Here is a 129,319-nt window from a genome sequence, read left to right as displayed (position 1 = left end):
CGTGGATATCTTCATTTTCAAGAAATCCTTCATTATCGTAGCTTCTTTTACGACGACGTTTATAACTCTGCCTTAAATCAAAATTTCGACCACTTTCTTGTCCTAAAAATTAGTGAAAGACACACTTATATTTCATACACGTGTATTTAATAGCTTTAAACAAGTTAGATGCATCTTATAGTACAAAGAAATTAAGAAAGATGAAAGGTTGGAGAGACAACATGGGAAGTGTGTTTGTGAAATTTACTTAATTTTTAAAGTGATAAAAATATTAAAGGATTTTCTTCTTTTTTTATTTTCTTAAAGGAAGTTTTATTCAATACTTAAATTGATAGTACTTTGGGAAAACAATAAATTCCAGAGAATTTTATTCCAGTTGATTTATCCTATGATTAAAAGATCAAAATGAAAAAATACGGCTTGTGCAAATTTTCATGATTAAAAATAACTGGTTTAATGAAAACTTTCAAGCATTATTTCTCGATCTTTGATTTTTTAAATAATGTTTCTAACTTTTATCTATGTTAATAATATTATGTATTTATTTATTATGTATTTTATTTACGCCAAGAAAGAAATTGAAAAAAAAAACTTTACTTTCAAGTAATTCTTAGTTTTTTGAACAAGTATTCCTGCTTAACAATAGCAATCGATGTTATTTCGTACTTTATACATTAAAATATGAACGTAACTCCAAATGCGAAGTCAGATATGGATATCTTGGAAAGGAAGTAGTCTACCAAATCAATTCTACAAATATGTACTTAAAAATAAATCCTAACTAATAAGGCTATTTTGTACAGGATTTTGGCTAAATAAAGCAAAACAAGACTTCCCTTTCCTGTCAATAATGTTTAAATTTTTTTTATTTGTTTATCTATTTATTATTATTTTTTGGGATGGAGGGATATTTATTACTTGAAAACTATGCAGTATATATACCAAAATAAAGCTTTTATCAATTCTTTGTTCCCTTTTAAAATTGTTTATGCCCATTTTTTTCTCACTCTTATGAGGTGTGTTTTGTCAGTCTTTTTGTAATGTTTCTATAAAAATAAATAAATAAATAACGGTCTTCATTACTTCATCAGACAAATACTTAAATCATAGAATTTTATAGTTTTTTTTGGAACTACTTTGCATTAAGGTAAAGTTGTGTAGTGAAGTTAGGAAAATAATAATAGGGAGTTGTAATAAATCATATTATTTTGCTCATATTGCATTTTTATCTCATATTGTTTCCAGCTGTATTTTCAAGCTCTGTGATAATAGTTAAAAACTATTAAAGGATTTGAGCAGTCAAGAAATGTTTTTCCCTCTAGAGAGACAAAGAATGTTTTTTAATATGTTTGTACGAAGCTATTGCTTGTAGCTCATTTCCTGGCAGACAAAATCTAATATATATAATTCTCTTACGTGGCTTCCTAATTTTGGCTGTATTTCTTTTCCGCCGGTGGCAACGTTTGCTTTGTTTTGTTTACGTTACTATTTCTCTTACACGGCGAATCGACCAATGATTGCCGCTAAAAATGTCACATGCCAAATCTAGCTGAGGTGGCTCAACATATAGCGCTTTTAAAAATGGAAACTGAAATAACCAGAGAGCATCAGCTGCGTCAATCTCATACTATTAAGCTAGGCAGAAGTGAGTAGTCTGTGTCGATAGATCTCCATTTTAGTATTTTGTCGAAAGCGCTTTTTTCACGAATTTATATATTACGAATTTATTTGACGATTTTTGATTTATATCACGAATTATAATATAGCGTATTTCTAAGAGGTTTAACGAATTACATGTCATTTATTTGAATTCAAATTTATTTTAATGACTTAGTATTTACTAAAAAGATGTAATTTTTTTAAAAAAAAGTTTTTTTTATATGGATTTGAATGATTGTTTTGAATTCCTAGAATTTTGTGCATTGGATTGCACCCAAGTTAGTAGCGAGCGAAGCGAGCTCGGTTTGCGAAGCAAACCATATAAGATTGCGTAGCAATTTTCGGGGGTTGGCGAGCGTTAGCGAGCAGGGGGCGCAGCCCACTAGTTAATTATATATTCTGCTTTAGAATCACATTTGTCTTAAATTTCTTATTTAAATATTATCTTTAAATATAAGAGACATTATAAATCAAAAATCATAACGAAACTTATTACGTTTTCTTTGAAATGTTATGTAATTTCATTTAGATGCGCGCCATTAAGTGTGAACATAATTAATTTTTTCTTTCAATTTTAATACACCGAAAGAGCTTTTTTTTATCACCAAATTGTAAAATAACGTGCAAGTAGCTTTTGGTGAACTTAGAGTTTTTGAAAACAGCAGTTCTTTAATATTTAGTATGCCAAAACTAACTTTGTCCCATGAGTTGGTGAACGTACTTAAACAATTTTACCACTTGTACCATGGCATATTCTATAAAGTGTCTCCAAAGAGTAACCAAACAATTTAAATTGAATTCAATCCTCACAAGCTCAAATTTAAAATATAGGATGTAAAACTCCTAATGGTAACCAATATTGTATAGTTGTTCCTTTAAAAAAAAATTTTTAAGGTTCATTTTGAATTTGCGATATAGAAAACACTATATTCAGGAGTTGTACTTTCAGGGTAAAATAAAAGTAATGATTAATATTTGAATACAATTGATTCGTTAGATAATAGTTTTCTTGTTTTAAATAACTTTTTTTCGAATCATCAAAAAAAAAAAAAAAAATTCCTCTATCTACGAAATAAAAAGTAAAATTTTCAATTTTTGTAGAATTTTTAAAAAGCCTTTTTTAAAAATCGTGGTTTTTAAAGACAGTAAAGTAACGAACTTTGCGCAACAACCCGTTGTTGACCGGGATGGGCAAACTTTTTTGGTTGAGGGCCAAAAATCGAGAAAATTTTTTTTTGGTGGGACAAGTAAAAACTTCAAAATTTAAAAGAAAAAAAAAGCGATGTACAAGTTTTAATTTAAATATTTAGTGAGATGAATGAAACTGCGATTACATTTTTAAAAGTTCCTTATATTGAGGGTCGAAGTGAGATGCACTTATTTTAAGGCAAGAGGCTAAATCCTTGTCTGTTAGTCTACTTCTGAAAAGATTTTTTCTATGGTTCATAATTGAAAACTCTTGTTTACGTATATAGGATTAAGCAAACATAGCTAGCATGGATTTTCTGGGCATGGAATATTAGATTTTGGAAATTAGCCTTTGGTAATGATTTGTAAAACTCAAACTTTGGGCATATTTAGAAACAACTGCTTCAGATGATCGTTAGATTGTCTGCTCGTTGTAAATTGAATGCCACATGTGAAGTACAATTCACCTATATTAGATTCCATAAGTCTGCTCCTCGAGAAAGACAAACGCTATTTAGAGCCCATCTACGGCTATTCTATAAAGAACTTCTGCTTTCAACATTTTACAAATTGAAGCTGTCAGCGCTAACTATTTCCATCAATTTATGTTTTGTGGAACAAAAAATAGACAAAGTAAAAAGGTCATCAGTACTTTGTTAAAAAAGAAAGAGCATAAATAGCTTTCAACAAAGTCGACAAGAAAATGTATGTACGTTGTTTATATTTGCCACTGATCGGCAACTTAATCTGATCGGCATAAAATCTTCCGGTGGGCCACAGTTGGCCCGCGGGCCGTAGTTTGCCCATCCCTGGCCTGGGGGATCATAGAGTTCAAGGCTCAACAATTTCATGACTATAAACTTGATTATGAGAATGTGGTCAGCTTTGTGCTCAGGCTACCTTTACTTACCAGACAAGCTTGCATCCATCGATCTGAAGCTAGGTGGGTTTCAAGCCGCCTTTGGGATCGAACCCCAGACCGCGGCTCCAGTTTCTTACACACATAAAAGAGAATTCCCTGCAGTTTTCTTTTAAAAGAATTAATTAAATATTAACACAAATTTTTTTCCCAAGGAATTTTGAATGTGAAGAATAAATGTCCCTTTCCCACTTTACGTACGGCTTTGCTGAAGACATTTATGTATAAAACCATTAATAAATAATAAATAGCCATTAATTCTTCGACATAAATCTGACCTTAAAATCGAAAGAAAACGTTCAAGAGCTATTCGATTATCCTGATTGGCAACTTACAGGCTCTTACAACTGTTAAGACCCTGATTAGGTGTTGAAGTTGTAAGTTCATGTGAACTTACCGATTTTTCTAAAGAGAAAGTTTCTTCTCGCCACGAATATATTTCTGTTCGTAAAAACTGAACATGTCAGAATTCTATCGATGGATGTTCTCAATTCCTTAACCATCACTGAACTTCCATCGACATTGACTTTCATGTTACTGGGTAAGTCATATCTGGTAGTGAAATCAGCATTACTGAGTGACCATTCAAGAACAATGGAATCTACAGGTAATTCCATGAAAGCTTTGGCATAAATCACAAGCTCTTCTCCGGGATACAAAACTCCCATGTCTAAAATGAATAATCCATATCTTATGAAACAATTTATAGAAAGTGAAGAAACAATTAACAATTTATAGAAAGTAAAATATAAGAAGGTTTTTTTTTTGGTCAATTTAATTGCATAGACTGGAAAACATGAAAAATATGAAGACTAATATTATTTTTGATATCATTCCAGAATGGATTGATTAAGTTTCGAAAGATGGTGGCGAGTAAAGTAAATATCTAACACTAGCTTACTTGCGAAAATTAAATGAAGATGATTAAAAACATGTTTAGGACATATCCTGGTCTGTTAACATCCTTTTAACTGCTTCCCTTTAACGTTAATATGTAACGCTCGTTAACACCTTTTTAACGTTCTGTAGGAGGGGTTAAGGGTGGTGATTATAAAACATCCTTTATAGTTTGTCTGTAGAAAGAATTCCCTTCGCCATAAGGCCGTCTGTTGCTATGGAAACAAGAAATAGCGGATTTAAAAGAGGGGAGTTTCTCTCTCCTGTGGTTCCCTTTCTCTCACCGATAACACACTCAACACCCTTAAATATACTCAACATGCCTACATGAAATGGATAACTATAGCCAACGCCACTGTCTCAGACAACTCATGGCAAGGGAAGTTATTTCCATAGACAGACCATAATTCTTCAACGATGCTTAAGAAATTCGAGATTTACACTTCGTTCTCACACCGTTTTTCATCATGAGTTCTTCTGACTTTTTTTAAATGTATGTAAACAAGCATTTTTGTTTGTGGTCAGATCTCCTTTTTCAAATAATATGTTTAGTTTTTTTTTTTAAAATTAATAGCGCCTTTTTTTTATAATGATTAGCGCTTAGCATGTTTTAGACTTTAAAAAAAAAAAACTTATTTTAAAAAATTTCTATAATTATTTCTTGATATACCTGTATGTCACTTTTCATTATAAAATAAGAACCAATTAAAAAAAATTAAGTTCGCAAAGTTTTTTCTTAAATAGAAAACTAAATATATTTTCAGCGTTTTTAATGTTAAAGAAAATAAGTCGTATAATTTTCACAGTAGTCCTAAAATGTTTGAACAGTTAAATATTATTAAAAGAGTTATTATATTTATGGTTTTAAAGTGACATAGATGATAAACATTTTTAAAAACTGAAATAGATTTCCTGCATTACATTTTGCTTCGAAATCGTTGTATTTTATCAGTTTTTATTTCATTTATTGATATACTGATGCGCATTATTAATTTTCAATAATATTAAACATGCAAAATAGTGAGAAGAATATTATGCACGATTTTATTACGAATAATTGGAAAATTATGTTGCATATTTTATTCAAAAACTTAAAATAGTAGGAACGTTGAAAATAGGATTTAAAATTTATTAAATTTAGAGGAGTGAAAATATAACTTCATTATTAATATTATTTTTTCAGACTGTTGGAGACAAATATTATTTTTTTGTTTTAAATTAATTAGTAGGTACCAAAAGTTATTGTTTCGAAAATGAAGCTTTTACCGATATGGATAGGATCTATGTGAAATTTTATAGTCATTTTCTGTTTCCGTTTCTCACGTTTTTTGTTATTGGTGGAGATACTCTCGGCCACGGCAATGAAAAAATTGTAGTTGAAGTCTGTTTCTGTGATGGGTGATATTCTCAGCTCATTATTATTGCCTCCAATATTTATGTTCCATGGAGATTTGCCTAAAGAAATGTAAATACACAATTAGGGGTTACACAATTAGGGTATGGCATCAAACTTTTTTCTTATCATATATTTTCTTATCATTAAAACAAAAATTGACACAAAATTTCTTTATTTTAAACTAATTAATTTTTATCTGGCGGAATCTCATGGCTTATAGATATATCCATTTTTTCTTGCCTTTAAAATTAATCTTAACTGTTCAAAACCTCTATCATGCACAAATATAGTGTAAAAAACCATTTATTTTATGAAATTACTAGATTTAAAAAATTATTATGGCTTTCATCAAGTAATTTATGTTATTATATGACGAATTTACTTTTTTTTTTTTTAAATTAGTTTTCTTTCTAAGAAATTAATTCTGGTAGAAAATTTTGGAAACAAACTGAAAATAAAGTAATGTTTTTATATTTAAGGAGTTTAATCTGCACATTTTGTGTCTCTCGACTGGGGAAAGAAAAATGAATCGTTACGTAACTAACATTGGTACTGAAGCAACCAAAAATTCGTTCTATATCAGCCAATAGAACTTCAAAGATTACTTATTAATTTTGCTTATTTCTCATCGTATTGATTAATGTGCTGTATTTATTATTGTTTTTTTTATTGATGTTGTTTCCATTTAAAATAGAAATTTGTGATAAAATGATTTGTTATAATAAGAGAACATAAAAATCTTAAAACAACGTTTTCCCACGAACTAAAGCGAGGAAATTTTTTTTTGCTTTTTGCAGTATCTAAATCACATAATTTTTTAAGAGACATTAGAAGCTGATTATTGGCGGTGGGTGATAATGTGTTTTATTATGAAAGTAATGTGCCCAAAGTGCCCTTGTTTAGGTTAATTCTTTTATTATTCCAGCGGTCTAAACACTCCAGCTTTACTGAAAATAGTTATTCTTTACGGATACAAAACTGTTTGAAAATTTAAAGGCTTAATGTACATGTGTATGAACGAATAAATATTTAATTTTGTATGAGTAACTCGCGACATATAGTTTTTTAGACGATAGGAGCATTTAAGGATTTGTGGAGAATTAAAAGCTTAAAATTATTTTAAAACAATCTAAACAAATATTTGTCTTATTATAAGACAAACACATTTTTAAAAAAAAAAATTGTCAGAAATGTAATAATTATTTTTATCAAATTTTTTTTTTCCTTTTCAAGGGTCATTTTTTAAAACTTTATTTCATTTTTTTATTTTTTGGTTGCGCAGATTTCAATATTATTAGTATTAGAAACAGTAATCAGTATTAGTTAATAAAAAGAGTAAGAAATGTAACAATCTGTTTTGATTTAAACATACAAATAAAAAATAAAAAAATCGCACGTATATTAAGGTTACACGCATTTTGTAAAATTTTAAGGGATTTCAAGGAAAAATTTCTGGTGGATGGGCAATTACTTGTATTGTGTTCATTGATTTATTATGTGCCATTGTTGAGCTGTCCCTGAGAGTTTTTAAATGTGTCTTCTCTCCTGATACATCTGTATGGCGAAAGTAAAAATCTTAAACGCATTTACGCTATTAAATATTTAACATTTTACTTTATTTTTATTTATTTATTTTATTTTATTTTATAATCATCGTTGCACAGCCGACCCAATTTTGAGTTTATGACTACTGACAACCAATGTTCAATTTCTCAGCCTTGTAATTTCGAACCCAATCCAGAAGAAAATTGCCTTCGTCGAGCACTTGACGAAACTAACCCTTATTTGCGTTACATGGAGAGGGAAAAAACTAAAACTTCCCATGACGTCAAAGGGATAATAACCCATGATCCGTCTACCACTAGGGCTATTTTGCATCAGCACTGTGGCCGGACCGAGCCGGTAGCAGAGTTCGTATCAACAAATTAAATCGCTGGAATTCGAACCTGGGTCACCTCATTGGGAGGCAAATGCTCTATATGATGAGTCACCACGGTAATATTTTTTACTTGAATAATTTTTAAGGAAAAAAATAATCTAAACCTTTTTCTAGTTCTTCTCTTAAGTCGAAGAGTGATTGTCGCCTTTTAAAATGACGGTACCATCTAATTCTATATTTATTTCGGCTTTCATCGTCTTCTATTTTCACACCAAGTGTTAGTGTTGTACCAATTTGACGAATATTCACACAGGTGTGTGTGTCAATATCATATCGATCACAAGGGTATAGAGGTGACAAGCCAGATTGCTGTTCCCTATAAGTAAATCAATCTCTCAGTCTCTCTCAATCAATCTCTATCAATCTCTTTACAAAATAATGCGAAAAATATCATCTAATATTTTTTAAATGTTTTTAAAATTAGTTTTATTCATAACATTCATGAGTTGCATTTGTTAGAAATAGTTTTAAGAAATTTTATGCCTATGTTATTCCCACATAAATACGGAAATTGAATTTTTTTAACTATTACTGGGGCCATTCTAGTGTTAAATAAGCATATTTTTGGTAATTTTAACCTCCGCAGGTCAACGAAAATTAGCAACACGGACACGAAAATTAGCAACACGGCAACACATATAGAACATATAGCAACATATAGAACATGTGAGCTCCCATGCTTATGCAAGAAAAATACATCACCCCTCCTCCCTATTTCTTTCTTTAACTTTAACTTAACTAAGTTAAAGATGAAATTCTAATAAAAAAAGATGTTACTCTTTGTATTAAACAAATTTTTTGTTTTAAAAAATTAACGTTTAAAAATAAAATTTTGAGTACAATATTCTTTAAGAAACTTTGGTGGTGTTCTTTTGAGTTGGAAACTGTTGACCTCTGAATATTGCTTTCTCCAATTGAATTGTTGTTTTCTCCATTTTTCTTTCTTTCCTCCAATTTAACTTTCATTACACTTTTTATGTGTCATCTTTCTGATAATTTTTTTTTTGCTTTCTTAAGAAAATTTTGAAAATAAGGAGAATTTAATGTCTTACGTAAAATATTGTCCATACCGTACCTCCTTCCTTATCAGCAAACATTAAGCAAATCACAACCTCCTCTCCTCGTTAGATGCTTACGTTATATTTCTACGGACCTTACTCCATAAAATGGAACTTAATATTTAAAATGATTATATGATTAATATTTTAAATGAAAGTACCTACCTTTTTTAGAAATGAAATGTTTTTAGAAAATGAATTAAAAGTGTTTCCTGGTTCCCTCTTCCAAGGAAGCGCCTTTAGTTCACTTTACAAGTAGAACGAATTTCTGGTCGTGGCACTTACGTATTAGACTATGTGATTAAACAAAATATCGGTTAAATTGTGTGTGAATAATTTAAAGGTTGAGCTAATTTTGCGTTTCCTTGGGATCAAACAATATAATGGATGAATCTTTTGGTTCACAGTTAAATTAGAAATTTTTTTTGTATATGTCGGGCGATCGTGTCGAATCCGAGAAAGATAGGTTGCGAACAAGAAAAGGTAAGGTTTCCTGATAATAAAAATGCGGCAGTAAAATATTTCAACTAAAAATAGAAATCACTTGTTTTTAATATCATTCTAAGTGTCCCTGTCCTCTTCCCCCTGACAAAAACTTTTATAACCCTCATTGAACAGCCGACCCAATTTTGAGTTTGCTGCTACCAATGTTCAACTCCGCTGCCTTGTAATTTTAAACCCGATCCAGAAGACAAGGGGATTCCTGGATCAAGTATTGGGAGAAATTTGCCTTCGTGAAGGACTTTTTGATGGAACTAATCCGGTTTTGCGTTACTTCAGCACTGTGGTCGGTGCAAGCCGGATGGGGAATTCGTATGGACTAGTCATCGCTAGGATTCGAACCTGATTCACCGCGTTGGAAGGCAAACGCTCTTTACCCTGATCCATCCCGGCTCCCTGACGAAGAGTGTCGTATCTTGGATTCAGAATATTTCAACTAAGAAGTAAAAGCAATTTATTATTATTGATGTTTTTTCAGGTGTCATATGATTCTCTTTCTTGAGACCATCTGTTTCATGAATGTGTCTGACATCAGCATCTGGTTCCATGTATGCCTTCCTTGGGATGACTTCGATGATAGGTGGCACATTTAAAATGGACGACGCGTGATGGGTGATGGAATCTCTTAAGTATTTCATTTTGTAATATTTACCTTGTTGATATTTGAAGCCAGGAAAGAGGTACCTAAATATATTACATAGCGAGCTCTGATTGTTTCTTTGTGTAAGAGGAACAAGCACGCCTCAAAAGTTTTATCAAATATTATTTTTGTTTAGATTTGGAACAAAGTTATGACAATTTACGTTTTTTAAGTTCTGCTAGCAGTTAATTTCGTTACGTCAGAAAATAAGAAGATAACTACTTTTCTTTTTTACATTGAGAAATGTGTAACAGCCCACGTTCGGAAATGTTACTGAACGCCGCCGGGTGTGCTTCCCCTTTACGAAGCTCCAGTTCGTGTTCTTTGAGCTGGTATTTTTATTCAGGTATCTAAAAGATCTTAATTTTATATTAATTTGGTGTTTTTTTTTCTTCCAATTGCATTCAAATAGGCTCCAAAATATTATTATAATTAAATTATTTGGTGATCGACATGATGAGCTTGTAAATGTAGTATGATTTTTAAAAAAAGTTTCAGAAAGCTTACTTTCCCTTTAGAGCATGTCCTTCTGCTGCAGAGCTATCTCGTTTTAGTTTGGTTACAAATTCGAACCTTTCTGTTGTTTCGATTTGTGGAGTACTTGTTCCGATTTGTTGAGCCTCTTGATTTTGTTGAACGTGACTTGGGAATTCTTTAATGTATTGTTGGAACATATCTTTAAGCTCATGATAGAAATCATCCATATCATCTGAGGATGACGGCGTGTCGGCAGGTGAGGAATTAATAGAGACCATTAGCCAGATGCCAAAGAATAGAGTGATTATCCACATCTAAATGAACCATTCTTTAATTGTTATTTTATCTTATATTTTGAACAATGTGTCCGAAGAAAGATAGAAACGAAGAAATATTTCAAAATTACACATCAGATCAGAAATAAAAAAATTGCTGGAATTTTCGAAATACTCTTCTTTAATGATACTCTTTTTTCGTGTCCTGATGCTGGGACTTGGTAAAGTATCATTGCCCGGTATTCCTTAAATTATTTATTATTATTATTATATATATATTTTTTTAAGTTAAGGGCCCATTTCTGAAACTGACATTTTTCTAATCTAAATTGTGTAAATTTCGAAGCCATTTTCGGGCAAAAAATTTTTCCAACTACTGAGGAAAAATGAATTAATAATACGAGATAACAAAAATTGAGACAAAGTGTTGCAAACTCGAAGAGTCGAAATTTCTATTTTGTTGTGATAAATATAATATTTTATTTCTGGTTTCAAATTCTGAAAACGAAAATATATTCTGCTTGTTGTATTTGCTTCATGAATAATGCTGACGTGCATCCCCTACCTTTCTCTATGCGTGTCATTAGGGGTCCAATTGTGAGGGGAACGAAATTAAAATACAGTGTCATAATTTTCTCTAAATTTCGCACATAAGAAAAAAAAAATTCTTATACCCGTTAAATACCAGTAAAAAAGATTAATTTTTTGTATTTCTTTCTTATTTTTAAATTGGATGGATTTTTAAAGTCATTAATGATTCTTTTCTTTATTTGTCTGAAATATTGAGGGGGAGTTTTAGCGATTTCTAATCATTGGGGGGGGGGGGGCAGACTCTCTACCAACATCGCTCATGTTCTTCAACTACAAAATATAAGAAACAGTCATTTCCTATAAGGAATTGCTTGCTGTTTCGTAATCTCTAGGGGAGTGGGGCCTAATTAGGGGGAGAGGGTCAAGTTTTGTGCCATTAGATAGATATTTAAAAATATCAAACAAGCTTATCATATTTTTTGATCTGATATGTATTTTTTGATGTAATCTTCATTTTTAATAATTTTCACGGCCTCTTCACTTTGCAGTTATAGCGTTATCTATGAACCAAAATACTACAACCTGTATGTAAAATTAGTGTATTTTTTTCCCTGGAAAATGCAAATCTGCAATGAAAATAGGGCTTCCTATTTCGGATTTTGAAGTTGAATTGCGACCCTTCCCCAGTAAGAGAAGTTGGGGGGGGGCGTGATTGGTGTTACTGAATGCAGCTTTTGGATGCATTTTATACTTAAATTTTTAGATTTATGATCCCGGTGTGAATTTCTCAACATATTTTACTATTTCCATACATTTTAAGCACCCGTATATTTAAATTAGGAGTAAAAATTCAACAGATTCCGCCAAGCCAAACGATCGGTCAGATGAATCATTCAAAAATTGTGGTAAGTTTTTAGCTGATTTAAAATGTTTCTGAAACCTGTACTGCATTTTTTTGCATGGAAAAATCTATAATTGGTAATTGGAAAAAAAATATTTACTGTAAGTGAAAAAAGTGTTTTGGAAATAATTATATAAAGTATTTCTGAAATCTCGCTCCTGATTTATTAGAATGGTAGTCAAAAATGCCGTTATCGGGATCTTCTTACATGTTACAAATGCAAATAGTTATTCAATTGACTGTTTAGGTTTATTGGCATAACAGCCAGATGTGGTAATACTGCACTAAGATTATTTAAAAGAGAATAAATATGTGTAACTGAAATTTTATGATCAAATCAAAATTATCAGTCTCTTTATTTGTATAATAGAATCAGCTTTATTAAAAAATTATATTATTTCCATTCCTTTTGATTAAGCAGGACAGACTGTTAAATTCAATAAAATTATATATGTACATAAAAATATATATAAAAAAACTTTTAAAATATTTCTAAGCCATTGACTGAGAGTTCGTTGCAAAAAATATATTTTGGTATTTTTGAATTATAAAAAATAATCTAATAGTTACGGAGAAAATAATCTGTTAGATTATGGGAATTATATTTGTTCAAAAAATATTATCCATTAAAGTATTTTGAAAAAAAAAAAGAATCAGTCATATTCAAAAATTTATCGAGAATAGATTTTTTAAATTAAATTAATTTTAATGAGGAAAAATTGTTTCTCTAAGGTCTAATATAAGTGGAAACAATAGAAAATTTGCGGTTATATTATTACTAATAATAAGTACATCTAAATAAGTGCAAAATTTAAAAACCAGAAAAAGTCACCAGAATTTCATGCTGTAAATATCATAAATTGTTAAAATTCTAAATATAATTTTCTCTTATCTTGACCTAAATTAATACAAAATAATAAAAAATGTATAAAAAATATGTTTAATAAAATATCTGCTTCAAATGGTTAAGTTTAAGACACTTAAACAGCGACTTCGATGAACTCTGTTATTGTAAAGTATTTACAGGTGAAATTGGCGATTTCTTTAGAAAAAGATAAATACATACTAATATTTAAAATATTTTTCCATTTTGTGGTTCAGTTATTTATTTTCATTACGACAGTGTTATTTGAATAAAAACTTAGCTTTGAGCAATCAAAATGTGGATTTTCGTGAACAAAATTTGAGGCTGCTAAAAGTTTTGCCCATTTTTCAACATCTTTGGGAAACGTTACATCTTTTAAATTTATTGTGTAAAAATTGCAATGGTGATGTTGTTTACAGTTTGTTAGGGTTTATTCAGTTTTTTTAATTTTATTATTTTATAATGAAATGCTTTAAATATGACAAAACCTTCTTAAAATGGTAAATATGAGAACATTGAAAAAAATTAACAATTCGATATAATTCATAAATCTTACCAATGAGATAAAGAATAATATCGCTCTATATGTATTATTTATTTGGAAAAACATTTTTAAACTATTTACCCATAATCGTTTTATAAATATTACTGATCATCACGAGTCAGAGGCTGAACTATATCACTTGCTTATATCATTCAATCAAGTGCCGTAATATCGTGATTGTTAACGGCAACCAGTTGTTTAACACAAATTTTTACTTGGAAATGAAACTTCTTCCTATCAGTTGCTACTACAGTAACTGATCGATTATTCTTAGTGCAATGTTGAAATTATGTATTACATATTATGATTACTAGTGTATCGTATGGTTATTATTGTTATGTATAAACTAATGTCTAATGTATCATGATGTGCCCGCGATCTAGCATACGATTATTAGTTCAATGTATTATCTTTGTATAATGAGGAGTTAACGACAATGTCAACCTTCCTCTATGAAAAGGTACCCCAGCATAGAATCGAGTTAACTGTTAAAAGTTGTTAATTACTTTTTATGTAAGCTAAAAGCTAACTTTTGATTTCTTTTAAAACTGTTGAGTTGTTATGGCAACGTTTTTATTCTTCTTTTTGTGGAACAAGAAATGATCGTCTGAAAATTATTATGTAAATAAAATGTTGTTCTTTTTTACTAAAAGTTGGAGTCAGATTTATTATTTAGATTTGAAGTAGCGAACGACAGAATATTTTACTTTCTGATAAAGTCTCGTAACATTAACATGTCTTATGTACTAGTGAATTGGAATGGTATTTTTTTAGTGGTAGATATACTACAATACTCCCCCACCAGAATTTCATCAGTGATAGAATTCGATGAACGGTCTACCACTAGTTGATTCATTGCTGCTTTGTAAGAAGCCGGGAGAGCTATATTAAGACCACTGTACTTTTGCTTGCTGTGTTGCCATTAGCAGTCCAGTGTATACAGGCCGACGTTGTGTGTGATCGAGACTGAGTAGCAACAGCGCAAGGAGGTGGATAATATCGCAGTCACAAGTAGCAAGTCAATTGTTCAATGTAAACCATCCATCGAAGTAGGCGTGTTCCAATCGAAGTAAGAGTTTTTTTTTCAAGGTAGGCGTGTTCACATCACCAGTAAGGGAAGGTGTTTAGTCTTCCTACAGTATGCAATTTTGGATGACTAAATACGAAGCAAATTGACGACACTAAAACATTTAATACCTACAGTTATTTACAAGTTAATATATAATTATAAATAAATACATTGTTACGAGGGAAAATATTTACATCCATTATTACTTTTGTATCTAAATGTATAGAACGTCAGGATTGTAACACGCTTTAACAACACGCTGTTGAAATTTTGATGCGTGTTATTTTACTGACCTTGCGCACAACAAATGTGTTATTACTAATGTATCGTATGAATGTTTTGTTGTAATTAGTTTTCATGATAGTAATAGCAGTACTTAATGTATTTCTCATTAGAGCTGCACTATGGGCTATTTTATTTTTATAACCAGCGCTGAACAGCCTACCCAATTTTGGGTTTACGACAACCAGCGCTCAACTCCATAGCCTTGTAATTTTGAACCCAATCCAGAGAACGAGGTAACTCTTGGATCAATTATTGGAAGAAATTTGCCTTTGTGGGGAACTTTTTGTTGAAACTAACCCGCATTTGCGTTACATGGAGAGAACAACCAGGAAAATCTCTCACGGTTAGCCTGACGGCAAGGGGACTCTAACCCAAGATCCGTCTACCACTGAGGATATTTTACGTCAGCACAGTAGTTAGTGCAAGCCGGGTGGGGAATTCGAATCGGCCAATCATCGAAGGGATTCAAACACAGTTAACCTCATTGGAATGCAAGCGCTCTATTTCCTGAGTCATCCCGGTTTGCACTATGGGCTATTGGCGACAGTCAGAGAAACATTCCCGAAGATAATCCGAAGACATGCCATCACAATTTGTATCCTCTGCAGAGGAAATGACTACTCCGATTTGGTGTCCGACGACTTGTTGGCGATGTCGAACACTTTATAGTAGTGCGATTTCACGAGGGCCGATATCACGCACCCTCGCTCTCTTCACTGACTGAACAAAGCGGTCCCCCAACCGCTCACAGACCCTAGACAGCGATGCATGGTAATAATACTATTGTTTAACTGTATTAAACGTTATTTTTATTTACTCATGATAGATGCTACTAGAAACAACTATAATAGTGCTCAATACAACTAAACGATAGTACCATGATTGTTCAATTAAAACAATGCTTAATTTTATGTGCTTAATCATATTCTAATATTGTTTATTTGAATAAAAATGTCTGTATCTGCGCATTTATTTAGCTATAATTGATAAAGACGGAATGTCGATAATTTTTTGGAGAATTTTAATTGTTCAAATTTTTATATTAGTCACAAGAATTAAGAATTTTGAAAATAAGCTTATAAATGTTAATTTTTTTTCTGATATACATTTTTGCTGTATCCGAACTCTCAGTTAAGAAAGAAGTTCAGACTTTTCCGTGCTTATAGAATGACATTTAAATAAGGAAAAATGTGCTCTTTACGAGGAAAAGCAAAACTAAATAAGTTAGTAAGAAACCTTTCTTTTAATTTAAACACGCCTTTTCAACTTAAGTTTTTTTTTTTTTTTTTTTTTTCTTTTCTTTTTTTTAAATGCCACAACGACCGTCCGCCAACCTTTGAGGTGAGGGGGAAAAAGCAACAAAACAAATAAAACGGCCACATCCTTCATCCAAAGAATATAGCAACAGGTAGAAGTCCATCAGAGCGTACTTACCTGTTTCCCAAGAAGTCGTAACAACTTTCTTCTGACAAAGCAGGCCCACTTGCCCTCAGGCTGTTCTCTGTTTCAAAAACAGAGAGCATTTACTTCTGCCAGGGACTATTCTTTTGGTTGGGAATTTCGGGGTAAGTAAACGATTCTCTTGTTCTCATGATCTGTATTTAGTTCTAAATTTACTATTATTATTGTTTTACATTTCAAGTCTTCATCTTTAACATCTAGGAATTTTGCACGTAAAAAATATCGCATTTTAGTGTATTTAATTTAAATTCTCACTTCCTTTTTCTCCTATTTTATTTAAACACTTCCAAACTACAGAAATATGAATTTTTTTTAATACCTTTATATATATATATATCATATTTGCTTAGTACGCATTTTTTTAAGCATTATGTTTACTATTTTTTAGGCATAAATGCATTAATTGATCCGATAATGAATATTATCTGTAAGAAAAAACATTATGTATGTAAGACACTATGTTATCAACCATACTGTTGCGGAAATTAAAATTTTTTATAATAAGATGTATACATTTTTAAAATTTATTATTGACTGTGTGTATCTTAAACGCTTTAACCCAAATAATTTAGGCTAGCTTACTTTAATTGCCAAAGAACTTAAACTTTGTACAACATAATTCAAGAGTATTCTTGCGTAAAATTTTCTTACTCTAGTACGGATTCTATAAGCGCTTTTTTCTCCCCTTTAAATTTTTTATTACCGATGTTTAGGACACCATTTTTTAGTTCCGCTACTGGACTCATTAAAAAAAATGAATTTGACCTTTAAATAGTTTTTAATTATCTTGACCGTTTACATACAGAAATATTCGTAGACAAACTATTAATTTTATTTTCTAAATTGGCTTAAAATATTTTATCGTCTTTTTATTTTAAACTCTTTTTCTGATGAGAAAAAAAAATCGAAATATATTTAGATCTTTTTGAAGAGATCTCTTCTCAGGTGTTGATCAACAAGTGCAGTGACCTCGTTCTCCGAAGAATGAAAGCACCGAAAAAACAAGCGGCAATAAAAATAAAATATTATATATTCTTTTTCCAATGCTGCTTTCTTTACTTGAGCGGATAACGATAAATGATTCAGGTAAAACATAAAAAATAAATTACATTATTCATTTATTTATAATACAATAAGTATCATTAAACATATAAAATTACTTTCACGCTCATAAATGTAATAACTAAATTGCATATCAAAAATACAGAAATCAGCACTATTCATCTCATGGAATTTTCTATGATGTATAATAGATCAGATATTTACAAATTAAAGATTCATTTTCCCCCCCCCCCTTCTTTTCCTTCTTTCCGTTTTGCTTTCATCAAGAAACTATTTTTTTATTTTCTGAAAAGAGTTTTCTGAAGTTATAAATTCAAAATATGTATTATTAGATATTGTAAAAGGCTTGACCTGAAGATATTTATTTTTACTATCCACTGCAATTATTTCTCTCTCCCCTTTTCGAAGCAAGGATTAAAAGTAAGTTTGGTGCAATGTCCCTTCAATGCAATGTGATCAATTTTCGTTTCATTTGATAGTAAACTGAAGCACTTACACCACAGCTTGCTATGGGCCAGGAGGTTAAAGGCTGCGAGGTTCAAGGCTCCACAATTTCATAATAAACGGCATGATGGTGAAATTAGGGCCACATCGACCTCCCTTACTTATAAGACAAGCTGGTACTCATCGGTTAGAAGTTGCAAGCGCTTTAAACCACAACAGAACCTAAACGCTTCACAATGATAGCTCATCACTTTTACCTCTATATCAGAGAGATCGCTATTAGCGGCCAAATATTTAGGCTAGCAAATAGGTTTTGTTTCGTTAAACATTGTGGGCCAAACTACCATATTTTCCACAGAGTTTTCTGAGGACAAATAGTAAGAATGGTGAGCAAAAGTTTCAGATTTTTAGAAGGAGATAAATAAAACATACATCACGAAAAGATTTCGTAGTTTTATGTCATCAGATATGTTTAACATTCTCTTCTTGGGTTTAACCAAATCTATTTCATTCTTATGTGGAGGTTGTGTTCAAGTTTCAAGTTTTATTCATTGTACTAACAGGGACTAAAATACTGGAGAAGTTTGACGGTGAAGAGTGAGTTTTCCGAATTTGCTCCAGATTATGCCATTTTGTGCTATTCTACAGTCTTCAGTTTCAAGATTCTTTAATGGTTTTGACCACTAAAGAGCTTTAAATTTTTTAGATTTTTAAAAATTGTTCACACTTTCCATGAGAATAGTGGTGAGCAAAATTTTAAATTCGTTTGATATCTTTAGATATGAATTTTCCTCTTCTGCGCTATACTATCGAGGTTCTCAGAAAAAGAGGCCATAACAATCATGCAGAAAAAAAAAAAAAAATATGGCTTCTTTTTATGAGAGTCCCGATGGTATTAAGTAGAATCCTAGGGTTTCATGAAAGGTTTACAGGGGCTCCGAGAGTAAAGAGTTTTTTTTTTAAAACGTAAGAATTATATTTATATCCAATCAAAAATTCGTACTTTATTTAATATTTCAATTGTTGAATGAAATTAATTATGAAAATGCCAACGTAAAAAAATTGACAAAATTAATTTTTTTTTAATAAAAATATCTTTAGTAAATTATGAAAATATGTAATAGTTGGTAATCGAGTAATTTATAAAAATTCCACAAGTATTTCTCATTGAGCTTCGAAATAAACTAACTAAATTAAGAATAAAGAATTAGGTTTCTCTGATAACTATTCTCTACGCTTATAATAGTTCTTTTTGAAAACTTATAATTCAGCTTACCTTATTCATTTTTAGCATGAAGAGCAAATTCATAATATTAAATATTATGAATTTGCTCTTCATCATTATGTTATTATATCATTATGTATTTTCAATATATTAAGTAGTCTTTTTAAGTAAGTTTATCCACAACTGCTATTGAACTTTTTTTTTATATATATATTTTTATAATACCGGTTGTTTTTTTTAAAAAAAAAGCTCGATTTTTTATTGTTCCATCGGCAAAAATGATTAGAAACTTGTGGTATAGAGGTTAAGGGCACTTATCATTTATCATTTTGAAGTACACTAGAATCAGACAGCAGTGGCCGCTTGAAGCGCATGCAGCTTCAAATCGATTACGCTAAGTATTAAAGTATATGTGAAAATAAGTTTTTTATTATGGAATATGACAAAAAGAAGGGAAGAAAAAGAAAATGATCAATACGATTATTTTTTAAAATATGCAATTTTAATTATTCAGGTAGAAGGACTAAATTAAATAATGGGTCAGTAGATCGAAAATTTCTAACATATTTTTTCTTAAGCTTTAAGTAGAATTTTAAATATTATTCATTCTCACTATGCGTCTTGCATTGTTATGAAAAGTAAACACCTTTCAATACTTTCTATTACGATGTCTATTTTCATCAGAAACTTGTATTTGGAAATATAGTTACTAGTTTTAGTAATATGTAATTAGTATAACCAAGCTTCAAGGTTACGTTGGGAACACGGGAAGGGCAATCGACCACTTATTTTCGAATCGCCGACGCCTTAAAATTACATTAAAATTTTATTTAAAATTTACCCTGCAAGTCAGTATGTGTCTGATTGATATACAGTCATATTAAATAAATTCCGAAAACAGACAATAAAAAGTCGAGGAAAAAAGTTGGGCCTCGCTTGTAGAACTTACCAGAAGAATTGTGAAATAGATCGAGGTTTCAATGAGGTTCTGATTTTAGATAAACTTTTAATTAGTCGTAATTTATTGGAGCGTGAAATATCGTCAAGTTATCAAGCCATGACGACAAATGAAGATAAGATGCATTAAACAATTATAATTTTTAAATGAAACACAGCTTTTAATTGATTTCTTTTTTAAAAAAAGGACAAAATTTCAATTTTATGTAAAATTAATTTTTTATTTAATTTTTCAAAAAATTACTAATTCCTTTGAAAGTAGAACAACCCAATTCTCAATAACGTGTGATTCGATCATTCCATTTTTTCAAAAATTATTAACAATAAGTTTTAAGTAAAATTTACTACATCTTGTCAAGCGGGAAGCTGAAAAGAATTTGAGGTAATAGAATAAAATGCCATATTTTACATTTGTTCAGAGGAGCGTTTTTAGAGGAAAAACGCTTCGATTAGATTTCCATATTGGCAATGAGTTGTTAATGTGTTATTATCAGCTGTATTTTCGGGTTGTTATTTAGAAGAAGGAAATTTTGTGAGATATCTATTTGAAAACAACACTAAGGAGCAGTTTGTTACATTTTGAAAATGTATCTTTATTGCCCCAAGCCTTTTAATTGTTTTACTGTTATATAATAAAAAATAAATAAAAGTCTTTTGTTTTGAAAAAACATAAAAATGGCATGATAGCAGATTAAAAAAACATAAAAAAATTCTCAAAAAAATATTTAATACAATTTTCTAAGATATTTGCATTAAATTTTTGGATTTTATTTATGAAAAATGCTACACAGTATACCAATGCAGCAGCGCAAAGGCAAAAACCATAAATGTCACTCCCCCCCCCCTTTTTTTTTTTCTACCACAGAGCGTTGCATTTCACAATACACATCTTGTATTGCTATATTACATTGCAGCTCAGACACTAATCACTATATAGACCAGATTTCCAGTTTTATTTATAAACATTAGCTATATTTTAGTGACATTTATGATCATAACAATAAGAATAATGATTAAATTTGTACTTATTTTATATGAAAAAATATTATTAAAGTAATAATATAATAGTAATAAAATACTGGAAGGCAGCGGCAGCCATTCCTTTTTTCATGTGTTTCTGACCAATGTAATCACAATCTATAATTGCTTATTTTTTCTCTGTAAGATTGTTTGAATTTTGTAAAAATGTCCCGCTTTTTTACTTAAAAGCATAAATGACTAAAAAGGGTCTTTTAATAATATTTTAATTTAAGCCTTAACTATCATTGATGTTTTCGAAACAAAATAAAATCATAAAGAGGAGAAAACAGTATTTTAAGAATAAACATTAATATTTTAATTTAAGTCTTAGTCATCATTGATGTTTTCGATGCAAAATAAAATCATTACGGGGAAAAGAGTATTTTTAACTTTTTAAAATAAACATTAAATTGAATAAACAAATAAAGATAATTACCCTGATCTACTGACTTTAAATGTTTTCATTTGATTGAATCTCTGATTTTAAATGTTTTATTGAAAAGGTACTTACGTGTTATCCCGTGCAACATTTTCACTAAATCTGAAGATTAATTTGGAAATTATTCGTAATTAAATATTATCTCCTTTTTGCTTGCAATAAGTTATCTTTTTATTTTGTACATTTTTTACGATAAATTTCTGTATTAAAATTAATTTGAGAGATACAAAAATGAGTTTGGCGCGATGCTGGAGAAAATGGTAGGTACGTAAGTACCATTGAATCTACTGATTTTAAATGTTTTTATTTTTACCTAAACTTGTGATATCACAATTAAAATTTTTACATTGAAAAGTTATTTGCTGGAAAAAAAGGAGATGGGAAAAATTCCTCTTCCTTTTGAGGTTTATTCATCGGCTTTTTTTAAGTTGTCGTATGCTAAACCCGTTTTTTCTTTCTTCATAGTTCTGACTTCAAAATGGCATCCAATCCCGTTTATGTCATAGGCGTTGGCATGACGAGGTTTTTGAGACCAGGTACAAACAAAATAGACTATCCTCTTCTGGTGAAGGAGGCAGTCATTGCCGCCCTCAGTGACTGCAGAGTGCCTTACACTAAAATTGAACAAGCCTGTGCTGGTTATGTTTATGGAGACTCTACCTGTGGCCAGAGATCCCTGTACGAAATTGGGATGACTGGCATTCCAGTGTACAATGTTAATAATAACTGCTCCACGGGATCTACAGCCTTGATGCTAGCCAACCAATTTATTAAAGGTGGATTGAATGACTGCGTCCTGGCTGTTGGGTTTGAAAAGATGGAGAAAGGCTCCTTAACTTCGAAATTCCGAGATCGTGTTAGTCCTTTAGAAAAACATATGAAGGTATTGTATTATAAGAAAAAAAATGCATTCTTTATCTTTCTATCAGCATTATTAAAATAAGCTGCCTCGTATTACCATAAGTCCCAAATTATCAATGGGTACTTTTTAACATAAATTATAATTTTTTTAAAAAAAAACGGCTATATTTACCTGAAAAATTGTATAACAACTGAAATTCTTAACATGACCGAATTTCGAAGGCAAGTTTGCGTGAAATTTTATCTTTAAGATACTGGTGATAAATTAATTAATGCAAAATATCAATTAGGGATAAAATATTTAGACTCCGTTTTAGGAAAAACTTACCCTCAAGGACGGGATGGTTTTTTTCAGGTACACACGGATCACACGACCCCGTATTATCCTAATTATTTATTTTTTTGTCTGCATCTTCGGTAACTTCACTTAGTTTATCATATTTTGTGATTACGTAACGTGAAGTCTCTCAGTTTGAGAAGGGTACCAGCTTAGACGTTATCCATGTCGTCTAACCGGGGTGAAAACTGCATTACATTCATAACAAGTTCTTAAAAGTTAGAGCCCTTCAAGATGGGACTAGTGGCTTGATTACAGTTGAGTAGAATGTATCTCTAAGTTTAGAGCAGTATAATCGATTTCGGTGACATAAAATTCCTTTCAATTCCAATAATGTATTTTATATGACTTTGAAATCTATCCACATTAGAATATGTCGACGAAAGTTGTAATAGCTTTACTAATTACAGTATTTTGAGTCAGCCTATCAGTCGCAACTAAATTTTTTACGAGTATCTTTTTTCTTAAACACAGTTTCATAATATTTTTTGTATGTTGGAAAAAATAACTCGCTCATAAGATCTATGCATTTTATTGACTAAACTAGCAACGGGAAATTCTGTACTCACTTTAAATGCAACAGTATTTTAAAAGTTTATCCCCAATATTGCGAAAACTGAGTGATTTTTTTTATATAATTAAAACATGTACTTTTTAAAAATGAGTATTTCTAAAAGACAAGTAAAATGGGCACTATTTCTTTTAATACATTTATTAGAATTTCGAAAAAAAAAAAAAAAAAAAAAAGAACTCGTGTGAAATTTATAATTGAAAATGGTCATTTCAGTATGTCAAAGTTGCAATAAGTAGATAGGCCAACATGAATTTTTTTACTTAGAGTTCACCTGTTAATAATTAATTCTAGAACTATTAATCAACTCTTAATTCTTTTTATTTCAACGAATTTCTTCTATGTTTTTCTACACAACCTCCGTAACTCAAATTTTCTAATGATTTCACGCAGAAAAAAAATGTAACGTAAAACAAAATCGCAAAAAAGCATTTAAAATTGCAATAACTTATGAAGGAATTGGAATTTCAAAAAAAAAAGGTCCATGTTAAGTTCATAAACTAATATGATCCTTTCAGCATGGCAAATTTCAACTCTTGTTGCATAGCTGTGGTTCGCATGGTGTTTTTTTCTACAAGTTTAACGGTTAATAATTCTCGAGGGTTAAGCTCTTTTTTCAATCCATTGTACTCTTGGTGCATTTTTTCACATAAGTTTCTAATTTCAAGTTTCTTAATCTTATAGTTTTTGCATCTCGAAACAAAATGTAAATTTAAGGTGAATACCCAAAACAACTGCTGCGGATCTTATGATCTTTTAATATGAAGAAAAAAAAAAAATTGTAAATCAACAAAAGCATTAAGGCTTTAAAAAAATTGTTTTAAAAACAAATTTTTTGTTGTTCCCAAATGTTTGATTAAAAATTATTTTTTCTATATCCATTCCACTTTTAATCGAAAGAGTAAAAAAAAAATTATTTATCTTTGTTATAATTAATTTTATTTCCTACATTAATATGCACGAACATTTTTATTCCTATACTTAGTGAATGAGAATTATCTTACTAATTTTTAAACGCACTAACACTAAATTTAATCGGAATAATAAAAAAAAACAAAAACATGACACGCATTAATTCTAAAATTCAGTTGCTCATATGACTTTCAGCAACAAATATTTTTTTTTTTAAAAAAGTCAAATCTAAACTATTTGTTTCATAATTTCAAAGGTTCTCCAACGGTTTCAAGTCGCTAATCTTCGATCTTCCTCGCACTTTAATGAAGACAAAAAACATAGTCGAACTTGCAATCATTCTGTTAACTTTAAGAGGATGCCATACCTAAGAAACTTTTCGTCTCAAATTCGCTTTCACCACCATGAATTATTTAAAATTTAAAGTATAGAAAAAGTTAGTTCAGACTAACCTTGAGTAAGTCATAAAGTTTCAAATGTTGAAAAGAAAATTTTAAAACAACAAAATGAAAATTAATTATGAGAAAATAAATTAGAATTACGCAACGGAGAAGTTCTTGTAATAATTTGTTTGCATTTTGATTTTTTTCTCCAGCAATTGAGACTTCATGGCTTATTCTAGGTTTGTCTGAACTCAATTTTTCTATACTTTAAATTCAGCAATGGTGGCGAAAGAGAATTTTCGACAAAAAGTTATCTCCCGTGGTACGGCATCCTCTTAAGATAGTTTAGATATTTGATAAGTACAAAAATTGTGAATATAAAAAAAAGCTGTGTGCTGTTAAAGCAACAGAACTTAGTTATCGTACTTATTTCTGATACTTTTGTTCGGCAAAATTTGTAAGCAGGAAATACTTTTTCATTTCTGCAATGGGAGAACAATTATTAGATTATCTTTAGGTTTTATAACCGTCGTTGAACAGCCGACCCAATTTTGAATTTACTACTAAAGTTCAACTCCGTAGCCTTGTAATTTTGATCCCAATACAAAAGACTAGGAAATTCCTAGATCAAGTATTTGTTCTATTTTAAAATAATTTAATTGTTATAATCTTATTTTAAACTTTTTGCAGGTACTATCAAACAATTGTCCAATCGTAGCGGCACCAATGTCAGCTCAAATGTTCGGAGCAGCAGGCCAAGAACACATGACTAAGTACGGCACTACAAGAGAACATTTTGCCAAAATCGCTCAAAAAAATCACAGACATTCCGTTCACAACCAGAATTCCCAATCCAATCGTGAATATTCACTACAAGAAATCCTGGAATCGCCAGTTGTTTATGGACCACTCACAAGACTTCAATGTTGTCCAACCTCGAATGGAGCTGCTGCAGCCATTTTAGCCTCCAAGAAGTTCGTAGAAGAAAATAACCTTCAAAGTCAGGCGATTGAAATCGTAGGCATGGAAATGACTACAGACCCTCCATCAAGCTTGTCTGAAAACAGCTGCATCAAAATGGTTGGCTTTGACATGACACGCAACGCAGCCCAAAAACTTTATGCCAAAACTTCCATAACACCACATGACATCGACGTCATAGAACTACACGACTGTTTTTCAACTAACGAGTTAATAACATACGAAGCATTAGGTTTGTGTGAAATTGGCAGGGGTGCTGAATTAGTAGATTCGAATGATAATACCTATGGAGGCAAGTATGTAATTAATCCCAGCGGTGGTCTCATTTCCAAAGGCCATCCTTTAGGTGCAACTGGCCTAGCACAGTGCTCTGAGCTATGTTGGCAACTAAGAGGTGCCGCGGGATTAAGACAAGTTCCTGGTGCTAAAATAGCACTTCAGCATAATATTGGTCTTGGTGGTGCGGTGGTGGTAGCTTTATACAGACATGGTTTTCCTGAATTTTCAAAGAGCCATAAATCAAAACTTTAATTTTTTTTCTCCCAAAGCATAATATGAACTTATTTTCATTGCATAACTAAAACTAGGCAATTTTACATATTTATAATCATTCCTGTTAACTTTTTTTCCTCTTTCAATAAAGAATAATAATAAAAAAAAATGATATGTAAGGTAGATTATACCCAAAATCCAAACAAAAGGTATAATCTAAATCAGAAATGGAAAAACTTTTTTCACTCTAAAATTAGGAAATGAATATTATAAAAGTAAAATGCTATTCAACATTATGTAGATAATTTTTACTATATAAAAATTGAATTTCTGTAAATGTTATTTTCAAATAATAAATATAAAAATAAACATACTATGGTATTGTTTAAAACAGTGAAACAAACTTGTCTTTAAACAAGATGTAGTTTTTACTTTTATACTCCTTTGTAAATTATGTTTTAATCAGTATTCATCAATTTTTGCATAATTTTTGTTCATTTTAATAAAATAAAATAATCATGTTATTTATTGATTTTGTATTTCAACCATTTTAATTAACTTTATTAAACATATATTAGCGTGTTTTGAAAAAAAAATTTAAAAAAAAAGAAAAAAAAAAAAAGATATATTTATTGCTAGCCATATATGCGTATTTTCGCTACACATGCCATCCATTTTGTCATATTTAGCATTTGTTCATGAGAAATAAATTGATGAATGAAAATGCGATGCAAAAAACTATGAAACATTTATAATGTGTTAGTCATATCATAATTTTTGCCTTATGCTGAATTTCACATGTTTTAGACAAAAATATTAAAAAAAAACTATTGCAGCTACAAAAAGTACATGAGCATTTTTGAAAAATATGACTCCTATTCTTTTATCTCTACCCAGATTCATATGAATCCCACGAGCAAAAAACAAAAAAAATTCATAGCGTGTCCATCATATGACAGTTTTTATATGATTTAAGAAGATCATATATTATTGAAGCACGATTTTGAAAAAAATAAATTTTTTTAATAATATGTGCATTTTTGGAACATATGATCCCGATCTTTTTTTTACACCAGATTCAAATGATTTCAGCTATGCAGAAAAAAAAATTGGCAGTGTCTGCAATATGAACTTTTCGTACGCTTGATTTTGCATATTTTACAAAAATATAATATTGTTGTTTCAAGTTCATTGTTGAAAAATACGACTCTTTATCTCATTTTTTTTTATTTGACACTATTTTAAATTAAGCTCAAGCTTCAAAAAATAATTTAAAAAAAATTCGTACTTTTTCCGTCATATGTAACGCTTAATTTTGCATGTTCAGACAAAGTTAAAACTTTTTAAAAATATGCTATTAATTTTTCAATGCATATATGGGTATTTTTGAAAAATGAGGAACCCATCCTTTTAAAAGACATCAGATTCAAATAATTTTGTTATGCAAAATTCAAGAGTTCGATATATGATATAGTTTCTACCTTAAGCTAGATTTTGTGCATGTTAGATAAAGCAATTTTTCTAAACAAAAATATTTCAAGGCACATATGAAAATTTTTGAAAAATAACGCACTCATTCTTTTATTAGACATCTGATTCAAATAATTTCTGAGGTGCAAAAATTCAAAATGTTCTACCGAGGTTTTGAGTGCTTTGTACAAAATTATTATTATTTTTTAAATATGCTGATTGTTTAAGGGGCCGTTCAAAAAGTACGTACACAAAAATGGAGAAATTTTAACCTCCTCCCCCTAGAATACGTACATTTTATTAGTCTACCCCCTTCTTCGTAAGAATTAAAATAATTATGTTTTAAATAAAATTAAATATTGATTTAAAATAATTTATATTAATATTACTCATTCTAATAATTAATATTACTCATTCTAACAAGTAGTCGCCGTGAGAAAAAAAGTACAAGAACAAACATGTATAATACATGTGTAGGAAGAAGTCAAACTTAAGTTTGGTGTATGCTTATAATGCACGTACTTAGTATAATACCTCCCCATCGTGCAAAACCGTACAAAATAGCAAATATCCCTGCCCCCCTTCGGGATGTACGTACTTTTTGAACGGCCCCTAAGATATATATATAGGAAGTCATAGAAATTACGAGATCCTTTCATTTGACCCAAATAAATATTGCAAAAATTCAAAGTTATGTTTTTTTTTATATATAATAATTTCAGCTAACACAAGGTTTTGTACCTTTTGAGTAAAATATCTTAAAAATATGCTACTAGCATTCAAAGCATATTTAGGATATATTACACCCAAACTTTGATTGGACATCAGAATCAAATGAATACTCTAATGAGAAACATTCATTATATGTCTGCCATACGATAGCTACCTTACACAGTATCATTTGACAAATTCAAATCTTCTTTAAAAATACATGATTGTTTTAAGTGCATTTTTCGAAATCGTGACATCTATCATTTCACTTGATTTTAGATTAAAATGAATATAGCGATGCAAATGATTTTAAGGAATTCATTTTGTGTCATTAGGGAAAATTTTATGTGTTTTGTGTAAAATAAATTTTTTTATTTCTAACATTTCAGTCATAGTATGTGTTAGGCTTTTAAACGTAATATACTAAACTAAACTCAGTGGCGCGACAGCCCGTTAAAGGCCAAGGCCTACTGTGCCCATTTCAGTTTTTTTGACCTTCGGCTCTGGGGTGCAGGAGCAGATGTTCCGGTCAGGTGGTCAGCCGAAGGTGGAGTCCCCAGTGTTTAGTTCCCAAGCATGCTTGGTACTCATTTATCGACCCACTGAAGGGATGAAAGGCTAAGTCAACCTTGCCCGGTTCGATCCCAGGACCTGTGGCAGGAGAGCGCAAAGTACTACGACTCAGCCACCGATCGTCTTAAACGTAATATAGCATGTCTTTATTTCAAAACCATAAAAACAATACCAATAAATATTTATTATTAATTAAGAATAATTTACTTCCCTTTAACTAATATTTTCAAAATTCAATACAGTTAATAGTATGTTTTTGAAGAAATCCTTTTAAAAACTATCATTTTCCATTTAGGTTCAAAAAATTACATTGTGAAGTGAGGTGCAAACAAGAAACAAATATAATCTACATAACTGTTTCAATCAACTAGTGAAATTGGAAATTAAGGATTTTTAAAAACCTTGAATCAAAACTAAAAATTAGTATAATAAAAATTTAGCAGTTTTTAAATATTGTGAAATCTCTGTAAAAAAGTTAATTTTATAATTATTGGAGGCTTTTTTTGATTCATTAAAGTCTGTTTAAGAAAGAATTAGCTTTTTACTGCCAAAGGTTAGTAGAAACTGAGTAGCAACAAAACTGAAATAAATATATAAATAAAATTTTCCAAATCTGTGATATAACATAGTTTACGAGACATGCATGAAATTAGAAAAAGCAAATTATTTTTTGTATTTCATATAAAACTACATTAAAAAGTAGATGGTCCGTTTGTGCTATTTTCTAAATATTGTTAAAAATGCTTGGCTTTTTCCTTTTAGAGAAAACAAAACATGCATTTTTCATAAGTTGCTTTTTAAAACCGTCAGTTTTGGGAAACCTGATACTAAATATTAATGCAGCATTAGTAGTACAAATCCTTTAATAATTATCAATCACTTAATAATTTATTAAATGATTGATATAATAAACTTATTTTTTATTATGCTTTGAGGCAGAAGCATTTAGTACTAATAAACTTTGAGTATAAAAAGAAACTTTATTTACAAAATAATAATATTAATACATTATTTATTTTTAGCTTTAAATCGATCAAGTACACCACTTCCTTTAGATTCTTTTTTCTTTGTTTGAGATTTTTCTTTCATTACAGATTTAACAAATTCCTAAAAAAAAGAAGAAAATATATGAAATATGACAACATGCAAGAGAAGATTAAATACGTTAAATTATTTTATATGAATAGTATTATGTTAGAAAAGGCAAATGCTTACTCTTTTAGCACTTTCTTTCACCATTGTTTTTTTTTTAAACACCTTAGCACTTTTATTTCTTCCTTTAGTTTTCGGACGGACATCAAATTCAATTTTTGGAGGTTTCACATACTAAAAGTGTAAAAAAAAAATTACAAAGATGCTTAAAAAATAAGTCATTCTTACAAAATAATTGATTAAATTTTAGACAATACATTAAATGCCACAACATGTCTTCAAATACTTACATACATTAGTAAATTGAAGATTAAAGATCAATAAATGAAAATAGAGTACATAAAATATATTTCTGACACATATAACAGTATACTTAATATTAACCATATTCCAAATAATAAAATGAAGCGAAAGTCATTGTGCCTCATCTCAAAGAATAAAACTCTCTGAAATAACACGCGAAAAATCGTAACACCATATTGCTTATATTCAGAAATTTTTTCCATAAAAATAAATTCTAAATTCATTTACACATCTGTTTCAAAATTTTGAAAACTCTATTATCACTCTGCAAATTTCATATTCTAACTTAGGAACATGCACGCAAACCATATTCAAGTATCTTCAATTTACCTACACTAATTAAGCAAGGATTTTCATTGACAGCAATTAAATTGAACTATTTGAAAACAAAAGATTTATTAATTCATGTTTTAATATTTAAGTCAAAATACTTTTCAATTAATCCAAATGCAAAATTAATTTGCAGGTTTGCCACAAATTGTACGAAACTTAAGATTTTTTAAGCTGATTTGAAGATTTTTCAAGAAGAATTATTATTTTTTTTACAGAGTTTGGAGCATCTTGTTTACAGACGGACCTACTAATGCAGAGGTTCCCAATTTTTTTTCGACTATGGAACACTAAACAGGGATTGTGCTAAGCATTCACCAACTAGCCAAATGCGATAAAATCGTAAAATCAGCGGAAAAAAAAAAAAAAAAAAAAAAAAAAAAACGGCTTTGAGTCAAGTATTGGCAAAAGAAAAAAATATATTTCCCACAGTCCTGAAAAAAAAAAAGGTCAAAGGGAATATTTCTGGACAAATCCTGTATTTTTTTATTCGATTACAGTAAATTCCATTATATTAAATCCAGATAGTGTAAGAAACAAGACAGATTATGTAAGTATGAGACAAACTACCATAAAATACAGATTACTATATTCATTGCCGGATCATGCGCTATCACGTGACAAATTTCTTGCTTAAGCAGAACCGCGACAACATAAATAAAAAAATTAGCAATTGTGAACATATTAACTTAAGAAAGACTACTAATCATTTTAAAAACATTTAAAATGAAGAATGATGATTCTAGTTTCATCAATAATTATTAAAAATTAAATTTTTCGTCAACTGAATTTATTGGGCTGGAGTGATACTTTGACTAGTTTTTGGTGTATGCAAAATCTGATAATGATATGGAATTATAATATTTATTGAAATGAAATAGAGCTGCTATAAACTTTGAGAATCAGGAAAACTTGAATAGAACATTTGGAAAAAAACAAAATTTTGAATAGAAACGTTTGAGGGGATACTAAGGTGAAATACTTTTCATAATCCATTAAATGTATTATTATTAGAAGAGTTATATAGATTTTAAATTTAGCTATTTTTTTTTCTCCATAGGTGAATTGGCTTAAAGATAACTAAAATATTTCGATTAGATGCAAATGTAATTACAAGTTTCAAAAAACATAACCGGTTAAAAAAAGTCCTGAACCCCTGTAAGACTTCTATAGAAAACTTAAAGTTTTGCAGAACACTCCAGAAAAATCTCTATAGAATTGTAGGGCTCCACAGAACGTATTTAGGGAATGTCTGTCCAGATTTTAAACCATGGGTTATTCCAGTGATTAAGTAGGAACACATATTCAAGCAAATGAACAGTATGCTATGTTTTAAAATTAACTAATTCAACATGCTTTTTTTGTTACCTTGCAACAAGTTAAAACCTTTTTAGAGGTTTTTTAAAATAATTTATAATAAAAATAACTTGAACTGGACAGTTTTAGAAAAAACTGATTCCTTACACAAAAATAAACTTTATATAAGGCTAGTTATGAAATACTTACAGCAATTGATTTCATTTTTTCCATTTTTTCTTTTAAGCTAGGCACATTTATAGATCCTAAGTGACCAGGGTCCAGAGTAATTAACTCAGGTTGAATCTAAAAAATAATAAATTCTATTACATTAAAATGAAACAATAAAGATATTAGATAGATAAAAAAAAATTCCCAACTGTGATTTAATAAATCTAAATATTAGAAAACAAGAAATTAATGTTTTTCATCAGGCAATACAATTATTAAAGTTGGTAATGTTTGTATTTTGAGAATTCGTAGCTCTTCTACCATGCCTAGGTGATCAAGATTGCAGCTTTTTTTAACCATAAAAAAGTGAAAAAAATTAGTAATAGTAAATAATAAGTTAAAATAATTTTTAAGAATAAGGGAAAAATAGATAAATTTGAGATTAACATAAAATTTTTATAGCTACTGTTTTCTAAAAGCTACTTTTTGAGCATTCCTAAATTAAAACATTCCAATAGAATATTCCATTCTAATGTAAATTTTTTTTAATAGTTTTCTTTTGAGATTGATTTTTTTGTAAATGGCTTGGTTCAGAAACTAAATTCAAATATCTGTTCACGTTCTAACAAGTGGGTAAAACTTTGATTACTGAGCATACAAGCAACAAACCTTTTTGTTCAAATATTTTGTAATTGTTAGCTAGTTACAAATGTTGTAGCTATGTTACAACAGCAACTTGTATAAAAAAAATAACTCTTATACTTTGTAATGGATTTAAATGAATATCTGTTCTATATTTTTTACAACATCCAATTATTCCTTTGTGAGATATTAAAATTCTCCATTGCCAATGAATGAAATTCTTCTGGCTCACTTTCAAACACAATATTTTGTAGCTAGAAATTTAAATTTTTAAGTCAGATTTATACTAAAAAGTTTGAAATTGAAAACCAGATATTGACTTAGAAAAGTAATTATTTATTAGTTAACAAGTTATTTTTATAGTTGTAAACAGTCTGACAGCTGATTTCAACATATTTTGCATCACAATATGAAAAACAAAAAATTGTGAAATATCAGAAGACGAAAAACATCGTCAGATATTACACAAGAAATATATATATTCTAACAACCATTATTTTTTCGTTTATTTCTTCGCAAAATTTAAAAAAAATTTATTTGAGAACACATAAATGCACTGATTAAAGAGTTTAGTATCAAAAGTTCAGGTTACCTTTTCAAGCAATGCTTTCACTTCCATTTCTCTTCGTTGAGATTTAGTCATAAAAGGATTACTTTCAAAAGCATCAAAATTAGCTTCACCAGCACCTAAATAAGAAATACCAGTTTAATTCAAATGTTTCTATGTTGCTTTTCATTTTGTGATCCAGCATTTTGAACATCCTAACTTTGTGACACTGTTAAATTTCAATTTAAGCATGCGTAAAAATTAAGTGTGCCATAATAATTTTTGCTTGTTACAATGATTCTAATGTGTTTTAAGCTAAGAAAAAATTTAAATATTTTAAAACTTAATATATTTAATGAAACTTATATGTTATTTTTAATGAAAAATAAAAAGAATATCATTCAAAGAAAAATATTGATCTCTCATTTTTTGATTTAAATTCCAATCTTTATAGTATGACGTATGACAACGGGTGAGGATGGTGAAATGTGACAATGGAGTAAAAAAAAAATTGGAAGGAAAAAAAAAATTATAAACAGCCGCAGAAAACAAATGCAAAAATAAAGAAAAAAATAGAATTTAAATAATTCAACAAATATTTGGCTTTCCACAGAAAGTTTTCCTCTTGAAAAATAAATGCCCTATGTTATGTTAAATTTAAAAATATTATTTATTATTATAATAATTATACTGTAAACCAGGTATAACTTAAAAATTGGTATTCAGTATTGACAAAAGTAATTCAGGTATAATTTATAAAAAATTTATATTGTTATAGTTAAAGAAAATTAAACTAACCAGGGTTATATTTAAATTGTATATTGGTTCGTAAACGTGGTTATAATTTATTTTTAATTTCATGGATCATTTTTAACATATAATGTCCTTTAATAAAATAATAGTATAGAATTTGGAATAATTATTTAATAAGTTTACACTTGCGTTGTGAACAATTTAAATCAAATATCAAATAACGTATCTAAAAATATTCAAATAATTACAACGTGATTCTAATGTTAAATTAATTAGTATATTCATACCTTAAAACTAACATTTAAATTCAGTATTTACTATTTCTCCAACGTGCTCGTGCAGGCCATCCACGTGACTCGAAAATCTGTTAGCAAAATTAATCTGCTAAGCTAAACAGCAATTTGGACTGGAATTAATTTTAAGCAATGATAATTGGCATTATTTAACGAAATATTTAGTTATTTAAAAAAAAGATTATAGATAATCTTAGAGAATCATGGCACTAGACTGCACGTGCACGAAATTTAATCCTATCCAAGGAATTAGCACGAGGCATAGTCAGAATTAAAGACTAATATAACTTTTAAAAACAAAATTGTATTAAAACATAATTCTTGGTTACAATACATATAAAACATTCTTTGTTAACACAATACTCAGAATGTCTTAGGAATTCAAAATTTTGGTGCAACATCTCCAAAACAAAATTTCAACTGTTACAACAGTTTAATATATATTATGGAAAATAATTCACATTTAACAACTTATAAAAAATTAGGCTGGGTTTAAAAAAAAATTATTCGCATGTGGTTTAAGATTATCGGCGTAATTAGATTATTAAGTATCTATTTTAAGTTAATTTAATATTATAACAATTTTCGACATTGTTAATTAAAATTAATTACTAATTTAATACGCCAGTTTGTAAGGAAAAAAAATACTTATCGGTCATCCGGTCCCTGGATCCAGGACCTAGTAGCCCTAAAACGTCTACCTAAAAAAAACGTGCTACCTTTAAGAAAAAAATTACGAGACTGGCTAACGCGCTCTGCGTCGAAAATTCGAAAAAAAGGAGGGAGAAAAACAGCGCCCTCTGGCAAGCTCTGATAGGCTCTCATACCATTACGCCACTCCTCTTCAGCCATTTACTGCCTGTTGGGGAATAATCATTTGCGAAGGGACTTAAAACTAAAAAAAGGGGGGAAATCGCTTGCATGCGACCCAGCCACCAGCCAATTGTACAAAACAGATTAAAACATTAAAAATAAAATAAAAATAGTTTTAACAATTCAATTAATGGTTTGTGATGTCTCGATTTTTTTTTGTTTATAAAAATTTATGTACCGGTGAAAATTAATATATAACAGTTAAACACATAGGGCATTTACTTTTCAAAAGGAAAACTAATAATATTTGTACCACAACTATCTGCTTTTTCATAGTTCTAGATATACAAGATGTATTTAGAGCATTAATAAGGAAATATAATATATTAGATTGAAATGGTAATAGGAGTGTTAACTTTTGAAGATGTTTAAATTATTTTCAGTTAATTTATCAAAATTTCTATAAAAATTAAATGGTAGCAAAACAAAAGTTATTAATTACCTGGTATTAAAATACTATCAAAACCTGAATTGTAACCAATCCCCAACACATCTTCATAAGGACAAAACTGAACATCAGAGACCGTTGATGTAATTCTATGACGCAAATATGGAGTTTTAACAGTATTTCTGCAACAACCTTTATACACCTAAAATATTTAATGAATTTGCAGATACTCAACAGACAGAACATAACATTTATAAATTTTAAAAATATAAAAATAAATGTACCTAAAAATCATGAAATATAAAACAAAGATTAAAGGTCTACAAAGCTAAATTGTATCTCGTTTACATTTGGAATATGCAAAACATTACTTACAACAACATTTCATGGTTTTATAATGTACTAGATTCTTTGTCAATTTCTAATAATTTACTGCTATGGATTAAAGTTAACTTGAATTCACATAAAAATGATCAAGCTAATTGAAAAGTAAATATTTTTTATAATTTTAAGCATCATTAAAAATAAACTCAATTATCAAAAAAGCAAAATGCTATAAGAATAATATTATAATTTGAAATAGCAAAGTAAATATTTTAAAATAGCTTGGTATTTTTTTTCTAAAGATGCCCACTCAGCAAAAAATTTATCTCTGAAATAATCACTATTCCTGAATTTGAATTGTAGATTTCGTGAAACAGAAGAAAATATAGAAATAGAAATAAGACTAAATATATTTTAATTTGATAACAGCACATAATTTGTGACCGCTTTAAACTCCTTGAACTGCCAACTAGTACAGCGTTGTTAATATTTCTCAAACAATAAACCATTTTTTTTCCTGTTATTAAACAAGAGCAATGCTTGACTGAAAAATTTGCATAACAAGTTTACCTAATAAATTAGACTGACTTAGATAAAATGAAACACCTTCTGTGCATATAAAATCTAAATTAAAAAACTTTCTGCACACTTTGATTAACTCTTGTAACTAGTTATACCTCTTCTTTTAGCCACGTCATTTCGGCAAAATTTGTTTGAAAATCATGGATTTTTGCAAAATTGCTTAATTTTAATAGAACTTTATATTGATTCTTATTACATGGAAAAGTTTAGTAAAAAATTGAAAAAGCTGAAAACAGAAATCTAAAAATGCTATGTTAAAATTAAAAAAAAAATACATGAAATTTGAGTATGAAAAAAAGTAAGTAAGAAGCATTTACCCACAAAATGTTATCAACGCTTTAATAAAAAGAAATCAACGTGAGATTTTAGTTATTTATTTAGGTTGCGTAATTATGAATCTCAATGTGTAGTTTTTAACTCATGTGAATACAAATTTTGATATTTAACTTAAAAAAAAAAAATGTGAATATGAATAGTGATGTTCAATTTTAAAATAGCGTTAATGTGAATATCAATGTTTGATTTTAAATTCGCGAGAATATGAATCTCAATATCTGATTTTGAAATCATGAGAACATGAATCTCGATGTTTCATTTAAAAATAGCGAGAATACGAACATCGATATTTGATTTTAAAATTTCGTGAATGTGAATCTCAATGATTCATTTTAAAATCACCCTAATGCGAATCCCAATACTTGATTTTAAAATCACAAAAATACAAACCCTGGTATTTCATTTTAAAATCGTGTGAATACAAATTCTGATATATAATTTTTAAGTCACTTGAACTCGAATCATAATAGTGTCTTATAAATTGAGAGAATACAAAATGCAATATTTGATATAAAATTATGAAAATACGAAACAAGATGCCAGATCTTATATCACGTAATGTGTGATTCTAAATCATGTGAATGTAATTTTAAATTGTGTTTGCAATGGTAGGATAAGGCATAAAAAGGAATTTTCTTCTTCTTCTCGGGTATTCGAAAGGACAAACTTTCTTTGAAGAGGTGGATATTTTTCTTTTTTAGTAATAGTAAAAAATTTCTGTAATGATGACAAGTTTTCCACTAATTGAGTTTGTGTGCATGTGCATATTACATAGATTTGGAGGTAGGCCATGGTAAAACTAAATAAAAAAATTTCTTAAATCAAGATGTTTTTATTTATGCTTACTTCTACAACACTTCCAATACCCACAGCTAATGCATCCGTTTGGCTGAAATCCAAGAATCCAGCAGCACCTTTTAATTTGTATGACTGCAAGCATTTATATGTTCGAACATCAAATATTTTTAGAGTTCTGTCAGCACCAGCTGTAGCAATGTACCTTCAGTGCAATTAACTTATGTCAGTCATGTAAAAGCAGTAAAAAAATTAAAATTTCAAAGAAAATTAAAAAAAAAATCTTACAATCCTTTAGAATCAACAGCAAGAGCTCTAATTGGATGGGCATGACATAAAATCCTTGCAAGAGGCTTATCAACATTTGGCGACCACATGCTTACTGAACCTAAATTTTTGAAATTAAAATGACTATTATATATAACAAGAATATATATGTTTTGTAATTTGATTTTTCAAACTTTATGCCATCTAGAATCTAAATTTATTTGTTAATAACTGTCATAAGTTTTAAAAAAATCTGTTATATTCTCACCATTTGGATGACCAGTTACAAGAACAGCATTGTAAGGATTTTGTTTCATTACATTTAGTCGACCAGCATTAGTATACAGTTCCTTTACCATTTTACCAATAGAAACATCTAACCATGATACAAATCCTTTTTCACTCTGAAACGAAGAAAATTATTCACATGAAACATTTTGGGAAGTATTGTTGCAATAATTTTACCCATTCCTCCCCTCCCAAAAAAAACAAACCCAGGTTAGTTTAATTTTAAAAAAAAACCAACCTGACAGTGGGTTTCTTCATAATTGCATTTCACATACCTCCCAACATTGGAAAAATAAAATAATGGAGATTTTGCTAGCGAAATTTTTTAGGCTTTTAGTAAAGTTTTGATACATCATGCATAATCTTGTAAGTTAAAAAGAGAAACTCAAAATTGGAAATAATATAAGCATTTACAGTTAACAAAAAGATGTCTATAAATCTTAATATAAAGATGATTTTTTCAAACCATTATTTGTAATTACTTAAACTATTTTATTTTATAACCGTTGTTGACCATGTATTTCTTTTATGAAACTATTAATTTTCTATATGAAATTCTATTATTTCTTTCGCATGAAACCTATTATAAAGAATGTTTGTTTTTGTATTTTATTTCATAACCGTCGTTGGACAGCCGACCAAATTTTGAGTTTATGACCACTAATGATCAACTCCGTAGCCTTGTAATTTTGAACACAATCCAGAAGACAAGGGAACTCCTGGATCAGGTATTGGGAGAAATTTTCCTTCGTGGAGGACTTTTTGATGGGACTAAACCACATTTGAGTTACACGAAAACTAGACTAGGTGGCAAAGGGACTTTAATCCGTGACCCCTCTACCACTGAGGGTATTTTATATCAGAACTGTGGTCCGTGCAAGCTGGATGCGGAATTTGTATCGACTAGTCATCACTGGGATTCGAACCTGGTTCATCTCATTGGAAGGCAAATGCTCCATCCCCTGAGCAATCATGGCTCAATTTAAACTATTAACAGTCAACATACTGCAGTACTGGCAATAGCACCATCTGTTGAAGAATAAGTGAAGTATCTTTGCCATCAGTGGATATTTTATCACCAAAAATATTCTTTAAGAGATACGGAGAAATTTGAGAATATACGGGTAAGTTGTAAAATACACGAATCTTCGTTAAAAAACAGGAGACTTGGCAGATATGATTTTTTATTAACAGATTAGCTCAATTCCATACATTGAAAAGTTTATATTTCCATTACTTCTATATTCTACTGTGCTTGAAAATTTTTAATTAACCTTTTTAAAAACATATATAACTATAAATTGCAAACAATGTACAAAAGTATTTTAACAAAAACTTGAGAAACTAATTCACAATATTATTGAAATCATCGTTATAACAATATATGCAATAAATATTTTAGAATCACAATTCAACAAAATGGGGAAATTATTTATAAAAATATTTTTTAAATAATATTTTTTTCAGACCTATAAGTCTTCTTATATACAGTTTCAAATGAAATTTTTTTAAATATAGCAAATTAACACAATTATATTAAATTAATGGTATTTAAATTGTAGCAAGACAAGATTTACTCTAAGATTATAAACAATAGTAAAAAAACAATGAAATCCTGAAACTCCAAAAAAGCCCAGTAGGTTAGATTTTTCCTGAAAAAAACCAATACAACCCTGAGTATTTTGATTTTGAGCTTGTTTGTATTGTTATTACAGACGTTTTAAATTAAAGTCAATAAAAGGAACAAATAATTTTTCTTTACAAGAGATGATGCTATTTCCTTAACAAACAATTATGTATTTTACATAAGTACATTTGCAATTAAAATATCAGAAATACACTATTAATTACTCAGATTCCTGCTTTAAGATTCAAACTTCTAGTTGATTAAAATGTCAAGAAGTGATAGAGCTTTTCCAGATTATAATCCCAACAGTGAACTTATTAAGCAATTGCCAGAATTTGCATAATTGTTGTGAATTAAAAGATAGATAACCAGCAGGAGGGATTTCAAGATATATCATCAAATCAAAGACACATAATTTTTTTCTAATAAATATTATAATCAAAATACTTACAGATGTCGCTAATAGAAAATGATATGGTAAAAATTCCATTTGTAAAACTCTACTAAGCCTTTTGATGCAATGAAGTTCGACTCCTTTATTGTCATATATATAAACCCATTCTTTTTGAGCAGTAGCAAACATAGTAGGTAAGTGGAGATAACAAAGATCGTGAACAGATTCCATGACATTTATCTCACAATGAAGCCTTTTGGTAACCCAATCCATAGCAGCAACATGTCCTCTGCGGCCACCAAGCAAGAGATGCCTGAAAAAACAATTTAAAGACTTAGTTAATTTCATAGAATTCCTAGACAAAATAATATTTAAAATTTTTCAAATTAAAATATTTAAAGGAACTTTAGATGAAATACAGTCAAACCCCGTTAACACGAAATCGTCGGGACCACCGAAATTTTTCGTGTTAACCGAATTTCGTGTTAACCGTTTAGGTAGTGGCGGCATCTAGTCAACAATTATTGAACTACTAAACAATTACTTATATATTACAGTTCTTAAAAGTTACTAATGAAGACATATTGCAAATTTAAGTGAATTTAACATAAAATTAAAAATACTAAAAACAATGAACATTTAAAAATAACTTGAAATTTGGAGAAGAAATAATGAAGTGAATTGAACGCCAAATTACGAATTTATTTATCCGTTACGGAATCAAGGTTGAAAAAAGTCAGTTATTGACTTCTGTTTTAATTTCTTAAGATAACACTTATTAATAAAGTCATTTATATGTTCTAAGTTATCTAATGCATCCATAGCATTTTCTTGTTGCATGAGGAAACGATTAATTACTTTCATTGCACATGTCGCCTCATTTAAAGTAACTGGATTTTCTTGTTCAATATCGGACTCTTCATCAGTTGTATCCATGTCGACATCATCATTTTTCGCCGATAGTTCAGCGATTATGTCTTGATCGGTGGTTATATCCGATGTTAGCAAATCTTCGTCTATAGTGGTGTAGTCTTTGAACAAAGGGGCTGATAGAATCCCGCGTTTTTCCGCTTCTTCGATCAAATTAGTCAACGTTTCTGGTTCTGCTTCACTTATTTCTTGAAGATTCATTTCTTTTCCATCTGTGAACCCACCGCACTTGAAACTGTTTATAATTGTTTCAGAAGAAACATTGTTCCAAGCACATTTTAAGTATCTCATTGCGTCTAATAGATTTACAGAAAATGTAATTTTATTATCAAAGCAATGGATCATCTTGCGTACCATTTCTTTTCTGTATTGCACCTTCAAGCTATGAATGATACCTTGATCGCACGGCTGAAGTTTTGCTGTGGTGTTAGGAGGTAAAAAAACACATTTAATCGCTTTTAGTCCATGAATATCATTATGACCACTACAATTGTCAAGCATCAAACAAATATTTCTTTTTTCCCGAAATAGTTTCCTGTCCAAGTCTGTTAACCATTTCTTAAAAAGCATTTTATTCATCCAGGCTTTCTTATTTGAAGCATATACAACGGGTAAAGTTTTTAAGTTCTTAAAACAACGTGGGTTCGCTGATTTACCTACGACAAACAAGGGCAATTTTTCGGTCCCATCCATATTACAAGCGACCAAAACAGTAATTCTCTCTTTAGAGCATTTTCCGCCGGAGCATTTTTCTCCTTTAATGCTCAATGTACGGGAGGGCAATGCTTTGAAAAAGAGTCCCGTTTCATCAGCATTGAAAATGTCACGTGGCGCGTAATTTTTCCTAAGAGCAGGCCACTTTTCAGACAAAAATGATTCCACAGTCTCCTTATCTACAGTTGCTTCTTCGCCACAGATTTTATGACACACAATTCCATGACGCTTTTTGAATCGTGTTAACCAACCGTTTGAAGATGCGAAATTTGTCACGCCGAGAGCATCCGCAAAAACTTTTGCTTTTTCTTGCAATACATGACCCGTTAAAGGCAGATTCTGACTCCTTGCTTCACGCACCCATCGCAAAAGCGCTACTTCGATCTCCTCATTTCCCCCTGTTCTCATTCGCTTTCTAGCTGGCTCAAATTGATTGATAGCATATGCGACTTCATTTTTTCACGATTTTTTATAATCGTAGATAGCGTGCTGTTGGGAATTCCATATTTCGTCGCGATCTCTGTTTTCTTTAATATTCCATCACAAACTTCATTCAAAATTTTTTGTTTAGTCTCTAAGGACAAGGATTGCTGTTTTCGACTCATTTTTACGAAATTTCAAGGGCAACTGACAGTCGGACTCTACCACGATCATGTGTGCTTATGCACTACTTTCCACCCCCTTCCACGCACGTGCAAAGAACATTCCGAAACAGAATAGCAGCAACCAATCAAAAGAGATAATTATGGAAGGATGGGACCTCGATTCGAGGGTAGGAGTAGAAATTTCAAAACACTAATTCCAAACTCTTGTAAAAGAAGAAATTTTGACTTGGAGTGAAAAAAATTCTTTTCGTCTTAAGCGGTATTTTGCGATTTGGGTTTCGCGTTAAAAGAATTAATTAACACTATTCTTCAGACTCGATCGACGGGACCTAACAATTATTTCGCGTTAAGCGAAATTTCGTGATAAGCGATTTCGCGTTAACGGGGTTTGACTGTATTAGGAAAATACTAAGAAGAAATTTTTTAAAAAAACTTTTTATCATCTGGTAAAATTTTATTTTTCAAAAATTAAGAACACGATAAAATTGTCATAATCATCACTATGACACATGGAATTTATTTTTCTACTTTTCATTAGCTTTTAAATGAACATTTCGTTATTATTATTTTTTGTTTACATTTATCAAGTTTGTTCTCTGTTCACTCAAGAATGTTTGCTTTTATACAACATATACACACAATGGTCAAAATTAGCAAGTAAATTTTAAGCAATTTCCACGAACAAATTATATTTTCCTTAGGCAACTAATGACTAGACTAATGGTCAGCAACCTATGACCCACAAGTCCACTAGGTATTATATTTAACGCATGACAGATTATTCCATTAATATAATGTTTTTATTTTCAGTATATTATAATAATACGTAATCTTAAATAGAAATAATGTGACACATCAGGAAAACTTTTTTTGAAATAAACTTTGTTACTTAGTCACAATGCAAAGTTTCAGACAATATCCAAAAACAGACATAATAATATTTGTAAACATAAGGATTTTTATTTATTCAGATTTTTCACTTTTCAAAAAGTTAAAAAGAACCATTCATTAAATGTATCCAGCAACTATCATACAATCTCAGTAAGAACAAAACAGAAAAATAATTTGCTTTTAGATTTACACAAAAAGCTTACTTAAAATAATTAATTGATTTAATTGCTACTTAAATAAAAATCTACTTTTCTAACTATTTTGAAAAAACTGCTTTATTAAAGTTATGACAATCTCTAAAATAAGTTATGTCAAGTTTTAAAATTTTTGATTTTGACTATATTTTAGAAGTAAATAGTACAAACTATAGAATGACCGAAAAAGATTTAATAGACATTTTGCAGGTTTTTAGTTTTATTACAAGCAAAATCATTAAAACCAAGAAGGAGGATAAAAAACTAGGTATAAAATAATAGATATTACAATATGCAGACACAGATAATAAACAATTAATAAAGCAAGAAAAAAAAAAAGCTTACAAACACAAAAAATATGCATTCTATTACCTTCCATCTCTTGAATAATTTATCTTATATGGTCCAAATTCAGTCAGGGATAGATTAAACAACTGTAAAATAAAATGTAAAAATAAATTCCACATTTATTATCATATTTAAAAGAGTGTTTGTAGAAATAAATTAATAAGAATTATTCTTTGCTTTGAACTTACAAAGTGATAAGCAAATAAGCAAACGTATTTAAGCGAGGGAAAAAAAGAGTCATTAGCATTATAATACTATGTTAAATGTTAAACAGGTTGTAAATTCATGAATTACATTTTTTAGGAAAGGAGGGAATATATATATAAATATGTATATATACCAGTGGTGCGCAAACTAGGGGTCGTCAGAAGTTTTTTGGGGGTCGCCAAATTTTTATGAAATGCATTATCCCTGCATGCAGCATACTATACAGTGTACATATAAAGAGTGAAGCGCCGCCACTAACTGTTTAATTGCAATTTCATGCTGTCCACTCTTTCCATGACCGTAATGCGTAATGTATTCTCTATCTGGCTATCCGTGGAAAAACAATATCCCGTTTTATGCAAGAATGCCATCATAGTGTTAATACAATTTGCATCAACGTATTTATGTGAAACTGGATTTAGCAAACTAGTTTCAATAAAAACTAAATACCACTCGCGTTTAAACCCTGAAGATGGTATGCGAATTGCAATTAGTAACATACATCCAAACATCGATGAGATAATTAGAAACTTGCAGCCACATACATCTCATTAAAGGGCAATTACTGATTTTTGAATTATACAAAAAGTATTTTCTTAAAATTATAAATAAAAATTAATATGAGTTAAATATGATGATGTTTTTATTCGATGAAACGAAAGAAATGCGCGAAATATACATCGTATTTGTGAACATTTATCTCTAGGGGTCACCGAAAATTTTCTCTCTACAAAAGGGGTCGCAGTCGAAAAAAGTTTGCGCACCACTGATATATACGATATGAGGCATACAAATTATATGAGAAAAATAACTAGTTAGAAAAAAAGTAGAACCAAATAATAAAGAATAGAGAACTTATGTCAAGATTTTTATTGATTATTTATTTAAAAAAAAGTTTTTTCGTTACTTATAAAATAAAAAAATACATATATTTACAGAATTACCTTAGAAGCACTAGTAATGTCAACTTCAGCAGCAATCTCATGTTGACTGATTCTATAGGTATCTTCATTATCATCAGGTTCAAGATAACTATTAAAATTTATTTAGCATATTTTAAAGTGAATTTTAAATTATTCAACAGCATAAAATCTAGAAAAAAATTTAATTTCCAGAGATATAATTAATAACAAAGATTTTCTTAAAAATAAACAATATGAACAGGTACATTGAGAGAAAAGCACGGTTTCCTTCAAAAAAATGTATCTTTATATTCTGCTTATTTTAAATCAAGGTGAGCAAGTTTTAAGGTTTAATTAATAATAATCCAAATGTTTGCGTATACAAAGCAAGATAATTACCCAGATTCTTCTGTTAACAGCAATTCATTTCTTGCAGCATCTCTTACAGATTTCCGAATCTTTTTATCAGCTTTAATCAGGTCTATTTTGTGTAGTTTACTTTTAATTCCCCTCTAAATAAATAAAAAAAAAATGTAAAAATCACATTTATAATAGTTTTACAGAAAACAATGAATAGTAATTTGAAATATAGAAGGTTTTTAAATTATTGCATGGTTCTTATTTCCTTCATATATTTTATAAGCAGATTCAATAATGAAATTTGCATTTTTTAAAATTGAAATAGTTATAATCTGTTTACTAGGAGTATCTCATTGATATCAAAATAATGAAAATATAAAATGAAATTAATAAAAAGAATAAAACATTATTGAAATAATTATTTAAAATAAAGACTTTTGGATACATTTTCATAGATCATAATATGAATGTAAGTTTATAAGAAGATGATCATTATCACAACATTTAAAAAGCAAAAATGTGCCTAATTCTCAGATAGATTCAAAAATATTATTGAAAGATAATGATTTTTTAAAATTTCTTCCCTATTTGTAATATTAGACAAATTAAAAAGAAAGGAAATTACTATTATGAAAAAGTCAAAATTGGCAGAATTGACAGTTCAGTTAATTTTGATCTTCTATCATCCTATCTGATCTGAAATTTCAATTTTTTCTTTATTATTCTGTGCAAAGGATCTCTAGATTTTCAAAGATTATGAGTGCTACATAGTTAACTTTTAAAATTATATGGTATATGCATGACAAAATTCAATTTTAATAATACTGCATTTCACCAATATGATAAAAAAAATTAAATATCCTTAATTATAAAACAATGTACAATTGACAATTTTTTGTAATTATGAACACATCTACAACCAGGGTTGGCAGGTTTTTGACATGTGACAGTTTTTGACAGTTTAAACCATGGTTTAAACCGTCACATCAAAAACCTCACTGTCAAAAATGTCGAAAATGTCAAAAACCTATATTCATATGTAAAATTAAATTAATATATAAAATTTATATATTTTTTATAAAGGATAGTGTTTCTAAATATGTTCTAGAAAAAATAAATTTTAAATTTTGAAGAAACACTTATATTTTGAATAGTAACCAAAATCTTGTACTTTTGAAAGCTCACATCTTTTGTATTCATTATCTTTTGTATTCAATATTATGTATTCATTTTCATGTGTTATTGAAAATCTGCAGTGATATTATTAAGAAATTTATTTATAACCAAATTTAGTGTATAGTATAGATTATACTAAAAATTAGACATTTTTAAAGATAAACATTAGCAGTTTTGCACATTGGACATCTTTTAAAGAAAAATCTTTGTAATATTCCTTTAAATTTTCTTAATAATCTTTTTAACATAAGACAATACAAATTTAAGTGCTTTCTGTTAAATACACAGAGTAGTTAGTGTCGATTTACAGTATATTCAGCCTATTCATTTACTATGCTGAAAATTTAGTTTATCCAAATACTTGTGAATTTCATTTTGCTGAATACTATATACATAGTTTTGTTGAATATCTAAATATTCAGCTGTTGAATAATTACTTCTTGCTTTCAAGATATGCATTATTTGTATTCTTAATACAAGTGGGGGGGAAAAAATTAAGAGGTAAAAATTGTCTTAAAATGATAAGTGTAATAATTATAAATAAATATAATAAACAATATGAATTATATTTATCATTATTCACAAATATAACTACTTTTAAATTCAAATTAACATACTGGATAATAAAGATATTCGGTATAACATAAAAATTTTTTTTCATACACTTGTATCAAGTTTGTATTTATACAACCATAACTTGTAAGTTCCTTATAAATATTAGTTATATGTTCCTTATATGTCAAAAATGCATAGTAATAAACTTTTAATTTTCTTAAGTATCAAAGAAAAAAAATTTTATTTTCAAAATATAAATATTTAAAAAAATTTTGTGCAAAATTTTTCGCACATGTATTTGAATATAAATTTCTGAGATTTTAAATCTGTTATTTTACCTTCATTTTAATTAAAAAATATTTTAAAACCTGCTGATTACCTATAGTATAATTAAATTTCAATATAATGCATGGTAACTGTTGGTAGTTTTGAAGTTTATATATTTTTTTGGCAAACTTTAGTTTTTGACATTTTTGACGGGTTTTTGACGGTTTAAACCAGTATTATACCCTTGTCATGTCAAAAACCACTTTTTGACGTCAAAAACCCAACCCTGTCTACAACCATTAAATTTTTTACCAGCATTAAGGTTAACATTAGTCAACATTAAGGTTAAGCTGTAAAATTTCCCATATATAATGGCTTACCATAAAAACTCTCTCAACATGCAACTTTTAATTACTCAGTTTAGAGCATAGCAGAACTTAATTTGGTAGCAGTAAACCAAATTTTATCAAAATAGTAATAGCTTAACTATTTGTTTCATTATACAATGTTTTATATCTAATATCTTACCTTCTATTATCATTAATTATTAAGATATAAAAATCATAGGGAAATCGCTTACAAAATCAACTCTTTCTCCTCTTTTGTATTTCTTAAGTTTTTCTATAGGTACAGGTGGAGCGCCATGATATGGATCAAAAGAAGTATTCTCAGTTTCAAAGTGAGACATAATTACATAAGCTAAAAAAATAATAATAAGTCAATACTATTGAAAACAACGACATAATATATAGGGCATAAAATTCAAATAAATTAAGATTTTAACAAGCATACTCAAAACTGAAGCAGTATCGAATTTTGAACATCAACATAAAATCAGATGAAATGCAATAAAAAGGAAAAAAATAAACTTGTTTCAAAATAAACAGGAGCTTTAAATCGATATATACCTGTTAATAACTGCTGAAAGTGACTGACAAATTTTACATTACATTAACATGTGTACAAATTTAGTTTATTTATTTTCATTTTCTTGTGCACTTTCCACAAAATAATTCAGATTCAAATAAGAACTTTTTCAATTAGAAAAAACTGAAACTTCGTGAACGGAATATTTTAACAAATAACGAATGCGTTATAAATAAATTATACGAACATTTAAGTTTAGAAAGTTGATAATAGTTGGTAAACTCGAACAGGCTTTTTTGATGCTGCCAAATATAAATTACTGAGTTATTTTTAATAATTTCATTTATATTCTAAATAAGATACAGTGAATTTAAGAGTCCTATCTTTCATTACACATATTATTTTACCTCAATTCATTCTTTGATAGTATTACTTTGCTATTTTATAATAGAATATAAAATATTACATCGATTGTGTACACCTATCGATTAATTTTTTAACTGATAGTGAAACAAAAACCGGCAATGGGTAGTATGTTTTCATTTATTGTTATGATGCCCAGATTTTGAAAAATGCCAGGATTTTTGACTTGTGGGCCAAATGAAGCATTAGTAGTTTCAGGTATTTAGATTTTTGTTCTTTAGACATCACTTTTTGTATGTTTGAATAATAAATTTTATCTATGTCGAGATATTTTCCCCGTGTATCCATATGTATTGAATGTTTCTTTTAAGTAATTGGAAAAAATAAGTTATATCTATATCAAGATATTTCTCCCATGTACTGTCATATATATTGTATGTTTCTTCCAAATAATTGAAGGAAATTATCAGTGTGACTAAATAAATTTGATTAAATAATTTCTGTATTCCGATCACTTGACATGTTTATTGTTTGGTTTGTTTATTAATTTACGAAATCATGGATATGACTTTCAAGCCAAAGGACAATTTTCAAAATTACTTTAAATATTATTTCGTTATTTCTACAAATTATATTTAAAAAAAATTTATTTTCTGCAATCAAACACATTCCGTAATTTGTGTATAAATCTGGAAACACCTTTGTGTTTAGATACTGAGTTAGTTGACTAAGTTACGTTAGACTTGGAAGTTGTTTGACACTTTAGTCAATCACTATCTTTTTTTTTCTATGTATATATAATTATATTTAGAGAAAAATAATGATTTGACCAAATTGAATAAATTCATTAATTAATCATTGCAATGACTTATTTTTTATTGTTCTTAGTATTAATTTTCCTGATTTAATGTAGAGACTAGATACCAGTATTTTCATCAAAATGATTGGAAAGTTGTGGCAACTTCCTATCAGGGGCACACGAGATACTTTTTATTTATGAATTGCGAAATTTTTTTTTACTTGTGTATTTCAGTATTTGTAAACTTTTATCATTAAACTTTTTTATTTATGATTGTCTATCTAGGATGCTGTTTGCAAAACCCAACCATTGTCCCTGGAGGCCGTGTCTTTGTTTGGCCATTTATTCAAAGAGCCCAAAAGTATGTTTTATTTCTTTTGAAACTGTTGTTTGCTTAGCAGTATTTTTATAAAATTACAAACATTATTCTCTTTGGGAAATTTTTGTTGCTTTATAAATAAAAAGATAAAAAACATTTCTTAATTAATGAACTTCTTAAAAATTTAAGTTTTGTAACATTTTATGTTAATGCTGTTTCATAATTAATATTACTTTTAATTCTTTGAGAATAAATCCTGAAGTTATGGATTGGATTTAAGCTGCATGCTTCCTAAAAGCTTTCTTTTCCCACAGTGTTTCATAGGAAAATAATGTCTAACATAGAATAATTTAATACATAGAATTCAAGAATAATTTAAAGTTTAACACTTGGAGGGTTAATTAGTTTTAATGAGAAATATTTAATAGCAATTTATATATTTCATTGTGTTCTGTAAGTTAAAATGCTATACTGTAATGTTCATTGTTTTGAAGAAGTACTCTCATTTTCTTATAAAATGGTTACATCTTGTACGTATGTATGTATGTGTGTGTAAAAAACTGTTTATTAAAATATAAACTTGCATATTTTACTTTTGATCGTCATATATTGAAATATTAAAGAAGAAGTTATTGAAATAAAATATTAATAAAATTTTTTACTCATTTTATTTGTTTTTTATCGAACACAATATTTATAATTTTGTAAAAATAGTTTCCTCTTAATGAATTCTATAATTAATATCTGAATAATGATACTTTAAAATGTGATTTGGAAAAAAAAAAAACACTTTAGGAAGTGCTAAAAAGTTTGTTATGAAAATAATAAAATTGTTGAAAAGTGTGATGAGCTCTCTGCGTTAACTTGTATTGCCATATTTTTTTCCCTTCCAGATTAACGTTAAATACCATGACTCTGTCTATCGAAAGTCCCAAAGTATACACACAGCAAGGAGTTCCAATATCAGTTACTGGAATAGCACAAGTATTTCTATTTTATTTATTTCTTCAAGTTGCAGTTATTATTAACTTTAGCTTATGTTAATATTGTATGCTTTTATGTAAAGTTTGCATAGCTTTTAATTATGTATATGTGTATAATAATTATAATCTAATTTTTTACTATACAAAACTTTTGTATTATGAATTTGAGTTGGTAAAAACCCACTTTTGTTACATACTTGTTGTTTCTTTAATTATTAAATTTACTAATGAATGCAGCAGATCAATTTGATGAAATCTGAGGATATTGATCCATGTTAATGGTAGATAATACTCATAATTATGAATTAATAACAAATTTAAAAGTAAAATTAATTTAAAGGATTAATTATGAGTGTAATACTTCTTTATTTTTATTTTCTTTTGAAAATAAAATATGAAAACTTTTGAATAGAAAGTATAGCTTTAGAAAAATCTACTTTTCTTCTCCTATATATTAGCATTGAATGTAAAGAGACTAATATGTTGTTTTTTACAATATCTTTGTTTAATATTGCATTTTAAGTGGAATTACAGTCTACTCTTTTTAGTTAGATCTACATCTACCCTTCCTTTATAATAAATGATGTATTAAGCCCTGTTTGCCATACCATTGACACAATGCTATGTTGATGTCGGTTAGAATGTCCACACTGTTCATTCCACGACTTTTGTCATTAAGATTTAGAAAAAGTTTCAAATGAATTATTTAAACCATTATTTCCTTTGATATTACCACACGGAAAATGTAAAACACTTTGAATCCCTTTTGAATGAAGTGTAACATGATCCCCTATATTCCTATCTTGAATATTAGGTTGATGCTATTTGTGCTTATTTGTAATCTGTGTAATTTTCTTTTCAAAGGATACAATAAATTTATCTAACGTAAATCTATCTTTTCTTGTTCGAAAATTATATTTATACTTTTTGTAAAACATCCGTCCCCTTGTGTGGTTAATTTTCAAGTTTAAACATGTGGTCTTCACAGTTATCTTGATTTGTGTTTTTTCTCCCCACACTAGCATATTATTTTTAATGCATTTTCACCAATGAAGTATTATTTTAAAGGGTTATTTTACAGATATAATGTAGAAGAAAAGTTGCATTGTTAAAATTTTTTCTGTTATTTGCCAAATTTCTACTAAGGAAAGCATTAGGTACTATGTTTGAATTGGTTAAGTCTTTTTTTAACTTTGTGTTGATACTAAAGGTATTTTTGTGCACTAATGATACAACGACTTTTCAATCTAACATCTGTTTTCCCCAGGACCACAAATGTCCTTATTTTGCGTGCTGACTGTAATACATATATTTCTTTAGCTACATTCATCAACAATAACTGTGTTTTTTTTACACACAGCAAGGAGTATACACACAAGGAGTATGAAGTAATTTTCATTTCAGAATGTAGCTTCTTTGTTTATGAGTTTCAAAATTGCTAATATTCTAAATTTTAGGTGCTGTGCTATAGAAAGATTTTAATTTGAACTTGACTTATAAATGTATTTTCATATTTATGTAATTATTTTTTATTTAAAAGAACTTCTCAAGTTCTAAAAAAGATATTGCTAAATTAACAACATTATAATGTTTCTGTGTATTGATTGAGGAGCGACACAACTGAAATAAGTTGAATATTGAGGAGAGTAAGTTAAATATTATTTCTCAAAAAAGCAGAAGCTGTTAAGGGGGAAAAATAAAATGAAAGCCAATATGATCTTTTTTTCTTCAGTCAGTCAGTCAAAGATTAATTTCTTATTCTATATAAGTTTGTCATTTAGCATACTTTCACTTAAACCGTACATTTTCAATGGTCATTGCCTCTATTGTTGTATGGACTACTTCTATGCTTTATAGTGCTGTTATGTAATAGCAATTATATAAAACAATTATATAATACAGTTGATATTGTTAATTTTTTATCTATTTTTTATGCAAGTAATGGGATAACATTCCACAATTGAAACTAAAATGCATGCAAACTTTTGAAGCATTCTTAAACTATCCTGATTGCAATGGTGTTTTTACTTATGATTCATTCACATCTGCTGATATTTTATGGTAGCATTGTGGTCAGTGCTTGTTGGGAGCACTATACAAATCAATTAACCATAGCTGATATTAAAATATGTTGTCAAAAGTGGCATTCAAATTTTTCATCTATAGCTAAGTTTTGAAACTGTGTCACAAATGGCAATTATGGACACTATTGAAGTGAGCAATTTGTCTTCATTTTTAAATTTTAACTATTTTATATTGAAATTAACACAGTAATAGATACCTGTGGTGCACATTTACAAAAAAATGTTTGAGCAAAAAATATATTCTAATAGTTGATTGTCACTCTGTTTAAGTTCTGCAAAATGCATAAAAAACAAGGCTTTTCAATACAGTCTGGTTTCAGTAATAAGTAAACTTCAATGCTTCGTCTGACTGTCTTTTATTCAGGGCTCCAACTTTATATCTTTGTATGTTGAGTGAACTAAAATTACATTTACAACTTTGAGGCTCAACGACATTTAATGTAAATAAAATTTTGTTGATTTGCATGTCTCAGCTGTAGATTTTCAGAAGTGATACCGATCACTATAGTAGCTTTTAAATTAAAAATACAAATTAAAATGTTTTGTATAAAGTTGTGAAAGAATGAAACATGAACATATGGGGAGAAATTTTTTTAATGCATATTTTTTCTTTTTTGTTTGCAAGCTAAAGTTCTTTGTTCATTAGGTTACATGAACCTCTCATTTATGGAAGTCATAAGAAACAGTTATTTAGAAATTATATTGTGTTAAAAAAAATTCCACTTTATTTAGAGAAAAACATGTAAAGTGGTTAAACTATGATATTTTATTCATTTTTTGGGGTTAATCTGCAAATAAATTGGAAAGATAGTTATGGTCCACTTTGTGTTTTCAATTTTTATTCAAGCCCTAGTATGCAAATTTATTTATTAAAAAAAAGATTGAAACCACTGAGGTATTAAAATGATTACTATGATTTTCTTTGTATGATTTCATTTATTTTATTTTTAATTATGTATCTGTTAATGATTTTGTTTTAAGCTTAAAACTCGAAAAAGCACCCTGTACAATTGGTGCTATTGGCATATTTAGTTATTTATTATTTTATGTTTATTTTGTTTTCTTTAATTAAAATTTTATTTTTATTTCATTGAAATCTGTATATTTATTACAGATTGAGTTTCACTTTTGTTTAGACATTTGTTTGCAACGAAATTCAGATGTAATGTGAGTAAATACTTTTGTCATTCTATCTTTAATGAAGTGATTCAAAACAGTATTGGTTGTTTTTTGAAAAGCCAATTTAACACATTGTTTTTCTACTAAATTATTCAATACTTCTATTTAAATTCAGGTCAAAATTCAAGGACAGAATATGGAAATGCTCAGAGCTGCATGTGAGCAGTTTTTGGGTAAAACCAGTAAACAGATTATGGACATAGCTAAAGAAACATTAGAAGGTCATCAACGTGCAATTATGTGTACTATGTCTGTTGAGGTAATTGTGGCTGCTTAGTTTTGATTTTACATGCTTGTCGTTTGCTCATTTCAAATGTATGCTTTGTTTTTAATACTGTGGAACCCAACTATAATGAATTCGGGATATAGTTAACGCTCGGTCATAGTGATCTGTTTTAGTGGTCTTTTCTGAGCTCCCATTCAACAAACATTATTTTATACACTTATAGTAGACAGCTAAAAATTTTTAGTTTCTTAACAGTAAACTCTAATTTGATTTGCTCAGTTTTTTTTTCATATTTAAAACTTAAAATTTGCAGAGTTGTGATTTGCAAACGATGATATTTCTTTATATTACGTCAACTCTTACTCTTGCATGCTCTTCACTGTAAAATTAGAGTGCATCAGATCAGATTAGGCATCAGATTCCTCATCATGCCCCTTCCTAGTGCTGAGGAAAGACAAGACATTTTGATAAATTTTATTTTGGAAGTGAAATCACCATTAAGGGTTCTGATTTTTTTTCCCTGGGGAAAGTGAGAACTAGAAAATACTGGACTCTTTACTGTTTTTTGATACAAAAATTAGTAAATTCTACTTAAAATCCAATTATACTTTATTGCAAAGTGCTAATTTATTCCATAGAATTGAAAAAAAAATTATTATTTTTCTTTTTAATATTTAATATATTTACTCAGTTACTGATTCATAAGCGAATTATGTTCTATTGTGATCTCTATTTCCAACAATACTATTGTCAAATTCTGAAAAATAATTTTTCAAATAATTTGTTATATAGTGAATTACTGTTTATAGTGAACTTACTACTGTTTCTGCAGACAGTTCACTATAACGTTGTTCAATTGTTATACAAATTATACAATTGGCAAATTGAATCTGTTTCGTTTCTATTGCTTATTTCCATAACAATTAGACAATTATTTTTGTTGAATTACGGGATGAAGTATAATTACTCAAATTTATGAATAAGTTTATACTTATAGGTAGTAGTTTTTTTCTTTGAGTTTCTATTCAGTTAGGGTTTGGTTTACAGTAGATTTCACATTATTTTTTGAATTTTTAGATTTCGAATAATACTGCTATTTTGTTAAGAATTTGTTAATACGATTAAGCACAAGATATTTTTTCATCTAGTGTTTTGTTCATTTCATTAGGAATGTAGATAAAAGTTTATTGCATTTTATTTTAATCTAAGCATTCTTTCATATTCTGTTTTTTTAATAATGGGATTTTTTGATGTTTTATATAAATTTGAATGAGTTTCTTTTCTATTTATATTAGGCTATTGCAAGATGTTTTAAGTGTGATATAGTTAGTCAATAAATTTTTCAATATCTTAAACTTATGCCTACTATCTATTTTTGTTTTATCAATAAAATTGTAAATATTGACTTGCACCTTTTAGGAAATATATAAAGATCGTAAAAAGTTTTCAAAACAAGTATTTGAAGTTGCTTCTTCAGATTTAATCAACATGGGTATAACAGTTGTTTCATACACTATCAAAGATATCAGTGATGATCAGGTGTGTATGAATAAAATTAAGAAAGAAAAAAAGAATTAGTGTATTGAATATTGTAAATTGAATTTTTTTTTTACTTTTCATTAATGCAAAAGTATATTCATTATTAATTTTATTTTTTTATTAATTAATAATTTTAGGGTTATTTAAAATCTCTCGGAATGTCTCGAACTGCACAAGTAAAACGTGATGCTCGCATTGGAGAGGCTGAGGCTCGGCGTGACTCTCAAATTAAGGTAATTGCATAATTATAGTAATACATAATTAAGGTAATAAGGTGGTAATAATACAGCCATTTTTTATTAACAAAATGAAATTTTTTGGTGAAATAGTGTTTTTTAATGCATGTTTTTTAAAATAACTAAAATTTTCCACTGTCACACTGGTGTCAAGAGGTCTTCTCTATATAATTAGGAGGACATGCCAATTATTCATTGAAAAATAAAGTAATACTGCAATGACCCATGTAGGCCAAAAGATTATGGATATTAATGTTCTAAAATTTTATGATGGCTTGATAAGGGCAATGTGATCAGCGTTGCGCACAAACTATCGTTATTTCTTAGACATAACATAGTACATATAGTTTTGTAGTTATGCAAAGTGACAAAAAATGTTTTTTTCCTTGAAAAATTATTATTGATATTTTTTCTGTATTCCTTGACCAATCTTGCATTTGAAAATAGTTATTTTTCTTCGCTTTTAAAAGTTGTACAGTGAAGGACTAACTACTGAGTCATTACGGCGGCTTTAAATATTCATATATTTAGTAATTTAATTGAACCTATATAAAATGAAATTGAGTAATAATGTATTACACACAAGAAATTTTGTAATTTCTAAAATATTTTTACGGTAAGTTTGTTTCTAATTGCTTTAACTTGGTATTTAAAAAATTTTTCTACTTATCGAAATGAATATTGTATAAGTAATGTTCTGTTAAAATTATATAATCTTATATCTTTTATTCTTTTTCAATGTTAAGCTAGATAGATTTCTTAATTACTTTCCAAGTCTATATTAATTGTTTTAGGAAACAAATTTTTTATAGGAAAAATTGGGAAAGTTTTGGAATGATAATGTCAGATCGTGATTTACAGCTGTATAATTACAGTAAAACCTCGTTAAATCGTCACTCAAGGGACCGAACATTTTCGACGACTTAAGCGGAGTGACGACTTAAGTGGAGTTAGAAATTTCTTTAAAAAAACAAAAAAAAAATTGAAATTTTTTAATGGACTGCAGTAGGATTCGTTGAGAAAAATTAGATTTTTAGAATGTAATACACATGCAAATAAATGTGTAGAAAGGAATACAAATACTTTTGTATAGTTACCACTTTTTATTTTTATTTCTGAGCATTAAAATAGCTTAACATAGTGGATTGATGCAGGAATTGTTGATTGCTGTTAACCTTCTTTTCCAATATCATCAGCGCCTTGAAATCTTCCTCTGTTGTGCCTTCAATTGATGTTAAATATCGTCTAATTTTCTCTAAGGCTTCTAATGTTTCAGTCTTGCTGGGCGGAATTCCACACGAATTCTCATCATCACTATCCTCGCTGGAACTGTGTTGTTTTTCATCTAAAAATTCTGAAGTTAAATCTTTTACAGTCGCTTGTGAACAAATAGCGATGTCATTGTCAATATCGACAAATGCATTTACGTCATTGGCACTGCAACCTTTTTCATTAACAACTTGCAGCAAATTTTCTAAGGGCTCGGGGTCGACTTCTTCACAGAGGATATCTTCGGATTCTGCGTTGGCTACAAATCCCGCGTGTCTGAAGCAATTAAAAACAGTTTGCGTAGAAACTGAGCTCCAACTTCTATGCACATAATTGATCGCGTCTAAAACGGAAACTTCAAACTTTTCATTTTTATCCAATGCTTTTATCAGGTCTTTTACTAGCATTTTTTTATACTTTCTTTTGAAGTCCCGAATTATCCCTTGATCTAATGGCTGAAGAAGTGCAGTAACATTTGGAGGAAGGAAAACGATTTCAATAGCTTTTAAGCTTTCGGGCTGACTATGGGCTGTGCAATTATCGACAATAAGAGCAACTTTTCTCTTTTGGCGCGAAAACTGGGAATCCAATTTACGGATATGCCGTTCCCAAATCGTTGTAGTCATCCATGCATTTGAATTTGCTTCATATTCAACTGGCAGAGATTTAACGTTTTTAAAACAGCGTGGCCTTTTGCTCTTGCCTATCACTAGTGGTTTAAGCTTTTCATTTCCATTCATATTCACTCCCAGCAAAAGTGTTAGACGTTGCTTGCTGGCTTTTCCAGTGGTGCATTTTTCGCCCTTAAACGATAGAGTTTTATCAGGTAAAAGACGATAAAATAAGCCCGTTTCATCTAGATTAAAAACATTCGAGGAATCAAACCTGGATAAAATGTCCTTGAGAACACTATTCCTCCAATTTTCTACAGCATCACCATCAACAGCTGCGGCTTCCCCACAAATCGTTTTAAAAGAAAGACTATTTCTGTCCTTGAAACGCTCAAGCCAACCATTGCTGCAATGGAAATCTTCTATGTTCAACTCCTTAGTAATTTCCATCGCTTTTTCTTTAAGAATGACAGAAGAAATAGGCACATTTTGCGATCTTGCATGCTTTAACCATCGAACTAAAATCTCCTCGATCTCGTCAAACTTTGATTTCCTCATTCTCTTTCTATTGTCTTTGCAGTCTGCTTCTTCAATGGTTTGCTTTGATGATAGAATATCACTTAAGGTAGTTCTCGGAATATTGTGTTCTTTTGCAAAAGCTGTTTTCGAAACATTTGACTTTTCAAAAAGTGCAATTAAGTCCTTTTTTTCTTTAAGAGATAGCGAGGTAAGTTTTCGTTTTCCCGGCATTTTGAAACGTAATCAAATCACAATTTTGTAAGAAAATAAAATGGCCCTTATAGCGGGGCTTACTCGCTATGAAATGAAGTCCTACTGAAGTACGTACAATAAAGAAAAACGTCTACACTCGACTGAGTCGGAGCAAGAAGTGAGAACTTTGAACGATTGGCATGCAAAATTCCAAGAATCCCCTAAAAGGAAAGGAATGCTCACAGCTGTAGAGCGAACTTCGTGGGTGGTCAGAAATTCCCCGAGATACTTGAAGTGAAAGGGGCGGGTTTGAAAAGATAACAGTACGAAAAAAGATAACAGTATACAAAAATGCGAAAAAAGATAGGTTTGCCATTTTTTGGGGTGACGAGTTATCCGGAGTAGAGTTAAATTCGATGACGGGTAAAAGAGGGTTATTTTACATTATTGTCTATGAGGCTTAGTCGGGACCACAGGAAAATGACGACTTAAGCGGAGTGACGACTTATCAGGGTGACGACTTAATGAGGTTTTACTGTATTTGAAATATTTATTTATCTTAAAAATAAATAAATGAAATAAAAATATTAGTCACTTTGATTTAGAAGTGTCTACATAATGATATGTAATTTTTATGTTTTATAAGTTGTAACGAATTTTTGCCATAATGCCTCATTTCTTGGTATGACTTGCATTTGCAATTTTGTGTTTCTGTTTACTTTGTGCCAACCCGGTGGCCGAGCGGTTAGCATTCCTGACTGCGAAGCCAGTGGGTGTGGGTTCGAATCCCAGCATGGACGTTTCACTCAATGTGTTGTCCTCTGTTGTATGTGATGTGTGAATGTGGCCCACCCTATGAACGGGTACCCGATGCAGTGTGGAGTGTGTAATGTTGCTCGCTTCTGTGACTTAGGTTCATAGGTGTCCACTGGGTAACGTTAAATGAGCTACACTTCCAGCATCTACCAAGGTAAAGAATGAAAGTTCATTGGAGAAAATTTTTTTTTCTTTGTATACTATAAATTCTTGGAATATTTAAAAATCTTTACAGTCACTATTATATGTTCTGTTCTTGTCTTAAATGAAAAATTGTATTATGGCTATTTTATAGGAAGCATTAGCAGAGGAAGAACGGATGGCTGCTCGTTATGTAAATGATACTGAAATCGCCAAAGCACAAAGAGATTTTGAACTTAAAAAAGCTGCTTACGATATGGAAGTGAACACAAAAGTAAGCAACATTTTTATTCTCTCTTAAAGAAATAGGACTCTTTTTTTTCTTTTTTTAAAGGGTTTCAATGATTTTATGATATATAATTTTACAAACTACAATGCCCTTTTCTTTAAAATTTGTATTTATTAATTTACAATTTAAGTTATCATAATTTCTCATTTTTTTTGCAGACCTTAATGTTAAAATTTTAATTTGAATATTTTTTGATAAGTACTAATAAATGGTAAATCATTTTTATTGAAAAAGAAGTAAGAAAAAAAAAGAGACATAGCTCTGTCTGATTATCTATAATTGTTTTCTCCGTACCAAATGCATCTGTTTAGTTCATTCCAGATAAAGCCTTGATAAGTTCCCTTGAAAGTTTTCTTTCTATTGGTAGACATGAGTCTTATGACCTTAAGGAGATCACTTGATCTTCTTTCTATTTAATATCCCTTTTTTTCCTGGCAAACTAAGTTTATATAACAATATTTTTTTGTTGTTGTTGCTATGTTTGGTTTTCCTAGGCATGAAATTTCAGTTCTAAACTACTAGCCCGACTAAACTTTTTACTTGCTACTATTTTCACAAAAAATATAAACAGTTTTCAAAATATTAAGAGATGTAGTATAAAGAATTTTTCAGTGGTACAAAAATGTAAAAAAATAAAAAACTGAATCACATTCGATTCTAAAAAACATTGATATTAGTTTTGTTTCAGTGGTTTCAATGTTATCCATTTATAAGTAAAAGTCATCAAAATACTAGGAATATCAAGAAATTAAGATATCAGAAATGTCCCATATTTTTAACACTACAAATTTGTATACCACTGCCTTTTTACAATACCATATGTCCATTTCAGGCTTAGCATCAAACTCTGTTAGAGTAGGTTGACTTTTAAATATTCTGAACAACTCATCAAGTGTCTCTGTCTGTAAAAAGTTTCTGTAAGCCGTCTTTGGTCTATTGTGACAGTTGAAGCCGCTCTCACAAGAATCTGTGACCACTGGAAGAATAGCTCAAAAATGTTATAATCTAGAGATTATTCAAGAATTTTGCATCAGAGGAATTAATTAGAAATAATTAGAGATTATTCTAGAATTAAATTAAAAGAGTCTAATTTGTTGTTTATGTTTGTGTTAACTTGTAAATTGTGGTTTTATTATACTCCAAATGTTGTCTTCAATTTAATTCATGTTCATTTAAAAAATATATATATATTTGTTTTACAAAATACTTATTTACTTTAATGTGTTTGCATAGCTTTTTTTTCATCAGCTTATGATCTTGTTAGCAAAAATTGTTTTCAGAAATTATTATTTAAATTTTTTTACATATGTATATATTTTTTTTTTATCAAATTGAGCTGTAAGAACTTATAATTGTAGTAATCATTGAATGTTTCAAAATTTATGGTTTGGGAAATATAATAATCACCCTTTGTAGAGGTTACCTGTCATTTGTTGCAAGTCAAGAAATATATTCTAAAATTACTACAATTAATATCTAAAAACAAACTAACTTTTAATTATGTTTACATATGCTATTATAGTTAATATAAAATTTTTGTGCTTCTATTCTATTTACTGTTTTTTTGGCAAGAAAAAAGTTGAGGAAAATCTTTTTAACGGAATAATCAAAATCATAACCTGGCAATATTTTTTAATTACAGAGAGCTGAGTCAGATTTGGCATTTAACTTGCAAGCTGCTAAAACTCGTCAAAAAATCAAGGAAGAGCAGATGCAGGTTAAAGTGATCGAAAGAGCTCAGGAAATACAAGTACAAGAGCAAGAAATATTGCGCAGGGAAAGAGAGCTGGAGGCTACAGTTAGACGACCTGCTGAGGCAGAAAAATATCGATTAGAAAAACTGGCCGAAGCTAATAGGTAAATATGTCAGAATGCTATGACCTTTACTTGTGTGTGATACAAATGATTTTTCAAATTTGGAAGGATTGCAGTTTAGCTGTTGCTTTCTTTTCCTCTTACAATCACTGAACGGTCCCACACACTTTAACCATAAGTTATCATATTTGTTTTGTTAAATATCTAGTTATGTTAAATATAAAAAAAAGTTTCCAGTAAGGAAAAAATTAAAAATTTTACTTCACTTTTAAATGGTCCCACAGTAAACTTATTATAAAACACGGTTCCAAGTAGATGATCAAAATCAAGCATTACTGCCACTGTGAGTGACAAGATGGGTGTTGTACTTACAATTTTTGGGCCGACAATATTCAGCAGAATATTTAAAATTTGAGTTTTATACCCTCACCAATGAACAAAATAAAAATGTTGCGTCTTCTTTGTTTGAAAACTTTTATCAATAATCCTATGAAACCAACCTAATTGTGAAAATAAAATAAATAATTGAAGATAATAATTTTTTTTACACAGGTGGTTGGTAAGAGAACTGTAAAATTTTTGGGAATAGAAGATCAAAATATTTTGATTGCACCTGGTGTACAGGATGTTACATCAATCATGCTGAAATTCATAACTTCTTGTATTATTTTTTAAGGAAACATTTTCAGCATTGTTAAATGTGTGTTACGGGCTGACTTAAGAAACTAGGTATGAAACCATTGAGGCACTATAAGAACATTATATAATTTACTTCTAAAAATAATCTATGAAAAAAAATAATTATGACAGCTCATTTGCTGAAATTTTTGTTTCTTTGCGAAATTAAGTTGAACATTTTCACCTCTTAATTAAAATTTTCTATCCCTTTAATTCGTCAATTTTGTTTTCCCCAATAATATAATTCCCAAAAGTAGAAAGGTTGTATTGTCAGGATTTTTTCTTTCTCACAACGTTTAGGAATCTCGCTCTCTTATTAAACCTCTCTAAAATTTTTTAAAAAACATTTTGTTAGACTGATCAAGTATTGAGTTTTCGCAGAAACTTTTTGTTATGTTTATTTTGAACTGAGGTAGATAGGCACTTTATTTACGTCGCACTACAACTGCACAATGGGCTATTGCGATGATCTGGGAAACATCTGTGAGGATGATCCGAAGACATGTTATCGCAAATTTGATCCATTGCAGAGGGGATGGCTCCCCTGCTCTGGTAGCTGAATGACCTGCGCATGAAGTCAAGCACATTGCGGGACATTTCTTAATTGAGAAAATGATGAAATAACTAATCAAGATAATTAAATTTCATTACTTTAAAAAGTTTTTTAATTGCATTATTTAATAAAATTTGTGAACAAATGGATAAATTTAATAAAATTAACTAGTTTTTAGCATAATTCTCATTTTCATTAGCATACTATAACATGTATTTGTAGATACATGGCATCATGTAAAAATTTTCTGAATGAAAATTTCTCAATTAGGAAAAATTTATCAAGCCCTGTTTCTAAAGTTAAGTTTCAAAGCCTCTGCTTGCTTTATTTTGTTACTCTATTGTCATTGCTTATTTTAATAACTGATATAAAGAATTTCTTTCTGATAAGCCATAATTATGTTATACTTATTACATTATTTCTATAGAAATCGAGTGATTATGGAAGCAGAAGCTGAGGCTGAAGCAATTAGAGTAAGTTTAAAATAAACATGTTTTTTTTTTTTAACAAAGTAGTAATTATTTTTATTTATTTTATTTTAAAATATGTCATTTTTGAAAATTTGTTCTTTTTTTTCTTTAATATTTGCATGAATGCAAATATTAGAGAAAATAAGGAACAAATAGCAATAACTATGTATTGCAATCTAATATTTGTATTATCTCATTTAAATGTAATAATTTGTTTTTATTGCCGCAATTGGGATTACTAATAATTTTTTTTCATGATAGCTAAGAGGAGAAGCTGAAGCCTTTGCAGTAGAAGCCAAAGCTAAAGCAGAAGCTGAACAAATGGCTAAAAAAGCTGATGCATTTAAAGAATACAGAGATGCTGCAATGGTAGATATGGTTCTGGACACACTGCCAAAGGTATTTTAAATTTTCTTTTTCCAATGACTATTTTTATTGCCTCTTCTTATGATGAATATTGAACTCTCTAAAAAATTATTTACCTTCCTTAATCAGATTGCTGCTGAAGTTGCTGCACCACTTACTCAATGCAATCGAGTAGTCATGGTGTCGGACGGGAAGGGTGATATGGGGGCTGGAAAATTGACGGGAGAAGTCCTAGATATTATAGCAAATGTTCCACATGTAGTTTCTAAACTGACTGGTGTAAACATAACTAATGTAAGTTTTATACCTTGACATTCTTTATTGTAACTTGCTTTTATTTACCTCCTACCTTTTTAGGTATTCAGAAAAAAAGACCATTAAAATTGTGGATATGCCCAGTTTACAGCAAACATATACCAAAAAAGTGCCGTGTAAATTTACAAAGCTTGTTTTTACAATTGTGATCTATAGGTGGGCCCGGTAGCAGAATTTATAGAATAAATCTGTAGCACTAACTTCATATATCCAAATTTGCCTGCAACTCCAATGCATCAGACAGCGATTATTATTGTAAAACTTCAGCTTAACCCAAGAGATATGTAGCAAAATTTGCAATGGTATTTAAAAATTATAAACAAAAACTTTATATCTTATAAACTTATTTAGAATAAACAATGATACTAAAAAAAAGTAGAGTGAATCCTTACATAGCATAAGTCTGTAATAAATTAACAGAAAAGAAAAGTTTACTTTTTTTTTCTCGTTGCAGTGTTCTCTCAACTAAGCTTTGTTATTCTGATTAAAAACAAGTTTATGTTTTAAAAAGGAGTCTCAGTAATTTTTCTCCTCTTTTTTAATAATCTGAGATGAAAAATAATCTGCTGATATTACGATAATCTGCAGCGACCGCTGCCGTGCTGGAAGGTTTCTGCTACCAAGTAGATGGATATAAAAGTTAAAATTATCTTAAAATGAAGGTAGTTATTTTAAATAAAATTTAAAAAATGTTTTAAAATTTGTAATAACTATAGGGGATTGCATTTAGGCCTTTTCCTTTTTTTTAAAAGTATAAATCACCACTTTTATAACATATTACCCTACTAAGTGAGGGATTGGTTACCTTGTCAATTTCAAAAGCTATTCTCGTTCGTTGAATAATAAACAGTTATATCCTTGGAATCAAAGATTCAAGATGTATAGTAATGTATTTTTCTTTTATTTACAAATTCCATTGTAAAAGTTTTTTTAAGTCACATGAATGTTGGTTAAAGTCAAATGAACCATAAATTGCTTCAATATCTATTTTTTAAAATAAATAAATTAAGTGAATTCTATTTGTTTTCAAATTACATTGATATTTATATTTACGTACATACATTGTTGTTTCGTAGATTTGAAAAAATATATTTTTTACTTCATTAAAATTGAAGCAACTAACTTTATTACTTTTTAGTTTTTTAGGATAGTAAGAGATATTTAAGTAATACATAAGTTTGAAAAAATAGTGCATATATAATAATTCCTATGAATGCATATATAAATAATTTGTTTAATTTATTGAAATAAAATATGTCATTCTATCTTTCATCTTTTAATTGAGAATAATTTAAATTAGAAATCTTAACCTAGGTGCTGCATTTTGTAAGATATCTCTCATCGACAATTTTCCTTGGCATAAATACAATACATTTTACTTTACTACTATGAAACTTCTCTATGTTTAAATATTTTAAAAAAAACAATTACTAAATTTGTAATTTTATTCCAGTCTTTGAAAGTCGCTCAAGCTGCCACATAGAATATTTATGAATCAAAGCTACAAAAGCACATTAAATGTATGTTAACACGATTGAACCAACAATTTGCTAAACCGAAATTATTATGTATTGTTTAATATTAATTTTTTAAGCATTTTTTATATGTTTATTATGCATGTCATGAAATAAAAATGTAAAGCACTTATTTATATTTAATGGTATTATTTCTCCCTATTATGTCCATTTATGTTTAAGATAATGTGTGACGATTTCTAAACATACATCTTAGTTCATATTTATTTACATAAATTAAATCTTTATAAATATTAATATCTATTTTCAAACTATTTGCTTGCATCCTTTTTGAACAGGATATTTTCAATGCTGAAATTTTATTACGTGAACACATATTTGTTTGCTAATTTAAAAATAAATTATTAGGATTATTTTAAATTTGTAAATGCATCATGAAACTAAAAATATATTGTTTAATAAATAAATTTTGTTATTTTTAATGAACGATAAGTGTTTTTCAGTAGTCTGCTAATAATGATAAATTTCTAGGAATAATATGAGTGTTTTAAGCACAATCGTTATAAAACTTTAATATCTTAATATTTTTACTAACTTAGTGTTACAAAGAAAAAAGAATTTCAAAATCAGAAATTCAAGACTGTCATAAAATTAGTGTGTATTTATAGGAAGATAAGGATTTATACTTGTTGCTTGTTCAAGTTTTAGGGAGGGTTTCAGAAGTACTTGTATAAATAAAACGTAAGGAATATTTTAATACATTCAGAAGTGATTGTGTATTAGTGATTGTTAAGATAATTAAAGTTTTCGATTGTAATTATTGATATCAAAATCTATAAATAAACAATTCTATAATTAATGTCCAAAAAAGAGCTTTTATAGTGTAGGTAAATATACACAGATGTTTATAAAATTTCTTGTAATAGTTAATATGTATTTACTGCTAAGTAACAGTTTTATACGTAGCAATTTTCTTCCTGATTAGAAATTGGACTTAAATTTATAAATATTTTGTTTATAACAAGTTTCTTACTCTATTTTAAAATTAAAATTGCTTGACTACACAGCAACAACAGCTATACACAGCAATATTTCATTTACAAAAGTATATATAATATTCAGTTAAAAACAACAACTTACATTTTAATAGAACTGTTTGCATTTTGTATGAAACAAAACTTTATTAGGCAAAGGTTTAATGTGTATACTTAATAAAAAGCAAGTTTTTAATTTATAGAAGCAATATTTTGTTCAAGAACTGAAAAAAAAAACCTTAAAGTTTCACTATGTAAAATAGTTAATTATTGATCAGGTCGGTTATATAGTCACAATATAATATCTTACTGGTGGTTAAGAAACAAAATTTATAATTATTCTAATTAATAAAAGTATTGATCTGTAAATATAGTTACATTTAAGAAAAAAAATTTTAACAAGAAATTTTTAAACAAAACTACTTTGCAATAACTAATACTTTAATTTTTATAAATTTAGGAAAATTTAACCATTCTGCAGTGCTTAATATTTAGTGTGTGTGTTTTAGTCTTCATTTAAAATCCATTGGAATAAAGATAAAAATTTTAGTTATTTTCACTTTTTTGTCATAAATTTTATTATATATTCTCAATATAAAATATGCATATCCATTTTTTGAGAAATTTTTCATTGACTATGAAATTTCGTGTGTGTTTTTCCTTCCATTGTCCTTTAATATTTGTTTAATATTCATTTTAGATTTGATGTCAATTTTCTTGTATGTTTCTTTGTGAAATAAAAAGAAAAACCTTTTTGTTGTTCCTTAATTTCGATCGTCTTAGCATATATGAAAATTGTACTGATTTATGTACTTGTTATTATTTTAACAAAATATTTAATTTTTATGGTTACATGTAGCTATTCAAGTAGATAAAAGAAAGCATCATTTCAATTATTTATGCAATATTTTAAACAATAAAGACTCTCTTAAAATGTAAGTAGTATAAATGCATTTACTAGTATAGAGTAACCAAAAGCTTGTATTTATTGTTCTTATTAAAAGCCATAAATTTGAGAGAGATAATCTTCAAACTGAGTGATCAAAGTGAACTGTCAGATTTTTTCCCCTGCTAAATTCTCGATTGTATTATGAGCCGTGATGTAGTGGAAATACATACACAGTTATGTTACAATTTTTCTACAAAACTTAATACTTATTATTACAGGGTCTATTAAAGTTTATAATTATTATCAAAGGGTGTACAAAATTTTTACATTTCTATGAGGCAGAACCAATATTTTAGGGAATGAAAAGAAACATAACTGCATATCTTTTTATGAAAAAAATTGATTTTAAACTTAAAATTTTCTAAAAATAAATTTTTAATGCAGCACGAGATCAATCTATGATTGTTGAACCTTACATTAAGTACATTGCCTTTACATAACTATTCTGCATTGCAGCAGTTTTCAATTTTTTTCAGTTGTGGAACCCTAAATATAATAGCTCCACTTTTAATGGAACCCTGACTTGATAAATAAAGACAATTGAAACATGTTGACCAAAGAAGGACTACTAATCATTTTGAAAATATTTAATTGGGAATAAAATTTTAATTTTTTCATCAATAATACTTTTAAATAGACTTTTTACCAGACAGTTGAATTAGCAGGGCTGGAGCAGCATCTTGTATAGTTCTGAATTAGTTTTTGGTGTTCGCAAATGCTGAATTTTAGTTTTCTTTAAGATGAAAATGCAAAAGAATTTTTATAAACATTGAGAATGTAAAATTTTAATTGAAAAATTTTTAAAAAAGTAATTTCTGAATTGAAAAGTTGGAGGAGAAATACAAATACAATTTCTAATTTCATATCCTTTTTATAATTTTTTAGATTAAACATACCATTTTTTTAATTATGTTTTTTTTTGACTGGCATTTTGTATAAATACTAAAAATAACCAAATGATAGGCTATTGATGGGATTTAAATATAATTACAGGTTTTAAAATTCAATAAATATAATAACATGCTCATGAAATATAATTACATGCTCAAAATCTCAGTTAAAAAAAAAAAAAAATTCCTAACTTTCAAAACCCTTGTGATTTTTTCACGAAACCCTAGGGATCCATGGGTTTCAATTTTGCAACCCACTGCTATATCAAAATATATTAACAGTTTTGCCTCTTGAATTCATATTATGTTATGTTAAAACTTAAACAGACACAGCATCATTAACAAGTTTTAAATAAAAAATTTAATAATCAAAAATAATATACAATATAATTTTTAAACAGTTATTCCTAAGGACTATACCAGTCTAAAAACAACAAAGAAAATGATAGAACTAATAAGAAGAAGAGAATCCATATTCTAAAACCAGCACTCTTTTTCATAGCCTGCAAGATTAGAAAGAATTATAATCTTTAAAATATTGTGGTATAGCAACTAATATATAAGTATTTCTGCAAATAATCACAACTACAGTGGAGCATCGTTTATACGACGATCACTTATACGACGTTTTAGTGTGGTCCCAAATCATTCCTATTCATTTTAATGTAAAAATATATCGTTATACGACGCACAGAATCGGTTATATGTCGGTTTTTAGATTTTGTTCACGTTTATTTAATTTTTTATTTTTTCTTGTGTATTTTAAAAAAGGGCGCAATTTGCCAACATGAATGATACAGAAAGGGGTGCCAACAAGAATGCTTGGATGACGACCGTAATTTTTACTACATGACTGAAAAAACTAGACAATGTTATGAAGAGGCAAAAACGAATTTTGCTATTCATCGTACTTGTGATCGTACATCGTATCACTACATACATTCAAATTGCTCTCTGCAATTTTTCTTCTTTGGTTATTTGTTTGTTTTGCTTTGTCTAATTTAGAAATTTATGTAAATCAACACGTTAAACATTAAAATTAACTGAAAACAGAGTTAGTTTCAGTTTTAGAAGTAAAAATCGATTATACGACGCAATCGTTTATACGACGTTTTTCGGTGGTCCCTTTGGCGTCGTATAAACGATGCTCCACTGAATGTTTACATATGTGTACAGGGGCAGAGATTAAGAAAATCTAGTGTCTGGTCCAAAGATCCAGAAATTAAGTCTGCACACATTTTTACTGATCTGTTAAAAGTCTTAAAAAAAATTAACGAAGTTCATTTAATTGAAAAATTACAATGAAGAATTTGCATAGTTCTCATTTATGATGAAATATCCTATTTTGTTACTAAAATAAAGATCAAAAGACGAAACCAAAGATAAAAAAACTGGATCAGCATACCATCCTTTTTCATTTGTTGCTGGTTCCAGGGACCACTGATAGATTATTTTGCAGTGATAGACTGATAGAGTTTTTGCACTGATAGATTGTTTTGAGTCAAATTTTAGAGGTTTCAGGACTAATGGACCACTGTTAGTATTGGACCATGTGTACGCATATAAAATTTCGAGGAAAAAAAATCAGAGAAATTATTTTTTTATCTCAAATTTGTTAGTTGTTGAATTAAGGAAAATTATTAATATTTTATTATTCAACATTTATTCATTTTAAAATGTTTTAGCATTGAATCTGGTGGGCAAAAAATAATTCATAAAAAGTAGGCTCAATGCAATCATTCATGTTAATTACTACTAGTTAAGATAAATTCATTTCCATATATTAAAGCAGGTTTAAGTAGGCATAAAATTTGCAACTAAAATTCATATAATATTAGATTGATATAAATTCAAAACATATTGTTGCATTTTCGTTTTGGCAATATTTCGTATGAAATTAAAAATCAAGTCTGACATTTGTCAATTCTCATCACCAAGAACTGTATGCAAATTTAAATAAGCATCATTTAGTGCCTAAAAATTAATACACAAGGCAAAGTTAAATAATAAAAATATTGATAATGAAACAAACCTCACGTAATTCTTCATTTCCCTCTTTAATATTTTCTGTTGTTCCCATAACTGTATCAGCTATTCGATTAATATCTTGGTCCTGAAATTCAAATTATTTGAGAATATAAAAATAAAAACTACTATTATAGATAAAATATTGGCACGTAAAATATCAAAAAACCCAATTTGCAATGTTTAAAAGAACAAGGTATAATCATAGAATGTTATTTTCATTAAGAAAGAAAAGGTGTTATGGGAAGTTTTGCCCAGCCTATATTTTTTATATTATTTTAGCCAGTGATCACCAAATTGTTGCTTTGTATCAATCAGAATCAGATATTGTTTCTATTTGTACCCCATTTGTTAATAAGATAAAAAAAATAATAATTCACCCAATATTAAGTCCAAGAAACAAATGAAAAAAAAATTGTCTGGAGATAGTTAAATCAATTTAGTTTTAGTTCTTATCAGTAAAGTGGACTATTTCGAATCAGATTTTCTATTTTTGATTACTAAACAAACATTGGATGTTTCCGTAAACAGTTACTTGATATATCAGTTTTAATAGATTCTTTAATCTCTGTGAGTTCTATAAAGTAACGCCAATTTAGAAATTTTATTATGTTAGAGCAAATATATATATTTATGTATATATCTTTGTAAAATGTAGGTCAAATGTCCCACGTTTCCCCTAATTAAGAAACAAACAACCTTTTGATTTTATACAAAAATGCCATTTTCAACGTAAAAAGCTTACTTGCTGCAAAACTTTTTCAGTGAGTATTTCTTGTAACCTTCCTATTTCAACAACCTTTCCTTCAATTTCTCTATAAAATAAAATCGATTATATATTTATAATTTAATAATTCTTAAATGAACAAAGAAACATATAAAGCTAAGCAATAAAACAGGCATGACTTTTTAAGTTGTTTGATTAATGTTTTTTCATAGTTTTTCTTTACATAAATGTTTATACTTAATTAGGTGATAAAATAAATACATAATAACAATGTGAATATAAATAGCATAAAAGTAATAATTTAAAAAAAAATTTAATATGCTTTTAGGGTAGTATTTTCCACCATACACTAATAAGCAAAAATTCATGACATTTCATAAATTTAATCATTGTTATTTTCTAATGGTAGTGGGCAGTAATTTTTTTTTTTTTTTTTGTATCCCCACAAAATTCTTTTATTACAGGAAAATATAAATTTTTCTGATTCAGTTTCATAAACTGAACTGTTTAAGGAGAAACAAACAAGCATGTATAAATTAACTGTTTTATATTACTTTGAAAAATTTGATTATTTTCTGATTTTTCTTTTTAACTGGAACAAAATTTTTTAAAAATAAAACTTTTTTCTTGTACAAAGAAATTAAAATATGTACTCTTAATAATATCCTAAATAGGGAAATATTTTTGCTTCTATTGTTAAGTTGCAAAGCTATAAAACTTTAAAGTTTAGATGTCAAAGCTATTTTTTCTAAGTAGCTCAGTAAAAGTTTGTAACATTAAACCACTATCATTATTATAGTTTATTGGTGTTATGAGTATTTTTTGTTGTTGTTATTTTTAATAGTTTTGCAGTAAAATGTAGTTAAATTGTCTTTTTAAAATCATTTAATTTCTTTTTCTTAAAAATTGCTTTCATGTAAGTGTAAACTATATTTACAAAAATCTATGGTCAAATATTCTCAGCCAAATGCATAAACTTTTTGCTCTCAATCCATAATTGAAAAATTCATATTAAATTCTTCTTATAATTTATAGAACATATTATCAAAGAATGTTAAACTGAAAAACTACAAATAATCCTTATTTTTATTCAACAGTGAGAATTAATTTCACTTAGCAATAACTCTTTATTTAAAAGTATCTTTAATAAGTGTCAGCTGTTTTATAGTGAAAGTTCACCAAAAATTTATTCTTATTTCGAAAATTTTGATTTCATGATTATTTTATTTATAACTATTCAGATCGTGCTATTGTGATGTGTATGAACTTTTGCAAATTACAATTTATTAAAAAAAAAAAAACAATTCATAAAAAAAAAAGAAATTCTGAAATCAAAAGTGAAGATTTTCAAATTTATGGTACTACAAGGATACTACAAATTTAAAGTGTTTAATGTGCTTTCTTTTTTACAAAAATAAAAAAATTAAATGAATTTATATTTGTATTTCTGAAAACTGGTTTTAGAGTTTGAAAAAAAAAAGCTAAAAAAAATTTCTTTCCAATTTAACTTTTTTTAAACTAACAAAATTTTTTGACCTCTTGATAAAGAATGTTTTTTAAAAAGATTTCATGATTTTTATTGGTCAGTAGTATACTATTGCAAAATTTTCAAGTTATACAGAGATGTATAAAAATATACTTTTTACGATTTCAATTTTCGTTTATTATGAAAAAAATTGCTTAAATATACTTTAAAAAAAATATCCTTAGAAGTTATAGTAAGCTTTATACTTTTAAAAATATCTTAATTATAATATACAGCTTTTTCTTCAAATTTTACAGCTATGTTGAAGTAATGACATGGTGCTACATCAAAATGTTCTATTACCAATTACTACTGTTCAAATTAAGTTAATCAATAAAAAATAAAATAAAAAATAAAATAACCAAAAATAAATATGATTTTGTCAAGATCTTCATAGATTCACAAGACTGAAATTTACAATATAGTAAGAGTTTTAATTTCATATGAAAATAAAAAATATAAATGTTAATCTTCATATTGCTTAGGAAATAAAATTATAACAAATAACCTTACTTTATACGCTAATATATTTTTTTATTATTAGGTAGTAAAGAATAGTTTGTTCTTCAATATGGATATTGAATTTTTTATAATGAAAAAAAAAAACATTAGAAACATAACAAACAATTAATATGATTTTTCGTAAAATATATCACAATTTTTTTTCTTTATACTTTCACAGTCAACTTTTTTTTAAAACTTTACCAAACAATCAGAAAACTCAAATACTCACTTAACTTCATCAACCAAAGTATTCATGTCTTGATATAACCTTTGATTCTCTTCTTCAAACTAATAAAAAAAAAACAAATATAAAAGTAAATGATGATTATTAAGTATTGTGAGGTATCAACATAGACTATGACAATGTACGTTAATAATCTAAGTTGAATAGCCGATTGAAAAACTTTAAAAAATATTAATTTAATAGAAAATGGACAAAAAGATTAAAAATAAATTAATAATTTAGAAAGCTAAAAGAATAATTCTTAAAAATTAATGAAAATAGAAGTAATCAAAACAATAATAGATGTTGTAAACATTCTAGACTAATTCATTTTTTGAAATGTTCTACAAATAACTATTTAATACTATAAATTATTTTATTAGTGATTAAATATCTAATAATTCATACATATTTGAAGTACTATTCTATTAAAGCTTAAAAAGTATTATAATGAAAGAATGAAATTATAATTGGTTTTAAGGTTATGATGCTTTATAAAGATGCAAAATTTAAAGTTACGCTAAAATGAACATTATGAGCACATTTTAGAGAACAATGCAGTTTTAGAATAAGAGGGCATTTGTTTTTTTTTTTTTTACTTATGCTACAAAGGGAGGCAAAACAACAACATAAGTAAGCAAATTTCACATTTTGATGTTAAATAAAGGCAATTCATTACATTTTTATATTGGAGTCTTTTAAAGCTTTGCATTACTTTTCTATTAAAGGAACTTTTTCAACAATTTCTGAAACAATATTTTATCTTAATTTGATTCAGTAGAATCTTGAGAATTCTAGTCACTTTCATTTGAATAGCTTTGTAAGTGGTCTAAATTTCCAATTTTGTTTAAAATTATTTTTTTTCAAGAATTTTAATTCTTTATATCTGCTATGAAGACTAAATACAATAATTTGTTATTCATTTTCTATATATAATTAGTGCAAAACACAGGTATGTATTCTTTCCTTAAAATACAAAAAAATCTTATTTTCATATTTTATACTATAAAAAGTCTTCGTCTAAATTATAGTTTACACTTTGATTCTCAGAATATCTATTTTCATACATATACTAAAATAATTATTTCTACTTGTGTTACTAGTGCTTATTTCTACTGAAGACTAAATGAGTTTATAATATTACTCATTTTATATATATACACACATATATATATGATAAAGGTATTATCTGCAATGGTTTTTTTATTAACTGAGAAGTTTTAAATTTTTTTGTAAGGAATTTTAAAGCAGTTCCAGGTCCTGGAACAATAGTCTCTCGTCCTGGTTACAGCCTTGCTTACAATATACAGACTCAATGTTATGAAAACTAAATGCAATGAACTCCTCTCTACCCTTACAATATCTGTTATGAGGACTCATTTCTATAAGATTCAGGCATTTTCTTTCATATTCAATTAATACTGTAACCAATTTCCTAGGTTGTTTCAATAAAGGAATGAGCCTTTATAAACAACACTTAAAAATAGGAAACAAGAATTACATGTTCTAATTAGCTAGACCTTTATTAAATGGTTATAATATTATTTAAACTTAATAAGTATAATTAATATAAATAACTATCAATAAAATATCAATTTTTGTAGTTGACTCATGCAAGAAGACATTTAAAATAATGAACTAAAACTATCTAATAAGTTTGATAATCCAAACTAATTTTCACAAATCATAATGACATTGAAAAACTAAGTTAAGCTCTTTTTTTTCTCCAGCAATACCAACCTTAATGTAAAAGAGAAAAGATTTAAGAATAGAATCACAAAAATACTAAAGCTTAAAGTCAAAATTTTAGTACTAAATATTTAAAATTGTTTTCTACTTTATAAAATCCAACATTACTTTACAAAATCCAAAATCCAACACTTTAGCTGCTTAATAGCCTGTTACCTTTTTGGGAAAAAAGTCTTAGTCCATTTATGATATACTAAATAGTTTTAGACAGTATAACCATACTATGCTTATTGACTTGTTTTTTTCTCTCCCTAGATAGGTGATAGACAATTTAAAGGACATAAGTACATAAACGTTTTTTCAATTATAAATCTGGTCTCTTTTGGCCGACCCCCATGAAATATTTATAATAAAAATAAGAAACAACCCAGAAATTATTTTTCTTTTCTATAATTGAACCTATGAAACTGGTGCAACTATTCTGATCAAGTTTGAATCAGGTACTAAAAGGTTTGAGATTTAATTTAAAGATGCATAAAAACTAAGAACTGAAGAACTTTTAATCTAAGAACTGCTAAATTAAGGCTTAATTTAGAAGTTCTTAAGTTTTAAATTAAGGCTAGGCTAAAGATCTTCTAAATTAAGAAAATTATGAAGAATGAAATAGTGGAAATGTAAACAATGAATTTGATACCATTTGCAATTCTTCAGGAGAAAATTCGACTTCAGGAGTTTCAGGAGATGAATATTCATCATTCAAAATAGAATCTTTAGAAGAGGATTGAGATGATTTAGTTTCTTCAATTAGGACATCAGAACTTGTTGAGGGGAAACTTTCTTCATCTTCAGCTTTTCTTTTCTTAAAATCACTTTCTAATCGTAACCTGATAATATAATAATAATAAAAAAAAGAAATAACTAAAGGAATATATAGTAAAATAAGTTTTATTTTTCAACTTTCAACCAAACTATAGATTTTTTAAAAATCTTTTTTATAATTTTTCCAACTTAATCAAATTATTTACAGCAAAATCTTATTTTTTCCAATATTGTTTTTATTTTTAAAGAAAACCTTAGTCACAATATTTTCTCTTTGTCACTTTTTACTACACATTTGCATCATCATATGCCACTCCATATTACATAAATATATACTAACAATTAAAATTATGATGATTCATAATTTGAATTTTATTTTTAAACTTTAATTATGTATCTTAATGACATTTGTGAGCATAACAAAACAACAAAAATAATGATTACAAGTGTATTATTTCAATGAAGAAGATGATAAAAATAAATAATCTAAAAATATTTTATCTATTGATTTTAAATGTTTTTACTTTGAGTAAAATGTACTATATCACACTTCTTGCTGGTCTTTTCCTTCTTACAAATTGTTTAAATTTTATGAACTTTGTCCATCCCCTCGAATGTGAGGCTAGCCTCTTAGAAAAAACAGGGTGCATAGCCAAATTATTTAACAAAAAATAAACACCTTTTAAGCACTTTTAAAGCACTCAAAAAATATTTTTAAGCACTTTAAAAAAATATCATTAATTAGGCAAGGTTGGAAAGTTTTTGACAATTAACGGTTTCATGTCGTTTTAACCATCATGTCTCAAGAAAAAAAAAACATTTTGGCATTGTTTTTAACAATTGTCAAAATTCATGAAATATTGAATCATGTTAAAACGAATAGCGTTTTCATAAGCTACGGATTGACAATAAGTCAGAATAGATTGGGATTGAATTAATTGTAAAAACGTTGAATGAGAACTGTGTTTTTTTGCATAATTCAGGGATGAGAGTAGTCAGAAAGTAAAAAAGAGGAAATCCAAGAATCTATATATATATATATATATAAAAATCGCACTTTTTTTGTCAAATTTTTGTTTAAATTTGTAATTTATGTGATTATAAATCCCGATATGAGGCTTTTAAATCACGTGAATATGAAACTCTACATCGAATTTAAAAAATGCGAAAATAAAAATCATGATGCGTAATTTTTAGATCAAGATGCATAATTTTAAAATCGCGCGATATTACAACCGCAAAAACGAATCACGACATTGGATTTTAAGCTCGAGTAGCTACATAGGGTTTTAAAAGCTCGTAAATACAAATCGCGATATTGGTTTTTTAATCTCGTAAATAAGAATTGCAATGTACAATATTTAAATGACCTGAATAAGAATCGCAACGTTCAACTTTTAAATCAGGTAAATACGAAAATCGATGTTTGATAATAAAATCGCGTGAATAAAAATCGAGATATTTGCAGAGTCTGGACTTCTGATTTCTAAAAGGCTTGTTTGAATTGTTTTTTGTTTACACAATAAATAAAAATTTCCAAGATTAATTGAATGAGCAAATAAATATTTTCACCACAAATCTGCCTCTATTTTTTTCGCTTTCTCTCCAGAATACAAGAAGCAGCGACGTCTAAATTACGAAAATACGAGCTATCCCGCTGATGGATAAAAAATACGGAAAATCTTATTTTCTGTGCATGAAATCGGAGAAAATAGCTTATATAAGTAAACATGCGGAAGGATTAGCAGCTAGGACGTAGTTTGAATTTTCTGTTTTTCTTTGAAAATCGTAAATAAATATAATAATTTGACTTCAACGACTGAATTTTTTTTTAAAAAAAAAACGGGATATTTATAAATGAATAAAAAAAAAACTTTTAGAGAATCTGAGTTTTTGATAAAAAGGCTGAAATTCGAGAGACAAAAGCGAAAAAAATCTCATCCCTGTATAAAGGTCAACCAGTTTTATCCCAAGGAAATGATTTTTAGAGAAACTTCAGGGGAGGAATGAGGACTTCAATAATTTCGCTCAGCGGAAAATTAAATTCCTCATGAAATATTTTAACTTGTGCAAAAAAAAATTTCAGCTGAAATTAGCGGAAAAAAATGGAAAAATCTGAGAAAAAGCGGAAATTCGCGAAGAATCTCATCCCTGATAATTCAGATCGAAAATCAATATAGGAAAGGAAAAATCCCATTTTGAAAAAGGGAAAATCAAGCACCTTTTAAAAACACCCATTGAAAAAAGCACCTTTAAGGGCTTTTAAAAATAGAAAATAAGCACCTTTAAGCACTTTTTAAATTCAAAGGAGCAATGTTAAAAAATGACTAATATGTGTATCTGAGAAATATTCAATTTAATGAAGTATTTCCATGAACTATCTTACAAACTTTGATGCTGAAATAAAATTTATAAAATTAATATTGTTAGCACATAAATAGCAGAAATAAAGAAAAAACTTATATTTACATTTTTTGCCTGTCAATAGCTTGTTTGACTCTAATTGCTTTCTGCCCACTATAGATTTTGCATACAGCTGAAATGTAAATTTCAATTAGAAATCCTATCATAGACATTGGACATAGACAATCACAATTTTACAAAAATAATTTTTTGTGGATGCATATAATCTAAAATCCTAACATATATTAAAAATGTTAACATAGAACAAAACTAATTAAATGCTTAAATTATCAAGTTTAACTCTCTACAATTTAGAAACAAAATTTAAAATGCTATCATAATTTTGTGATATGAACAATAATGTTTCTTCAAAGATATAATAGTCTGGTAGTTCTTCAACAAATTAAACAGAAATCCTAACATTGCAAGCAAACAAACACGATATTTTTTTTACATAAAGCCAAATTGTCTTTATAGTTGTATTTGAATCTATACATATCCACACATCTATATAGAAAAGTAATAAACATACCTTTTAGGTATTGATCAATTAAAAAAATAACAGCATCTTGGTGATCTTTTAGTTGTTGAGAATATGTCTTTTTGACTGAAAAAAATTATTAAAGCATATAACACATAAAAAAATAATAATAAATTTTAAAACAATAGAAATTTTGTTGAAATTTGAGAAAAAAATTCAATTATTGCTACAGATTTTTAAAAATCGCTTTGTTTTTAAAAATATTATGTTATACAACTAGATTAATCATTTTTCATTCACTTAATTGGTAACAATTATACTGCAGATTTACTTGGTTTTGTCAAGTGCTTCTTTTTTAACAGTCATAACTATTGATTTTTATAAGATCTTTAAAATATATTTTTTTTTATGTAATATTATTATATTAGGACAAGTAGAGTTTTTCAAAATATCAATTTTTACATACCTTCAGTCCTTAGAGTTTTAATAACTTCTAGGCACATCTGCATAAAGGTTTGCGCCTCACTATCAATTTTATCACGCTCACTGTCTGTCATATTTGGTACGCCATTCAAAATATGGCTGAAACAAAAACGAACAATAGAAAAAGTTGTTATTTACATACAAAAGGGAGGCAGAAAAAAAATTTCCTATCTAGTTTTCCCCAAACAATTAAACATCGATAAGGGTAAATAAGGTAACAGTCGAACGCGAATAACATCTATACACTATTTGTTATCGTTCGACCATAATCAAGCAATTGGCACTATCGCAGTGCCTGTGGAAAGTGGAGGCAAGCCTCTTCGTCTGGTCCCACAGTTTCATTGGTGGACCTTTTGGAGGATGGAGTTATCAATGATACGTGGGCCGGGATAGCCTGGTTGGTAGGGCACCGGACCCATGTCCAAGAGGTTGGGGGTTCAATCCCCGCTTGCCGAAGACTCCCCGTGCAGTAAATGGTGACTGACACACGCTAAATCTGCCGAATCACTAAGTCTTCCCATAACAAATCATTCTGGAGGTACTGATCCTGGAGTTTCCTTGTCTTCTGGATTGGTTCAAAATTACAAGACTATGGAGTTGAACATTAGTAGTCGTAAACCCAAAATTGGGTCGGCTGTTCAAAAAAATGGTTAAAAAATGGAAAAAAAAATATCTGAAACGTAGTATTGTTACACCTTGTTAAAAATGGAAGGAAACCGTTTAGAAAAAAAGGCTCTGTTTTTTCGCACCTGGCATTTTGTGTGGTATAACAATACGAGGTCACACTCAGTGATAGCAATGAAAATCTAGGTTGGGAGTGAACTTGAAGAGGAATTTCGACTGATGGTGCTCTTGGGACAATGAAGTCGCACGAATATTTTTTCCATACGCAGTCCTGATTTTTTTCCAGGTAGTCTTTTTAAAGTTTATAAAGTGGTACGACAAATCTTTAAATTAACTCGGTAATTATGTTGAAATTATGTCACCTTATTGTTGTTGTTGACGTATGCCTGTTTAGGCAGAGGGGGTGCGATTGCTCTTGTTTTCCAGTGGCGTCATCTATGGTCAAGAATTCGACTTCTGCTACACCATACGTCACACCCGTTTATAGGGCAGACCCATTTATACATCCACAGATCATAATTTTGACCTGTATCAGAGAACGATCGATCTCCAATCCAGTTCCCCCAGAGGTATTGATTTGTTACGGGAACATGGAGGACTTTAGCGACTCGACAGATTTAACATGCATCAGTCACTTTACTACACGGGGAGTCTTCGGCCGACAGGGATCGAACCCACGTACTTTTGAACTTGAGCCCAGCGCCCTACCAACCAGGCTATCCTGGCCGCATGACACCTTATAGAATAACTGTAATGACTCTCACTCATAATTTTTGTCACGATGATTATTACAATTTTTCAATGAATAAAAAAATTACATTTAGCTCTCGCACACACAAAAGGAATAGTCAATATAAATATTCAATTAATTATTAAAAGCAATGAAAAATTATTTTTATTGCTAACATGAACACTTGCAAAAGATGCTTGATATTTTTGATTATAGTTATTAATTATTATCATATATCATTAATAATCCAGAAATCTTATAAAAGCAAGCAGTAAAAAAGAAAAAAATACTTACTTTATGGTAATATAGTCCTTCCTATGTTCTAATAAAAATTCTTTCATTTTAGTGATAGTTCCTACCTGTAAGAATAATAAATAAAAAAATATTTGTAAATAATAAAGGGAGATTTTAAAAATATAGCATAGAAGGTAAAAAAAAAATTAATTAAAATGAGATCACTATAATAGAAAATAATCACATACTTTATGTAATGGAAAACCTCATAGAATCGTGGCAGAAAATTTCCACTAAGTTATTAAAAAAATTGGAGTTCTAACAATAGTCAATATGTTAGCGTCATGGCCTATAGGTTTGTACCTAAAATTTGAGGTTATTAAATATTTATATTTTTTTAAATCCGAGGTATAATTACAAACTTTTTGGAAAAAAAATGATTGTCATAGTTAAAAAAAGTTTTACTACAAACAGGGAAGTCAGCGTTTCAACAGGGAAGTCAGCGTTTTGTGTTCAGTGGTGTTTGAATAAATTTTTACATGGCTTTTCGCCACGATTTTATGTATTTATAATGAACAATAAATTCATGCAGCTATGATAGGGTACAAATCAGGGAAATATAATTAACAAAATGCATTTTTGAAGAAGCTATGGTTAAAATACATTTTGATACAGTAGTACCCAAAAAATTATGTATTTACCGTAAGTGGTACACCAAGAACTCACTGATAATACATAAATGGGAACTAATTAAAAAAAAATTAGGTGAAAAAAACAAATATTTGAATCAGAATTTTGAAATAAAGAAGGTTGATTTCGAGAAAAAGAAATAAAATATAATCTAAACGGATAATAATAGTTATTCAATTAAGGAGTACACAAACTATTAAAAAAGAATATTAGATTGACAATAAATTAACCATCACTGGAGTAAAGAACAGTTGAACGCTTTTTTACGGATCTCTGAAACGAATAACTAAATAAGAATAAACATGCACTTTATACTTGAATATATATTTCCATTAATTCTGAAATAGTATTATATCTATCTAACATAATATAAAGTATTTTTTTTTTTATCAAAAACTATCTCTCTCTTTAAATAAATTTTTATTTTGCTTTGTAAAAATTTTACTTTTATTTTGTTAATTTAGCTTAATACATACCACTTCTTTTCCTTTGATAGTAAAATCAGATTTAGTTTTACTATTCTTTAATATACTATTCTTGTCTTTTTCATTTATTCCTAAAGCTTTATTTCTAGTTCTCAGTGTTTTAACACAAGCTTTGAAAAGAGACGTAATATCCATGTTATAACACAAAATTTATCACAGTTACACGGGTAAATAAAAATAATTTCTTTAATAATTTTTTGGTTTAAAAAAGACGAATTAAAAACATTAAAATTATTTTAATGTTTTCACTTTTGAATTTGCAGCTGTCTGCTTGACGCAACGCAAACATCAACAAACTTTTTTGTGTAGCCACACAGGAAGTTGGCTGAGAAATATTTTAATTAAATAAATTTTAACTAACAATTATTTCCGAAACTATAATTTCTGTTCATAAAATATTATCATAATTGGTTTACTGTTTTTAAAAGTACTTTATGTGCTAATATTACAATTTTCAGTATTTTCTTATTAATTTCTTTTGAGTGATTTGTGATGGCAACAATGCTAATAGTAATAGTCGCCTGCGCTAATCGGATTCCTGATGTCTGAAATTACATTAAAATGTGCAAAGTTGATGAAACTTTCTCTCACACCTCTCTATGGCTATGTTGAAAAAAATATCTGTTATTTTTAATCAAGTCTTTTGATCTTAGTACTTAATATGATGTGACATTTTCCCTTAAAATTGGTTTCTACAAGGCAATATTTGTTTTTCGCCCCGAGGTCGTAAACTTCAAAGTGACACGATAGTTGTGTATATGACGTCGGGACAACATTCCATCTGATCTTTGGTGTCAGATGGGAGAATGATGTATGCTTTTTCTTTTAATTAAAGATTTCAAATTATCTTAATGATAATCATTGTATACCGATGAATCCTACTTCTTGAAATACCGTACACAATTTTTTAAGGAAACTCCTTACTGTATACCTTTCTTGTTTTTTTCCCGTTTTGAGACTCAGAACATAGAACAAGTTTTATAAAAACAACTGGAAATAACATATATTGTATGAATTATGTACTATGAAATTGCCTTTTCCGCCTCTGAGTTGAGTTCCTTTTCAAGGTTACGCCACGAGCAATGATGGTAGTAAATTTTGGAGTTAATGTGAAGATTCGTACAACGATTCGTTTTATAAGTCGTAGATGATATGGCTTTTTGATATTTCTGAATAAAAGTGTATGATATTGTGGATTTTTTTATTACTTACGTTTTTACTGGATTAGTTTAAAAGCCCAGGGTCAAACTTTTCCTAATGCCAGTTGGAAATGTCCTTCTTTAGTAATTTTAAGAAAATTTTTCACATTGCTGGAAATATTTCTTCTGAAGCTAAAAGAAGAAGAGTGTGCAATAACATTAAATTCAATGATGATCCAGAGCTGTATTGGGAAATTATTGGCGAGCTGGGTGATGGAGCATTTGGTAAAGTTTACAAGGTAATGTAATATTTTGTATAAAATACTTTGTACTATTTAATTGAATCTCTAGTATGTTTTTAACAGTATCTGTGGTTTTATTAATTTCACATTATGTTAACTGAACCTCCCATGATGTATTAAGCAATCTGTTTTGATGTTCATAGAATCTTATGGTATTCAATCAAAATTCATTGTTGAAAACATTCTGTTCTCTCTGCAGAATTTGTGCTAGTAAAATTTTGTGTTTGAGGATTTTGTCTAGACTTGATCACATATAAACTGTAATGCATTTCAAAGATCAATATTTGTTTACCGTGTATTCTTAGTTATATTTGGGATGCACAAGTCTTAAATTTATTTTATCTCGTTAACTTTTTACCCTAAACTCAGTTCGAAACACAATTTTTTTCTTCCTGAATTGAAAACTGTTTTGTTTGCTTGCATTTCAATAACGAATTGTTTGAGGGAAAGAATTATTATTAAATAAAAATTTGTGGCTCTTATAACACATTTAAAGTAAACAAATTTTAGAACTAGTCATTGTATACTTAAATTTTTTAATTTGTGTGTAATTTGGTGATCTATGCAATTTTTTTTTGTTTACTTTTATGTAGTTTGGTTTCTGTAATTGACTTAATTAGATGTAAAACAACAATTTAACAGTAAATTATACAACCAAATGTTAACTATATAACCACAAATCTTCTTAAATTCAAATGGGTTTGTTTACTTCGATTGCTTTCAGACTAACATACTTGTAGCAAAATATGTATACATGAACAAAAAAATATTGTGATTTTAATTGTATATTTTAATACTTTAATAAAATAAAAAAATGAATTCCCATACAGTTCCTTCTGAATAAACAAAAATTCTTGGATATAATTTTATTTTATTTTGAATTTTTTGTTTTAAGCAGAATAGTATTTTTTGTCAAGCAGTATATTTTTCCTTTGAAGTAATGTAAAAATATGTACCAAATGAGTTGTTGTTAAATCTGTTATACTGCAAAATCATAGTGCTGAAAAATACTATTAGTAAAATCAAGATTTTATCAGCATTTTTTTAAAGCAGTACATCGATACATTTTATTTTGAGATGTAGAAAATTCAACATAATCATTGCTGTGTAACTTATTGCAATAAAATGATTACTGTATTGTAAATATTAAATATTTATACTCTTGTGAAAGTTTTAATTATGCAAATGCTCAATTCCTAGTATATTGGTAGAAATAATATTGTATTTAAAATATACAGATTTTAAACATACTGTGGAAATTGCTGAGCTGGTAGTAAAATATTTGTAATAATTGGCGCAAAAACAAACAAACAAAGCAATTAGAAAATGATGTTGATTTAAGGCAGCTTAGATTCAATTTGAGCGTGTCAAAAAGGGATCAGTCAAATTTGAAATTCATGTATTGTAATAACTTATTAAAAATATAATTATTTGAAAAATTATGTAAAAAAGATTGTTGAAATGAAAAATAACTGTTAAGAAAATAGTAGTAAAATGATGTACTGGATGAATAATAGAATAGTCAAAATAAAGCGTTTCAATAGGCTATAACTGAAATTCAAAATTTGTGTCTTAAAATATATTAAAAATTCTGAATTTATTGAAACTAAACTCAGTGGCGTGACCGTCCATAGAGGGCCAAGGCCTACCGTGCCCACCTCAGTTTCCTTTACCTTTGGGCTCTGGGATGCAAGAGCTGATGTTCCGTTTTGTTGGTCAGCCCAACATTGAACCCACACTGTTTAGTTCCCAAGCATGCTTGGTACTCTTTTTATTGATTTACTGAAAGGCTGCGTCAACCTTGGCCAGTCTGAGGATCGAACAAAGGACCTGCCTCATGATAGCGTAAAGCGCTACCACTCAGCTAGCAGACGTCAAAACTAAATCAATTTATTAAACCATGTTAAAATGATTGAAAATAGAGTGGCATCTTCCTTGGAATCATCGCAAATTGAGTATGTAAAAAATAACTACCTATTCAAATTTGAAATTCACACGTCAGAACAGAATAACATTGTGTTTAAAATATCAGAAATGTTTAAATTTTTTTATTTTTTTTGGCTTAACAGCAGGTACTGAACTTTCGTTCTTTACCGTGGAAGTGTTTTTCATTTAGCGTTACCTAGTGGGCACCTGTGAACCTAAATCACTGAGGCGAGCAATATTACCCACGCCACAAATACCTGTTCATAGGATGGGTCACATTCACACAACACAGAGAGAAACATCCATGCCCAGAGCGGGTTTCGAACCCGCACACATTGGCTTCGCAGTCAGGCACGCTAACCGCTCGGCCACCTGGCCAGCAATATCGGAATTTGGATGATCGTGTAAAAATTTTATAAAACAAGAAAAGTAGCCGAAATAGCTGCTGGGAAAATGTGAACTTTGCGCCTGACAATATTATCTTTATTAAAAATACCAAATTTGTTAAATCATGTAGGGATCACCAAACAAAACAATTAACAACTATTGGACAAGGGTCGAAAAAATAAAGTTTAACAACAGAATCGTCGTTAATCGAGAGCGTAAAGAAGTGAAAACTTTAATTTAAATTAGTGTGCGGTAACAATATCATATTAAAAATATCAGAATTTAAGAAATTTTGTGGAAAAACAATAAAAAGTGTAGATTATTAGATGTTATCTAAGAATTTTTTCTATTGCATTTTTCTGTAGTGAGCATTTACAGTCGAACTCGTATATAACGAGCACAAAGGGACCGTAACATGTACTCGTTAAATCCGAGTGCTCGTAATAAACGGGTCCTTAAAGCAGGCGTGCAAATAAAAGTGGGGGGGGGGGCTTGGGAGGTAAAATGATTAAGTTTACTTAAAATTTAATTAATACTTACTTACTTTAATTACATTAATTAATTTAATTAAACACTTTTCTTAATTTAATGACAACTAACCCCTTCCCCCCAACAAACTAAGAATATCCAAATTATTAAGCAAATTTTTCTGCTTGCACTTTTAGAATTGGTCCACTCGCGGGTAAATCAGCACTACGTTGCACCTTCATCCATTTCAATAACGCTTCGTCCAAATCCTTTTTCGAACACTTCTTCAGTCGTTTACAGTCTGTTTTATTTTGGTCGTATGCATCCATTAAGTTGTCTTTGTTTTTTAGCAGTGTGGAAACAGTAGATGAAAACAATCCATACCTTTTGCAGATTTCGACTTTTTTAACACAGTCATCCAACTCCCGTAAATTTTTTACTTTTTCGTCAACCGATAAAGCTTTAAATTAGAGCGATAAGGGCAATTAAGTTTCAGTCCGCGGGTTTTTTTTTTTATTTCTCGCGCATTTCTTATCATTTTGAAAAATAGATGAGACAGAAAGACTAGAAAGATGAGAAAAAAGATTGCAAGACAGAAAAATATTGCTCGCTAAAACCGGATCTTGCTCGTTAAAAGCGACTTCTGTTCCATAGACTGAACATTGAGCCAACCAAATATTCTCGTTTCCCTTGGTAAATCCGAGTTCTCGTTAAATCCGAGCTCGTTATAAACAAGTTCGACTGTATCATTTTTTTAATAAATTTTTTAAAAAAAAATTTATTTATATTTTAACTACCAATTTGCTACTTGCTTGTTGGCAAAATTGCACCCTGATGGTAATGCATGTATAAATAATATAGTGTCTTTATTTGTTTTAGGCTCAAAATAGAGAGAATGGGAAGTTAGCTGCGGCTAAGATATGTGAATTGAAAGGGGAAGATGACTTGGATGATTTTACTGTTGAGATTGATATTTTGTCAGAATGCAAACACGACAATATCGTAGAATTGTTAGAGGCTTACTTTTATGAAGCTAAATTATGGGTAATTATATGTTTTCTGCTGTTATATTATATGTTGTTGTTGTAATTTGATTGCGGGGGTCTGTCCACGCTTTTTAAAGAGGTATACTTATTTTGTGAAAATTTAGACATGATTTGTGAAAAGTAAAAATTTTGTTAAAAAAATTAACCTAAAAATATAGTAAAGAAAATATTTTCAAAATTATCACTACAAATTAAAATCAAAATGTGTAATTAACCTGGGATTTATCATTTTTTAAGAAGATATAAGAGCAAAATTAAGTGTTGGGAAGGATAATCTTAGAATTCGCCTTTTTAAAATTATTTTATGAAACTACCATTATCCATTTTTTCTGAAGTTGAATTGGTGAAGGAATTGAATTTGTTTTTTATTCAAGAATCTCGAGTTTTGTGTTGAGTTTTTATGTATAATTTTTAATACAGTACAGAATCCGTAATCCGGAAATCAGAAAACCGGAAAACCAAGAAACCAGAACGAAATTTGATACATTTTCCCGCCATTTAAAAAAAAAAAATTTTTTTTTTCCTCATAAGATTTTAGGATTTTTCTTTTGAAAGATACCTTACCATCATTTTGGGAATAATGATTAGTGTATTACTTCATAATTTTTTCTTGTTTTTAAGATTATTTCCAAATAAATAAATTTTTTTAATTGGGTTTAACAATAACAAAAACGGCTTTTTGTAGCAATTCAGAAAACCGGAAAAATCAGTTATCCGAAATAGCGATGGTCTGGATCGCTGCGTTTACTGTTAAATCCTATTGGAAAGTTTATCTATAACTGTTAACGATTATAATAACAATAATTCTTAAAGTCAAGTATTTTATCTTTAATTATCAAGAATTATGAAATGTTATTGTTTGCTACGATTATTCGTAAAAAGTTATATTTAATTACTACTTCTTTATATTTAATTGTAAATTCATGCATAATATTCTTATTATAGTCTGTTCAACGAGAACTGATAGCGAAAGTAAACAAAGCGGCGTGCTATTTGGCGAAATACAGCTGTCTACTTGGCGCCAGAATAATGACAAATAGCGCCTATCAAACAAGCAAAAACTCTTATTTTTAGAAGGTTGTTTGTTTCGCCGTGGTGTCTTTTTGTAAGTGTATCATGAGTAATATGGAAAATAAAGCGATGGATTTAAGTCCTCCTAAAAAACGACAGAAGAAATCTTACATAAGTAAAGCAGAGAAAGAAATAATATTGAACATTTATAAAACGGAAGTGCATTCAAAATAAATATCAATTCAAACGACGAGGATTCATTTTTACTTTTTAATGATATAATTATTCGTTAGTATCCATGATTAAGTGATCATTAATACAGTATTTCTTAAAATTTTGTTCTTTTCTGAGTAGTTTAATATAATTATTTTCGTTATCGGTACAGTTGTTAATTAAGTACAGAAATTCAAATGTTACGTAAAATTAAATAATTTTGACACTTGATTCTATTTTTTCAAAAACCTATTGAATTCGAGGTTTACAAATTGCTTTTTTTTATAGGTTAAGTGGGTATATTTTTCTTAACAAAAGATTTTGTGAGACATATAAAAGAGTTCCAAGTTTCTTTTAGTGTAATTATTTTCGTAATACTTCCCTTAGAAAAATAAAGATAATTAACAATTTAAAAATACAAATAAATGCAGTTCCTTCTAATATATTTTTAAATCAATCGGTGAAACATAAAACTATTTTAAATATTATTTAACTTCTAATAAATTTTTAAAAAAATTGTAATTATGAAAATGAAAGAGTATTTTCTTAACATTTTTTAACATAACTTTCAATTCTATACGACTTTTACGATGGAATTATAAAAGTTATGTTTTTCATAGATATTTATGCAAAATATATTAAAACTAATTTAATTAAAACTTAAAGAAATATAAATATATATTAAAACTATTCTTAAAATAAAATTATGTGTTTACTGAAACACTTAGAAACGTATTTTCATGAAAATATTTTAATTTTGCACTTTCTTATCTAATTTTAAGGTATCAAAAACCAAACATCGTTTTCGTTTTTCTATAAAAGCAAAAGCTCTGTCGATTCAAATGAAATCGCCCATTCAGCGAAGAAACCGTTAAAGTGGCAAACGTTGGCGATCAAACAGCAACCCTTTTGTTTACTTCCACTCTCAGTTCTCGTTGAACGGACTATAGGTATATATCTGGATAAAATTACATAGTAAAAATACCTCAAGCTTGTGCTAATTTGAATTTAATAATGTTATATGTATTATTATACTTCTGATTATTGCAATTTTGAATTTTTTGCAATATTTTGATCATGATTTGTATTTTGGCATGTTAAAAAATGAAGCATATATAAAAAGGTAAGATTTATAACTGAATGTAAACAATACTTTCATTTCATTTATGAATGCCTGACATAAATGATAAGTAGATGAAAATGTAAATATAATATGGATATATAATACTTTTATTGCTCTTCCGAAATTACTTAGGTTAGGGCATTTTTTTCTCGCTCTATTGAATTTAAATAAAAGTACATTATGTAAGTAGTATAAAAAAATGTAGACCAGTGTTTTCATCTCAGAAAAAAAATGGGTGAGAATTTCTCACCCTTTCTCAAAAACAGGGTGAGATTTCAAAAAGTTAAGTGAGATTTCAAAAAAAAAAAAAAAAAAAAAAAAAAAACGCAAAGAGACTTGAAAAAAAAAAATTTCTTTAATTATGATGCATTTTTAACATCTTCTAATTTTTAAAGCATTGAATATTTTTGCTGCATCATCATATGGAAAATGTTCTACATCTACTTTTTCATCAGCTATTCTCATTAGGTTGCTCAAATGCGTATTTGTTTTGTTTTGATCGCTTCTATCCACATTTGTTTCATTTTCATTTGTCCGTTTCGGAATAGAAGATATTGGCTTTATAAGGTATTTGTCCATCTTACATTAACGAGCAAAAACTTTTAACGTCTTACATGAAGAAACCTTACCTACGGTAAACACGTGGTTGCAGAGAAATGCGTTCTGAAAGAGGTTCCATGGTTCGGAAGGATGGTGTTCTGTTGTTCTTAAAGGTTCTGATCAATACTGGTAAATAGGGAAGCTAGATAATGGGGCAGATGTTGAAAATAATAAAAGATCCAGGAAGAAAAGTGAAACGGATTTTATTCTAAATGGCGCAAATGAGAAATTGTTTTCAAAATGCAAGAAATTCGCGAATTTTGAAATTTTTTTATAGAATGCGCGAATTTCTCGCGGTAATCATTTTTTAATGTGAGAATATAAAAAAATATGCGAGATTCTCGCGTTCTCGCGCTGTAGTGAAAACACTGTAGACCTTGACATATTTTTAAAGTTACGAATGTAATTTATTTTATACTGTACATATTTATTATCACTAATGTAGGGGGGCATCAAAAATATTTTTGCTTACACTTGAAAATCGGCATGGGCCGGCCCTAGATAGAATCACTGGTATAAATTCTAGTTTAAGTTAATTCCCCTCCCTGAAGGTTGTGATTTAAATCTAAAACTGATTTTAAAATTTTATCAATGCTTTATTTGATGTTTACAAACTGTTATAAAAATATTAAGTGTAAAATTCATTATTTTTGTTTTTAATTTTATAAGCTAAATTTATGTAATGTTTAAATTTTAAGAATAGTATTGTATTTTATATTATAAACTGTTCATTATAGTGTAAATTCATGGCTTATATTGTTGGCTTAGATAAAATAAAAATCTTTCTGTGAATTCAAAATCTCAATTTAAATCTCAATTTCTGTGAATTCAAAATCTCAATTTCTTGCAACTAATTTTTAACCTTTGTGACAAAATTTCTTCAGAAATCACTGAAGTGTTCTAATTTTTGTTAAACTCCATTTTGATTTTATTTCATATACAAGCATATATTTCTGTGCTTGTATATGTATTATCTAAGCAGTTTTTTGATGTAAAACTGACTTAAATATATATATCTGTAATCAACAAGACTAATCTGGAATCGTATTTTTAAATTTTCTGATACTAATTTGCTTCTGAAGAATGCTAATTTTTGTATTACGTACTTCTTTTGAATGTTTTATCCCTTAATGATTTATTTTCTTTTTTAGATATTAATTGAATTTTGTGAAGGTGGTGCTGTAGATACTATAATGGTGGATCTGGAAAAGCCTTTGTCTGAACCCCAAATTCGGTATCTGTGCCATGAAGTCTGCCAGGGTCTCCAATTTTTACATGAAAACAAAATCATCCATAGGGATTTGAAAGCTGGAAATATCCTCCTAACTATGGATGGAGGGGTTAAATTAGGTATTTGCATTCTTATTGAGAATTAACATTTTAAATAGGAATGTAACGAATAGTGATTTGACTGAATACTGAATATCCGGCGAAGGAATAGCAACATTGTTTTTTACAAAAATCATTAATAAATATCATTTTTATTTAGAAGTAAGTTTAGTCATAATTGAAAAGTAAGAAATACTTAGCTGTATTATTGGTATGTGGTAATGGGAAAAAGACTTTAATAGAAATGTAGATAAATGTAAGATAACAATTAGAAATATTTAAGATAAAAAACACTCACTAACAGCTAGTAAAAAAAGAGAAAAGAGTTGAAAAGAAATAGAAAAAAATATCCTTTTAATTCTTAAAACAAACTTTAATGCTAGAAAATGATAGTTTCTGCAAAAAGAAAATTTATCCATAAAACTTAAAAAAAAAGATGCCAATGAGAAACACTTAAAAATACTGCGCTAAAAACGTCTATAAAAAAACAAAGATTATATGCTAAAACTCAACAGAAAAAATAGTTTTTGAACGAAAATTTTCAATCTGCATCTTCAAGTAAAAGTGAAGATTAAAGTCTAATAGGAACCCTCTTAATGGACACATCATAATAAAATTGTCTATAAAAAACATAAGTCTTTTAGAAAAAGAAGCTAGATGGAAACCAAAACAAACATCATTAATTTCAAACAAAAGGTTTAACGCTAAAAGTATTAATTTAACTTTTTCACACTGCCATATTTTTCGGAAAAGAAATTAACTATAAAAGCATAGCGCTCATAAGAAACGGTCTTTAAAAAATGTTGTCCTAATAAAAGCGCTGATAAAAATGAAAGTTAATTAAAAAAAAAAGAAACCAAAAGAGAAAGAGAAGAAGAAAAAATTGTTCTTAGTTTTGAAATATGTTAAGAATCTCAGTTTTCTATGTTACTAGTTATCTGCCTTACCATACAAGAAAAAAGTGACAATAAAAGAATGGAGTTTATTAGAAATGCTTCGTTAACATGCTTTACTTTTGTTAAAACAGAAAAACAAGCAAAATTGACACTAAAAAAAGTTCTCAATTTTTAAAACGTGAAGTGTTGCTTGATATAATAATAAAAAAAGAAAGTAAACATTAAAATACTCATGGTTTATTATAAAGTAAACTAGTTTAAATTCTTCAAATTTTGTTTTCAATGTGACTTTCAGAACATAAATTAGCAAGTTTTAGAGCTTATCAATTATGCGTAAAAACTATTTATAATAATGCATAATAAAAAAAAACGATTTTAGATTATTCTTTTTTAAATCTAATAAAATTCCCCCCTTCCCCCCAAAAAAACTTTGAAAATAATTTTACAAATAATACTTTGCTGAAAATTGGCGAAAGGGCTGAATATTCGTCACATACCTAATTTTAAATACCATTTTTCGCTGTTAATGTCTTAAATTTTAAGTGTTTCGATTTGACATTTTTATAAATAACTGTTGTGTATGAGTATTCTTTCTAACTGATTTTTAGAAGGGTGGCCCACCCTTTATGCTCCTTCCCCTTTTTGTGAAAATGTTGTTCCTCTATTTAGAAAAAAATTGCTCTTTTATTTATTTTAAGAAAAAGGTAACATGGCAGGAGCCAGAGACTTCAGATATTACCATAATTAGTAGAAATTATTTTTAGACTGTCATTATAAAATACTATTATTTCTTATATTTATTTGAGTATTTTTAATTCTGTTTTGAAGAGCACTTATCTAGCTAGATATAATTAATATATTTAGCAATATTGGTGCCCTTTAAAAGGGAAAGTGCCCTTGCTTTTGAAAAAACGCTCTGCCCTATTTTGTCTTCAGGAAATCTCTGGTGTACGTACTATTTTTTATTAAATGTTTTTTCACACATTTATTTATTTATTTTTTACTTTTTTTTTGACTCTTCAGATTAATAACTAATTAAAATTTAGCATGATTTTTTTAAAAAACTGTTACTGTTATACCAGAAAATTTCAGAACTTGGGAAATTTTCTTAATGCTATTTTGAGCTTTAAGAAACTACAAAAGATTTAGAAATTTTACTATAAAGGTTTGTTCTATTCTACTCTATTTTAATTCCCAATTAAAACAATTTTGAGTACCAGTGTTTTTATTGTACTCTTATTATTATTATTATTTTTAAAATTTTATGAATATTTATTAATATTTTTTTCTGTAAAGAAAAGTATGAAAATGTCACTAGTCTAAAAAAAATCTATTTCAGTTCATAAGAATAAAATATTGCAATTTCAAATATATGAAGTGTGTCATATCCTGTTTAAGGTACTGACATGTGCTAATATATTGTATCAAATTTCTCAGTCTTATTTGCATAAATTAAATTGTTTTCTTTTTTTATCAGTTTTATTGCACATTAGTAGAATTAGTTTTCTTCTCTCATGTTTAATAATTATGATTAATAAGAAATTTTTTACTGTATTTACAAATGTTGTATATTTAAATAGTTTATCATTTAGATATCAATTTTTTTAAATTTTTTTAAATTTTAGCTGATTTTGGTGTGTCTGCTAAAAACAAGCATACACTTCAAAGGAGGGACTCATTTATTGGAACTCCTTATTGGTAAGAACGTTTATTATTATTTATTATATTTAAGTAACCAGTGCTTTATTAAGCATGAAATGTATAACTATTTTTGATTGTACCATGGAAGTAATTTTTGTTTCTTTCTACAAACAATACCAAGCTTTGAAATTGCTATATTTTATTATCATAGCTGTATTTAATAGGTTCAAGGAAATTTACTTCAATATCATTACCATTGTCAGGGATGAGTATCCTCTACGAATTTCCACTTTTTTATGATTTTTACCAGTCTTTCACTTTTTGTGTTTTCAATTTCAACTATTATATCTATTAGAGTAATTTCCGACTTCATTTTCCACCCTCTGAAATCGAGCTGAAAAATCTTTCGATCTTTTTATGATTGCTAATATAATCAAGATAAGAGTTCTTTGTTAGAAACTAGTTATTTTATCATGATCATGTATAGTCTTTGAAAATTATTTTCCATTTTGTTAACGTATATAAAGCTTTAAAATATTTTTTGGGTGCTTAAAAAGTACTTTAAAGGTGCTCATCTGTTGTTGAGAAAATGAGCACCTTCTGTTCTTACATCTTATAGCAGGGCTCAAAGTTGTCCTTAAATTCCTTAATTTCCTTTAAAAAAAAAAGAAAGTGTTCCTTAATTATTAAACACTTCAATAAATGTCTGGAAATTTTTGTGATTTTTCCAAATTTTTTTAACAGGAAGAATAAAGATTATTTATCTAAAAAAGAATTGAAGGAATTTAAAGTTCAAAAATTGTGTTTTATGCCATGAAAAAAAGTAAATAGCAAAATGAACTATAAAGTTTTCATAGCGCTGTATGATATTTATTTGCTCCCAGTGTTAGAGATAGTTATCCTTGATTTAATGGCATAAAAGCATTCTATTTGGGAGAAATATATAAAAAGCTCTTATCTCTCTACTCCTATCTCATCACTGTATCATACTCAACTGTTTTTCACTAGAGAATCCTCATATATCCGTATATTACTTAACGATTTTCCAATTTAGACTATTTTCTCCTCTTTTTCTGTAAACAAAAAGAACAAAAAAGAAATTTTTTTATAACTTAATTTTCTGAGTTTTTTTAAATGTTTCTTTTTTCACTTGAGTGCAGGAACTACTATAACTATTGCCAATTGTATATCTGGGGATCAATGTTGGTATCGTACAAATTTCTCCCATCCTGAAATTGTGATTAAGGGGGGACCCCCACCCTGAAATGGTAAAATATTAACGTTTTTCTTGAATTTTTTTTAAGTAATAGAGACAATGCAGAAACTCCTTGTTTTTTAAAATGTTATTTACCTACAATTTAAGTCTATTTTAAAAATTTTGCTTTTACAAAATAATAAAAAATAAGTTGGTGGCAGCTCCGTGTGTGGCTGGTCATCAAAAAGTAGCACCTCACTGGCCTCATGGATTTAGAAGTCCTGAAACATAGGAAAACGATTTTGTTTAGATTTTCTGAAACATAAAGATATTATCTAAAAAGTAGCATAGCGGTTTTTTGATATTCACAAAATTACCTACTTTAAAAAAAAGTTAAGTTTTTCTTTAAAAAAAATATTCATTAAAATACTAACATAAAATCGAAATATTAAAATATCAAAATCCTATGCTACTTTCTAAAGAATATATTTTTACGCGATTTAAAATGAAGAACAGTTTATTTCGTTGTATAGATCATGATAAAAACGTTGGGCCAGGTCAAAAAACATCGTTTTGATAAAAACACGTTTAAAGTATTAACTTATGTTAGGGGAAAACGTTTAATTTCATATATATAATGGTCGATAAAGGAAATGCCTACAATAAGTTTCTATATACAATCAGCGGAATGGATGAGACACAAAAAGAATGTCGCCCCTCCTAATCCGGCCGAACGGGCCTTTCTACCTGCTTAGCGACGAGTCTCTATTTTCCGGTATAACTTCCAAACAAAGTTAGGTACCGAGAAATCGTTTTTGACAGACATTAAGAAGGGTACAAAGATTCGAAAAATGCATTAAAATGTTTTTCGAATTTTTGAAAAATTTAGGGTGGGTTTAGAGGCAATTTAGTCTTTAATTTTTGTATTATGGACTTCCAGCTCTGTATATGTAAGTAAGGAAAAAACACATGGCGGTTAGCTATTGGTTGGCATGTTACTCACATTTAACACTAGCAAACTCCTAACTAACACAGTGACACTAGCAAACTCCTGTTTATTTCTGTACTTTCTTTTATTGTTTCTGACAGAGCAAAAATATTATCATTCTAAGCAGTATGATAAAATATTTGATAACGCGGTAGGGAAACCCGGATTATTTGTTGTTAATTGTTCTGGTTATAATTGTTCTGTTAAATCTATTTTTCCCCACTATAGAATCTATTGTTTTTGTTCACCAACAGGATGGCTCCTGAAGTTGTTCTCTGTGAAACCTTTAGAGATAACCCTTATGACTATAAGGCTGATATTTGGAGTTTGGGTATAACTCTGATTGAACTTGCTGAAATGGATCCACCTAACCATGAAATGACACCTATGCGTGTGCTGCTTAAAATTCAGAAGCAAGATCCACCAACTCTTACTCAGCCATCAAAATGGTATATTTGGTGTTTGGTTCATCATTTATATTTAAAAAAAAAAATATATTATTTTTGATTTTTTGAAATTGTTTATAGTTTATAAAATTTAAAACCTGTTTTTATTATTATGTACTTATTTTGTGGTTAATTTTATTTTTGAAACTTATTTATATTTTCTTAGGTCTAAGCAGTTTAATGATTTTCTTACTAAATGCTTAATTAAAGATCCTCAAAAAAGGAGCAGTGCTAAAGAATTACTTGAGGTAAATAATTTATATTTGTTTAGATTTTTATAAAGTTTCTACTTTTTATTTTCTTATCTTGTTGTGATTTGGCTTTAATATGATAACAAAATTTGACTTTGATAACAAAAGATTTAAAGTTATCAAGTTTTTTTAAAATTCATTTAAATTGGTTTTCGTTTATCTAAGTTTTTTTTTCTTCACATTTGAAATAACTTTGAAGTACTTTAATTTCTTTCAGTAAATAATTATTTAATTATTGAATGAAATTCTTGATGTTTTTTTTAGAATTATTACCTGTTAATATTACTTTTCCCTGTGTTTGAATAATGTGCTAAAAAAAATTAATAATGTAACTGAAAAAGTATTTTTAACAGCACCTTTACTACAATCACTTATAAGTAAGTAAGGGCAGATTTATTCTTCCTATTTTGCTAAAACAAAACAAATGATAAATTTTAAAAATCTCTTAGAGGAACTTAGTTGAGAATATTTTTTTAGTTTAACTCTTTATAAAAGGTTTCAAAAAGTCATTATCTTCAGAACTGGGCCTTATATTAAGAGTGGAATTTTAAGAATAGAATGTGTTGTTTTTGTTATTTCGTTTTATGTCTGGTATTTTTTAAATTTTGTTATTTAGAATAAAAAAATGCTGCTTTTACTTATGTTAATAATTATTATTATTTTCTTTAAACAAAATTAAGGGCAAAAATTATTTAGTTTTGTGAAAGTTCTGAGTGACATTTTATCTAAAGTACTAATGTTACATACAATGACAGACTTAAATTTTATTTTTTAGCACCCCTTTATTGCTTCAGCTTTGGATAACAGACCTTTGAGAGAATTGATTAGTGAACATAAAGCAGAAGTGTTTGAAGAAGTTACAGAGGAAGATGATTATCAAGAAGTATGATTTATAAATATTCATTTTATCATAACAAAAATGTCATTGTATTATCATGTCTTATCATAACAAAAATGTGTACATATAGTTGATAATAATTCTCTCTAATGTTTAGGTTCCTTCTGGTTTATCATCTTCCCACATGAGTGTAAATAGTGAAATAGGTGACAGTAGTTCCAATATAAGCGATACTTCGGATACTTCTAGCTCTAAACGAGAAAGTATGTGCTTTATTTCAGATTTACTTTGGTCAGGAATGTAATTTCTTAGTTTTTTTTTTCATTACTCTATTATTGATTACGATTACAAGTTTTTTTCTGCGTTTTTTTATATGTTGTAATCACTTTATTTTTAGAGAAGTAACTAAAGTATTCTTAATTTATTGTGTAATAATTTTTACAAAGAATTAAAATTTGAAGCTAATATTACATAATAATTTGATGAACTTAGTTTTAGTTTGCTCTCTCTTATTAATAACTCTGGATAATTGTATCTTATTATTTTGTTTTTAACTTATTTTACTTTATTTTACTTATTTTTTGTTTTTAACTTATTGCAGACTTACTGTCTGCAATCACCAAAACTCATAAGGCTTACACCTTAGCAGTTGCTACGGTTATACGGATTGCTACAGTTAAACTTTCAAAATAAATATGGGTTGTTAGTTTTTTTTTTCTTATTGCATAGGTCAACAACATGGATAATAAAAAACAATAATTTAAACTGTTATTATACAAGGCTTAAGCACAGTTCAGAAAATGAATAAATAGTTTTCTCATGTTCCATTTAAAAATAAGTTTTTTCATTAATTCCTATTGGAAATGGGGTTTGCTGTTTCTATAGTGGCTGACAAGTCAGTAACTTATAAGATTGTTTGATTTCATTGTCGAGTACATATATATATGTAAATATTTATATAGCCGACGCTCGATAAAACGACCCCTGTAGTTTAAAGAACTGTGGGCGTTATAATGTAAATTTGCTATAACGGGAGTACTCAAAACTATATCAAATATTTTCTTAAAATGGTGGATTAATTTTGACGCAATCCACTACCAATCTAATTCTAAATATATGTTATGCTTATTATGAGCAGCCATTTTCACTTAATAACACATGTCCAGTAAACTAAGAAGTTGAACCAAAATAGTAATAGTAAAAAAAAAAAGAAAGTAGGAATGGGAATACCACTTGTTTTCATCTCAAGGATAAACTACCTATTACAACAATTCATGAAAAGTGAAGATAGTTTTCAGACAAGAAAAAATTTGATTTGTAAACTTATTGAATCTTTGGTACTTTTAGGTTAGCTTTGCACAAGCAAAAAGTTGCTAAAAAATTTTGCCGTTCACTAACTATTTTATTTATTTACTCTATTTCATATTTTTTTTACTTTATTTTATTTATTTATTATTCACATATAATAATTAAACAGAGTAAAATAAAATAAATGAAATTAAAAGGAAATTGAAAAGAAAATATTTGAATTTTTCTAGACCTGGTTAAACGAAAAGTATTGAAATTTTCAAAATGAAATTTACAAAGGTTATCAATGTATACAAGAGACTCCTATTCCCTGAAAAGGGGATATTTACTTCTTAATTCTCAATAATGAATATATCCTTCTAAATTCTTGATAACAAAATAAATCGATATTTCACCATAGATAATGCCAAGGACTAGAGGAATAAGAACTAATGGAATAAGAGTTGGTAGTTTTACCAGTCTTTTTTCTTTTATTCATAGAAAAATCAAGATATATAACCCATATTGAACAGTAACCTCAAAAGAAATAGTAAACTTTTTCTATTTATTGTCCATGGGATAGTGTTTATTTAGAAAGCTCAAAACGTTTTACAGCACTTTTTTCATGATATTCTTAAAATCAAAAGAGAAAAAATCAGTCCCTATATTGGTATGAATAGTTTAGTTCAGACATTCTAATAGGTGTTTAAATGGTATTACGTCTATAGAATAGCAAACGGGACTTTGTGTATTGGGCGTTGCAATGCAAGGGTCTCAATAATTGGGGGGGGGGGATACTGAAGAGTGTAGACTATTCTTGAAATAAAAATAGTGTAGTATGGATTTTGTCATTAAGCTCTATATTTGCTTGAGTCTGCTGGATCATTAGTAAATAAATATATCTATCATTATTTATCCATTCAGTAAAGTTGGGGCCTTATGTGAAGCTATTAGTATAATGTGAAAGCTATTAATATAATGGAAAAGTGTGAAGCTATTAATAAAAATTTTTTTTTTTAATCAAAGTTTTTCTTTATTTAAAGTGACTTAAAAGCTTAAGCTATATTTTGTTTAGCAATTATTTGTTTTTAGTTTTGAAAGTAATTATTCCAGCTTATTTAAGATTTCAAATCTAGGTTTAATTAATTCCAAACTTTGTAATTAATTCCAAACCTTAATCGAAAAGTATGGAAACTCTTGAGTAAAATGTCTGAAAAATAAATTTCATGGAGAATTTTTTGAGTGAAACTGAACTATATATTGTATAGACTACAGCTGCATATACATTATAGCTAAGTTATTATAAATTAAATTTCACCCTGCAATTTATTTCTTTATATATTTCAAATATTATTAATTGAATTTCATTTATGTTTTATAATTAAAAATTATTTTAGGTTTATTAAGCAAATCATTGTCTGTTCAAAGCAACAAAAGCCTTTCTGCTTCAAGGCAAGATATTAAAAGGCATTCTGATCATTCCAAACCAGTTGCTCCGAAGCTTGATGCTGATAAAAATTTACTCAATAGAGTTAAAAGTAAAGAAGATGTATCAAGTACAACCAAAGAAAATTTGAAAAAAGCTCAAAGTACACCATCATTGCTTGACAATCCAACAATTGTAAATAGGTATGGATTTTTTTTGTTCCGATTAAATTATCTCTTAATAATAAGGGTAAATTTTTCCAGATTTATGGAAATTAAAGTATTGGTAGTCTTAAAATTAGGATTTATAATTAATGATTTTATTAACTTTAATGTTCTAGTATTTAAAAAGCAAAATAACTTAAAGATTCAGTACCTTCAAAAGTAGGGAGTTTTCTTAAACAATAAAGGGCAGGATTTTAGCTATAGATTGTTTTTTTATTTTTAATTTATTTAACCAAATTAAACCTTGTTCTATTTAATGACTAAGCAGAATAAGCAATGTTCTGTACTTACCCTCAATCCTTGTGTGCTTTCGAAAGAAATTTTTTAGATCACTGAAAATCTATAGAAATTTTTAATTTCTTGGAAGAGTCAGAAAAATTTTAGATTCCTGAGGAAAAACAATTATTCTTAATGGATATATATAAGATTGAAAAAAAAGTAAAAGTTTATTTCATTCTTTTGTTCAATTACTTTTGTCCACACTAATTTTTCTTAATATGTGATAAAAAGAACATTTAATCATAATTGTAATGTTAGAAATTTCTTCAGTAAAAAGTAGTCTACTGTAAATTTGTAAATGTATATGGTAAAAATAATCTGAAGCTTCTTTTTAGTGTTCATTAAATTGTTTTCTTAATTTATTTTGATCGATATGTTTTTGATAGATGCCTTGTTGCATCTTTTTTCAATGTAAGTTGTCTATTTATTGATTATTCTTTTTTAATGAAAGCGTCAAAAGAAAGTAATATGGAATATATTCTTTAAGTGAAAATTTTTATGATTGATTATAATATTAAAAATATTGTTAAAATAAAATTTAAGATAAATAAGAGTCAGATAAATTTTATCTAGTTCTTTGCCAAAATTGAGAAGCTTAGAACTATCACTTCTAAGCTCTTCTATTTAAATTGTGATTTTTATAAATGTCTCTTCTTAAACTACCCAATTCCATTAACATTAGCACTTTGATTAAGCACATGTTAGTGACTATTAAAAAGTTTAAATGTTACATTTATTATTTTAAAAAATTATGAATTGCTTCTTTAACTCTACCCTAGGTGAATGCTTTGTATCAATTGGATAAACACAGATTAATGTTATTAGTGTCTTTACCAATTAGATAACACAAATTCATTTATTATATATAAATATATGTGTTGAATTTTTAGGAAACCATTAGCTCCAGAGCCACCTAAGGATAAATTTAGAAATAGGCCAATTAGTTGTCTTGAAATTCAATCATCGACGGAGGCTGCGATTCCAGAAAGCAAAGTTATTGTTATATCAAGTGAGTACTTTTAAACATTATTTCTTGTAACACTTATATTAAAAATAGTTATTATTATTGCAGGTTACATGTGATTTATGGGAACTGTTTTCTGTCAATTATTTAATAAGACTGAGTTGCTTAACTTTGTATTTCATACAGTTAAATCCAGAAAACATTGATTATAGTTATCTTTTTTAATGATGTACTGATGCCTTTCTGATTAAGACTTTCGAAGTATCTCTGATAATTACCTTTATTGAATTTGGCTAAAATTTTTTTTTAATTTAGTTAATATCTCACTGATTTATATTTTGGGTGCAAAATAAATATATCTACTTTTGTTGCAATTTATAGATGTGTCATTTTAGGAGAAATTGTTAATGTACCTTTAAAATATGTTATGGACCCTTTATAAAATTTTTTATCTTGAAAAAGAACTCTTCATAGAGTAGTTTATCGTTAAAATTGACCCTTTGCAAAACTTTTATTACAAAAGCTGTTATTTAAATTAAAAAACTCTTTTATAGCATCATTAATTCTTAATTTTTAAACAAAAACTCCTTGAAAAACATGTTTTTTGTGTATTTTTTCCTAAAAAAATTTTGGATTTTAACTTATTTACAAAATTATGAATAGATTTTTCACAAATAAAGACCTTTCTAGATTACAGACCTTTCACAAAAAATTTGAATTAGCTACTGGTTTGTGTAATTAAAAAAGAAAAAATCGGGTCTGTGTTTTAAAAAAATCACAAAATTATGAGTAGAGTTTTCCTGCTTCATGGAAAAAGACCTTTCACAAAAATTTTGGAATATCTCTTTCTTAATTAAACATAAAAATAAATACATGTGTGTGCATCATGTTAAAAAATGAGAACTAAATTCTTAAATTTTCACTGGTGTTTTTGTAGATTGTGCAAATGAAAAAACAAGTTCTTCAACTGATGATGAAACGCTTCCTTCCCCTGGTGTTTGGAAGGAAGTTCGAGAAGAAGTTGATGCTTCATCTCGCAATGTTTCTTCTAATTGGTAAGATTTATTCAGTTATGAGAGGATTTCTTTTTTGTGTATGTGATAAAAAAGACACCCGGTGGCTAACCTGTAGCACCTGGCCCTTCCAAGCCACAAGCCCTAGGTTCTATTCTGGGATGGGGCCTTGTCTTTGCCAGCTTTTCACCCTTTCTCTTAGTCTATAAAATGAGTACTAAGTTTGCTTGGTTACTAAATACGCATTTGACTGGCCACGAAACTGGGACATCTGCTCCTGAACCCAAGGTCAAGGAAGAGAGGAGGACCCAAGGGGAGTTGCCTCGAAAGAATGAGTTGATAGTTGAAGAGGGGATTTCTGTACTGATAATGGTTTCCTTGTTTCAGCTGGTCTTCTCTAAGTTGCATGTTGTATTGATTTTAGCGTGTTGTAAATCTTATATAAGATCGTCAAAAATCACTTTACTTTATGATCTGGGAGATATAGATTGTACATTTCTTTTTAATAATTCGCATTCGTATATTCTATATTAATTTCTAATATTGATTTGTAAAAAAGAAATGTTGCATATTTAAACAATGGTGACTTTGTTAATTGGTATTATCTTGGATGAGGATAAAGAATCTTAGTTTTAGAATTTAAAAATTTTTTCTTAAAAAAGCTTAAGTAATATCTACTTAAAGTTATTTAAAATTTGTTTTATTTTGCGAAGTGGTGATGAAAAGCAAATTTACATTTTGTTCTACTGCGTTAAACTTGAAACCGTGACTAACACACAATACTATGTATATATATAGCTGTGTGTGTATATATTTATTTATATTTTTGTTGCACCAATAGTTTTTAAGCTTTTGGTGTGGTAATGTTTTTTAAACACTATTGATAAGCAATAGTCTTGTTTTGTTAAATGCATAACAAGAAATGTTTTTACAATATCAATCAGTTATAAAAATTTATTTTCATTAAATTATAAGGAACTAAAATTTTTTTCCGATCTGAAAGTACTCCAAATATATTTTTTCAAAGATCCATGTAGTGAATAACAATATATGGGATAAATATTTAGTTGAATCATAAAAGTGTAGTAGGTTGTTCAATTTGTATGCACTAGAAATGTAATTTGCTATAAATTATATTGATAAACAGCATTTTGGCTAAATCAGTTTTTTCAGATTTAATAATGGTAAAGGTATCTCTTTTTACATTGAGATCTTTACAACTTTTCTTGTGGATAATTTCATTTGCACTAAGTTTTAAGAGTATATATGTTTTGTAATTAAAGATGCAAAAGAAACTGAAGTATAGGTAAAAAATTTATATTATGTTTAATTAGAATAAATTAAATTCTATTTCTAATTAAATATACTAAAGTGCATTCTCTAAACTTGTATTTAGAAAATAGTTGTTGGTCCTGGGTGAACCCAGTAGGCCTTGGGCTGTCGCCCCACTGAGTTTAGTATATGATAATAAATTAAATTTTTAAAATTCTTCATTAAACCTAAACATATCTTTGAAAAACCTAAAAATATTTTTTTTTCTTTTGTGAAAACTAATTCTTTTAATAACTAAAACATTTTTTCACTATGAATTAAACTTTGTACAGTTTTTCATAAAAAAAAAAATAAAAAAATGCACAGTTTTTCTGTCATTTTATTTTGTTAATACTTTTTTTTCATAGATGTTGTTAACACATGTTGTTTTTTATCTTTTCATTTTTATACATTTTTTCAAAACATTGTAAAAACTGTAAAAGTGTAATCCATCTTAGTAATATTAATTAGCAGGATGTTACTAGTCATCATTATTCAAATTTTACTTAACTTTAAAAAATCTTTTCCGTTTTAAATAGTTTTAATTATATAATCATTAGTTTCCTTTTGCTTACGGCTGTTTCAACATGTGAACCACACATAATGAAAACATGGTACAACATAAGCAAAGGGTTAAACATTTCTAATTCTTAAATCAGTAGCATTTTAAAGAGTTTTAAAATGTTGTCCCATTTTCTTGCATTTTATTTTGTTCAATCTCATTTTACAAAAAAATTTCTTTTCAGCTTTTGTCTTTTAAAATTTTCAGGAAAAATAGTGGTTCTGATATTACTAGTTCTATGATTTAAAAAAAAAAAACAAATCATTTTACGGTTTAATTGTGCAGTTTATTTATATAATAAGTTTTTTTTTTTTTTTTTAGCAAGGTGTTGGAAGATCGGAGTTTTTTTTGTTGGTATTTTTCATTTAAAAGGAACCGTTCTAAAATCCAATAAAAAGACACCCATAATTAAATTCCCCCGTTTTTTTCAGTACCAATTCTTTTTTTCTTTAAAATGAATTAGCTGTTTTTATACTACACATTCTATAATTGAATTGTATAGTGAACTTTTAAGTGTATTTATGAATCAAATAACTTTTATAGGTCTGTGAACACTCTACCGAAAACTCTAACTCCTGATAGTCCAGAAGTTACCATATCATCCAGTCATAGTATTGTAGAAGAATGTAGTCGGACAAAAAGTAACAATTCCCTTTCTTCTTTGGATTCCAGTCATATATCAATTGTTACTATCGGTGATATTGAAGAAGTCAAAGACTCTTCGGTTTGTGTCGAAGGGACAACTACTACCTCAACTGATGTAGACTCTTTACCTACTGAAAACGAGGAAGTTGTTGTCCTCCAAACCCCTTCCACGCATACTCTGTCCAAATCAGATATTGTAGTCGTTAGGACAGATTGGACTAAGGACAGTAGACCTGTTATTCAAATGAGTGATAATAAAACTCTAACAAAACCTTTTGTGACAGATTCTCCTACACGTAGATCTGTTTCTAGTCAAGAAAACATTAAGTCTTTTCCTAGTGATTACTCCCTAAGGAGCAATTCCCCCGAAGAAAAGCCCAAAATTAGAGTTAGTGTAAATCTTAAAAAAGATCCAGCTTATCCTTCTCCTCCGCATTCCCCTGCACCCTCCCGGCCTGCCTCTTCTCCTAATTTCCCAGTATCTTCTGACGATTGCAAATTACCCTCTGAGAATGGAAAAGGTCCAATTGGAAAGAAAGTTACCAGTGATTCTGAAAGTGTTTCAACATTAGATAGTGTTGGAAGTAGTGATAAAGAAAATAGAAGTCACGAAGAAGAAAATCAAGCGACATTAAGGAAGAAAAAGGTATACTTATGTTTTTCATAATTTTGACTATTTAAAAGGTGCTTTCTTTGTTTCTAATCAGCAATGGTACAAAGTATGTTAATTGTAAGTATCAGTACTCTAAGATAACTCATTAACATTGCTCTGAATTCTACTGGATTTCGCCAGTTTCTCTCTTCACTTAAAATTATGGAAGTATCTGAAAAAAATCCCTATTGTAGATTTTTTGCTGTACATATCTGTTAAATTGCTATTGAAATGAAACCAAATTTAAAGAGCCTGGTGAAGAACATGGAATATAGAATATTATTTTATTCTTTTAAAAGTATTTTTTGGGTGTAAAAATTTTTAAGTTAGTAAGTAAATTTTTCAGAAAAAAATGTTTTCTAATTGAAAAAAAAAGTAATGAAATGAAAATTTTTTAGTTAATAAAACAGTTTCTCACTAAAATAAATAAATAGTTTTTTAATTTATATATTTGTAATAAAAAAAATCAACACATTTTTCAACATTAAGAAATAAAAATTGATTTAAACTGAGTAGAACCGGCATTCTTTCATCTATGAGTCAGCCACTAATTCTCAGTCTAGTTGTCATTTTTTAACTCTTAAAATTAAAGGAGCTAAAACTTTTAACAGTTTTGACGAATTTTTACCCCACCCTTTGTTTTTTTGGCCATTCTTTTTAATGTAGGTTTGGTTCGATTTAGCAGAAATTCCCTTCTCAGTATACTGCTTGTTTAAATATTTAAATAAGTGTACACTGCTTTTCAATGAAATCTCATTTATAATAATCAATTTAAAGCTTTACTCTTTTAAATATTCCGAAGTTTTCAATTTTTCTTATTCAAAACTCTCAATTTTTAAAATTTAAGAATATTTATATCTTTAAGAAATGAATTTAAAAACTATTACTGTTCAAAAATATAATAAAATAATTTTTCATTCATGCCCATTTAATGTCGTTATAAATGGAAAATATTGCAGTCGTTTTTTATTCATAGTTATTAGTGTAAAATAGTTTTAATTATTTATCCACCAAAATTCTCTGTCTTAAAATATTTCTATCTAATAGTTAGCATGAAATTCTTATTTCACAAAACCTTCTTGATTTTATCCTTGTTTTACATTAAGTCAAAGAAGATATTCAAAGGAGAATTTAAGAATTGTAAATAAATATACAAAGCTAAATATTGCTAATTAGAACTTTTTTTTGGATGTATGGGAAGTATTGAGGTTTACTTTAATTGCTTTTAAATTTTATTTTTAAGTTTAATTTATTAGCATATATATTTTTATTACAAATTTTTATTTTTATGTTTATCTGTTTCAAAAATTCTATTTTGTAGAAATGCTATTTTCTGGTAAAGAAGAGTTACCAGTTTATAGTCTATTTTTATAAATTGTTTATTTGAAATAGTGAATGCAAAATAATAGCAATGGGAAATATGCATTGAAGCAGCACAAAATGGTTATTGCAAGTAAAAAAAAAAGAAGCCTCAAAGCAAGTTTACTTTTTAAGTAAAAGTAATGAGTTTACAAGTTAATTAGCTTTTCTCCTGTACCTTTGAACATTTCATTTTAATTATATAATCATATATGGAATAGGTAGGAATATCTAGCAATAACTATTAAGTAAACTTAGAATTGCCGAGACATTTGAAGCCTATGGTGTTATGTATGGGAATTTCAACTTCGGAGCGTTAACTTGCTTGTTCAACCCATTAAGTAATTTTAGCGAGTCAAATTTATTTGAGTCAATAGTGTTCCCAAGTGAATTGATTGATAGTGCGGCATTTTAATTGTAAAAAATACCCTTTTAATGAGTGCTTTAGAAAAGATTGTATTATTTATATCAAGTATGCGCAGCTTTTTTTGAATAGCAAGGCACAAAATTTAGAAAATACCATGTTGGATGCAAACACATATGTAATGTAGTCTTTAAAAAATTGGGAGGTTTGATAGTAATGTATATATAACACATCCATATCATTTTACTTCAGTGAAGAAACAAAAAATAATCTAAAATAAATTTAAATAAATATAGGCAGGGGTTTGTCCGGACCAAATTTACTACAGTTTAGCTGTACTTTCACAATTTCAACTTTAGGAAAAACAGTAGTTTCAGAAAATACTTTTCCTTAAAATTTTATATTTGTATCTCGTAAGAAACGATAAATCCATATTTTTACCACATTTTTGTGTTGATTTTTTGTTATAATTTTTAATTTTCACAAATTACGTCTAAATTTTCACTAAGGTATCTCTCAGAAAGACCTAGACAGACCCCTGATAGGTACTTTCAAAGCATTCTCTTAAGCGAACATTTGACTGTTATTATTTAGAAGGCAAATTTTTTAACTAATAAGATTGGGCTCTGGAAATGTTCTTCCCCTGTATTGTTTGCATTAACTTCTTAAGAAATAACATTTTACAACAAACGCTTAGCTCATGGTTAAGAACAAAATGAAGTAGTTGCAAATAAGTAGTTCAGAGAAAAGGTAAACTTGATTACTAATTTACTGTTTAAGAGTGTGGTTGGTCACAACCAAGTTTAGGCTTCTTAGTTACTTATTTTTGATGTTAAAAATTTAAATAATTTTTCAAAATTACAATATCGTGAAATTTTTAAATTTATGAATTTCTTTTTTAAATTATAAGTCTCTTAAAAGTCATTAATGTTCCCAATTTTCTATGATCTTCATATTTTATAGTCTTCAATACCAAGACAAAACATAAACGAAAAAGTTGTGTGACCAGTCATTTCTTTGTTGTGAGAATTTATTAGTACTGGAATTAGATTTGAGACAAAGCTGATTACTTAAGTTTGAATAAATTTTGCTTCTTTAACTATTTTCCTTCACCCAAAACTTTTTATGCTTTAATGAAGTTGAAATAATCAAATGTTTTTATGATTGTTTGCTGAAATGTTTACCAATGTACTGAAAAAAATATTTCTATCTAGGAATATTCTAGTAATTCCAATCATCAGACAAATCGTAAAATCAATGGAGTCGCTGGGAAACAAAAACCCTCTAGGCCAAAAACATTGAAAAAGACTAGAAAATTTATGGTGGATGGGGTTGTGGTTACTACGACAACGAGTAAAATCATTTATGAGGATGATGAACAAACGATAAAAGAAGACCATATTCTCAGGTATTTAAAGCAGTATTGTTTATTAATGTTTAATAAAATACTATGTTTTATAGCTTGTCTTTAAAATTGTGTGCAGATTGCTTTATCTAAAGTGAATGTGCTGCTTTTTCATGCTTTCATAGGATTAACCCCGCTCTTGTACCGGAAAACTGGGAAATAAGAATATGGTTATATATTTTCTATTCTCTTTGTAACTTGCATGCTGTGAGTTAATTTGCTATTAATCAATTACTTTATCACAAACAAGAATGCAAGGAAATTTTATGCATGATCACTTCTTGTTCCTGTTAACCAATCTTTATATCTGTGCTTAAAAGATTGTTGAATGATAACTTCCATTAAAAAGTTTTGTCCCTGGCATTTCTATTCTATATTCTGTTGCAAGTTTTAGAACAAAAAAAAAATGTCAAAATTAGTAACTAGTTAATATAAATCTCAAAAATCTTGAAAATTTTCACTGCTAGTTCTTATATTTATGAAATTGTTTATCTTTAGTGTGAAACTGAAAAAATTTAGAATGTGAAAAAATTTAAACTAAGCAAGAACTTGTTTAATTATTAACAAATATTATTTTTCAGTTCTACTTCTTTTACAGCTTATCAATCAACTTAAACAAGTTTTTAAGTCATCCACTTAATTTTAAGTTTTTCTAATCAAAGGGGTCTCCAAACTGTCTCATTTCATCTTTTGTGTAACTTTTTAACTGTTGTATGTTACAAAATACAGTTTTTAATAAAGTCAGCTAGTAATAATTTTGTGTTTGTCTTTGCATAAATTAATAATGAAATATAACATTGATCTAAATTGAATAATTAAATGATCTTTGTTAAATAACTTATAACACTTCTCTGCTCCTCTTCTCTACTTTCTTTTCTACTTCAACACCCATAATCTAAATTGCAACAGAACATAGATACTTGCAATATTTTTTAACTGTTTTTTAATACAGCATAAGTTTTTTTTCAATTGTTATATTACATAGTTTAATCTAGAGAAAAATGTTTTTAAAAATTAAGCATGTCTTTTTTTTAAAAAAAAAATAGTGTTTCACTTTTTACAGTTTTGTATTTGGTTATGCTTTGGTGTAAACATGTTGTGTTATATTGTGCATCAGGAAATATGTATTTAGCATTTCTTGGTTTTACTTTAAAAGATTGTTAATAATTGATCTGTTAAACATAAAACTGAAATTTATGCCATTTAAAAAAACAAATAATCAAAATTAATTACGATTAAAATTAATGTTCATTACATATTTTTTTTTAGAAAATTGAAATACATATACATTTGTTTTTCATTTATTTTAGGAAGCAAGAGCTTAGAGAACTAAAAATGCTACAAAAGCAAGAGACTAAGCAATTCCAAGATTTAGCTCTAAAGGCCCAATTCAATAGAGAGCAGCAGGAAAAGAAATTTGATCAAGAAATGATGGTACACATTTAAGAATTTTTTATTTCTTTCTAATTGTTTTGCTCAATTTTATTCAATTGCTTTCTAATATATTAATTTTGTCTCTTCTCCCTATTTACAAACTTTTCAACAAAAAAAAATTTTTTTTTATCACCCTTCACATTTTCAAACTTCTTGAGAAAGGAAATTTTTTCCTTTCAACTTATTTAATTCTTTCAATATTTGTTTTTCTGTTTTATCAGGGTTCATGTTGTCCTAAAAAAGTGCTCATTATTTTTTATTTCATCGTTTCGTAAATTTTTTTGAGCGATTGGTTTCGCGCCATTTTCGGATTGTTGCTAATCCTGTAGAGCAGTGTTCCTTAACCTTTTTGATATAATGGACCTCTTTTAAAAATTTTTAAGAAGTCACGGACCACCCCCCTGTGAAAAAAATAATTGCAAAAAACGTCAATTATTAGAAAACATTTAATTTTATTAGAAATCCCTATTTTAATAGTACACAAAATTTTTAAAATTTTTAATGTGAAGGTTGCTGCTGCTTTTCCTTACTTAACAAATTGAATTGGGGGATGGTTTTCAACAAAGCAAGCGGGCATATCATGTTCAACATTCAATCGATTTCGATGTTATGTTTTTATTGTCACAATTGTGGAAAATCCCGCTTCGCGAATATACACTGTAGCAAATGGAATTATAGCTGCCATAACTCGCTTTACAAGCAATGGGTAGGCTTCCAAACGTTTTAAAAATCAGGAGTAGTCAGCGGACCCCCAAAATATAACTCATGGTTCATGAACCACAGGTTAAGAAACCCTGCTGTAGAAGATGTGACGTTGCATTCAATTCTTGTGGAAGGGATTGAGAAACCGGGTAAAATCTGCATGGGGAATGGAATGCAATTCTTTATCGTCCACGGCTAAGGTCGAAGGTCATCCGTGTAGTCAATTGTCGTTCCGTGTAGTTTGATTCATCGTAACTCCTCTTATTAATATCGGCCTTCTCTGTATTTATTTGCCATTATTTATTAATATTTTTTTTTACATTTGCTTTGTAAATAATGGGGAAATGTGTTTTTAACACATTATGGACGAAAAATTCAAAGACTGGCTTTGTTCTTCAGACAATCCTCACAAGATTAATTATGTTATTTTTACTTTACATCAAATGCTAATTATTTTTTTTTAATCTTGAAAAAGTGCTGAAAAAGTCCTAATTTTTTTTGTTGAAATAATTTAGCAAGAACCCTGGTTATTAATATTCTGATTAATGTAATGGCCACTGCTTACATCCAAAAGAAAATTTTTTTTAAGTAACTTATATTGTTTAATTGAAATTCAAACAATTATATTGCACTGTCAACGAGAAAAATAAATAAAATATGCATCATTTTCGAATGTTGAACTGTTGTCTAGGGAACCTAGTGCTAAGTGAAACCTATCTTTAAGTGAATATGGATAAATTTATTTTGTAAGTTGGCAAATATTTGTGGGTAAAATAACAAACTGAAATAGTTGCTTAAATAATAGTTCACACTGTGGACTATGAATTGCTTTTAATTTTAGTTACTTATTTAATACTGTCTATGATGCTCAGTTAAAAATTTAAATATTTTTTTAAAATTTTAAAATCATAAAAATTTTCAATTCATGAAAACTGAATGATTTCCACTTTAAATTATTAGTCTCTTAAAAGCCATAAATGTTCCGGATTTCCTATTTACTTCATATTACCCTTTTAGCAGTCTTCAATACCCTTTAAGGGAAACCATATACTATGCAGTGTCATTTCTCATTATTAAAACTTGTCTTTCTCATATGAAGATTATAGTTAATGTTCACAAAATGTTCAGTTCACAAAATAAACAATTGGATAACTTTTGATCTAGTGATTGGATTATTAACATACTGAGATCTCTATGGTTCATAAGTCTAATCTTTAACTGTGCCGATTTATTTATGCGGAAAATATTTTAGATTGCAAAATCAAAAGCAGACGATGATGAAAACTGCCTGATTCAGATTTTTGAATCTCAAAACATGATGGTTGATGCAATCTGGGAAAAATGGTAACAATAACTTAGTCAAGAATGTGTAAATATATGTAAATTTATATAAATTTCCGTTGTATGTAAATTTCTCTTTTTTTTTAATGTTTTGCCATATACCAAAAACTTCTAAACAAACTGAAGATTTTTTGCAGATAAACAATAATTCATCTAAAAATAATTTGACTCAAACTAAAGTTTTTTAAAATTTCTTTATTATAATAATCAAAAAATTCTTGTGTTTTGAGGTGTACAAATTGTAATCTGAAATTAATGACTAAATCCAGATTTTGAGCAAAATTGGTTGAATAATTTCTGAACACTATTATTTCAAGGAAAAAAGAAAATACTATAACAGCTTTTAAATTGTATTTAAAATAAACGTATTTATGAGCTTGATGATTGAAGATTTATTTTTCTTTTGTTTGTGTTTACTTTAATTAATCAACTGCATTGTTAGTCTTATTATAATTGATTCTCATAAATCACAGATTATTTTTCTATCATTAAAAAGGTTTTCTAGAAAGACAAATATCTTTTTTTTTTTTTAAATTTTAGATTCTTGTAAAAAATTATGATAATGATCTAGAAGCTTTGAATCGGCAGCAAAAGCAATTAGTTGAAAAAGCAGAGCAGCAACAAGACTTGGATTTAAAGTTTGCTTCCAAGAAAATTCGGTCAGATCAGGTGAGCTTATCAATTTAAAATTTTATTACAAATTTTATGATTGTTCCCTGGTACTATTGTGTAATTTTCACCACAAATGGAAAAATTATTACATTTTTTTAAGTAAGAAACAATTTGCAAGATTGACAATTGATTAGATTTAGAGATGGCATTTTCTATCAAGGGTATGCATACATATTAAAAACACCACAGAAGCCTTTTTTTATGAAAAAGACAGCTGAATTTAACATTTCTATTTTTTTTTCTTCCCTTTTATGTTTCACTCAGTACTTATTGATTGTAATAATAATGTCAGTTTAAAAATTGAACTGAAAATCACTGTTAACCCTTTCGCAACGACTGTCACATATACGTGCCAGCAAGAAACGAGCTCATTTCCCGGCCGACACACCCGCGTACCAGAGCATTTTCTCGTTCACCCCCCACCATCACTTATTTGTGCCAGCGTTTCGGAGCATTTAAAAAAATAAAATTTCTTCCAGAAGATGGCATTGTATGTCCATATGGTTTCAGATACATGTAGGTTTGACCGTCTACTCAAGATGAGAGTACTTTCACATGGTTTTTAGGGGGAAGGAATGTTTTATGATGGCTCTTTAAATTCGCACGTGGTATTTGTTCACAATAAGCAGGGGAGTTTTTTTTCGCTACTTTCGATTTTCAGTTTAGTTTTTAGTGGATAGTTAGATCTTGTAGATCCCTGTTTTAAAATTTTTCATACGAAAAAAGAACTTTAAGTCATATATTTAGTTTTCAGATTTGTTAAATGTTATCAAATGATAAGTACATATATATATAAAATGTGTAAAATATATATTTGAACAAGAAGTAACTTAAGTAAATAAAGTATCCATAGAAATATATGTAAAGCATGTGTCATTTAAATATTCTACAGAACAGCATTAAACAACACATTGATATTTCGGTAATTTCATAGACCCTGGAGAGACTCATGCGAGAGAGACTACCGGCCTCAGCAGAAAGCGCGCTTCCACACTTCCCGTCGCGAAAGGGTTAAGGAAGGAGGGGAAAAAAATAAATAAAAAAGGAAGTGAAAGAAAAGATACAGGGAAAGTAATATTTACTATTTTATGGGGACATTTTAAATGGTGCTAATAGTTTTTTCAATAGTCCTGTTGTAAATGATCTGAAGAAATTTTCACTAAAGGTAAAAAATAATTTTTTAAACATATTTGTGGGCACAGTTGATATTATTTCCTTTTTTTAACATGTTATGTTTTCGCAAAAGGCAAATTTGAAATTTGAAAAATACATTCAGACACCGCTTTATTGAACCTTCTGTAAACGATGGTTTACTTACAATACCCAAATTCTTTGACAAATTTTTTTTATGTATATTGTTATAGTAATTTTGAAGAGGATGCATACTTTGCATTATAAATTGTTAACTAAAAATGTAAATTCTTTTTACAACAGAGCTTCCTTACTGTGAATATCTTTCTGAAATGGAAATTTTCATCAGGTAACATTCAAAATAGTATCCATGAAATAAAGTGGTTATCTTGCCATTGAAAGTTTTTTGCCTTGGAATTTCAGTGTAACTAATCACTTCCCCATTTTGACTTGTTTTGTATCCATTCCAGCAAAATGACTCATTTTTAACACTCTTCTAGAGTATGCAATACTGCATAAGTCATAATTATATACTTTTAAACATATCTCATTAATAAAAAAGTGTTACGATAATTCTTAAAAATTTTTTTATATGCCTGCAGAAAGAAAATTTGAATCTGCTGTGTATGAGCTGCCAATTCCTTAACTGATCACTATAAGTGCCTGGAATAAAATTAATTAAACAGCAGTTTGGATGGGACCACCAGATATGTTCACTATGTAGATTTAAAATGAAGATTTTGCTTACCCTTAAAATTTTACCAGCTTTGCCGTAATTTTAACTTGCAATAAAAGACATATACAATACTTTCCAGTTATAAATGTTTGTATTAAAATAAGATACCTGTTTTATTTTTGATTTTTTTTTTTTTGTAAAATGATTACTTGATTATATAGTATAATGATTTTATTTTATTTAAATAGGAACGTGAGCTCAAAAACTTCCGAGAAAGTTTAAAAAATGAATTCAAGTTTTTAAAGCAAGAAATTGAAGCTCTCCCAAAAGATAAAAGAAAAGATGTATTAAGAGTAAGACGAGAACAAATGGAATTGGATCATGTAGAAAGAGTAAGTTTTTTTTTTTCCTTCTGCATTTTTACTTTTCTTTTTTAAATTTGGGTGTTTCCTTACTAACTAGTTTTTGCTAACTCTAAAAATCTTTTTTGTCTGGTTTGCTACCAAGCTGCACTTATTTGAAATGTATAAAAACTATTTTAATGTCATTGGAAAATCAATACTTTTCTTGGGCTAATATTTATTTTCGGGGAGAGTGATTAAATCTGTGTTGCTATGTCCCTTACAGTTATGGTTTCTATATAGTAATAAATGTATTAATTGAATGAAACACATATTTCAGTGTACAACAGTTAATTGAAAATATTAAAATATTTCTATGGGTGTGAGTTGGGTAAATAACCAGTGGTTAGGGTATTTACAAATGGGTAATTACCCTAGCTTGGGATAAATACCCATAGTCAGGGTTTTTATATTCCTTTTAAATCATATAACTGTGATTTGTTTTGCTTATAGTTCTGAGAATAATATAAATATCTTTAATTTCCAAAAATTAACTTTAAACTTACATATTAGTTCCAGAAAAAGTATTTCAAAAAACTATAAATACCTAGTAAAGGAGCTACCTTTTTGCATTAAAAAAGTAATGTAAAATAATGTAATATTGATTTTGTTATTTTTAGATACTTTTTAATTCTTCAAAAACATTTCTTTTTTGGATAAGTAAAATTTTGTTGTGATTTTCCATTTGAAGTTTAACTTATAGAAATGTATTTACTTTTTCAGGAACGGGTATTTATTGAACGTTTGAATGAAAATCATGATTTGGCTGTAAAAAGGTTAGGTGATACACATAAAGAAAAGATTGCATTGCTGGAAAGGCAGTTTCTTCAACAAAAGCAACAGCTTTTACGAGGTGAGATGATTTACGCCTTTACTTGTTTTAATTTTCTGTAACAGATTTTTGAAAACAGTAAGATGTTAATTACAACAAGGATAAAGATTCTCTTCCTAGCTTTTCGAATTGGTTTAATTGAGCATTGTAATGTTTCCTCTTTGTAGTGAACAACTTTTTCTTAGTAAGGTTCTTAATGCAGCAGTGAAATTTAATAGTTAATGTCATTTATATATGATGGGATGAGGTAGGTACTGACTGCTATGGGAGTACAACCAAACAATTAATTTAAAGTAATTTTTTTATTACCATTCATTACTAGTGGTTTTAGAAATCTGAGAAATTATAGGAAAAATTTTAGTGAACGTCTCTCAATTATTGTTCTCTCATTTGGTGGTTTTTATATTTTAGAATTTTCGAAAACTAAGTGTTAAAATATTTTATAAATTATCTTTATAGGAGTACAAGAGGTTTCCCATAAAGGTTATTTCAGCAAATAGAAAAAAAAATGGTCATAATATATTTGCAAAACTTTTTTTTTACTTCAAAATGTGTTTAAATTTGCTTAGTAATATGGATTAAAGACTGTCTCATTTAATTTATAAAAAATTCTTATTTCCTTTAGCTCGAGAGGCTGCTATATGGGAATTAGAAGAGCGCCATCTGCATGAGAAACATCAGTTAGCAAAACGGCAATTAAAAGATTTATTTTTCTTGCAAAGGCATCAAATGTTAGTACGACATGAGAAGGTGAGAGATGCATTTTCAGCCTTGTTTCAAATGTGTATTGCAAAGCTATAATATAATATTAAGGCTCCTGTGTCTTGAAAAAAAAATGCTTTGTTTAAATAGTGAAAAGTTGAGATAAGACTATTTCAACTTAATTGCCAAAATAAAAGCTTATTAAGTTTTATAACTGATGATATTAATTTATTGTTTTAGAAAAGTAAAAAGTTTTCATACAAGAAAAATTAATTTGGTATCCAGGAAGAGGGAATTTTGCACAATCTATAAGAATCGGGAAAATGTCACAAAATTAATGAAAATACCTTAAGAATCATAGTAAAAGTATTAATTAGAATTTGATCTAAGAAGTTCAATTTATTTTTTAAAATCATTAGTACAAATTCAGTAGTATTTTCAGATGCTCGATTTTGGTTAATTTCTATCAATTAATAAGATATCTACTGAAAGTATTTTTAGCTTTATTTTCACCTGGAAAGTCATTGAAAATTATGATTTTCAGGGATAAGTATTTTAAGGGATAAAATTCATGGAAATTCCCTTTTCATTATGTTTTGTTATTGGAGCCCTTTATAATGTCACACGATTTTAAAATCCTTCATTGTAATTTGCATTCACATGCGGCGTTCTATGTTATTTGCCTCCTGATTTTGTATTTAGTTCTATTAAAATTATATTTGTTATATTGAAGCAAAAAATATTATCTAATAAATATATAAAATTTAAGTAAAACCTAATTTTAAGAATGAATTTATATTGAAACTGATATTTTTGTTTAATCTTTGAAATGATTTCAATTTTTGATCAATATATATATATATATATATATATATATATATATATATATATATATATATATATATATATATATATATATATATATATATATATTTAGTTTTTGTTTCTTTGAAATTAAATTAACATAATCCCTGGAATTGACCTTAAAAGGCATTAAATATTTTTAAATCCATGTTCTAACTTGTATGTTTGTTACTGTTAATTGCTATTTTTTTCTTCCAGTTTAATAGTTTAGTCCTTTTTTATTGTTTGTGTTTAGTTTGTCTTATTAAAAAGTGTGCGAAGTATTGCTCAGATAAAACAGTACAGTTTTTAAGAAAGAGAGTTCTACTCATTTCGACTTTATGGAATAATCAGGCGTCTGTCCAGGGTAAATTTACTTCAGTTTGGCAGTACCTTTACAAATTTAATTTTAGGAAAAACGGTAGTTTCACAAAATACATTTAGAAAAAGCAAGTTCTCATGCAAACCCTGTTTTCATTGGAATCTATGAACAAGAACTTTTCTGACAGCTGTCTTTTTAGAAAAGGTCAGATAGTGCAATGTGTTAAGCCTAAATGGTCGCTTACAAAGCGGTTTTTTTTTTCGCTGAGTTTTTTAAAATGAAACAACAAGCCCTCTATAAACTTTACAGGTAGTCAAAATTCGAACATTATTTTAAACATCCGAACATTATCTTGAACACTATTGTAAATTAATTTTATCAGACCTTTATTTTTTATGAAGCATTTTTTTTTCTTTGTGAAACTTTTTTTTGTATGACCTAGTTGAAAATGTTCTTATAATGAAAATAACTTTTAGTGCTAATACTGCTAAATGCATGTTTTTATTAAATTCAAGTTGAAATTTAACTATATACAATGATTTTTATGGATTTTTAAATTTGGGTACAATTTTAAGCCTAAGATTATGCACTAGCAAAATTATTTTTGAATATATGGGGAAAAATATAGAGAAATTTGACAGTCATAAATAATTTTTATTTGTAATAACAATTTTTGAAAATATTTTCTTACTTTAGCATATTTTGTGTTGATTTTTTAATAAAATTTTTAAATTTCACGAAATAGATAACTCTAAAAAAAACTTAGATAGACCTGTGCTAATAATGTATTTACCCGTGTAAGTTATAGAAAGTCATGGATTTAAAAACTCTAGATTTAGCAAATACCCTGTATTTATTATATATTTAATATACTTGTGTAAAATATTTATAAATTTTAAAATAAGGGAAGCTAAATGACTAAATCTACCTTTCGAGAAGTCAGTAAAATATTTCAGTGACAGGTGCAGGAAAAGACTAACTTGGGGGGGGGGGGGATACTAAGGTGTAATTTTTTTTCAATAAAATTTCTATAGTATTTATTATTACACAGTAAGGTTCCCATGCCTCTTTTTTTTTCTTTCATAATTTGCCTTATTATTTTTTTAATTCTTAATATTACTAATATTATTATTAATATTCTTCTTAAATTTGATATATTCAGGAACTGGAACAAGTTAGAAGAATGAATGATGCCAAGGAAGAAGAAGTGTTAAAGCAGCAAGCTTTAGAGAAAAGACAGTGGCCAAAAAGGATGAGATCAGAAATGAAAACGAGGGAGCTTATGTTCCGAGAGAGTTTGCGCATCAGCTATGCTAATATGTCTGAGTCTCACGAGGATGAAAGAGACAAGATTCGCAGAGTATTATTCCCTTTTATATTTTAAATCTAGTGTTGCTTGGGTTAATCTTAAAGTATTTTTCTAAATTGCACTGAATTCAAATATCACACCTGCCAACATTCCTTCTTTTTGAGAATGGGTTTTCCAAGTGGTAGTAAAACAATTACCGAAAAACTATCTTCAAAAATATATTTATATTTTAATCAGGTTCAAATTCGCTATCGTAAGGAATAATATGCTTTTATATATTTGTTGTAATTATTTATATGTAGTGGTGGTCAAATTGATTTAAAATTATTATTATAATTTAAAAAGTTTAGTGAAATAACATGAATTTCGCTAGTACTTTAAATATGAAGATAAAATCTTCCGGGAAAACCGGAAGAGTTGGCAGCTATGAAATAGGTTCTGTAACTTTTTTTTTTTAAATCTGTCTTATTAAATGCTATACATTTCAATGACAGATTTTTATCTTTTGGCTGTACTGCTTCTTATATGAATTTTTTGTACGAAAATTTTTCAGGATTTTATAGTATGAAAGAGACTTGCAGCAATTTGCTCACGATACTATGAATCCAATTATAAACCTAAAATTGTAGTGTTTAATATTCAAGTAAAATACATACATAAAAAATTATTATTTAATTACAGTGTCTTTGAAAAACCTGGTATTTCTTTGTTAAAAAATGAAGCTTGTATTAATGTCTGAAATTTAATATGAAAAGTATTAACATTTTCAATGTTTATATTCCTTTTTGCTTTTTGATAGTTATTATCCTTTATGTAGTTCTTACAAATTCTACTTTTTAAGTCTTGTGCTGGGTAACATTGAAGTCCAAAGAAAAAATATTAAGTTTTTAAGACCAAATCTCTTTTAAACATACAGTATTGTTTCAATGTTTAATTCTTTCCATTTTTTAAAAAATTTTTTTTTTAGTAGTTTAAATTTAAAACTATGTATATCAAAGTTACTGAGGTAAATATTATTTTTACAATAAATTTGTTTACCAGCTATAATTTACTATTAATTTAATTATCTTCATCTTTAATGTTCTTGTCAAAAATTATTACATGTGCATCAAAAAGAATAACATGTAATGATATTTTAAGCCATATCATATTTAATGAGTGGTATAAAAGTGTTACTTTCTCACTTTAAGTTTCAAGATGGGGAAAAACGTCGTTACAAGGCCGAACAGATACGCCAAGAATCAAAGCACAAAAAGCAGCTGGAAGAACTGAGGGCTCATGCAGATTCCACAGTAAAAGAACTGGAGCAGATGCAGGTAACACCTGCATTATATTTATTTTACCATTACAAGTTCTAATATTTGGACTTCAATCCATGTGAAGTGTGAAGCCTTAAGTTAGGATTTGGTCTTTATTATCTGTATTAACTATTAAAACATCATAAAATTGGCATTGTAGTTTTGTAACAAAGAAAAAAAATTAATAAGGAAATAAATAGTAAAATAAAATATATTAAAAAGAATTTAGAATTAATTATTTTTAATTTTATGAAGTTCATGTATTTTATATCTAAAATGACTGTTAAGCATGTCTTATGCCGTCAAATATTTTGTTTGAAATTATACTGTGAATTTTTCTAATTTGTTTTAAGGTAGTACAGTTATTTTCTAGAAAATTTCTGATGCCTTTCTACTATAAAATATTTCAATGGAAAGGTTTTAAAATGAAATTTAAATGGGAAAAAAAAACATTTTTAAAATGCCTACTGAAATCTGGATCAAAAATATAAACTTTCAAACAATTTCAGCTGTAGTTGTAAAAGTGGTACCTTGGATAAACTTTTTTGTAGTTTGTAATCCACTTTAAAATGGTACTGCTGTTTACAGAGCCATTACTGAAAAACTGTGCAGTGAGAGTTTTTATTTGAAAATTACACAGTTGTAGTACATTATTGATTTTGTGTAAGCACATTTCATAAATACTGGTTGGGAGGAACCTTCTTAAATGCACGTTTTGTCATTTCCTAAACTTTGGCGTGGCAGAATGTTCGTTAAATAAAAGAAAGAAAATCTAGTTGTTACAAGATGCTTTTATTTTTTTATATTCAAACTTCTAAGCTTTGTACGTCGATGTATTGTATGACTTTGTGTTGATTTCTTCTAAGATTGATTAATCCCGTCACAGATTGGAAGATGACTATCAAACAAACACTCATTTTAAGTATTTTTTCTTGCTGAATTTTATAAATTTTTTTTTTTTTTTTCACTGAGAAAATTAAATTATGTACACTTGTGTCTTACAATATAATGAATTTTCAGAATGAAAAAAGAAAACAGCTCATGGAACATGAGACTTTAAAGCTAAAACAGTTGGAAGAAGAACATTCAGCTGAACTTAAGGAATGGAAAGCAAATTTGAAACCTCGCAAGCAGGTAAATTAATTATATATTTATAAGAATTTTATTGTTATCATGTATTATGTCAAGTTTCTGTTGAATAATTTGTCATGGTGATATTTATGTACTTTAAACTTTTAATTTTAAATGCAAAATAGAATCAAGAGAACTTTGAACAAATTTTTCTCTGTATAAGAGTTTTTCAGTTCAACTATCCTGCATTTTTATTACATTAGTATGTTAATTACATATTTCTTAGGGGTATTGTATTCCGGGTGTTCCCTGGAATACTGGGTCTTATTGTTTCTCCGGGTCTAATAACTAGAAGCTGGGCATGAGATTTTTTCGTGAATATCGCAGAACTCTACATATCTAAAGACCATTGGTTTGCGAAATTCCTCGAATCATACAAAACTTTTCATAAATCCCAATACTGAGACATTTACATGTGTGAATCTTTTGATTTGGTGGATTTTTAAAATTTTGAATATTTGTGAAGTAGTGTCGGAATTAGCTAATATCGCGATTCTTCTTCACCCGATTTAGATGTCAAATATCGATTTTTGTATTTACCTGATTTGAAAGTTACACATTGCGACTCATATTCGTCTGATTTAAAAATTCTGCATCTCAATTTGTATTTACATGTTTTTCAAACCAAATATCTTGTTTCGTATTCGCACATTTTTAAAATTCGATATTGCGATTCGAGTTGCAATATCAAAAATTAATTTTTGTTGTATCAAATATCGAAGGTACTCATTACGATTCGTATTGACACAATCTAAAAATTATGCATTGTGATTCTTATTTACGTAATTTAAAAACTGAATATTGCAATTTGTATTCTAGTATTTAAAATCGAATATCAATTCATACTCACCCAATATAAAAACCCAATATTTAGATTTATGTAAGAAGTAAGTTTTTTCTTAAATAAGTTACAATAAAGGTGTAATTTTCTTCATTAGTAGGTAATTTAATTATAAATGCTAGTTCAAAATATTATGTAAGTCCTCTCTTGAAACCCTCTTTGACATTCGTAATGTCTTCAACATTCATCTTTAACACAATAGTTTCAGAAACAAAGAATTTATATGAAGAGTTTGGTGAAAGATTCATCTACACAACCTCCGAAACCGAAAAATTTTGTAAAAGGACCAGGTTTAAAAATGTTATTTTTTTAAAAAAAAAAAAAAAAAAATGAAGAGTGTTTCCAACGAGGACTTATAAAGAATTTTTGCATCCAATTACAGATTTTTTTTATTTATTGCTAAAACACTTGATTATACAAGCACTGATTACGACACATGGAGATTACTTCAAAACATATTAAATGAGTATGTAATTCACATTATGTTTTTAGGAATTATTAGATCTGCCCTGTAAGTTAAGTGGATGCTATACCATGGAAAAAACTTTTCATTGCAAATTCTCTTCACCTCTATAAGTAATTTAAAGTTAATAATAAGTCATTTAAAAGTAAAGATTTTCGAAATATAAAAATGAAAACAAATTAGGAGATGATCATTTAGGAGACGATCATTTATGATTATTCTCTTCCAATAATTTTTTGCATTTCGATCTTTTGAAATTTCTTTTTCAGCTATTGAAACCTCTGAACTCACTTTTTCTGTTCTTTAAAGTTTAAATTAATTATGATGGAGGTGATACAGAGTTTGCGAGGAAAATTTCTTTTATAATATAGTATCCTAATAGTCATACTTTGTATACCTATTTTGTAAAAGGCATTTTTAATGTTTCATTCATTATTATTTTTGTTATACAGAGACTAGAAGAGGAATTCATCCACCAGCGTGAAGAACAAGAGCGTTTTTATGGCACTTCTGCTTATCTTCAAGACTTTTTATCCACGGGTGGAGAATCCCCCCACACTCCAGGCACGCCTGGCTCAGAAGCTTCATTCAATCGCAATTTTTGATCGCCATTGATCATTCACTGTACAGGATCAAATGTATTATTCTTGTGACTACACAAAGAAAAAAAAGCTTGCCTTTGTTTTAATGCATAGTCTATATTATTTGGGATATTAGAGCTCTGGCTATATTTAGTGTTTCCCTTTTTGCATAAAAAAATAAACCCAAGTGATATTACTAAAAAGTGAAGTGTACTACTCTACACTCTAAAGTGCGTTCGTGTACAGGAAAGAGAGAATGTGAATATCCTCATGATGTGTTTAATGTAAATTCATTGTTGTTGTTATTGTTGTATGAAGAAGTGGCGTGTCTTTGCTCAATTTCTTGGTACATGTGAAGTGAATGTTATTCTTTCAGTAGTCAAAAACAACTTTTTTTTTATATTTTGTATTATAAAATATTTGTAAAATATTTTTTATGGTTGAAATTTGGTAAATGAATTAAGTCAAATTTATTTATTTTATGTGTATTTTCGATTACCTCTTTTTATAGCAATCATTTGTTGGTTTTAGTGGCAGTATTATTCAGATATATATTTTTGCAGTTAAATTATATAATTATTTGATTTTTATGTTAAAATATGGATTCTCTGTAGGAAAAAAGTTAATATTTAATTGTAAGAGATAAAAAGTCATGCATTTAATATTATTTGTAAGTGTTCTGAAAAGTTTTAAATTTTCTTTTTCCCTATTTCTCGAATAAATTTTTTTTAAAGTTCTTCATAGAAACTTTTTGCATTGTAGATAGATTATTTTTCCATTTTGTTTTGTTGAAGAGTTGAATAGTTTAAAATAGGCTGATTAGATGAAGATGAAATATAAACTGATATGCATTATTTAACTGAGATGCGTTAAAAGTAAAATGTTATTGAAGTAAATTACTATGAAACCTCAGTTATATGTTCTATAAAAATTGCTTATTTTTGATTTTTATTTAAGTTTATGATAAAATGTTAAATATTTTTCTAGCAATGAAATAAATTTCCTCATTAAGTTTATTTTCAAGTGAATACAGTGGCTCGATATCTTCTACTTATTACACATTAACTTCTGTATAATGTCTTACATATCAACATATATTTGTAAATTATGTAAAAAATGATAAAAGATTAAACACATGCATTAAATACTGTGCCAATGAAGTTGTACTTCACAAGCATCCCAAAATTTGAATTTAGAGCCTCTTTTTCAAATGTCTGCATACAATTTATAAATTTTCTTTTAAAAGAAAATTTATAATGAATTTTCTTTCAGCTTCATTTATTTTTATTGCATTATTTGTAATAGACAGTAGGTATTGAAATGTGTCACTAAATTAATGTCAAATTTTTAAATATATTTTCTGCTAAAAATTTTCAGTGCCTTCGGTTTTTCTTATAATTTTGATTTATATTTTTGTACAGATGTTGGTTAAGTTCATGGATATTTAGAAAGAAGAGCAGTTCTTTTCTATTACTATATAAGTGTATGTAAAATACCACATTCTTGTACGCACTTGAGTATAATTTGTACTAGGGATATACACTTAACTAAAGTATATAAATTTTTCACCAGAAAAAATTTAATGTTTTGAATTTCATGACCTTATATTCTGTCATCTGTTACAGTTTTTTTAATTTTTTTTTTAATGTTTCTTGAATTTTATATCTACTATATTCCTAAATCAGGTTAAATTCAGTAAAAGAATTAAATTTCAATTCACGTTGTTGTCTAACAATATTAATTTGAAAAAATTTTGTTCTAAATTATTTATTAAATATATATAATTATCTAAAATATCCAATCATTATTCAAATTAATGAAAATTCTCTACTTTTATTATATCATTACAATTTTATTTTGTAATTTTTATTAGGAGTATCAAAAGTGTTTTAAACTTTCAATTTTTGTTATGACTTTTTTTTTGGTAGAAATTGTTGCATGAATTTTTGAAATTAGCTCAGCATGCTATTTTCGTTATAAAAGTTTGTTTTTGTGGCATTTATTCAAATCAAATTTATCATATGCTTCCATATTTTTAATGCTGTTTATAGTGTAAATGCATTATAGCAGTCTATGTTATAAATTTTGCTATTTATTATGTATGTGTGTGTTGTTAAAAAGTTAGTAAACATTTTAAAAATAAAAATACATCAAAGTAACAACATTTGCGAAATACAAGAACCACAAAGCAGTTTGAAATTATTATTGTATTAATAATGTGATTTACATTTTTATAAGTAATTTATAATATGAATAAAAATGCCAACAATTTTTAATAAAATATGAATTTTTTGCATCACATCAAGAATTTCCCAGCATTTCTTAAAAACGTGTTGTTACTAGCTCAATATTCGTTCTTTCTTGGAGTAAAAAAAATTTATTAATTATTATTATTTTTTTTTTTTAAATTTGCCTCAACATTTAACAACAAAATTGCCTCAACAGACGACTTTTGCGATGGCAATACAAAAGAGGGCAAAGCTATGAATGGCTGTAAAATTTCCCCCTCTTATTTGTGTTTTCAATCGTACAATCTAATTTCATTTTCACAGGAATTAAATGCGTTATTTATTACATTTCACAGCAAAAAACTATTAAAACAAAAATAAATTACCTATAACATTTGTTAAAATGCCTATAACATAGAATTATTTTTTAAATGTTTCCTGACTTTTGAATCTTTAGTACATGGTTATAATAAATGAATGATTAGATTTATTTATTGGTTAAAAATTATATTTATTGGTTTTGAAAATATATTTTCAAAACCAATAACACAAGTTAATAAAGCATACATGTATATATCGAAGTTTGAATACCTTTTCCCTGTGCTACAGCCATTTGATCTGTACGGATTATTGTCGCAAACGTGTAATTCGTATTTAAACTTGTTCTGACATACTTTGTGCAGTCATCAGTTCTTTCAAAGCAGGGATGCATAACCTTTGACCTGAGGTGTAAAATTTGTTGTAGCTGCTCTTTAACAGTGAGTTACTGATCTAGTTCAGCCTTTCATTGAGTATAGATCTGTAGCCATTTTGTTTTAGTTACAGCTACGGATTCATTGTTTGCAGGTAAATGTTTTTTTTCTATTTTTTTTCCTCCAAACTTTTACAGATAAATTGGAAAAAAAAAATTCTATTTGAAGATATATTTCAAAATTACACCTCCATTCACATGCGAGATCATATTAGTAACTTAAGCTACAAATTTTAATTGAATAATATAAGTTAGCCTATAGAATAAAAATTTTTAAAAATTATTTTTAGTCTTCTATATACTTAAATGTATCGTGATTACTTGCATTATTATCTTATAACTATATTTAGATCTACTTATTATGAATATTTTCATTATCTGTTCAAGAGTAAGAAACTAATACATGTGAAAATCATTCATATTACTTGCCAACAGATTTGAAATACATGTTGCATTATCACGATTGTGCAGCTTTACGTTACTTATGTTAATCTTATGCCTGGTATTTTTTAAATTTTTGTAGCCCAGTATTCAAACATCGCTATGAGCTAATTGAGTGCTTTTTACTCTTATGATTCATGTAATTTAAAAAGTCTTGTGTAAGATTTTTATGAAGAATTTTGAAGAGCATAAGCACGGAACAGGGAAAAAGAGTTTATAAATTTAGAAAAATCAGAGTAATATCAGGGAATTTAATTAAAGTACTTAAAAAGTCAGGGAAAGTTAGTTGAGTTTGGAAAATATTTTTTTTCTTAAATAAATGGTCTTGTAATTTTTAAAAAATAAATTTTTATTTTTAACAATTATAAGTGTTAGCAGCGAGTATAAGTGCTTAGTAAGGTACTGTACATAAAAAAAAGAATGAGGTGTGACTATAAATTTTATAATAAAAATTAAGCCATCGGCCACAAAAATCTGGGAATTTCAATAAAATCGGCCTGAAAAAGTTAGGATTTTCTTTCTTAGTATCTGTGGCCTCCGTATTAGAAATTATATCCATCTCAATCATTAACATTAAAAATGCTCAATTAAAAAATATATGCAATAAAATATTTAGTGTGTTTATTATTTTTTTAATAATTTTAATTTAGCATTGATAATATTTTTGAACATAATTTTTTAAAATCTAATTATTTATTAGTTATAACCCTGTATTCTATGTTTCTGGATGCTGTTTCTTCTATGGTCTACTATGCAATTATTGTTGCTGGTACTGTTGTTCATTCGTCATTGGGAAGTGAACAAAGCTTTTTTGTACCTCAAATTTTAGTTCCAAATGCGAGACAGCAAAATTTTATTTTAATATATTTATACTGTAGTTTGGAAATTCGTGACACTTATTTTTGTAAAATGCTGTTTATTTTTGTACTTAATGATATGAGTATAATCATTCCATTTCAAAATGTGCAATTTTATTATTATTTTTTAAAATCGTTATATTTATTATGTGGTTGAGTAATGTTCCCAGATAAAGGGTTGTGACAGGGTTGGTAGCAAAATGAAATTAAAAGCTACTGTTTTAGCTCTTGAATTAAATTACTAAATCCTTTTTTAAGCATTTATTATTAACCTGTATAAAAATCCAGCTTAAGTAAAGGTGCATCCGTTAACTGTTGCAAACTGCATTAAACTACTACTTTCTGTATTTAAAGAATTTAAATTTTCCAATTTCATTAATGGTTCTTCTTCTTCTTCTTCTTATTTTTTTTTTTTGATAAATGTTTCAGTTGATTCTGAACAACTGTTTTTTTTAGTAATCTTAATAAAATTTGGAGTCAATTCTTTATTCTTATATGGGTTTTCCTAACCCTATTTGTTATATATTAATAGTTTTTGTTAATTTAGTTTTAGAAATTTAAAAAAAATTAATATATTAATGCTAATTTTTGTGCTTAGAGGAAGCATTACTTGGGCACCATTAATAGTTGCAATTCGTATTTTAATACTGTTATCGAAATTTAACTCTGTTATTAAAAAAAAAATAATAAATTCAACAATTATGCAAAATATTCCTATATGCTGACCACTGTAACTGCTCTTTTATTTAATGTAAATAAATAAACTTTTTAAATACTTTTTTTCAATCAATGTGAATGCGATCATTCCATAGAAATTATTCCCCACAATTATCATTTATTATCTAATATTTATTTTTACTATAGGGTGCACATCCCCTTTTTAAGAGAGGTCTACAGGGAA

At 28.1% G+C, this 129,319-nt stretch overlaps 5 protein-coding genes across 7 annotated transcripts; 3 read left to right on the top strand and 2 right to left on the bottom strand.

Moving 5' to 3' along the window:
- Window positions 1–16,522: 16,522 nt before the first annotated feature.
- LOC107444952 (sterol carrier protein 2) lies at window positions 16,523–26,815 on the top strand. The gene is made up of 3 exons (XM_016059237.4): window positions 16,523–16,709; window positions 22,218–22,635; window positions 25,507–26,815. The coding sequence occupies exons 2-3, from the start codon at window positions 22,231–22,233 to the stop codon at window positions 26,326–26,328; spliced, it is 1,227 nt and encodes a 408-aa protein (XP_015914723.1). The 5' UTR covers window positions 16,523–16,709; window positions 22,218–22,230; the 3' UTR covers window positions 26,329–26,815.
- A 3,188-nt stretch (window positions 26,816–30,003) lies between these two features.
- LOC107444954 (WD repeat-containing protein 46) lies at window positions 30,004–48,708 on the bottom strand. Of its 2 annotated transcripts, none has more exons than XM_071183499.1 (14): window positions 48,462–48,708; window positions 48,134–48,252; window positions 45,595–45,707; window positions 45,238–45,325; window positions 44,111–44,172; window positions 40,462–40,717; window positions 38,364–38,499; window positions 38,117–38,216; window positions 37,880–38,033; window positions 35,846–35,993; window positions 33,530–33,624; window positions 32,335–32,430; window positions 30,259–30,369; window positions 30,004–30,150 (listed from the first exon to the last, which is right to left on the bottom strand). In XM_071183499.1, the coding sequence occupies exons 2-14, from the start codon at window positions 48,239–48,241 to the stop codon at window positions 30,052–30,054; spliced, it is 1,566 nt and encodes a 521-aa protein (XP_071039600.1). In that variant the 5' UTR covers window positions 48,242–48,252; window positions 48,462–48,708; the 3' UTR covers window positions 30,004–30,051. The 2 variants fall into 2 exon arrangements, with proteins under 2 accessions (XP_071039600.1, XP_071039602.1); XM_071183501.1 differs by having other exon boundaries at window positions 48,346–48,538.
- A 186-nt stretch (window positions 48,709–48,894) lies between these two features.
- Window positions 48,895–67,444, top strand: LOC107444953 (flotillin-1). Of its 2 annotated transcripts, XM_016059240.3 has the most exons (13): window positions 48,923–49,041; window positions 49,868–49,943; window positions 50,795–50,885; window positions 54,083–54,135; window positions 54,263–54,406; window positions 55,793–55,912; window positions 56,050–56,145; window positions 59,851–59,970; window positions 61,628–61,842; window positions 63,459–63,504; window positions 63,763–63,900; window positions 63,997–64,161; window positions 65,636–67,444. In XM_016059240.3, the coding sequence occupies exons 5-13, from the start codon at window positions 54,284–54,286 to the stop codon at window positions 65,663–65,665; spliced, it is 1,053 nt and encodes a 350-aa protein (XP_015914726.1). In that variant the 5' UTR covers window positions 48,923–49,041; window positions 49,868–49,943; window positions 50,795–50,885; window positions 54,083–54,135; window positions 54,263–54,283; the 3' UTR covers window positions 65,666–67,444. The 2 variants fall into 2 exon arrangements, with proteins under 2 accessions (XP_015914725.1, XP_015914726.1); XM_016059239.3 differs by lacking the exon at window positions 54,083–54,135 and having other exon boundaries at window positions 48,895–49,041.
- Window positions 67,445–68,868: 1,424 nt separating this feature from the next.
- Syx18 (syntaxin 18) lies at window positions 68,869–82,479 on the bottom strand. Its single transcript, XM_016059223.3, has 10 exons — window positions 82,164–82,479; window positions 81,058–81,122; window positions 79,393–79,508; window positions 78,978–79,052; window positions 78,512–78,578; window positions 75,918–76,107; window positions 73,541–73,599; window positions 71,301–71,370; window positions 70,563–70,643; window positions 68,869–69,033 (listed from the first exon to the last, which is right to left on the bottom strand). Exons 1-10 carry the CDS (start codon window positions 82,305–82,307, stop codon window positions 68,938–68,940), a joined length of 963 nt encoding a protein of 320 aa, XP_015914709.1. The 5' UTR covers window positions 82,308–82,479; the 3' UTR covers window positions 68,869–68,937.
- Window positions 82,480–82,663: 184 nt separating this feature from the next.
- On the top strand, window positions 82,664–124,748 carry Slik (Sterile20-like kinase). The gene is made up of 22 exons (XM_016059225.4): window positions 82,664–83,610; window positions 87,274–87,438; window positions 91,539–91,737; window positions 94,238–94,310; window positions 96,691–96,885; window positions 97,049–97,130; window positions 97,909–98,016; window positions 98,129–98,234; window positions 100,656–100,887; window positions 102,078–102,196; window positions 103,089–103,206; window positions 105,581–106,328; window positions 109,272–109,465; window positions 110,773–110,896; window positions 113,480–113,608; window positions 115,667–115,810; window positions 116,543–116,672; window positions 117,277–117,401; window positions 119,681–119,878; window positions 121,018–121,143; window positions 122,146–122,259; window positions 124,013–124,748. Exons 1-22 carry the CDS (start codon window positions 83,443–83,445, stop codon window positions 124,163–124,165), a joined length of 3,750 nt encoding a protein of 1,249 aa, XP_015914711.1. The 5' UTR covers window positions 82,664–83,442; the 3' UTR covers window positions 124,166–124,748.
- The last annotated feature ends 4,571 nt before the right edge of the window (window positions 124,749–129,319 follow it).

The sequence above is a fragment of the Parasteatoda tepidariorum genome, chromosome 3, assembly GCF_982258835.1.
Source record: "Parasteatoda tepidariorum strain Cologne lab strain chromosome 3, Ptep-v5.0, whole genome shotgun sequence".
Classification (NCBI taxonomy): domain Eukaryota; kingdom Metazoa; phylum Arthropoda; class Arachnida; order Araneae; family Theridiidae; genus Parasteatoda; species Parasteatoda tepidariorum.
Note: the sequence above shows the minus strand (reverse complement) of the source record. Positions and strands in the feature narration are given on the sequence as shown.

Excerpts from the sequence above, each read along its gene's own strand:
- LOC107444952 (XM_016059237.4), top strand. The coding sequence starts at position 22,231 with ATGGCATCCAATCCCGTTTATGTCATAGGCGTTGGCATGACGAGGTTT. Across the intron at positions 22,636-25,506 it reads CTTTAGAAAAACATATGAAG|GTACTATCAAACAATTGTCC; the intron begins GTATTGTATTAT and ends AACTTTTTGCAG.
- Syx18 (XM_016059223.3), bottom strand. The coding sequence starts at position 82,307 with ATGGATATTACGTCTCTTTTCAAAGCTTGTGTTAAAACACTGAGAACT. Across the intron at positions 73,600-75,917 it reads CTCCTGAAGAATTGCAAATG|TTTGAAGAAGAGAATCAAAG; the intron begins GTATCAAATTCA and ends TTTTTTTATTAG. Across the intron at positions 70,644-71,300 it reads CTGAAAAAGTTTTGCAGCAA|GACCAAGATATTAATCGAAT; the intron begins GTAAGCTTTTTA and ends TTTGAATTTCAG.
- Slik (XM_016059225.4), top strand. The coding sequence starts at position 83,443 with ATGTCCTTCTTTAGTAATTTTAAGAAAATTTTTCACATTGCTGGAAAT. Across the intron at positions 94,311-96,690 it reads TTTATTGGAACTCCTTATTG|GATGGCTCCTGAAGTTGTTC; the intron begins GTAAGAACGTTT and ends GTTCACCAACAG. Across the intron at positions 121,144-122,145 it reads AAGAACTGGAGCAGATGCAG|AATGAAAAAAGAAAACAGCT; the intron begins GTAACACCTGCA and ends ATGAATTTTCAG.
- LOC107444954 (XM_071183499.1), bottom strand. The coding sequence starts at position 48,241 with ATGTCTCACTTTGAAACTGAGAATACTTCTTTTGATCCATATCATGGC. Across the intron at positions 38,500-40,461 it reads ATTTTCTATTAGCGACATCT|AGTGAAAAAGGATTTGTATC; the intron begins GTAAGTATTTTG and ends TCTTCGTTTCAG. Across the intron at positions 32,431-33,529 it reads TGAAAGCATTGCTTGAAAAG|ATTCAACCTGAGTTAATTAC; the intron begins GTAACCTGAACT and ends ATTATTTTTTAG.
- LOC107444953 (XM_016059239.3), top strand. The coding sequence starts at position 48,993 with ATGCCAGGATTTTTGACTTGTGGGCCAAATGAAGCATTAGTAGTTTCA. Across the intron at positions 54,407-55,792 it reads TGTGTACTATGTCTGTTGAG|GAAATATATAAAGATCGTAA; the intron begins GTAATTGTGGCT and ends TGCACCTTTTAG. Across the intron at positions 56,146-59,850 it reads GGCGTGACTCTCAAATTAAG|GAAGCATTAGCAGAGGAAGA; the intron begins GTAATTGCATAA and ends GCTATTTTATAG.